Source organism: Convolutriloba macropyga, chromosome 11 (genome assembly GCF_964194025.1).
Source record: "Convolutriloba macropyga chromosome 11, txConMacr16.3, whole genome shotgun sequence".
NCBI lineage: Eukaryota > Metazoa > Xenacoelomorpha > Acoela > Convolutidae > Convolutriloba > Convolutriloba macropyga.
This window is the reverse complement of record NC_134478.1, coordinates 10,993,159-11,114,889: the sequence shown is the minus strand read 5'-3', so window position 1 is coordinate 11,114,889 and position 121,731 is coordinate 10,993,159. Positions and strand designations below refer to the sequence as shown.

The following is a 121,731-nucleotide window of genomic DNA, read 5'->3' as shown; positions in this document are numbered from 1 at the left end:
GAGATTTTGTAAAGATATTTTGTTTCCAAAATTTGGCTGTTTTATTTGTAGTCTTATCATTTAATCTCAGCATTAATGACAAGTTTCGTTGCTTGCTAACGATGAAAAAATTAATATTATTAGTTGCTAACGTTCATAGCAGCTGTTTCTTTATTTTGACACTTACAAAATTGAGTTGCTAGAGTTGTAAGTTTTTAATGTTTATCTTGTGCTCCTTTCGCTTTATCTCAGAACTAGCTGTTCTTATTGGCCTTTTTCTGCGTTGCATTTTTGGTGGCTCTCTTTGCTACATCTTTTTTTGTTTTTGATTGCTTTACTTGATACAACTTTTTAAGACACATTTGTTCAATGAGATGCCGTTTGGTTTCAAAATTTTTGAGTGAATTTTGAATCTTGCAATCATCTGTAGTCCTCTTTGCAATTTTTCAGCCATTAGATGTGCTAAAACGTTTTTAAGGACTTTTATATTCTGATTTTTGCCATTTTCTTCAGCTTTTGCCTCAGTTTTGCTTTACATGTCCTTGAAACACGCATGGTTGTTTGTTGTTTACTCAGTCTAAGAATGCTCAGAGTCAATTTTGCCATAAAGTTTTATTTTAAGTGACTTTTGGAACACTAGATCTTTTAAAAAGAAATGTTCTATTTGGTTTAAAATTATTTTTTCAGTTTTTGCGCATTTAGGTCAATTGACCTTGTTGACTGTCTAAGTTTCATGGTTCTATAAACTTTTTAATTGTGAGGCCATTGATGAATTCAGTTCTTAAGATTTTATTTCAGGACTTGTCCTGCTATATATATTTTTTGATAATGTATTCACACATTTTTCTATGATTTTGAGCTTTCAAAATGGGATAAAAAGGTAACGTTTCGTTAGAAGCACTAAAGTGGTTCCTAGTAGTTTGTCAAGTTATTAGGTTGTTGAATATGCTCGGAAGGCTGCATTTCCAGGTGAAAAGGTCATTTGTAGTTTTTGCGCTCCAAATGGTTCATTTTTCGGGTTTTTGATCATTTGAGTTTTTTGTTGGAAGGGTATAGAAATAACGCTATCCAAATTTCATGAAGTTTTTTATGTCTGTTTTTTGTGCTATTTGCCTTGGTTATGCGAAATTAAACACCCAAAGTGTTGGAGATTTTTACAATTTTTTTAAGTTTTCGAAAACGTATGCTGGTTCAAATTATAAATTTAAATTGATAATTTTCAGGATTTTAGCTTGAAGATTTTTACCAATAACAAAAATTTAAGTTATATCTAATTTTGTGAGACTGTTTGCCTGGCATTGTTCAATTGGTCTGCCGGTCAGGGATATTAATTGTTAGTCTTTCAATCAAATCTTTGGTTTATGATTCAGGACTTGTCCTGCTTTGTTTTTTTAACTTGTCCTGCTCTGTTCACACTTTGAAGCGATGTGCTTGGTCACGCCGAAACAGGAAGTGAAGCAAAAAAACCTGTGATTTTGCGGCGTGAGAATTTTTTTTCAATCACACTTTTAGGTGGAGTGATAAAATGGTGTAAGATCAAAAATTCGATTTCTAGCTGGTGGTTTTTTGTTCACATACTGCCTTTTTGTTTGGATTTTAACTGCTATTTCGATTTATTTGATAAGATTTTTTTTCTTTATGGTTTTCCCAATCCAGTCTTAGTCCATTCTGGGTCTAGTTTTTTTAGTCAATGAAAATTTTTTTTGTAAATGTCCTGCAATGATTTTTTTACTTCGTCGAACAAAAATTCTATTCGTTTTACCTTATTTATCCGCTTTTTCGACATTTTAAATGAAATCTTTAAATATATGAAATTGTAAATTAATTATCTGAACTTTTGCTTACCTTTACCGAAAACTGCTTGGGGAGACATGCTGGTTCCAAAAAACTGGACCTGTGTGCTCTGAAATTGTTTATCATCTTGCCAAATCCAGTTTCTTAAATACACTATTAATGGTTGCTTTTAATGGTGCTTATAAAAATGAACGCAATGACGTCTCCCTCGGCGTGCAATTATTTTCACCTCTTTTAAATTAAATTGAAGAACTAAAGAACCGCTTCTTCAGAAGACTAATGAGCCACTAACCGTATGTGACCAATACACCTGATGCTAAGTTATCTGAACATAACTGTTTAGTTGTTCACTTGTTTTACTATTTTCAGATACTTGTTGTTCAGAGGATGCCTGAAGGTATGCAATAATTGTATAAAACGTCTCAATTTCGTTCATCAAAAATATTGTAATTATAACTATTTTTTGTTTTAGTCGATTTTTCCTTTTCTAATCCGTCGGCGCCGATAGGATTCCACGATGAGTAAGTGGCAATTGATTTTTCAACCGCTAATCTGAAACGGGTCTTTCAGCTATACCCCACCTCCCTCCCCTTACCAACTACCCTACCTCTGCTTGAAAATATGGCATACACACCCCGTCATAACGTAAATAAGGTTATGGACGGTTGTTTTAGGTTCTGGCCCAACTGAATGAGAGGTTGAACATAATGCAAGCGAGTTGTTGAATTAGGGTTTATATCGGTAGAAATAGAATTGTTAAAATAGGTGTGATTGAGATCTTCAACATGTTGGATAGCCAAGATCTCAATTGCACCTTTTTTTTTTAACTATTCTATGTTCTGTGTTATAGTGATGATCCGGACGACTACGGAGGTGGTGGATTAAACCCCAATCTGAGCAATGCAGACTTCCGTAAACTGTTGATGACCCCTGGAGCCAGGAGGACTTCATCTGGACCTAGTGGGGCTGCCGGGGCGGGTGCTGGCGACCCCTACCGAAGGAAAAGGTATTTTGGTGAACACTGAAAAAATGTGATCTATATAGTTACGTCAATGAACAAGCACAACGCCAACTAGTATTTAAAAGTGTAAAAATTCATGATGGCACAATTTAAGAAATTCAAGATGATGAAAAATTTGAACGTCCGGGAATTTTTTCTCAGCTAGTTTTTCTGTAGATTTTTCTTGCTGTTTCGCGAGCAATTTTCTGCCGTCAGTTTACTCAAATCTTTTAGAGATGGAGAGAAAAGTAGGCTTCAAGAGGGAGAATTTATTGCTCTGGTTGGGCTACAGTGACATAATATATAACAGATCAATTCAACCAAATCAAACAGACAGCCAATAAGATCTGCTTCACAGATTGCCCAAAAACTTTTACATAATCAATTTTAAAACGGAAATTCAGTTTACCCGCTTAGCGTCCAGAATGTCTCATCCTATTTAACCCAACTTCCGGACAATTTTGTGCTAAATTTGTGTGTTTAGTGACAAAAAGAAAGGCGAGGATGGTCCAGGTGGTTCTGGGGGTGGAGGCGTAGGTGGAAGTGAGGGTGGAGGAGTGGAAGAAAAGCAGAGCAGGTGGGAGAGGAGGAAAAAGAGGAAGCAGTACTTTGCTAAGTTGCTCAAACAGCAGCAGGAGAGAGAAGAAGAGCTATCTAAAAAGTACAGAGATAGGGTATGTCACAAATTTAGCACCGCTGCTGGAAAATAATTATTACAGTATAGTGAAAAATTGTTCAAAAGCAATATATGCGTAAATTCTGGACGCGTTTATGGTTAAAATTTTCAATCAATGCAAGTGTCCTGATTTTACAGAGTGGGAATTTAATAGATTAAATTTAGTTTGAAGTTATTTAATTGCCACGATATGGGTTTCTGATCTTTTTTTTCGGATATTGCGTTCCTGTTATGACAAGTGGGACAAAAAATTTTGTAAAATGAACTGATCAGTTTCAGCTTCACGTGATGAACGGTTGTTAATTTCATTTTTTTGCTCCGACCCCAATTGTAGCGGGGAGAATTATATGCTCAACTGGGATTTTTGTTAAGTCAATATTTGCCAATCGATATGTAGAGATCTGTGAGTGGTGTCACTAGAAAGCAGAGTGTGAAATAAAAGTTTTTTCAAAATTAAAATCTCATTGTTATCGTTCATAGCAAAATTGGGGAGTTCAAAAATTGTTTGTCTCAATTACCGTGTGAAAAAAGCTGGGAAATGGTGAAGTCCCAGACAAAATCAAACTTAGGTCAGAGAGACCGGGTTAGCCTGATCCTGCTTCGAAAATGCGCTTTTCTCCGCTTCTGTATCAGACAGGCTAAATTTGGAAGTTGATACTGAACTCATGTTCGAAACCTGACGAAGGACCTTGACGACATATATAACATCTTCAATTTCAAAAAACAACGGACGTCAAAATCGCCGATCCATTGGATCGACCACTTGAGGTCGCTGGATTTAATACCCCCAGTCCAACACGACCGCATTGAGCAGAGTAATTCGTCGTTCTTTTCGCACTCCCCCCAAAATATCGGTAACCTGACCGGGTAACGACATGATGAATGGTAATCACATCAGACACCCGTGGATAGGGAATCAACTCACAATCCTGTTATTATTATCTTATGAATAGCTGATATGGCGTTAGATGTTCGGAGCTGTTATCGGCCTTCCCTTTCTTGTTTGCTTCGGCGTCAACTTTTGAAAGAATTTTCCCAGTCATTCGTCATTTTTCACTTTTAATGGAGAGTTAGTGCAGTCAAGTTTATTCTTAGGTCACTCGTGACACTCAAAATGAGTTTTCCTCTTCCAATTTGACTTTAACTTACTTCAATGGTAATTTTCAAGTCAAATTATGATTGGATTATTAATAGCCGCGCAGCGATAGCTAGGGCTATTATTGCCCTTCTCTTGGTTTTTTACAATTCAAAGAATTTGAATTGTATTGGGCGCTGTCTTTTTTTTAAGATCTGTTCACACATTTTCATGATTTTTGAAGTCAAATTGGAGTAGTGATTTTGGTCACGTCGAAACAGGAAGTGGAGCGAAAAAGCGAGTGGTTTTGCGGCGTGAATTTTTTTGCTCTAAATTTAAAGTCTAGTGAGAAAACGGTGTTTGAAGAAAAATTCGCTTTCTCGCTGGTGGTTTTTTGTTCACATGAGGCAATTTCACTTTGATTTTTACAGTTTTTTCAATTTTTTGGATCGGATTTTTTTTCTAAATGGTTTTCCCAATCCATTCATAGTCAGTTCTTGGTCTAGTTTTCTGTTTAGTCAATGAAAATTCTTTGAATTGTACGTCAGGACTTGTCCTGCTATGTTTTTTTATTTCGTCGTCGCGATTTTTGTTACGAGCATATCACGTCACAACCACTTCAAATCTGCTTTTTGTTCATTTGTTCATGCAATTCCAGCTGAAGTGCGTGCGTGACATCATTTTCTGCTCTTAGTGGGGCGAGTTTTTTTCATTATTGTGATTAAATTTTGGTCACAGTGACTTACCTCACTCTCAAAATTGACTTCCTCACTTCGAAATTGACCTTTATATACTTTAAATCAAAGAGATAAGGTCAAATGGGCGTGTGTTGAAGGTTATTTGAGAGCAGCAAATAGAGACAGCAAACACCTATACAGATTTTTAATCAAAATATAACATATCAGCCTTTTATGAAAAGACGAGTTTTTTTGGTCTGTCTTTTTTACTGTTTTTTTAGACTGCAGATCTACGAAGCTATTGCGGCTATTTTTTGACAATCTGCCTGTCATATGCTTACAAATATTATTATATATTCTTCACAATAAAGATGCAAAAGCAGATAAAATAGAATAACGCAATAATAACGAAAACATTTTCTATTGGCAGAGAAAGAAACTGGGAACTGATTAACTTTTATATTTTAGTTGAAAATAGATATAATACTACAGATGAAGACCGGCACGCTTAGCGAATTAGCGAAGGATACTACTCGATATTGCCTTCAACTTAACTACACATTTTTTATGATTAACACGCACAAAATTATTTGATTACTTAGTCTCTCTTTGTAACTGCTAAATACTGTAAAGGGAATCATCCCTTATACTCTTTTGAATAAATTGTATTGGTCCATCTTAACATCTCTTTAATTATAGTCTAAAGAAATAAAAGAAGCACGATCGCCGGCCCATGCATCCAATTTCACGTCTTAGTTATTCTTTTATTAACATAACGCTCACAACAATAACTTGCTTCTTTACGACTTCAAATTGATGGCCTATATATATATATATATATATATATATATATATATATATATATATATATATATATATATATATATATATATATATATATATATATATGCAATACGCATACGGAATATGCCTGATAATAGCAACGGTAATTAGCACAACAAGTAATTACCAAAAGTAGACAGAATAGGCGCACTACGGAAAAGGTTATCACATGGTGACAGTCGTTGAAGTCATCAGACAATTGAAGAGACTGAGCATTAAGAACAGAATTCAACGAAGACGGGTCTCTCCATACCAACAACAACTCACCTTCTTCAATACAGCAGACAAGCAGTTCCCGAGAGTGATTGGCAAGACACAGACAGAGGTGGAGACACATTCTGACTCAAACAACTAAACACAGGCAAGTTTTTGATATTTTATCTATTAGAGCTAAGTAAACAGTACTAAAAACATGGGAGATGCTAATCAGGCAGTCCCTCCAGTTTTTGTTCAGAATAATGCCCTTAGAATACCAACTAACATAACACTGCCCAAGTTTTCTGGAGCCCCCAATGAGGATATTGTTAAATTTTCAAGACAATTAGCTTCATCTCTAGAAATAGGTAACATCCCTGCAGAAATGCAGCATCACTACCTGCATTTGAACTCATCGGGAGGAGCCTCAGCTTTTTATCAACAGCTGCCGGAAGAGATACAAGAAAACTTTGAAAGGGCACTTGAAAGGCTCTACCAGAGATATAACCCGGCAAATCGTACTCAATTGTACAAGATTCAATTCCATGCCTGTAAATTTCAGCAAGGCACTGAACAACCAGCCGATTTTTTAACCGAATTACAACGCTTAGCTCTATATGCTTTCCCTGACATCGAAGCTAACCCCGAACAACATGTACAGCAAGAAAATCGAAATGTCGAACGAACAAGACGAGTAAGAGATGCCTTCATAAAAGGCCTACCACAGAAGCACCAACGTAAATTACTTCAAGAACCAGAAACAACTACAGTTCAAGATCTCTGTGAAAAGTATACACAACGACTGATGCTCGAAAATCTCCTGCCAGAAAATGATGTTTTCACAGCGTTCAACCAAATTGCGCCGCCAGCACTAAGCGAATCAGAGAGAGATACATCAGAAGTTCAGAATTTGTAAGAAATGAAAAAACAAATAGACGAAATGGTCAAGGCAACAAAAAGCAGTACATCAGATCTGCAAGGACGAAGCAAAAACCATAATTTTCAGAAACAAAACTTTCCCATTAAATGGAATCAACAAAATTTCAACCAAAATTTCGTAAATCGCAATCAGAACCGCGCACCTGCACCAGCACTACTCGGTCAACCCCGTTTTGCAAATCAAGGACAGTTTTACCGCAATAGACCAGTATGCAAGGGTTGCAACAAGACTGGACACTCGATCTCCAAATGTTGGCATATAAACCCTCATCTCAGACCACAGTTCCTCCCATACAATACCATTAGTAACCAAAACCAACAGAATAAACAAGCCAGTTTCAACACGGTCGAGTATATTCCAAACAATGTGGAAACTTTTAGTGACTATTTTGTCCCGCCCGGGTGCAATCAGCAGTCTCAAATGATGAGTAGTCATGGAGCCTTGAGCAACCAGACGTACCAAAAAAACTACTAAAGCCACGTCATTTAATTCCTATTAACCAACAAAATACAAATAAAAAGGAAACTTTTTTTCTACATAACGTCTGTGAAGACAGAAAAAACAAAGTGATTGCCGTCTCGACAAAAAACGACTTCTTTTCTATGTCCCGTTTATAACACAAAATTGCACACACGATGCTTGTCTCGATACTGGTCTCGATACTTGTTTCCATAGCGCTATGGGTTTCAAAACATTACAAAAAATCAAACAACTAAGCCCTGATAACATCGTATCAATCATACAGGAACAACAGAAGTTTGTCTCAGTGGCAAATAGATCGCCCGTGAAGATATTGAGCACAGCGGTCATAAAATTTACCCTATCAAATATTGAATACGTCGAACCGTTTCTCATAGCCCCTAACCTGACAGACACATTAATAGGACTACCATTTTTTGAGAAAAATAACATTTTCATTGATGCAAAACACAGAATTCTGATAACGCAAGATCTAAGTCTACACTTAAATATGATCCAGAACAAAGCAGGAGAAAAGCAACATTGCCGAACACCAAAAAAACCTCTCGCTCCGTACACAGCGAAGAAACTTTTAATTCCACCAGACTGCCAAGAGTTGATACAATGTCAAGACTTAACTGATCACCCAGAAATGAGAAACAAAACTGGAGTTGTTGAGCCTTCAATCAAGTTTGAAGGAAAGACAGGGCTGTGTATTACATCGTCACTTAGCCGTATTGATGAAAATGGTCTAACAACAATTGCAGCAATGAACGTACAACCTTATATGATAACCATACCTGAAAAAACAGTAGCAACGTTTAAATTACTCACTCCTGAACAAGCGGAATACCTAGTCCCACTTGAACCAGCGCTTTTACAGTCAGAAGAGCTACAGAACAATTTACAGAACTTAATTGAAATCAAAAACAAAACCAACGCAAGTAAACCAAAACATCCGGAGAAACTTTGGTTTCCAACTCCTGAAACTTGTAAAGACCCATCGAGATTAAACCAAATCGAGCGGCTAATTTACTATTCGCTCTGTGACTTTAAAACTGAAACAAGAACTGGACCCAAAACGTTCCGAACAAGAACGACTAGAATTTTTAACAAAATTTAATTGGAGGCAAAGTATCTTCAGCGAAAACGAAAAACACAAGATGGAAAACCTCCTTGTAGAATTCCACGACATCTTTGCCAGACATCGATTTGACGTCGGGCTGAACACCAGCTTCAAGGCGAAAGTAATATGGGCTGAACACCAGCTTCAAGGCGAAAATAATGGCATATTATTTTCAGTATTAAATACTGAAAATAATATGCCATTCTATGCTCCCAATCCACAGACACCAGTTCATTTGCGAGAAGATTTACTTGTAGAGCTAGCCCTCATGCAATACTTCGACATTGTAACAACGCTGCCCTACTCAAAATACTCCAGCCCAATATTTGCAAAGAGAAAACCAAACGGAAAGTTAAGAATTTTAATTGACTTGAGAAAATCAACTTCCTCCTACGACACGATTATAGTAACAACAATTTCCCCGTCGCTACTATGACAGATGCTGGACAGCACCTAGCAAATAAGAGTATTTTTTGCAAAACTTGATTGTAGTCAAGCCTATTTTTCTGTTGGAATGGCTGATGAATTAAGTGTACAACTTCTTGCTTTTAATTTTGGCTCACGAACCTGGGCATTTAAACGCCTAGCACAAGGCCTAAGCCGTTCACCAACAATTTTCAGTTCCCGCATTCGACATCATTTGGAAAGATGTATTGCAACGGATAAGTGTTCTTCATTCTTTGACATCGCAGCAGGCGCCAACAGCGGAGAAGAGCTGATAAAATACTTGAGAGAGATATTTAAATGCGTCCGCAATGCAGGATTACGATTATCAATGGAAAAATGCCAATTTCGCGTAAAAACCATCGACTTCTTGGGCCACACAATAAACCAGCAAGGCTCTACTCCCAGAGAGAGAGAGAGAGAGAGAGAGAGAGAGAGTTAATTTATCCCGGCCTATCAATCAAATGTACAAAGAAGGATAATCAAATCACGACATAAATCACAATCAAACATCGAAAAATAAATGCATTTAATATATCCAACAATCGAATTAACATTTATACTAGAATATTTTAGGCTGGGAAAGGACGCGCAACGAGGTCCTTAGACCTACTTTCCAGCGTGCCCTGTAATATAAACGTCAGAGTGGATAAACTCATTTTTTTTTAAATTTATTATTCTTGCCATTTTGTAAATGATTTCTTTTTTTTTTTTTTTTTTTTTTAGCAACATTTTAACTGCTCGAACTTCTTGCTCCACCAGAGCCCGGAGATAAGTACTTAAACTACATCGAATTGAAACTTGTTTACAGCAGAGAGCAACGTTGTAAAGTAAAAATTGTCGTTTTTTGTCAAATGATCCTATGAAGGAGGAAAAAGTGACAAAAACTGTCTTTAAAAATTGAAAAAAGTGATTTCTGACAGCAGAAATCGAATCGCGGTGCCTTCTACGAAGGCACCGCACAAATTTTTGCGTATACTTTTCAATTATTTTCAAAGAATTACCAGGAGTTGCAGGGATGTAACAAATTATCCAAAAAACACATTTCGAACGAGATCATAATTTCCTTGTATGTATGAGTCCTTCAAGTTATGATAGATATCAGAGACTTGCTTAATGGTTGCATTTCCTACATAGTCAGGTATGAGCAATTGTATTTTCAACATATTAAACAATTTGGAAGCTCGGTGACAAATCGAGTTTCGTTTTATTTTAGTTTTGCATAATGGAACTTTCAGCAGCATAAAATCAGCGCGTCTAGTTGAATGAATGCAACTTTCGAACTGAAAAATAGTATTAAGATAATTCTCGGAATGCATATGATTTAATGACTTCAAAACGAATTTTAGTAATTCATAGATATGCAATTCGAACACAGTTAATATCTTATTAGCCGTGAACAAGTCTTCACTATCATCATGACGTTTTCTGAAGTATATTACTTTGATTATTTTCTTTTGCAATTGATAAATCGGAGAAAGGGATGAGAAGCTACAACACCCGTAAACAAGAACACCATATTGGATAATTGGGCATACCACATTTCTATAGTATTCAATCAATTGGTAACGCGGAACAAAGTGTCTTAATTTGGATATTACACCGCATTGACGTCCAAGACGTTCAGTTACGGAACTGATATGAGCGTGGTAGGAGAGCTTTGAATCAAATATCAATCCTAGATACTTACATTCATGGTCGATATTTATAAGACTAGATGCAATATTAAACCTGAGACTGGAAGCACTTGCTTTTGTACTTATTTGAAACGTTTTACTTAAATTCAGCTTAAGTCTATTTGCATTTAACCATTTTGCTACATTGTCAAGGTCTGTTTGAATATCTGATCTGGAGCAGTCTAAACCACATAAATTTGTATCGTCAGCAAACAGATACACACTAACATGATTACAGGCCTTAGGTAAATCATTGATATAAATGAGGAACAACAAAGGTCCAAGAATGGAACCCTGAGGAACACCACAAGTAATACTTAACCAATTGGATGATACTCCAGATAAGGTTACTCTTTGTGATCTACCACATAGGTAGCTCTGAAACCATTTCCAGCAATTATGACGTATACCGTACTGTTCCAACTTGTGGAGTAAAATTTCATGATCTAGTGTATCGAAAGCCTTTTCCAGATCAAGAAAAAAACTAACTGTCTCAGATTTACTTGATCTTATCCTTTCTGTGAGTTCCGCTAGGGCATCAATAGTTGAATGTTTTTTACGGAAACCAAACTGTTTAAAATAAAAGAGATTAAAACCTTCCATATATTCGTATACTCTCGTGAACATCGAGCGCTCATATATTTTGCTCAAGACATTCAAAAGAGAAATTGGCCTATAATTATTCTCTTCTACACGTGATCCGCTTTTAAAAAGCGGAAAAACTTTAGCTTTTTTGAGCTCAGAGGGGAACAATCCTTCGTAAAAAGATACATTTATCAATGATGTAAGGTATTTGGTAATCACTGATCCTGCAGTCTTAACCAATATATTACTTATTTCGTCTTCACCTGATGACGATTTATTGGGAAGAGAGTTAATAATACCAATCACTTCTGTTTCAGACACTGGGTTCATTCTTATTGACATGTTTACATCGCTAGGAAGATCGATTGTCTCTGAAGGAATACTCTGCTTAATGTTTTCTCCAATGCTAACAAAAAACTCATTGAATTTCTCAGCTACTTCAAGGGTTGATGGATTTGGCTTGGTGTCTGATATGCACGAAGTCAATTTAATAAAGCTATTATTCTGTCGGGTTTTTCCTGATAATTCGTTTAAAAGAGCGAAAGAGTCTTGAGTCTCCTAAACAATTATCAAACATTTTTTTATAGTAAATCCGCTTCGCTGATTTGACATTTTTTTCAAAACGAATTCGAATTTCTTTGAACCTATACAGCAAAGGTAAATTAGATGGGTCTTTTTTCCATTTCCTATGAGCCCGGTTGCGTTCAGAACGTAAATTTTTCAGCTTATTGTCAAACCATTTAGGCGTAAGGTTCTTTTTGTTCGGATTTATTTGTTTAAATGGAGCATAGTGCTCGGTAACCGACAAGAAAACTTCATAGAAAGCAGTGAACGAAGAAATACCACTGTTCGATAATTTGGAAAAAGTTTTCTCAAGTTCGTGACTCAAAACGAATAAATATTTTTCTACAATACTTGGATAACGTAGAAAAGATGTATCTCTTACTATTTTGCTTTCATCTCCCGTATTTTTTATAGCCCATCTGAGCAAAACGGGATAATGATCAGAGAAACTCTGATTATCTAATATCTCACAGTCTGCAATTAAATTTTGATAGATGAAATGATCGATGCAAGTTGCTGAGCTATTTGTGACCCGGGTTGGTTCACTAGGTGTTATGCTGAAGCCATTTGAATGAATGGAATTTATGTATTTTTGGGTTAACAGATTGTTCTTCAAGATATTTATATTAAAATCTCCACAGATTACTGTTGGAATTTTTTGTGAGCTAATGTTTCCCATAACTTTGTCCAAGATTTCAGTGAATTCAATTTTGTTTGCCCTTGGTTTATTGTATATTATCATTAATCGGAATAAGTAGCCTTTTTTATCTACGTTAACGAACAATGACTCTTCAATGTCGCAATCAAGCACTTTTTGGAAAGAACAATTGTTTCTAATTTGAATCATAATGCCACCACCTTTTGAGTCACGAACTTTCGATAAAAGATTCTGATAACCAGTAACTAAAAACAATTTTGGATCGTCTTTTTCGGAAAGCCAGGTTTCTGTTAAACAAAGTATGTCAGGAGGAGACTCATGACTATACGCAAGTGCTTCCAGGTCCTCAAGGTGTTTTTTCAATGAGCGAACATTTAGATTTAATACATTAAGTGAACTGCAAGATATTGAAGTTTTGTTCTTAGGTATAGTCAATGGGCGAAGAGGTGGGAAAAATATTGCTGCGAGATGGTCGGAAACATTTCATAAATTCCGAAAAGTCATAATTCAGATTTTTGGCAGCGTCCAGTAAATCCAGCACCCTGTATATTTTCTTATTCTCCTTCCACAGATAAAGAATTGTTCCCTCTCGTGTCCACGCTGACTCCACACGAGAATCTCTCTTCATCATGGAAAGAAATTTAGCACGAGCAGGTGAAATATCTTCGAATATTTTTACGTTGTTAGTATTTGCTGATAACTTCTTCTTGTTTCGTAAAATATCAGTCTTCACGACTCTACGGGCAAATCGAGCGATTATTGTACGCTCACCCACTTTGCCTCCTGGCAGTCTGTGAGCAGTTGAAATATCCTTCTCGTCAATTGCTACTCCCAACGATGACGCGACTTCAATAACCTTTTTAATTGTAACAGTGTCTTTTTCAGGTATAATACCCCCCATTGTCAACCTGTTGGACGTCTTCCTTCAAACCAATGATTCTTATATTTTCTCTCCTATTGTAATTTTCTATACTTTCCGCTTGAGACATCGCTGCAGCATTGCAACGTTCTTCTTGGTAGTATAATTCACCCTCAACTTGTCGAAGAATTTCGGTCTTTAATTCTTCCTTAATTTGCTCAACAACCTGTTTAACAGCGCTTGGAATAGCCGCTTGAATTTCACTTCTTACTTGAGAGATTAATTCACTTCGCATTTGGCTGATACAGGTAGGAATGAGGATATTGATCCGACTTTCAAACATCTTGTCAATTTTCGAGAGGAAATTTTCTTCATCAAAGCTTTCTGCTATTGGACTGGAGTCTGGTTTAGAACGAAGAAAATGTAACCCAACAAAGAAAAAGTAAACAACTTTTTGAAAAAGCTGAAGATGCCGAAAACCCTTAAGCAAATCCGCCGAGTGATCGGATTTGTACATTTCTTTAAGAGTTACATACCGAACTTAACAAATCAGCTTCGCCCATTTTATTCATTGCTCCGGAATGACAACACAATTATCATAACACACGAGCATGAAAAAGCATTAGAGGAAATAACCTTTTCGCTCAAAAAGGCTTGTGAACGTACTCTCAGGATAGCTCAAAAAGACCTACAGTACATAATTCTGGCTGACGCAAGTCACTATGCTGCGGGATATGTACTACTTATTGAAGACTATTCTGAGAACCAAGCAGGAAAGAAAATAAAAAACTATGCTCCCGTGTCTTTCGGATCAAGACTTTTTACCCCAAATCAGTTGAAGCTATCAATGTACTGCAAGGATTTTCTGGCAACAGTGTATTCACTAGAAACATTTGAGGCAAACATCTGGGGAGCAACAAAATATCCAGTTATATTGTTAAAAGATAACAAAAGCCTAACAAGGTTTTTTCAGTCAAAGACCCTCCCCCCTAGCTTATGGTCGAAAGCGGACTATTTCATGAGTTTTAACCTCATCTTAGGCCATATACCAGGACGAGCGAATGCAGCGGCAGATTATCTTTCACGAATGTATGTCAATCCCGACACTTAATTCAAATTGCAGTTGAAGGACCGACTGCCCATTCATGATGTCGAAATAGAAATCACACCCAAACAACCAGATAACACTCTCTCCTCAATAACAAATGCTAATTCGGAACACAATGAGGAAAAACAGTGCATAGAAGAACCATTAAAAACAGAAGTCTTTATAATAACGCTAGCCCATCTTCTCACAGAGGAGAACATCCTTACAGAAGCAAATAAATTTACAACAAAAGAAAAACGAATTCTCAACGCACTGTATCTGAGCAACCCACTGGACTCGGCAGATCTTTCGGAGAAGTACTCAATGCTCAATATGCAGGAGCAACAACGAAAAGACAAAGATATCCCAGAGACACTAACATGGTTGCGAAGAAAACGCACATCAACACCGAAATACCTCAATTTCGACAATACTTGAAGCAATTTAAAAGGTTAACTGTTAACAATAACGTTCTTTATCGATAATTCTTTAATCACATTGGCAACATCTCACACTTGCAACTATGTGTACCAAAGCACTTGAGGACTGAGCTAATATATCGCCTCCATAATTCAATACAAAAAGACCACCAAGGAATCTCAAACACTCTTGAAGAATTACGTAAAGGATTCTACTTTCCCGGATATCAAGAGAGCATTCGCGACTACATCAGTAATTTCACAACTTGTCAGCAAGCCAAAGATGCCAAACAGAGACCCCCTCTTCAACCTGTTTCGGCGCTACAATTCTATCCTGAGGACATGATGCAAGTTCACATAGTAGGAAAACTGCCTGAATGGAAAGGGTACAAATACATCTTGTCGGCAATGGATGTGTTCTCTAAGTACCTTTTTGCAATTCCAATAAAGCACACCGACGCCAGCTTTGTAGCCAGACACTTAACAGATTTATTCCTTCAACATTCCTACATTCCACGAAGCATACTCTGTGACAAAGGTTCTGTCTTAACAAGTAACCTAATTCAAGAGCTTGCACAAATGCTGGAAATCAAATATGAGAATGCTTCTGTTAAGCACGCACAAACAATTGGACTGTTAGAAAGAGCTCACGGACCTTTGAAAAAGTATCTTCGAATTTACGAAAACCTTAATTCACGACAAAGGCCGCAGTTAGCAACACCTGCGGTTACGCTCACAATACTAGATACCATTCTTCAATAGTATGCACACCGTTCTTCATTTTTCACCGAAGAGAGTCATTTGGTGCCCTAGAGCTTCGATTCAACACACAGAACTTGCAAAACAAAACCAAAATACGACTTCAACATAGAACTACACAACAAAATGCAACATATATTTCAACAACGGCACGAAAACTTACTTTCGTCGTATCACAAGTATCGTGAATACTATGATAGGAAAGCAAGGGCACAACCACTATGACCTCAAAGTTTTTGCTCACTTCTATACCCACTTTTAAATACACAATCAGAAAAAATGAAGGGATTACAATGCAAATTTCAGTTATTATATCGTGTTGAGAGAGCTCTGACCGATTCTAACTATCTGATCCGCAAAGTGGGAACAAGCCATACACAAATTGCGCACCGCATTCAATTACATCCGATCAAACCACAGCATCAAATAAACGACCTTGAAATAATTGATCCAAAAAATTTAGCTGTGATCCATCAATTGATAAAGATGCTAAAGAACCCGAACTCATGGATCAACAAATTGACCGTCTTGGCTTTTCCCTTTTTGCGCGAATTCCTCATGCTGACCAAATGCCTACTGTTAACTTCCAACTTCCATTTCCACGGCAAAGAGAAGCTGAGCAATTGCCATCCGCACAACCGACTAATTAAAACTCACTCTAACACATCTTTTAACAACCCAAGCAGAAGAACCTCTCTATGTACTTCAACGTCACTAAGTAGCCCAACAATATCAAGGCCCCAAACACCAATCGAAACTAACTACAACTTGGACGACAGTCATTTATTCACTCCACCAACTGCATCAACTCTCCAATTAACACAAAGGAACATGACTGCGTCACCGAATGTATCACCAACACAAACAGAGAATTCAGAAGTGTTCATAGTTGAAAACCAGGGACCAATTAGACCACCATTTAGACAACCAGAAGTAATCAGAGTTCCAGAACACCTCGGTTCAAGAAATAGTCACCAAAATAGTCCTGGCCAACCTTTCACTTATACACAACCCACTCTCCACCAATCCCCAATGTTTGCCCCTTTTTATGCTAGGCCACCTTTGGTGCGCCCCCCGGCAAGCCTAGTTAATCACAACAGACCTCAAACAATGGGAATCATTGGAAATCCCGATACACCTCCTTTACCACCCCGTCGGTCTTCGTCCCGCATCCGTAGTCAAACGGAGTTCTATAATAACCCTATACATCATGACGCAACGCGCATGCCTAGACGGTAAAGATTTAATTACGCCACAGCCAACAGCACAATTGAAGCAGGCACAAACACCTGAAATCAGAAAAAAATCCGATAGAATCTTTAAAACAATACGATAACAAAAAAACAGCTTCCTGAAGGATCTAAGGAAAAAATATACAACTTTTACGTTAATAAACCTTTTATAACCGACAACTCTACTGCATCCGTTCTAACAGTGGAGAGCAGTAGAAGCAACCCCGAAGATCGAAAAATTGTTAAAAAACCCGAAAACTAGTGACAATACCGAAAAACCGAATCAAAATCCTACCAAAAATCCAGAAAAAATGTCAAAAGATCAAAAAATTGACATCCTTGGCGCCTTTGCAGGGCAAAAAATAACTAAACGTGTCCTGGGGAACATTAAAACACCAATTCTCACGCTTGAACATTCTCTTCGGGACGCCAAATCGAAAAATTTAACAAAAAGCCTATAACGACCTCAACGAGCCATCGGAAAAAGTGGCTGGAGTCAAAAATACCGCTAGTACAGTCTCAGATTCACCATATGGGTACCAAAATAGCCGGATCTTGAGGTCTAGGGGAAGAAATTTGAGAAAATCGAAAATTTTTCCAAAGTTGCCCAACCGTCACTAATTTATCGGCCTAAGTGCTGAACACCCAAAAACAGCCATTTGCCGGAACACCTATAAGTCCAAAATGGTAAATGTCCCTCAGCAGAAACTACTCTGCCTACGTCGGAAGGTCATTAGCAACCAATTGGACACGCCTAGCAGTAAAAAGCAAGCAAATAAACTGAAGAATGCACTCCAAACCGCGGAAAAATGAGTAAAAATCGCGACGGAAACACAATCTCTCCAACATAAGGTGCCATAAAGCAACAAAAACCCATATAAGCGTACTTCTATTAGCTCTGCTGTAGTAAGCTGCAGTAGGGCTTACCGTTGAACTTATAAAAAAGCAGTGGAACCTCAAGAACAATACGAAAACGTTACCCTAGCTCACGAGGAAACTAGAAAAATATCGAAACAACCAACATTTCAAAAGAATTTAACCACGCTAGAACAACGCAAATAGTACAAAAAGCAAAGTTGTATCATATTATATAACATCCAATAGTCCTAAGTAAGATTCGAAGTGTCCAAACACTCTAAAAGGACACCAAAAAACAAAAAAATCAAGAAAAAGTTGCAAAAATAAAATAGTTGGTCTCAGACTGAATTACATACGAAGCAGCCACTGCCACTAGAATAACGCTATCACCTCCCAACAACCTTAGCTCCAAACTTTTGGTTCGGCTTTTGCGAAGTTCTTGATCAGGTTTTCAAACACCCTAAAACTATGTCTGAAATAACTTGATTAATGGATATGTATTAAACAAAAACCTTGAGAAAAAACAAACATCGATGGAAACACTCTCTACAAAACAATCCCCAGTTCTGAAGCCCACGAGTTCAATACCGGTCACATTATCAAGGTGCCGGTACGTTGCTTCCTTCAGAGCAGAAAACATTGCGTTAACGCACAATATCACAAGACAAAGTAGCAACAACAAATACAAATTACATTACATAACTTTACTTACTGTTCAGTTCAATGTTTCTTCTGCTTCCTCTCCTTGAAGGTGACTGGTTTTGCTACTCGTTTCGCTGGGTTTCGTCGCTCAACAGCAGATATACAACTGGAAGCAGCAATCGATCTGTCCTTACTGTAAAGCAGAAAAAATTTGAGGTAAAAAACCAACGTAAAACAAAACCTGAGCCTTTGCTCAATGCAATAAGCAGCTAGTACCTGCCAGTAGGTAGCTCCAGAAGCGGCTCACAATGATGCGCACACCGGTTCCCCATTTCTTGATATACGTTATGAAAAACGAAGGCTGCGCCATTCGTGGAATTTCGCTTATGGGGATATTTCATCCAGGCACCTCCTTGTGCGTATTGCCAGTATACCAGTACATCTACGCCAGTGGCATAAGCAATTCCAAGAAACTAAAAGCAACAATATTACTGAAATTGATGATCCGAAGAAAAAATTAACTAGCACAGTATTTCATTTACCCACTGCTCAGAGCAACCACGTCCCCGGTACTGCATCTCATAGCCAACCATGAACTCATTGACGTTTTGGTCGATAGTATCTTGGCAGAGAGATTTAAACATTTCAGTCGTCATCTCTCTCCCGATGGGTTGACGAATAACATCACAGTCACGATCAGAACGAGAGCAATCTAGCAAAGAGAACATTTTCGCACTGAGTAACCCTAACTTAAAACCATTCTAACGAATGTTCTTTACCGGAAACAAAACCAGTTAAGTGGAAGAACAAGGAAGAAATAACACATTCCCCATTGCCCTCCGCGTTATCCAGCCTCACATTCCTCCATTCGGGAACGCCCAGTGTCACCACCGCTCGTTCCTCCAGGACGGTACAGCGCCAGAACTGCACTCCGAAACGCTGAGAACGCAATCCTTGTCTCTTTTGGAACGCTGTAGCAGCGAGGATGAAAGCTTGAATTGTCCCGAATGAAGCACGGTATGCACTGATGAATGTATTTGCAAGCAAAACACGTGGCAACTATGGATACAAACTCTCGGCAATAGTTTCCTCCGCTCATTGGATGAAAACAATTGCAATCAATTTTTCCTAATTTTCGCTACATGATTGTGTTACCCTCCCCACTACATCAGGTAAAGATGACGCAACAACAGCAGATCTTATCTCCCCTCTCATTGGGTGAGAAAGACCTATATAACATTCAATACCTGCGCACAAACCGCTCGAAGCCACCACAGAACTTGGGGATTGCTAGAGCAGTTCAACACAGAGACAATGTCCTGCAACTTCTTCTTTGATGTTTGCGACTGAGGAAAGTCTGATGAAAGCTAACAAAAAACTAATTGAATTTAAATTAAATCATGGAAGTTAGAGCTGTCACTCAAAACAAGAAGGAGGGAAAAATTGCAAAGTATTAGCAACTAAAAGCATTTTAATTAACTATCCCTCTCCAATCCCCCTTCCTTATCGCAAAGCAGGCAGGGAAAATATTCCGGAACAAAAAAGAATTTAATTGACCACCAGGTTGGATGAGATTATATTACTACTCCGACCTCAATATCGTCAGAGCTAAAGTTAACAGAACTCAATTACTCCTTTCAATCCTATGGGCCGCTCAGTCAAATACTCTTTCAACAGGCAAAAGTTTATTCCCTAAAATTTAAACAAATCATTTATAGGAAACACCCTTTAAAACTAAATGCCCGTTGACAATTATTGTTATTTTTGCTCAGCTCACAGTAATCTTATACCCGATCTCTTCCTACGTAAACTTCAATCAATTCCTTCCTTCCTTCATTCAACCTATCAATATTTTGAGAATATACACTACGCTCGACATCTAACTTATACTCAGACTTGGTCTAATCTTGCGTACAATCCACAAGCAACAACAGACGAAGCTGAATATTACACTTATTTGGGGACGAATTTTTCTTCCGCATCTATTCAAGTGGCTTTGCTCTAGCGAAAAGCTTGCCAGTAGTCCTAGACGACGATGAAGACGACGAGTTGGAAATAACAAGCAACATACTACAGCAAATTGTCGACCCTAGATTTTTTGCGCCGGACCCTACACCAATCCAGCTGCTTCGCGAAGTCCTAAGTCCCAACTCAACATCAGCTGACTCAGCCTTCTCAGAAGAAGAACATATGTCAGAATAAACAAACAGCTAAAAAAAGTTTATTTTTTGCTTAAATTCTCAATGAATTGACACCTAGGCTCCCAGTTCATCAGAGAAAACACAAAGAGCAACAAAATTTGACTTTAAAAATTAGAAAAAGTTCAAATATTGACAGTACTTTTCCTCCTTATGGGAGAACTTCCTCCAACCTCGACTGAGTTAGAAGAGACCAGACCTGTTTGGCCAGAACACGAAATGGATAATTCCGGAATATATTTTACCCCCCTCAAACAAGTATTAATGGCCGATAAATATATTAACGTCGATTTCGGAGTTCCATTTCCCAGTTACAACACTACATTAAATGAGAAAAATATAACAGAAAAAATAGAACAAGTTTCAACTATGCTGTATTACCTTTGAATTACCTTTGGACAAGAACAGGTTACAATTGTTTTCTACATTCTGCTTTAAATGACACAGATCATTTCAAATAAGATACATTGCTAGATTTGGTCAGAGCAGAACATCGAAAAGCCATGGATGATGTCACTAACATACGCGTCGAAATCCACGAGGTTCTCATCGAGAGTGAACCCTATAGATACATACCAAGCAACGTCAGGCCGAAGCAGGAGAGCAATTGGTCTCGGAGCAATTGCTGCGCTCACTGTTGGATCTTTAGCAGCAGGCCTAGGAACAGGCTCCGCACTCGGATGCGCCTTTAAGTCTTTTCTTGAAGATTGTGAAAAACAAGCAAAAGAAAACAAAGAAAATCTTAAAATACTTGCCCAGAACTTCGAATCATTGAAGGATGCTTGGGCCAAAACAACTTTGGAAAATCAACAAAATTCTATTTAGTTGGATCTGAACTTCGTGACCTTAGAAAGACGCAACAAGAAATGGCAAATACAGTCAACTTGAACTTCGAAATTATCGACACCAAATTTGAAGCACTGATGAACAGAAAAAGATTGGTAGAAGAATGTGAAAATTTTCTGTATGTTCGTGACCAACGTCTTCACATTGAAACAAACTTGGTCTCAATGCTATTAACCCTTTACAACAACATCAAAGCTTATAGATCGGCAGCATATGCGTATCGCATTACAATCCTTAACAGCATAACAACAATGACAAATAAAAGAATCCCAATGGCGCCATTACCAAAAGAAGACTTTGAGAGTATCTTGCTAGATATATCGGATGAACTCGTGAACAACGGACAGAAGCTAACTTTAGCGATTCCACCGAAGCAAATACTCACTTACTACGAAACCCAACTTCTCCAAAGAGTCGAAACAACCGACATTGGCCTAGTTTTCCAAGTTTCAATACCACTCGCCTCAGTCGAAACAGAAATGACTGTCTTTAAGGCTACGCCGATTCCAATGCCGGATGAAAATAACCCAGGTTTGGCAATTATCTGGGATATTGAAACAGAATATTTAGCTCAACAAGGCGACAACCAAGTTCTGTTGACGAATGAGCAACTTGATACTTGTGTTGGATCACCGGCCATAGGTATCTGTACGAATGGCTTCCCCATAGAGAAAAACCACAAATCATGTCTCAGCTCACTTATATACCGCGACACTCATGCAGTTGTGAAAAACTGCATTATTAAATCACTTCAACTACCAATGTACCAAAAAGCAGAAAACTTAAGACATGGCGTATGGCTAATAACGTCTTTCACGTCTAATTTCCAACTAACGGAATCATTTCCGTCTGAATACCCAGATCAATTTGATCGAACGAAAAATCACAAAGGATGTCTATCATGCATTTTTATATTAGGATGCGGACATACCCTATCTGGGCCAAACATAAAAATAACATCAGATTTATCTGCCTGCAAACGAATACCGCCAATACGGATAGATTTAAAACTGTCCAATCCACAAACGCATTTTCACTGAAATACCTGAGCTGACAGAATTACCCCATATGCCCACAATAAATGCAGCAAAAGAAGAAATGATGAAGGACACCAGGAAAAAAACTATCAAAATTACCAACCCCATCATTCAACGAGGCGCAACTGTCAGCCATAGCAATGGAGACCGCATATACACTTCAAACAATCAGACCCAAATTTTTGGATAATTTTACATCATCTCACTTGACTTTTAGACGAATTGTTCTATGGATTTTCTCTGCAGTTTTTGCATTTAAACTTCATACTCTGATATCCTATGCACACCATGAATACTTACAAGTTCACACTAAATTTCCTTTTAGGTCTCAATTCAGTGGGAGGACAATGTTCTCCAAACCCATGACGGTGGTCGATCAAGACGACTACAATTTTTTGAAGAAACAACCAGACTGCCCCTTGTGGAAGGAAACGTTTGTACTCCCAATTTCTAGAGCAACCGCTTTGATAGACATGGCCAGTATTCACGCCCCGGTAAACCCTATTTCTTCCTTCATCTACCCACAATTGGCTACATTGAGAAACCAACAAGTACAACTACAAACTCTGCCAACAGACAAAGGCTCGAAGTTTACAGATTTTGATCAGGGGACCAGTGCCCCCGAGTATAGTGTCATCTAGAAAAACGAAAAAACACCAAAACACTAAAGTTTTCCAGAAAATGGACGGCAATCCAAAAACATTAAACAAATGACGATGAGTGGCTTAAACGAATGAAACTATATTTTGTATGCAAAATTTTCCTAAGTCCGGTAGTGTCATGTGCTTACACATATTATATATTATTCACAATAAAGAAGAAAAAGCAGATAAAAATAGAATAACGCAATAATGACGAAAACATTTTCTATTGGCAGAGAAAGAAACTGGGAACTGATTAACTTTTATATTTTAGTTGAATATAGATATAATACTACAGATGAAGACCGGCACGCTTAGAGAATTAGCGAAGGATACTACTCGATATTGCCTTCAACTTAACTACACATTTTTTATGATTAACACGCACAAAATTATTTGATTACTTAGTCTCTCTTTGTAACTGCTAAATACTGTAAAGGGAATCATTACTTATACTCTTTTGAATAAATTGTATTGTTCCATCTTAACATCTCTTTTATTATAGTCTGAAGAAATAAATGAAGCACAATCGCCGGCCCATGCATCCAATTGCACGTCTTACTTATTCTTTTATTAACATAACGCTCACAGCAATAACTCGCTTCTTTACGACTTCAAAATGATAGCCTATATATATATATATATATATATATATATATATATATATATATATATATGTATATATATATATGTATATATATAAATATATATATATATATATATATATATATATATATATATATATATATATATAATGCGCATACGGATTATGCCTAATAATAGCAACGGTAATTAGCACAACAAATAATTACCAAAAGTAGACAGAATAGGCGCACTACGGAAAAGGTTATCACACTGCCAGCTATGTTTCGAGTATTTGTCTAAATCAAGTAATTAAAAGCCATTACAACGTTTTGTAGGAGAGGTGCAATTTTTTATATTTGTTTCCTTATCATTGTTTTCAAGTTTCTTTATCATTGGGGTCTCATGATTCAAGCCCGTGGTAGGATTTTTTGGTGATCAGCCAGCTTTGTCATTTCTCTTCCCATTAAAGTGACTAAAAAGCCGGATTAGATCGTCTCCCGCTAAGAGAACAAGTTGAATACAGCTCTGTCTGGCATCCACGACGACAAAATTCTTGAGAAATCGGGTTTCCCAGTTCGTGAAAACTAGCACAATAGCAGCAAACTAACCAACTATTGAGAACTATGAAGTCTTGATTTTAGGGTCGGAAATCTAATTGAAGATTTGGTATAAAACTTGCACTGGTAAATTTGCAACAGTTACGACCAGTAACAGCAGAACAAATTTCTACACTATTTTAGAACAGCGAAGTTTTAATTTTTTTGCAAAAGTTTTAATTTACAAAAACTGGAGTATGTGAGAGAAGGATAAACTTGGCTAACTATTCCCGGTTGTATTTAATGGACCATAGTTCTTGAAAGTTTATGAGTGATTAGTGGTTATTTGTGATAATTTTTAGTTTCGTGAGAAACTGATGAAAAGACAAGGCAGCTTTGATTACAATCCTTTTCTTATCATCATTGTTTGCAAAAAGCTGGCTTTTGATTTGGCGAATCATTGTGGTCTTTGATGGCTGATTATTGGTTTTTTGGTGAGAGGTCAAAAATAAAATGATGGCGTCTATTTAGGCGAAGGAGAGGAGAGATGGGAAGATTGATGACGCAGACGAGAGCGAACTGCTTCAGACTTCGGCCGACTACAGGGCTGTGGCTCCTGATGCTACTGCGTAAGTTATTGTCTAAACATGTTCATATTTCTCTAAATAATATTACAGTTTTTTGAATTTTTTCCCCGAATACTAATAATGTATTGTTTTCAAGTAGGTTAGCAGCATTACTGTAATTAACCAAGCAACTGCAAAGCATAACCCACTAGGTCATAAAAGGTCCTTACCGTCCTAGTCGAATGATAACAAGTAGCAGCACTTAGATTTATGGGAGAATAGAACCCTAATTGATATTTTTGCACTGTCATAATGGTTTATATAAATTGCAATGTACTTACCCAGCATTTCTTAGCTTAATGAAACCAATAGCAAAGCAAAAACAAACATTACTTGTTAATGAAGGTAAGATTTCGAAATTTTTGGTTACGGACAACAATTCCTAAATTTTAGCAAGTCTCTGAAAAAATTGGAGACTATAACTCTCGAACAAGTTTTCAAAAAATCCAGATGATAGAGCGTATAAGTAGCTAACATCTATTGCAAACATCTATTGCAATTCCATTTTATCTCAGACTATGACAGCTCATTTTCTCCAGTAGATTATGACCCTCTGATTTATGTTCCTGTAATGGTTTATGTAAATTGCAATGCCAATCCCAGCCCGTCGTAGGCTTTAAGAGACATCATCAATGCAAAAATAAGCTTTATTATCACCCTTGGTAATACAAACAAAGTTTTTGACTGTGAATTTTTTTGCAAAGAACAGTTCCGAAATTTTTGAGCAAGTCTTGATGTTTATGTAGAAGAATTATCGGTCCAGAACAAGTATTAAAAAATCCAGATGATAAGTAACTAACATCAATTGCATTTGCCATCATTTTCTTTTAGGCTTTAAATTAAACAAATAGGAATTTATTGTTTATTTATTGTAGGTTCAAGACAGCGGCGGATCGTCGTAAGCAGGCAATAGAGAACAGCAAGTACTTGGGAGGAGACATGGAACACACTCACTTGGTGAAGGGATTGGATTATGCTCTGTTGCAGAAGGTGAGAGCTGAGATTACGACTAAAGAGGCAGAGGACATCACTGCCAAGCTGGACTCATTCGTCACAGCTGCGGAACAACAGGAGTTAGTACTTCTTTTACCGCTGCCCTCCTCCGAGTTGTCCGACTACCTTCGCAGGGGAGGGGTTTTCTTATAATAATGTTTATTTAAATTAAGTTTGAGTGGGGTGGCTGTTAATTTTATCCATTATTTGTTGACGATTGTTTAATGAGTTTTTAATAGCCGCACAACGATAGATTGGGCTATTATTGGCATTCTCTTGGTTTTTTAATTCAAAGGAATTGAATTGTATTGGGGCGCTGTCGTTTTTTAAGAGCTGTTCACACATTTTCATGATTTTTGAAGTCAAATTGAAGTGATGATTTTGCTCACGCTGCAAGAGGAAGTGGAGCGAAAAAGCGAGTGGTTTTGCGGCGTGCAATTTTTTCATTCTATTTTTTAAGGATAGTGAGAAAACAGTCTATGAACAAATAGTCGCTTTCTCGCTAGTGGTTTTTTGTTCACATGCGGAATTTTCTTTGATTTTTACTGTTTTTTTTCAATTTTTTATAGTACTTTTTTCTTATTTGTTTTTCAACTCAATCTAAGTTCATTCTAGTTCTAGTTTTTTTTGTTTAGTCAACGGAATTTTTTTTTAATTTTGGGTCAGGATTTCTCTTGCTGTGTATTTGTCGTTCATGCAATTTCAACTGAATTGCGTGCGTGACGTCATTCTTCACGCATAGCACAGCGATTTTTTTGTTCATTCGCGTGATGATGTTTTTGGTCACAGTTGACTTACTTCACTCAAAAATGACTTCCTTACTCTGAAATTGACTTTTCTTTACTTTAATTCAAAGAGATAAGGCCAAGAGAATGTGTGTCACTCTAATTTAAGGTTATGTTATGCGAGAGCGCCTAATAGAAGCAGCAATAAGTTATACATATTTATAATCAAAATATGAGACCTCAGTATTTAACAAATGAAATATATATTTTGTCTGTTTCGTTTAACTTTTTGAGTCTGCAGATCTACGAAGCTACTGTGGCTATTTTCTGGCGATCTGCCAGCTGTTTGGAATTGAAGTTAAATAAGGCACATGATGTATATTGAAAATCCAGTAGGTACGAGGAAATTTATACGAAAGTCTTCTATTCTCAAACTTGCAAGAGGCATGGGTTGGAGATTGGAACGCGTACATATTTTACAATTGAACGAATGTGATCTTGTTGAATTGAAAACCACAGTCCCCTTATTGTTTGTCCACTATAATGAGGGAGGGGTATATGATACGCTCTATTAATTTTAACGTGATTAGTTGCTCTCAAACAAAGTTTGTAGCAATTATATTAGTCCTGTCTTTTTTAAGTGCGATTTTTCGTCCAACCCATTTGACTTTTCGTCCTCAAAATCGGAATAAACAAGTAACGCCCAGAGGACATAAAGGACTCTTAGAGCCGTACGCCTTACCAGTCACTAAGATTGCGATTCACCAAAACTGTTTTGAGGCGACAATATCATGGTGTGAAGGGCAGTTCCTAATCTTTAAAGTTTGACCCCCTCATTCACCTCCATCCCGCCAGTCAACTCGCCCCTGCCCCCACCTCCCATGCTATCATCTCTCCCAAGCAGAGTACTACCGAAGCCAACCCCGCCGGTCATTTGAGATCAATTCGTCCGACGTGATTTGGTTATGTTTGTATATTTAACCTATGTTAAATATAGGAAAGAAGATATAGCACCCGAGTTCGCAACAGCACTAGGTCGCAACATCTATAATGTGATCACGCGCAAGCCACCTGAGAGAAATGAGAACTTCTTCCCTGGTCGGATGTTCTACAGAGTGGATTTGGAGGACGATCCCACAGACTCGCTCGCAACCGATATTCCAACAGCCATTCTCAGGTCAGCAAGGAAAATGCATACATTTTATTTGGTTTCATGTCTTCTTTGAACCATTCTACAAACATAAGCCTTAAAAAGATGTCTTCTTTTTGTAGGTTCTCACCAATGAGATCAAGAAATTATAAAGCAACTGAGGGATTGTATGAATGACAGTATGAAAGAACGGTTACCTTCCTCCCTATAATATGAAGTAATTCATTAAAAGCTGTCTTAGCTGAGTGCAGATTTTAATGTACTAATTGTTTTGCGAGCTTTATTATACTTTTGTTTGCTTGAAGGAGCTTATCCTTGGCTTTGTGTGCCCTTGTAATATTAAAAAAATAATTTTTTCTAAATTTTTAGTTTTAGTTGTTTTTACTAAGCTTTTTTTCACGAATTACTTCAGATTTTATACTAAATCTCATGAGTGGTTTATGTATGTACGGATTATTAGACGGGCTAGTGTTTGTTGACGAAGCCGGCTTTTTGAGTTGTTTCCGGAATTCTTCCGGCTATGTTTATTAGCCGCGTCCTCAATTCCAGGCCGCTATTATAGCGCTCCTAATTTTTTGCAATTCAAAGAATTTGACGTGTATTGGGGCGCTGTTTTTTTAAGATCCGTTCACACATTTTTCAACGACTTTGATATTTCAAAACGGGATAAACAGGTAAAGCCCAGCGGGCTTTAAGTTTCATTAGAGGCCCAAAGAGGGCTTTAGTAGTCATTTCAAGTGCTTAGAGTGGTACAGTTTTTTCGTTTTATTAGTTTGAGGTTGAAGTTTTTACAAGTTGATCGAGGTATTTTGCGAGGGAAACTTACTTGTTATGATCATTTTATGGGCTATATATATTTTGGTACGCCAAACACAAACACGCAAAATGATACTAATTTTCGCAATTTTTTCAAGTTTTTTGACAATTTTTGTCATTTTTTTGAGTTTTTCCAGCCTCGGGGGCCAGGGAATCTCCTTTAATGTTTAATATTAGGGCACTGTATAGTTGACTAGAAATTCTAGATGTAATGGAATGGTTTTCAGCATTTTAATTTCTCGAATTTTACTTTTTTTTCCCTAAAATTTTTGTCAATTTGATATTTGGCCATTCTCAAGTGCTAGAAAGCCTTTTCCACGGTCTGTCAAAAAGATACTGCATGGTTGTTAGTGTCAATGGAATTGTTTTCAAAAATTTAACTTTTCGAATTTTGGAATTTTGATAAAATTTGCAAAAAAGTTTGCAAGTTTTTTGAGAACGTTTCTTTTTTTTGGGTTTTTTGCCTAAGTTGCCAGGTAACCTCCTGCAGGGTTTGATAGTATATTATCACAAAGTTGTTAGGGGGCAAAGGAATGGTTTTCAACATTTAAATAGATGGAATAGGAATTTCAATTAGGAATTTCAATAGATGGAATGGGGATTTTTCTAAAAATTATTGCAAATCGATCTTTGAGCCATCGAATTAGGGCCTTTAAGCCATTAGGGCTTGGAATAGGATTACGGGATTGCCTCTAGAAACAGAAATGATCCGGAAGACATTAATATAACGATTTTCAGCAACATTTCAAGATTTGCAATTGATTTTAAAAAAATTTTCTGTCATTATCTAAGTTAATCGATCTTCAAGGGCCAGTGATTTTTTTCAGTTCTTGCAGATATAATCCTGAAGTGATTCAAGATCAAAAAATGGTTTTGTACATATTATTGAATTAGGTATATTTAAAGGGATAAAATTTTGCCTTCGGGGTAAAAGGTTCAAGAGTTTTAGCAATGAGTATAATTTTGTTTAGTTTGTTTGGTTGTTTCAACTTCTCAACTTTTTGATGATTTTGTTTGTGTTCGGCTGGCATTGATCAATTGAGCTGCTGGTCACGAAGAGTACTTCTAAGGTTTTCATTCAATTCTTTGAATTGTATTTCAGGACTTGTCCTGCTGTATTTTTTACTTCGTCTAACAGATTTTTGTTTCGTCTTACCCTGACTTCTTGGAATTGACTTTCTCAATGACTTACCTCACTCAAAAAATGACTTCTGAACTCACTTATGGAACTTTAAATTTTATGAACATTTACTTATTAAAGGTCAATAGTGTGCATCTAAGTAGTGCCAAACATATATGCCCTAATTCTTGATTATTAGAGTCTTGAGTTTTTGATTCCGAATATTAATTTTGGGATCTTTTCCGTTTGCCCCCCCCCAGTTACAGAGCACGTACCATTACATAGTAAGTCATTATGTAAAAAATATTGCACGTGCATCTGGGGGGTGCAAATAATATGCGCCCACTAAGCTGAGGGGGCACAAACGGAAAAGATCCTAATTTTGAAAAACCCTATTCTCCTTATAGAGCTAATATGTCTCATAAAAATGACATTCCGAAGCTAGCCCAAAAAGTCTAGTGGTCTATTAAGGACTGGTGGTCGATCTGTCTGTTTTATTTCTATTTCTATAGTTGTTTCAATTCATGTAACGCCACAAGATTCTATCGCGGCTATTTTCCGGCAATCTGCCGGCTATGTTTTACAATTCTAATTTGAGTTTTGAATTTATATCGGTCTCTGTTGGTTTTTATAGGAAGTAATTTTGTTCATGCGTCGTGGTAACCTCTAAGCTAAAGTTATCAAATGACTGTTGTGTACAAAATTTTGCTCTGTGACAGAATTTTTTGGTTCATGAACACTGTTGATTAATTTTTTAATAGCCGCCCTCATCTTCTCAGCCGGCTATTATAGTGCTCCTATTTTTTTTTACTTCATCGAATAAAAAAATGTTTCGCTTTACGTCATTTTGCCGCTTTTTCAACATTTCGCGTGATATCTTTTTGACTTCTCTAGGCTAGTTTCTCTCTTCTCTCATTCTGCTAAAAGTGATTTTGAACATCAGTTGCTCAGCAAAGCAATTCAAACTGAACAGAGTCAGTATAAAAAATGGAAGTCAGAAATAGAAACGGGATAAAGCCCAATTTTAGATGCCCGCTATTTGAACGTTGTTCCTATAAGTTTTAGTTACCATCTCGAATGCTTATTGGTATTGATAGTAGCCCCTGTAGCCTCTCTCTAAGAAACAGAAGTACGTTATGTTCAACTACGAAATGCCATCAAAATAAATCGGACTTAAAAAATGTTTTTGTACAAATCTTTTTTTTTCAATATCTTCTATTTTTTCAATCCCAATCATGCTTATTGGAATCAACGGCGGCTATTTTCCGGCAATCTGCCGGGTATGTTTGTTTTTGTGTAATGTTTTTCACCTACATCGCATTTTTTGCACCGTAGTTGTTGCCCATTTCGACAATCTATTTGCTGATGGAGAGATTAAAGGTTAAAAGATGAATTACTTTTTATTATCTTTCACTAATATATTGAACATAATCGGCTTTCAGATTTTTAGTGTTGAACCTTGACACCTTGACAATAAATTTGCCTTGTTGTTTTCTCGAACAATTGATGTAATCAATATATTTGCATGATTGTTGTATGTTCAAATTTCAGTTGAAATCATTAGTTTTTTCACTTGAATTGTTGTATGGTTTTACATTCAATAACGCTGTTGACCGTTTTGGGCCAGTTTAATTCAAATTTTCAGTGTTTTTAAGACCAACGTCAATGTTTAACGGGATTATAATGTTACTGACCGAAGGCACACACTGACTGATGCAAAAACAGTAAAATGGTCAGAATTGTTCCGTTACTCTGAAGCAAAAAAAATTCCAGCTGCACTTTTCGGATCTACCGCGGTCTTTAGTCTCTAAACATTTGTCTTTAGATTACGATTATAGGGCCCTGCTATCGTACGTTGTTTTTTTTTTTTGAAGCCGCGTATCCAAAAAGAAGTTGCGAAAATGTTAAATTATTTGAAGAAGTCAACTTAGAAAATTGAAGTGCATATTCCGGAAATTTAGTTAAAATATTTGATTAATAGCCACCTTCAGCCTCTCAACGGCTATTATTTAGGCACTCTCCTTTTTTTAATTCGCTGTACCTTTTCATCACATTTGTCGTTTTACATAAGTCACGATTTTCACGTTTGACTTCTGACTTAATTCACTCACTGTTTCAACTGAATGCATTTTGAACTCTTTCAACGCATTGAATTATGCAATGTGGTGAATACTGTCAAAGTCAAAAGATCAAAATAAAAAGAGACGGGATAAACCGATAAAGCCCGGTCATTAAGTCATTGAGAATTGGGTTATCAAAGTTCATTAGTTTTTGCTAGCTGACATTGGTCTTAAGCTTATTAGCTATCAGTTTAGTAGCTGAATTAAGTATGTTTTCAGAATCCAACTGAAACTGGACTTCAAATTAGAACACTTTTCGATATCGATTAAAAGAAACAAAAAAATTCGCTGGTTTTTTCTCGTCTTTTTTTCTGTTTCAATCCAGATGTGCATCATGCACGTCAACGGCGGCTATTTTCCGGCAGTCTGCTGCCGGCTATGTTTATGAGTAGCCGCTGTCAGCCTCTTAGCGGCTATTATTTAGGCGCTCTCTTTTTTACAATTCGAAAATTTTTAATTGTATTAGGCGCTGTCTTTTTTTAAGATCTGTACACACATTTTCATCGGATCGCTGCCTGTTTTAAGATCTCTTCTCACACAGTTTTCTGATTTTGGTGACGCCGCAAGAGAAAGGCGAGCGAAAAAGCGAGGGATTGAGGTGTGACATTTTTTCATTCTAATTTCAAAGCACAGTTAGAATTTTCGAAAAAAAATTGCTTTCTCGCTTGGGGTTTTTTTGATCGCATGCGTAATGTGACTTTGATTTTTACTGTTTTTCAGTTTTTTACTGGATTTTTTTCCTAAATGGTTTTTCCAATCCATTGTAGGTCTAATTTAATTCTTTGATTTTTTTCAGGACTTGTCCTGCTATGGTTTTTAAAATTCGCTCTAACTTTTGATCACGTTTTTCGTTTTAAATAAGTAACGAATTTCGCGCTGACTTTTTACATACTGTTTCAACTGATAGATTTTAAATTAATTCACTCTTTGAATTACGCAATACAGTGAATACGGTCAAAGTCTAAAGAGCAAAATCAAAAGGGATAACATTTAAAGACAGGTCATTAAAGCATAGTGCATTAGGTTATCAAAGTTCATTAAAGAGATCGCTAGCTGAAATTGGTATTCTGATTAATAGCCTTCAGTTTAGAAGCTGAGTTACGTATAATTTCGGAATGTAACCGAATTGCAGAGTTTGCACACCAAATGAGAACGCTTTTTGACACTTAGAAAAAGTCTGTCAATTTCTTTCTCCTGTTTTTTTTTTTTCATTTTTCTGTTTCAATCCCTGTGTCCGTCCAGCGGGTTAACGGCGGCTATTTTCTGGCAATTTGTCGGCTATGTTTGTTTCTGTAAACTTTAATAAGGCAGGGTTTCGCCAGGGCAGATGCTTGCCTGGATCACCCGGTCCAAGCCATTTGCTCTCCTCTGGTTCATTTTATAAGTTTCTTGATGTTTTTTTTATTAATGCTTATTTATATAATGAAACCATTTTTTTCCAAGTAATAATGAAAAGAAAACTAAGATTATTAAATGAACCAGAGGAGGGCAGATTGACGGAACCACGTAGTCCACACAAGCATATGTCCTGGCAAGGCCATGACTTATTAACGTTCACAGAAAAGGAAAAATGATCAACTATTGTAACTAAATTTCCCCAAAAAAAGTCATTTCTAAATTGACATTTCCTTTATACAACTACGAATTTTCTTTCTCTTCCTTCTTTCTCTTTTCTTTCTCCTTCTTTCTTTAAAGCCGGTTTTGCTGTTCAGATCTAAAGCTGACTGTCCCGTGAGGGAATCGCAGTTGAAGGATGCTACGAATGACATGGTGATCGGACACCTAGCCCAGATCCTGTCTTACCTCAGACACGGAGACAGTAGACATAGGAAGGCACACAGGAGGAGACAGCAGATGATGGGGGCACCTGGGGGAACAGGGAACGAGAAAATGGGGGGTAGGTATAGGCGCCGCATCGTTCTTTATGTAAATTCTCCGTGTTATTTCGTTTTCGTCACGGTCGATCATAATATTATATACGTTGACCTTCCTGCTCCCTTATCAAGGTATACATTAATTGTAATAGTTAGTTCCGTCGCACTCTTTTTATAGCTGCGAAGCTGTAAGCTGAGCGAAGCTATATTGCAGTGCTCTTGGTTTTTACGACTCGAAGAGGAGTATTTGTTTTCTCTCGGTCTTTTTTTTTACAGGAAGTAGATTTGTTCACGCGGCATTTTGACCTAAAAGCAAAAGTGAGAAAAGCTGTCTTGGTGAACAGATTTTCGCTAAGCGAGAGAAGTTTTTTGATCATGCGCTGCGTTTAGTGAATGACTTTTCGACTTTGAAAAGTAGTTTTTGACTGAATGGCACATATAGATAACCGTTTTTAGCCAATTTTTCGTCTAAGTGGCCCAATTTTTTTCCTTTTAATTTGGTTTCTTGTAGAAATAAATTTTATTCGATACTATATTGAAATGTCAACCTCGGAAATTGATTCCACAGTGTTTTGGATAGCCTGAAAATGCGTTTAAAGTTGAAAGTTGGCACATATTTCTTGATTTTTTAGGTAATTTTTGGTTTTTTTCTATTAATTCATTCATTTTTGGATCTTTTAACTTTTTTACTCTCTACCTGGATGTAATTTTGTTTTATAAAATTGCACATATACTAATCCGATTTTGGTATTTTTTTTCGGATTTTTGTCAGTTTTTTGTTTGTATTTTGGTTTTGATTACTAGAAATAGTCTTTTTGTGCAACATGAAGGACTTTATTTTTGTTTCAATAAAAAGTCAATCATTTTTTGGCTTTAAGTTTTTGAAAAACAGTAAAAAAACTTTCATAAATGCAGTCTTTAAAGTTTTTTGACCATTTTTTCGCGAAATGTTTGAATGTTTCGTATGCTTGAATTCTTTTTTCCTATTTTTCGTTCTCTTAAGAAGAATAAATCTTTGTGTCGGATGACTGTTTATCTTTTCTCTGTTTCGAATGCTGAACAATGAATTTTTTTTGTTTTTCTTGATTTTTTTAATTGATTTTAAACTTTCAAAAATCAAGAATGTCTTTTTGTTGCGGTGTTCATTACATAGTGCCCATATTCTTCACATTCTAGTTAATAGCATTCTAGTTTTCTCCTGGAACCTACATTTATTTTTGGTATATTGATTTTTTCAGTTGTTAAAAATGAATGATTTCATCTTTTTCTTAGATTTTCGTCATTTCTTTGGTTTGCAATTGATTTCATTCAACATAAGGCAGAGATTGATATTGAGAGTTTGATAGCAAGCCTTTTCCAAAATGTCCGCTTATGACTTATTACTGCTACTTTCTTCCGGCCTTTGTATTAATTTAAACGATTTTTTTGCCTTTCAATATTCTTCTGCTACTTATGTCTTTTCTATGATCAGTTTAATTTTTGAATTAGTCTGAAATCATGTTTTCTAGCATATGAAAAACAAGGAAAACGTGTGCGTTGGTTTTTGTCTTTATTGCAGTTATTAGAAGTGTAATTATAGGTGTTTTCTGATTCTTAAATTTGAGCTTTTTTTTGAAAAGATTTAACTTAGTTTCTAAGTTTATTATCTGCCGTTTGCTTTCGCGATTTTTTTCAGATTAGAATCATGAATTATTTGAGGGCAATTGATAACCTTGTCAGTTTTTTTCAGACTATCAGTTTTTTTGACCAGATTATTTCGGATTTTTTAACGTCACCAAACGTTTTCAATAATATAAAGTTTTGCTGCATTTTGGTTCTCTTGGTGACAGTGGTTTAAGTTTCACCAATTGTTAGAGCAGACCTGGAGAAGTAGTGAATTAATAGTTTAATACAAAAGCTAATGGCTTCAGCTGCAATTACGATTTTGTTTGAATTTTTGACGCTTCGAGTCGCTTCCGGAAATCTTCCGGCTATTTTTTTTGTTCCGTCGTCTGACGCTCTTTTTTCGTTTTACATTTGTTCACACAGCAAAGCTGAAAAAGTCAGTTTTTCTGAATGACTTCTTCCTCTCACTAACGGCATTTGCGCGCGTGACGTCATTTCTCACTCGCTTTTGCGAAAGTTTTTAGGTTATTTGCTTGACTAGATTTTGATGTAACTTACCTCACTCAATAAAATGACTTTTGCACTTTAAAACTTAAGTTTAGTTTGAATTTCTTTATGGTCAAAGGAACTCATATGTGCAATAAAGGTCCCTAATAAGAGGCTTCTGCTGAATGAATTATAACAGGCTTTATTAATTTATCGCTGAATGTTTTTTAGCCTAGTTTTTTGAGCGGCGTCGATTTTTTTTTCAATTTAGATCTGTATCTGTTTCTATCTCTATTATATGGCAGGCAGGTCTATTCTTTCCCAGCTACTCTGGCAATCTGCCGGCTATGTTTTCACAATTCAAAGAATTTGAATTGTATTGGGGCGCTGTCTGTTTTAAGATCTGTTCACACACTTTCATGATTTTTGAAGTCAAATTGGAGTAGTGATTTTGGTCACGTCGAAACAGGAAGTGGAGCAAAAAAGCGAGTTGTTTTGCGGCGGGATTTTTTTTCACTCGAAGTTTGAGTTGAGTGAGAAAATGGTGTTTGAACAAAAATTCGCTTTCTCGCTAGTGGCTTTTTGTTCACATGTGGCATTTTGACATTGATTTTTACTGTTATTTTTTATCGGTTTTTTTTCTGATTTTTTTTTCAAAATGGTTTTTGTAATCCATTCATAGTCCGTTCTACTTCTAGTTGTTGTTTAGCCAGTGAAAATTCTTACGATTATTGGAGAAGTCTTTTTTAAATCAATTTTATTGGAGTGAATTTTGAAGCGGGAAATGAAAGACGTGGAAAAATTTGGTGATTTTATTACTGAACAAAACGATGAGTGGAATGAAAAGAGATTGTTTTTGTTCATATTGCTGTTTTTTAGAGAGCGAGAAATTGAGGTGTGGAATAAAAAATTCTGTAAGCGAGCGAAATTTTTTGTTAGTGTGCGGCATTTTAAAGCAATTTTAATTTTTTGGTCGGGAGGTTTGGTTATGATTTTGTTTTATTTTAAGGCTGGTTTTGGTAGTGGTTTGAAGGTTTCTGGAAGTTCATATGAATTTTATGCTAGTTCGGAGGTTTTTCATGTATTTTGCTGATTTTCGGGCTAATTTTTGCGTTTTTTTGACGATTGTTTTGACTGGCTCAATTGGGTATTGAAAAGACCCCTTCTACTTGAGCAAAATTTAGATAACAATTGGTTACAGATTTGTTGATTTGAACCATTTTTTCGTTGAGAAGTATGACAAAAAATGGCGAAAGCTGGAACTATTTTTAATTTCTTGCAGTTTCTCGTGTTTTTTCTGTTTTTTAGACAAGTTTCTTAACTTATTTTGACTTGCCTATTGTTTTGTGAGCATCTGGATACCCTATTGGCTGAAAGGAATTTTCTTTATTTTTATATGCTTTTGTATTAAAAAAATTTACGAACTTTTTCCAGTTTTTAGTGCAAATTGTTTTTAAGTGCTTTTTTCATAATGTGGCCTCAAGTATTTTTAAAAAATTCACATAGGTGGTATTAGTAAGAAAAATTTGTTTTGATGAAGTAGTTTTGACAGAGATAGTTGTTTCGGGATCTCAATTTATAACAAAATTTGATCATATTTTTTGTAACAGATTTTAACAGATTTTGATTCTAATTGTTTTTACTTTCTTGTTTTACGGTTTGGTTTCAAGATAATCATAAATTAATTAGTGGAGGCACGTTTTGTCTGATAAGTAGTAGGATGGTTTTTGAATGGATTTCCACTTCTAGTTTTTTCCGGAAAATTTTCGGCTATGTTTAAATTTTGTTTTACCTTGCGATCACGTTTTTCGTGTTACAGAAGTCACGATTTTCACGTTTGACTTCTGACTTACTTCACTTACTGTTTCAACTGAGTGAATTTTAAATTCTTTCACGCATTCAATTACGCAATATGGTGAATACTAACAAATTCAAAAGATCAAAATCAAAAGAGACGGGATAAACCGATAAAACCCGGTCATTAAGTCTTTGAGAATTGTCAATGTTTATTAGGTTATCAATGTTCATTAGTTTTTGCCAGCTGACATTGGTATCAAGCTTACTAGCTATCACATTTTAAAAGCTGAATGAAGTATAATTTTAGAATCCATCTGAAACTGCACGCCAATTTTAAACACTTATTTGAGACTGAAAAAAAAACGATTCGGTCAATTTATGTCTTCTTTTTTCTTTTTCTGTATCAATCCCGATCTGCATCAAGCGCGTCAACGGAGGCTATTTTGCGGCAATCTACCGGCTATGTTAAATAAAAAGCTGCTCCTTTTGGAAGAAAAGGGATGTTTCCCTATTTTGTTAATTGCTCTCAAACGAAATTTGTAGCAATTATATTAGTCCTGTCGGACTTTTTTTATGCGATTTTTCGCTTGACCGATTTTTCGTCTGACGCTTTTGACTTTTCGTCCTCAAAAACGGGTTAAACAGGTAGCGCCCAGCGGGCATTAAGTGCTCTTGGAGCGTTTCAGCTCAAACTGTTTTGGTGACTTATACTTATGGTGTGAAGGGCGGTTCTTAGAGGTTGAAGACTCCCCCACTGTTGACCCCCCTATTGCCCCCACCCCCTAGTGCCAACAACCCCCACCGCGCTGTCCCCCCCAACTCAGTGGTGCCCCCCCAAGCAGGACCAAATGCAACCCCCCTCCCCCCCCTCCCGTGGCTAGCTACTGACGAACAACCGCTTGCTAAAAACGCAAATTTATACTTTTTTGCAATTTTTTTCGAGCTTTTTGAAAATTTTTGACAATTTTCGATTTTTATTAGCCGTAGTTGTCAAAGAACCTCCTCTAGGGTTTGATAATAGGTTACTGAATTGTTTTTAGTTGTAATGGAATGGTTTCAACATTTTTACATCACGAATTTTAGCAATTTTTTGACAACTTGCAACTCTTTCAAGTTTTTTTTGACATTTTTTTCCTTATTCAGGTCTTTCCAAACCCAGGGGCCAGAAAACATCCTAAGGGATCTGATAATAAGTTACTGGCAAGTTTTTAATGGGCATGGAATAGTTTTTCAACTTTTTAATGTCACAAATTTTAGCAATTTTTTGATAAAACTTGCTTTTCAAGTGTTTTGAAATTTTTTGTAGTTTTTTAGAACTTTTCAGCCGCAAGAGCTAAGGAGCCTCATCTAGGGTTTGAAAATAGTTTACTGAATAATTTATAGATTAAATGGAATGTCTTGAAAGTTTTTGACATCACGAATTTTAGCATATTTTTGAAAGTTTTTGTCTTTTTTTTCCAATTTTTTGACATTTATAGTCATTAGTCAGATTTTTTGAGCCTCAAAGGTCACAAAGCCTCCGTTAGGTTTTGATAATAAGTTACTGGAACATTTTTGTTGGTAATGGATTAATTTTAACTTTATGTAAGTTTTAGAATTTTTTTTTAATAAAACTTGCTATTTTTGACCCATTTGACTTTCGTCTTCAGAAACGGGATAATGAGGTAGTGCCCTGAGGTCAGTAAACCGTGGCTAGCTGTTGACGAAGCCAACCGCTCGCCGGTCGTTTGAGAGCAATTCGCCCGACGTTAGTCGGTTATGTTTTTGCCGCTCCAGCTTAGAGGATAACTTATGGCGCATAACACCACACGCAAAACCGTAAATATACCTTAATAGTAGGGCTAGAGCTTCTGGGGGAGGGGGTTATGGGAAGACTTGATAAAGAAACTATTGAGGCGATCAAAGGTAATGATCGGTTTTATCTTTGCCGCATATATTTATGATCAATTATTCGAACAGATTAGAAATTGTGTTTTAGAACACGCCAGAGGTGACGATCGTTATTACATGAAACGGGAGCCAGACAATATATTTGATGACGCTAAGGATTATGTTCCCGGCGGAGTTGCAGATTCTAAAGCCAGGGGTGCTGGTAAGCATTTTCTTGACAGCTTGAACCGTTTTCATAAAGATGATGACATTCATCGTGTGATCTATTTGACTTCTCGAAAGTTTTTATTTTAGTCTTTCAAGTCTCATATTTTTATGTTCTGAAACAATTGGCTGAAATGTAAAGTCAATTAATTTTGGGGTCGAAAGACATGTTTAAAAATAACCATCAATTGATTGGATTTAAGTGAAACAATCACTACCGATTATTTAACCAGTTTACTATCTCAGATTTCCATTTCATCACTTTTAGCATGAAAAAATATTAAACTAGATCGAGAGATCTTCGATCTCGTATTAACTAGAGGAGTGATGTGGTATTACAATTTTTCATTTTGAAGTTCAAACCAATTTGTTCTGATTTATTACACCTGTTCAATTTTCGCCCAATTTAAACTTGCTTTAATATTTGGGGATTTTTTTCAAAATTTGCTACACTATTTTAATATATAATTTGTACAATTTTTCAAGTTTTATCTCAATATTCAAACTTATATTGTGACTGTTAAAGTTAAATGGCAATGTCAAATTAATCAGTCGATCTATTTTAATGCTGAGGCCGGCAAGTTATCTATGGTATTTCCTGGAGTGTAGGTATTTGTAGGTATTTAATGATCCTGTAGTGTAGGTAGGTATTTAAAGATACCGTATTTAGACTTGCCAACTACTGATATAGACTTGATATAGTTCCATCCGAGGTTGTGCAAGAGCCTACACTCGATGCATTGTCATTTTTGATGTAGTCTATTTATTATAGACTCGTAATCAAATTATTTTTATAATAGACATGCTGAAGTACTAGCTGAATTCTTTGTTGAAGAGATGACGAGATATGACGATTTAAATATTATTCGATTAACTAAAACGCGTTTTTCGAATTTGTGGATTTTGTGAAATATCTTTTACTGTTCTGGGGCAATTTTCGTTAGCTTTTTTTTCAATAGCTGCCCTCATCCGGTTTTTATAACTGCCCTATTTTTTACAACCCAAAGTATTTAGATTGTATTGGTGCGCTCTTTTAATATCTGTTAACATCTGTTTTAAGATCTGTTTTTTTGGTTTTTTTTTCACGTGAAGTTAAATTTGAGTGGTGATTGTTATCCCGCTGGAGTATTGAAGGGAGCAAGAAAGCGAATAGGTTTGAAGCGTGATTTTTCATTTTACTTTTTCAGTGGTGTGAGAAATTGGTATTTGGACAAATTTTCGGTTTTTTAGAGTCGAATTTTTGACGTGCGACTTGTTTTCAGTGTTTCTTCACTTGATTGATTTTGATATGATGCATGTCTTTTAATGGCGCCTATTTGCAACTGTTTGAATTCATCAACGTGCAGCTAATGTTTTTTATGACATTCATGTTATTTGTTGTCATAAAATATTAATGATTATTTGATTTTTGCCGCCTTTTATCATCATTTCTGTTGTCTTTTCACTTGGTATGATTAATGAAAGATCTCATAGATTTCTATTAGGGATTCTGTTGTTTAATTGTTTTTGTTCAAAGCTAATGCTTTCTATGAGTTTGGCACTGATTGATTTCAAGAGTTATTTTCGAATTTGATTTTTCGAGTTTTCGTTTTTATTAATGACAGTTCTCATGTGATGCTAAATACGCTTGAGTTAATCGTTTTGGATCATAGCGAATGCTTTCTCTGACCTATACGCTGTTCGTTCTCAAGAAAATTTTTTGAATTTTTGAGTTTGGTTGGTATGCTCTAATTGTTGCGGTCTCACTTAATCTATCTGATGACCGGTCTTTTTGGTTGCTGATCAAGTCTCAGTTGATTGAAATAATTTTTTCAGTCTGTATATTTTGCTTTATTTGACTTTTATTCTATACATTTTCAAAAAGTTTTATCGAGATTTTGAAATTTCGCAAAGATGGTTTTGTATCATTTAGTCTCATTAACTACGTTTCTTCGGTTCCCAATGAGGAATAAGTGAATCGGTTAAACTGATTGAGGTCAAAGCAGTCAGCAGTCGTTTTTGTCGTTTTGACACTTGTTTTTGAAAAACAATAAGAGAATTTTGGTCTTCAGTTACTGTGTTTAGTCTAGTACCGCTAAAAGGTTTTTATGACTTATAAAGTTTTATGATCTGCTGTGGTTAAGAATATTGGTAAGTACTTATCAGGTTTTCTTATATTGACGCTTCTGGCTTTCAAGATTTTATTTTTTCATTTTTTAATTAGTTGTTGCCGCCTTTTTTGCTTTGGCTGTCATTGATTTACCACAAATTTGTTGTATTGTGTAAACGTTCTAAGGATGCTTGGTGTCAATTGTCTGATGAATTGTTGATATTTTGAGTAATTCTTTAAAAACTAAATCTTGGGAAACAAAAATTTGTAATCGTTTGATTGTTCTGTTCATCTTTCCGCCTATAGGCTCAAGATCTTCGTTGACTCTTTTTGTTTGATGATGCTGTGAAAACGTTAATGATCTGGTCATCAGTTATTTTAACTCTTTAGATGGTTAATCACGATGTACTGTTTTTTATTCCTCGAATCAAATTTTGTTGCGCTTTACGTGACAGAATGTTCATTATTTTGCGTAAACTCTTTTCGACTTCTCTAGTCTGCTAATTTTTTGCTCATTCTGCTCAAAGCGTTTGTAAACAGCAGTTGTTCATTAAATCAATCTAAAATGAACGGAGTCATAAAATGAAATCTATAATTGAAACGGGATAAATCAGTAAATCACAATTTTAGATGCCCGCTACTTTATTTTGTTCCTGCAAGTCTCAGTATAGAGCTCTAATGCTTATCAGTTTTTATACTAGCGGGTATGTTCTTTAACTGTCGTGTGAGTATTCACTGCTCGCGTAGACATGGCGTCACAATGTGACTTCAGAACAATTGATGGAAAGCAGGGACTTGAAGATATTTTTTGACGGGACGTTTTGAAAAACTAGTTCTTCGCCGCTTTTCTTTTCGTCTGCTTGGTATGTATCGTTTTAACTGTTTTGTTTGTCATGTGGTTAGTCATTTTTTGCAACTAAAAGTAACTATCAAACGGTCAATGTCACTTGAGTTTACTCTAAACCATTTCAATGTCAAGAAAAAGCTCCGATAGAAAGATTAGTGTTAAATTATTTTAAAAAATATAAGAATATAGCGTTATAATTAGTTTTAAAAATAAAGCATGCGGGCAAAAATAATATAACTAATAAATTTTCAAAAACTGTGTAAGTACTGCAACTCAATTCTGTATCTGTTGCTATCTATATTTCACATCAGTTAGGTAAATGCTTAGGTAATCTGCAGGCCATGTCTGGAAGAATTAAGCTAGATGAACACGAGTGATGTTTTTTTATGAGCAATGAAGGTATGATTATGCTGGTACTTTTTGATAGGATCTCGGCACCAGGGCGACCCATACGCAAGCAGCAGTACTAGAACAGTTCGGGGTGTGGGGGAGAGTGCAAGCGGGGGGAGGAGGGATGAAAGAGGCAGTCGTTTTGGAGACTCGAGTGGCAGCAGTAGAAACAACCCCTCCAAAGACGCAACTGGTGGGAGCTACTTTGACAAACCAGCAGATTCTGTAAGTCCATAAACATAGAGAGAATGCGCGTTAGTTGGAATTTAAGTGAAATTCAATCTGTTTCAGTCCACTTTTTCGTTCGTATCACCAAGAGTGGAGTCAAAATAAAAGCCTTGATCACAATATTCAGGCAATTGAGATGAGACTACTGTTCGATATGGATCTTTTCCGTTTTTGGCTCCCCCGATTGGGTGCAGATTATTTGCATCCCCCAGCAAAAGATCAGCTCATTTTCTTACTAATTTCGAGTAAATGAGTGTAAGAATAACCAAGATCTATACAATTCAACAAATTGAGTCAGTAGCATTCAAAGTTAATGTTTTTATAGCTGCGAAGCTGTAAGCAGCGGCACTATATCGCAGTGTTCGTGGTTTTTTACAATTCAAAGAAATTGTATTGAATTGTATGGGGGCGCTGTCTTTTTTTCAGATCTGGTCACACATTTTCATGTTTTTTGAAGACAACTTGATGCAATGATTTTGGTCACACCGAAACAGGAAGGGGAGCGAGAAAACGACTAATTTTGTAGTGTGAAATGTTATTCATTCTCTTTTTAAGGAGAATGAGAAAACAGTCTGAACGAATATTCGCTTTCTCACTAGTGGTTTTTTGTTCACATGCGGAATTTTCTTTGATTTTTACTGTATTTCTTTTCAATTTTTCGATAGGACTTTTAATAGCCGCACAGCGATAGCTGGGGCTATTATTGGCATTCTCTTGATTTTTTTTATTCCGTCGTCGCGATTTTTGTGACGACCATATGACTTCACAACCACTTCAAATCTGCTTTTTGTGCATTCGTTCATGCAATTTCATCTGAAGTGCGTGCGTGACGTCATTTTTTGCTCTTAGTGGAGCGAGTTTTTTTGTTCATTCGCGTGATAAAATTTTTGGTCACACTTGACTTACCTCACTCTCAAAAATGACTTCCTCACTTTGAAATTGACTTTTATTTACTTTAATTCAAAGAGATAAGGTCAAATGGGTGTGTGTCACTCTAAATGAAGGTTATTAGAGAGCAGCTAATGCTAATAGAGGCAACAAAAACTTATACAGATTTTTAATCAAAATAGAACATATCAGCCTTCGGATCTATTCTGTCTCCCCCCCCCCCCCAGCTTAGTGAGCATAAATTTTTTATGACCCCCAGGCGCACCTGCTATTTTCTTACATAGTAACGTGCTATATAACAACATATAATTTGTAACTGGGGGTCATAAAAAACACTGGGGGGGGGGGCGAAACAGAATAGATCCCAGCCTTCAATGAAAAGACGATTTTTTTGGTGTCTTTTTTAACGTTTTTTTTAGACTGCAGATCTACGAAGCTATTGCGGCTATTTTTTGGCAATCTGCCAGCTATATTTCTTATTTGTTTTTCAACCCAGTCATGGACCATTCTAGGGCTACTTTTTGTTTAGTCAATAAAAATTCTGTAAATTGTGGTTCAAGACTTGTCCTGCTAAGTTTTTTGCTTCGTCGACTGACGCTCTTTTTTCGTTTTTACCTTTAATCACACAGCAGAGCTGATTTTCGTTTTCACCTTTAATCACACAGCGAAGTTGAAAAAGTCAAATGTTCTGAGTGACTTCTTCTTCTCACTAACGGCTTTTGCGCGCGTGACGTTCCTTACTCTCTCTAGCCAAAGTGTTTAGGTCATTGCGTGATTAGATTTTGATCATACGTGAGCTACCTCACTCAATAAATTGACTTTTGCAGTTAAATGACTTAAGTTTAATTTTAATTAGTTTGAGGTCAAAAGAACACATATATTTAATAAAGAGATCCTAATCAAAAGGCATATGCGGAATAAATTTCAACAAGCTTTGTTAATTTTTAGCTGAATGTTTTTTTCATAGCTCTTTGAGCGGTGTGGATATCTTTTTCTTTATATCTGTATCTGTTTCTATCGCTATTATGCGGCAAGCAGTCTGTTTCTTTTGCAGCTATTCCGGCAATCTGCCGGCTATGTTTGAATTAATCAGAAACTGTTATGTACACAGAAGAATCGAATCGACGAGAAACCAAAATTGTAAAAACAAAAAAGTGATGTCGTTTATTTTCGGGATCTATGCTGCGCCTACTGCTCCACTAACAAACTTTTTTACAAGCTATATAGCAGGTTACTATGTAAAAAAATAACTCGGGCGTCCTGGGGCGTAGTTATTTGTCAACGCGCGCATTGAAATTTTATCGAGGATTCGTTGAAACGTGCAACAAAAGTTAGCTGAAACTGCTTCATTGTTTTGGTTTTTGAGACTGCAGAAAAGTCAAGATAGAAGAAATGTAAAAATATGTTCTTGAGGATATCTTTTTCCAATTTTTTGTGGAAATAACATTTTTTCCCGAAAACTGAAGCAGCATTTCATTTTCTTGGGAGCAGTGGCATTGGACTCAGCAACCGGAGGGTTAAATAGTGGCAGTTAAAATAGAATGTATCTTCAACAAATAAGATTTCAACAAAATTAAAGGTTCTTCAATTTTGTAGTTTTAAGCAACGAAAATGAGTAAAATAGTTTTAATTGCTCTCGAACGAAGGAAGTTTGAATCAATTATTGTAAACATTTTGGTCGTTTTTATGCAAAATTTTTGCTTAACTGTTTTGACTTTTCGAGTGGCTTTTGTGCCCTTGACTTTTTCGTTTTGCCTTATATGAATTGTTTCATTCCTAAGAGTCAGGAGGTAAACTCATTTTGCGGTAATTTATTACTGAAAATCCAATGAAAAGTGCTTCAAAATTGATGTCATTTTTTCACTTTAAATTTTATTAGCGGTTATAGTGGTATATAATAATTTCTAATGACGTCATTTGGAGCCCATATAAGCGAATTTAGCCCCCCCCCCGCCCGCGGACTGAGGCAGGCTGCAACAGATTCCAGCTCTCCTTAGTCGTTCGAGAGGAATTCTTAAATGATGCGTTTGCCTTTCCAGAACGTGAAAAAAATTGTTAAATTTTCCAACTTTTGCAATTAGGTTAATATTATAGCCATAAAACTATCCTATAAGCGAGTTCGGTTATGAATGAAGCAAATGGATCTCAGGAATTTTAAATTACTCTTTGTGCTATTGCAGAGAGTTGAAGACGATGGGTGGACTGATAGTCTGGACAGGAGACGAGAGCAGTTCAGAAAGAGGTAAGACTTGTTCTGGACAATCTCAAAGAGGACTTGTATAATTTGACGTGTTCAAGTTTTGCAACAAGCTTGCTGAATTGTTCGTGACGTGGATGGCGTCGTTTGTTCATAATTTCAACTGGGTATACCTTGATATTTGGAAACATGTTTAAAATTATGCCACAATTTTGATTATTTTTCCCATATATGATTGCGAACGCAACAATATTAGCATTATCTTCATTGGGTTCTATTAGTGGCTGCAAAAATAAAGCTATCTTCACTTGTATAGCAGCGAACCTGTTTTTATTTAATGCACTGAATATCATGCCTCTGCCTAGTAACGTTGCTTGAAAAACCTAAATAGTTTTTGTCTGTATAGCTGAGAAGTGATAAGCTGACCGTATTAATAAAGCTGACTTTGCGCATTTTACAATCCAATAATTTTTTGAAAGTTTTGTTCACGTGCGACAATTTACCTTCTTTGCCACGGTTTAATATTCTCAGCCAAATATTACTGCGGCCCTATTTTCATAGCGCCCCAATACAATTTTCAATTCTATGAAAATAGGGCCGCAGTAATATTTGGCTGAGAATATTAAACCGTGGCAAAGAAGGTAAATTGTCGCACGTGAACAAAACTTTCAAAAAATTATTGGATTGTAAAATGCGCAAAGTCAGCTTTATTAATACGGTCAGCTTATCACTTCTCAGCTATACAGACAAAAACTATTTAGGTTTTTCAAGCAACGTTACTAAGCAGAGGCATGATATTCAGTGCATTAAATAAAAACAGGTTCGCTGCTATACAAGTGAAGATAGCTTTATTTTTGCAGCCACTAATAGAACCCAATGAAGATAATGCTAATATTGTTGCGTTCGCAATCATATATGGGAAAAATAATCAAAATTGTGGCATAATTTTAAACATGTTTCCAAATATCAAGGTATACCCAGTTGAAATTATGAACAAACGAATTATGAACTATCTTTTTATTGCGACGCTGTATTTTTTCACACATTTTCAAGATCTGCTCACACATTATGATTTTTGAAGTCAAATTCAAATGATGCTTTTGATCGCACCGAAACAGAAAGTGGAGCAAAAAAGCGAGTGGTTTTGCTGCGTGAATTTTTTTCTCTCTAATTTTAATGTAGTGAGAAAACGGTGTTTGGAAAAAAATTTTCCTAAATAGTTTACCGAATCCATTCATAGTCCATTCTCTGTCTACTTCCTTGTTTAGTCAATGAAAATTCTTTGAATTTCAAGTCAGGACTTGTGCTATTTTTTTAAACTCCGTAGAAAAAAATTTGATGCTCTTTAGCTCTTCGAATTGTTGTCCTGCTATATTTTTTATTCTTCGAATAAAAATGTTTCGTTTAACCGTAGTTCACAGCTTGTACAACATTTTTCTTGAAATCTTTTTGACTTCTATAAGCTAGTTTCACTTTTCTCGCATTCTTCTCAAATTGCTTTTAAGAAGCAGTTGCTCAGCAAAATAATCTATAATCAAAGGAGTTGTTATCGAAAAACAAAATTAGGATGGGATAAACCCATAAAAGGCCAATTTAGATGCCCGCGTCTAGAACTTTGTTCTTATAAGTCTTAGTTTCCAATCTCTGATTCTTATTGGTCAAGATATTGTGCTCTGTAAAATTGTTTTCGTTCAAAATTTTTTGTAAGTTTTTTTTCTTTCAATCCCAAACGGGGTTATGAGATTCAATGGCGGTTTTTTCTGCAATTTGCCGGTTCTGTTTTTCTTCTTTGACATTTAAACTTTCGAAATCTCTCGGAAAGTAGCACACAAGTTATAATGGTGAATAGTTGCAACTGTTTGAGTCCTTTATTGGACAGCTAACGTTTTTTATTTTTTGAAAAATGCTATTGATTTTACGCGTTTTGGAGCTTATTTATTGAGCTTTAATTTCTGATCTGTAAGTCTTATTCATGTGTCCTATCTATGGTCCTGTTGACTATGGTCCATTCATTTTGAGATTTGTCTTTTTTCCGTGTCGCTGAATTTGATCATGTATTGCATGCATTTGTAAATAATGGCTGCGATAGCAATAGCAGTGGATCTATTATTGACTTTCTCTTAGTTGTTTTTAATGGCCGCCGTCAGCCTCTCAACGGCTAATATTTAGGAGCTATATTATTTAGGCGCTCTCCTATTTTAAAATTCGCTTTACCTTTTGGCCTCGTTTTTCGTTTTACATGAGTCACATTTTTCACGCTTGTTTTCTGACTTACTTGACTGACCCACGGTTTCAACTGAACGGATTTTAAATTCTCTTACGTATTGAATTACGTGATGTAGTGAATACGGCCGAGGTCAAAAGAGCAAAATCAAAAGAAACGGGATGAACATATAAAGCCCGGTCATTAAGTCATAGTACATAAGGTTATCAAAGTTCATTAAAGCGATTGCTAGCTAGCTTTAGTATTATGCTTAAGAGCCTTTAGTTTCGATGCTGAATTAAGCTGTCATTTCAGAATATAACCGAATATGAAGAATTACTCACCAAATAAGAAGACCTTGACACTTATTCTGTCAATTTCTATCTTTTTTTTTGTTTCAATCCCAATGTGCGTCAAGCGGGTCCACGGCAGGTATTTTCCGGCAATTTGACGGCTATGTCTTTTCTTTTCGTCTTCAGTTTTTTGTCACGGACTGTGGCGATTGCTAGCTTAAAGCGATTGCTAGCTAGCTTTAGTATTATGCTTAAGAGCCTTTAGTTTCGATGCTGAATTAAGCTGTCATTTCAGAATATAACCGAATATGAAGAATCTACTCACCAAATAAGAAGACTTTGACACTTATTCTGTCAATTTCTATCTTTTTTTCTTTTTGTTTCAATCCCAATGTGCGTCAAGCGGGTCCACGGCAGGTATTTTCCGGCAATTTGACGGCTAAGTCTTTTCTTTACGTCTTCAGTTTTTTTGTCACGGACTGTGACGTCCCGCTTACTGAGTTTATTTAAAGATGTCTTACTTTGTTTCTAATGAAGTAGAGATCAATTTTCGCAGTTGTTCCAGTTCGTATCGAACGGCTTTGGCACCATTTGTTTTGAAATTAGGTAAAATATTGATGTTCCATCTGATTTTACGACTTTTTTAAATCATTTTTTTCGTTTCATAAAAGTGGCATTTATAGTCCATACCCTCTCAATTTGAACGTTCTATCATTCGAAGGTATTGTTTTTGATAACTCCGGAAAAGATTTTCTCATCTTCTTCTTTTTAATAGCCGCCCTCATCTTCTCAGCCGGCTATTATAGCGCTCCTAATTTTTTTTTACTTCGTCGAAATTTTTTTCGCTTTACCATTTTGCCGCTTTTTCAGAATTTTGCGTGAAGTCTTTTTGACTTCTCAAGGCTAGTTTCTCTCTTCTCTCATTCTGCTAAAAGTGATTTTAAACATCAGTTGCTCAGCAGAGCAATTCAAAATGAACAGAGTCAGAATAAAAAACTGAAGTCAGAAATAGAAACTGGATAAACCCTTAAAGCCCAATTTTAGATGCCCGCTTTTTGAACGTCGTTCCCATAAGTCTTAGTTACCATCTCTTATGCTTATTGGTATTGATAGTAGCCCCTGTAGCCTCTCTCTAAGAAACAGAAGTACGTTATGTTCAACTACGAAATGCCATCAAAATAAATCAGACTTAAAAAATGTTTTTGTACAAAAATCTTTTTTTTTCGATATCTTCTATTCGTTGAATCCCAATCATGCTTATTGGAATCAACGACGGCTATTTTCCGGCAACCTGCCGGGTATGTTTCTATTTTTGAACGGCTTATGTCACCTACTCATTTTTCCCGCTCATTAGCCTGTGATATTCTTAATATTTTCATTTATTTCCTAATTAATTAGTTTCAACGTTATATTAGGTTCTTATTTTTATGTGGGACCATAGCCTCTATTCTGTTCGTTTATCAATAACAATCAGATGACAATTTAATTGTTGTAACATAGAAAAGTATGTACCAAAATTGCTTGAAGATGTACCGTAATAAAGCAAGTGTCTATATTTTTTGTTTGTATACTCAACGAACACCGAGAATCGTGCAAGCCTAATGTGGGCCCGCTTGAGAGATCGTATTTATGAATTTTCAATAAAACCCGAAGTACAGATTAGTGGAACAACTGATTGGCAGAACACTGGAGATTTGCCCTGAGTTTCAGTTGATAAAACTTCTTCTCAAAACTAGAACACTGTCTTAGAATTCGAGCTGTTTTTGCAATCAAATAAGGGCAGTCGTATTGAATTTAACTACTACATAGAAATCGTGTTCCTTTTTGTACATCATGTTAGAATTGTTTTGTTCTAAGTTTAAGAACTGTTTTTGAGATCATGAGGATAAAAATGGTTGACGCGCATCCAAAGACGTTTAAAACGCGCTATAACTAATTGTTTTGATATCCGCTCCATACCGCACCTCGAAACATCTAATTAGCTACTAGTTTATTGCCTCAATTATGTCGTAAAACAACTAATTTCTCAGAAAACATCTTTTTAAGGGCAGTGGGTCGCACGTTATTTACATCACTCAAAAATCAGTTTCCTCATAATCAAATGTTTTTCTTTAATTCGAGGTAGAGATTATTCGAGATAAGGTCAACAATGTATGTGTCACTCCTAATGAATGTCATTTGAGAGCAGCTAATAAATCATTCAGCAATTAATAATAAGAAGAGAAATTTCTTGTTTTGTTTTTAATATATTTTTGAAACTGCTGACAATTTACTAGCTATGTTTTTGCTTTGTCTCTCCTTTTGCATGTTCACCTTTACATATTCACCTTAAGTTTTTCGTTCTGATTTCGTGTCTTTGTAATAAACCTATAATTCAGTTCTTATGTTCATTCAATTACTTGCTAATTCAATACAAGAAATGATTCAATAAACTTCAGGAATTTTCCGATGTTTTTCCTTTGACGCTCATTTAATGTCTTTTGCATCTTGCAAAAATCAAAATCACTTATTTCATTTTTCGTACTACTCTTTAACTGCTTTTATGCGGTTATACAGTTTTTACTAAATTAAAACTAAATTAAAATATGACATCTCTACCATCTAATATTAGTAAAAAAAAATCTGAAATTTATGTTTCTGTCTTTAATGTTTGAGAGTGCAGGTCTGGGAGTAGCGGAGAGATTGCAGCTGTATTCTGACAATCTGTCAGCTATGTTTTAATTAGATAGATTGCGACAGTAAAACCGTGAACTCAGTTTTGATCTGATCTCTATTTTTACGGTGAGCATGTCTATTTGGTAGCTGTTTCAACTATCTGAAGGTATATTTTTGTTTTTCTCTGCAAGCTAGCGGCTCACTCAGCTATTTTTGTCAATAAATTTTTGCATGGCAAAATTTTCCTGAGTTTTTTTGCTGCTTTCTCATACGATAGTAATTCAGAGATCGTTTCAGGGCTGGCGAGGCCGCAATTCCCGAAGATTCAATCTCTGCGGCTAAAAGGATAGCCGAAGACCTGGAAAAGAGGCCCAAGGCTGTACCAGATGGCTATTTCGAGTGCTACCCAGACGCAGCTGGATTTGCAGGGGGCCTGGACGACTCAGATGATGATATTGATTTCACCAAAATGGACATGGTCAGTTGTGAATTGTTTTTTTTATCAATTCAAAAAACGAGGTCATTTTATCGGGACTGCACTGAGCGTAGCTATAATGACGCGCTCTTGTTTTTTTACAATATGAGGGTTTGGATTGTATCGGTACGCTGTCTTTTTTCAAGATCTGTTCTTTTTAAGAAAAAGGGGCATGTCTAAATGACATCAAAACTTTTGGCAGTTTTTTGCATTTTTTTGTAGAAAAATCAATATTTTACTTTTCTGTGCTTTCAATTCCAATCATGGTTATGGGAATCAACGGTGGCTGTTTTTCGGCAATGTGTGCCGGGTTTTTTAAAATCCAGAAGAGTATTGGCTGGAAAGTTTTAATTTTCTAGCACAATTTTTTCCTGCTTTTTGGTGTTTCATTTTGTGTTGAATGGATTTTAAACTGACGTTGGTTATAATTAATTTCTCTCAAACAAAGTTTGTAGCAATTATATTAGTCCCTTGGTCTGTTTTATACGATTTTTCTGTTTGACCGAGTTTTCGTCTTACACTTCTGACTTTTTGTCCTCAAAAATGGGATAAACAAGTAGCACCCGGGGGCATTAAAGGCTCTTAGAGCCTCTCTTCTTACTATACTAAGTATGCAATTCGACTTAACTGTTTTGGAGACATAAATTTATGGTGTGAAGGGAGGTTCTTGAAATTTGACCCCCATCACTTCATCAACCCCCTCCCCACTTCATCCCCCGGAAGTTGAGCTAAAGCTGGATCTTTTCCGTTTTGCCCCTGCCCCAGACAATTGAAATCCTACCACTTGTTTTTATCCTCCCACTTTGTTTTCATTGGCTCTCTTCAAAGCTGGTATAAGTTTTTTATGAATGGTAATATAGCTGTTGTTATTGGATGTACTCACCCACCTATTTTAAAGAAGAGGAATGAAAGTTGTTTCTTTCTTAAATTCAGCCATTTTCCTGAATGCATGGTTATATGCTGTGCTAAACATCGAAAGTTGTTGCTCCTATGCGCTAGATAGCCAAGTTTTGGTTTTATTCAATTCTTTGGACTGTAATTTAGAGCTTGTCTCGGTATTTTTTTTATTTGTTTTTAATAGCCCCACAGGAATAGCTGGGGCTATTATTGGCCTTCTCTTGGTTTTTTTTACGACTCAAAGAGGAGTATTAGTTTTCTATGGGTTTTTGTTAATAACCGAATCCTCAATTCCAGGCGGCTATTATAGCGCTTCTAATTTTTTTTACTTCGTCTAACAGATTTTTGTTTCGTCTTACCCTGACTTCTTGGAATTGACTTATTCAATGACTTACCTCACTCAAAAAAATGACTTCTGAACTCACTTACGGAACGTTGAATTTTATGAATATTTACTTGTTAAAGGTCAATAGTGTGCATCTAAGTAGTGGCAAGCATATATGCCCTTACTCTTGATTATAAGAGTCTTGAGTTTTTGATTTGGAATATTAATTTTGGGATCTTCTCCGTTTGTTGAAACTGCTGACAATTTACTAGCTATGTTTTTGCTTTGTCTCTCCTTTTGCATGTTCACCTTTACATATTCACCTTAAGTTTTTCGTTCTGATTTCATGTCTTTGTAATAAACCTATAATTCAGTTCTTATGTTCATTCAATTACTTGCTAATTCAATACAAGAAATGATTCAATAAACTTCAGGAATTTTCCGATGTTTTTCCTTTGACGCTCATTTAATGTCTTTTGCATCTTGCAAAAATCAAAATCACTTATTTCATTTTTCGTACTACTCTTTAACTGCTTTTTACTTTTAACTGCGGTTATACAGTTTTTACTAAATTAAAACTAAATTAAAATATGACATCTCTACCATCTAATATTAGTAAAAAAAAATCTGAAATTTATGTTTCTGTCTTTAATGTTTGAGAGTGCAGGTCTGGGAGTAGCGGAGAGATTGCAGCTGTATTCTGACAATCTGTCAGCTTTGTTTTAATTAAATAGATTGCGACAGTAAAACCGTGAACTCAGTTTTGATCTGATCTCTATTTTTACGGTGAGCATGTCTATTTGAAAGCTGTTTCAACTATCTGAAGGTATATTTTTGTTTTTCTCTGCAAGCTAGCGGCTCACTCAGCTATTTTTGTCAATAAATTTTTGCATGGCAAAATTTTCCTGAGTTTTTTTGCTGCTTTCTCATACGATAGTAATTCAGAGATCGTTTCAGGGCTGGCGAGGCCGCAATTCCCGAAGATTCAATCTCTGCGGCTAAAAGGATAGCCGAAGACCTGGAATAGAGGCCCAAGGCTGTACCAGATGGCTATTTCGAGTGCTACCCAGACGCAGCTGGATTTGCAGGGGGCCTGGACGACTCAGATGATGATATTGATTTCACCAAAATGGACATGGTCAGTTGTGAATTGTTTTTTTTTATCAATTCAAAAAACGAGGTCATTTTATCGGGACTGCACTGAGCGTAGCTATAATGACGCGCTCTTGTTTTTTTACAATATGAGGGTTTGGATTGTATCGGTACGCTGTCTTTTTTCAAGATCTGTTCTTTTTAAGAAAAAGGGGCATGTCTAAATGACATCAAAACTTTTGGCAGTTTTTTGCATTTTTTTGTAGAAAAATCAATATTTTACTTTTCTGTGCTTTCAATTCCACTCATGGTTATGGGAATCAACGGTGGCTGTTTTTCGGCAATGTGTGCCGGGTTTTTTAAAATCCAGAAGAGTATTGGCTGGAAAGTTTTAATTTTCTAGCACAATTTTTTCCTGCTTTTTGGTGTTTCATTTTGTGTTGAATGGATTTTAAACTGACGTTGGTTATAATTAATTTCTCTCAAACAAAGTTTGTAGCAATTATATTAGTCCCTTGGTCTGTTTTATACGATTTTTCTGTTTGACCGAGTTTTCGTCTTACACTTCTGACTTTTTGTCCTCAAAAATGGGATAAACAAGTAGCACCCGGGGGCATTAAAGGCTCTTAGAGCCTCTCTTCTTACTATACTAAGTATGCAATTCGACTTAACTGTTTTGGAGACATAAATTTATGGTGTGAAGGGAGGTTCTTGAAATTTGACCCCCATCACTTCATCAACCCCCTCCCCACTTCATCCCCCGGAAGTTGAGCTAAAGCTGGATCTTTTCCGTTTTGCCCCTGCCCCAGACAATTGAAATCCTACCACTTGTTTTTATCCTCCCACTTTGTTTTCATTGGCTCTCTTCAAAGCTGGTATAAGTGTTTTATGAATGGTAATATAGCTGTTGTTATTGGATGTACTCACCCACCTATTTTAAAGAAGAGGAATGAAAGTTGTTTCTTTCTTAAATTCAGCCATTTTCCTGAATGCATGGTTATATGCTGTGCTAAACATCGAAAGTTGTTGCTCCTATGCGCTAGATAGCCAAGTTTTGGTTTTATTCAATTCTTTGGACTGTAATTTAGAGCTTGTCTCGGTATTTTTTTATTTGTTTTTAATAGCCCCACAGGAATAGCTGGGGCTATTATTGGCCTTCTCTTGGTTTTTTTTACGACTCAAAGAGGAGTATTAGTTTTCTATGGGTTTTTGTTAATAACCGAATCCTCAATTCCAGGCGGCTATTATAGCGCTCCTAATTTTTTTTTACTTCGTCTAACAGATTTTTGTTTCGTCTTACCCTGACTTCTTGGAATTGACTTATTCAATGACTTACCTCACTCAAAAAAATGACTTCTGAACTCACTTACGGAACTTTGAATTTTATGAATATTTACTTGTTAAAGGTCAATAGTGTGCATCTAAGTAGTGGCAAGCATATATGCCCTTACTCTTGATTATAAGAGTCTTGAGTTTTTGATTTGGAATATTAATTTTGGGATCTTCTCCGTTTGTGCCCGCAGTACGTTATGCGCCCCCCAGTTACAGAGTACGTGACATTACATAGTAAGTCATTATGTAAAAAATATTGCACGTGCATCTGAGGGATGCAAATAATATGCGCCCACTAAGCTGAGAGGGCACAAACGGAAAAGATCATAATTTTGAAAAGCCCTATTAGGGCTTTCTCCTTATAGAGCTTGTGTCTCATAAAAATGACAGTCCAAAGCTAACCCAAAAAGTCTAGTGGTCAATTAAAGGACTGGTGGTCGATCTGTCTATCTAATCTCTTTCGTTGTTTCAATTCATGTAGGGCCCCAAGCGTCTATCGTGGCTATTTTCCGACAAGCTGCCGGCTATGTTTGTTTTATACAGGAATTAGTTTTGTTCATGCTGCATTTTGACCTAAAAGCGAAAGTAAGAAAAACTGCCATGGGGAACAAATTTTTGCGAAGCGAGAGAGTTTATTTGACCATGCGTTGCTTTCAGTGATTGACTTTTTGACTTTGAAAAATGTTTTTGGGAGAAAGGCGCATATAGATAACCGTTTTAAGCCATTTTTTCGTCCATTTGGCTCAATTTTTAAATTTGTGATATGGTTTTTTGTAAAAACTGGTGTTGATCGATGTTTCATAAATATGCAACTTTTTGAGACTGATACCACAAAGTTTTGCAGAGCCTGTTAATTCTTTTCAAGTGTAAAATTGCCCATTTTCCTCAAATTATTATAATTTTTGGATTTATTCATTAATTTCTTCCTTTTTGAATCTTTAAGCAGACTTTTTTCAGTGTTAATGATGTTTTTCGTTTGCCAATTAATGCATTGAACATCTCTTTTGAACGTCAGGTCTTTTTGTTTTACAAAATTTTACACAATCTTTTTTTTTGCGCTTTTTGTCCAAGTTCTTAGTTTTTTGTTTGTTTTCGTTCAGTTCAGTAAATTAGTAGAGAAAGTCTATCTGTGCTCAGCCAGTGGTATAATTTCGTATTCCGAAAACTGATTTAGTTTTTGACGCTAAATCTTGGAGAGTCATTGAAAATTTGTTTCTTAATTACAATTTTAATAATTTTCATAGTTTTGATTCTTTGACACCTTTTTTTTGCAAAGTATTTTAATTTCTCGAATCTCTATTATTTTTTAAATGTTTTATAGACACAAAGTTGACTGTGTAATTTTTGTTTTGTCAGACATGACTGCTAAATAATTGTATGTGCTTGTTTTAGATCAGTAATTTTTTGGAGTGTATCTAAAACAGGATGTAAAACTCAATGCGGCATGTGGAAACGAAATTTTTAGGTCAAACGGCAGAATGAATCCAAGAGCAGAGAAGATAGAGTGGTGTTTTTTTCATAATATTTTTTTGAAAGGGCGAAAAAGTAGGTTTGAAAAATAATCGCTAAGCGAGCAAAATTTTTTAATAACATGCGACTTTTTAAAGCATTTTTTGTTTTTAAATCACAAGTGTTTCTCACAGTTATGTTAACTATATTTTGTGTGTTTGAAAGAATTTTTAACCATCTGAAGTCTTCGACTTTTAGATTCAATTTTCAGCTATTTAACACTATTTACCATTTTGCATAAGATATTAGTTTTTGTTTTAAGCTTTTCCATCAGTTTTTGTGTTGTTCTATTTTTGTAGCATTTGCAGACTTTTGTGGTTGAAATTTTTTTAGGAGTCTGTTTGGCGGTTTTTTGTTGATTTCTCAACATTCAAATCTTTTTGAGGAATGATCTTGTACTTTGCGCTATTTTTGTTTTCGGTCAAATTTTAGCTAAGCTTTATTGTACAAGTGTTGCTTCTCTGAGGTGACACTTTAAGTCTACACATGGCGCTGTTCACTTAAATGAATTGCACAAAGTTTTGTGTCAGATTTTTTGTTCTTGGCTGTTTCCAATAGTCGTTTGATATTTCTCTCCTGCGTTTTGGATGATCTTGCAGAAGTTGGTGAAAGTGTTTGCTGATTAATGGTTGGGAAGAGTTTTGAAAGCTAAACAGGGCACTTCTCACTTGAGTAAATTAAACAATTTCCTAATTTTCAAGTTTTTTGCCCTTTTTCATGTTTTAATTGCTGCTTATTTCTTCTTTCTCAAATATTGGATAGGTGACTGATGTTTGAGAGAATGTTATCAGCATATTTGCTGATTAATTGTTCGGAAAATGCGTCTAGCATTTACAGAAAATTTTTTAAGTATACTTTTTTTGGGTTTGGTCCGTCATCTTCTTCCCATTTCCTCGAAAATCTCTGTATGAACCTATTTTATGAGGTTGTCTGTCATTTGCTGATTTTTTTGCTGCAATCTACTTGCTGTGCAGAGTCTGCGGCCAATTGTGTTTTTGAAGTCACTTTTGAAATTAAACAATCAGATTTTTTTATCAAATATATTCAAATTTCTCGAATGTATCGGTTCTTGTCAGTTATCATGATTTTTCCGGTTATTTTTTCACTAAGTACAATTATGTAGAATGTGCTGTAGATGAATGAGGATGGTCACTTTTCTAATTCGAGTCGTTTCCGGAATTCTTCCGGCTATGTTTTTATTTCGTCGTCATGATTTTTGTTACAACCATATGACGTCACAGCCACTTCAAATCTGGTTTTTGTTCATTCGTTCATGCAATTTCAACTGAAGTGCGTGCGTGATGTCATTTTTCGCTCTTATTGGAGCGGGGTTTTTTGTTCATTCTTGTGAATAAGTTTTTGGTCACACCTTACTTACCTGACTCTCAAAAATGACTTCATTACTTTTATTGACTTTTATATACTTTAATTCAAAGGTATTAGGTCAAGTGAATGTGTGTCACTCTAAATGAAGGTTATAGAGGCAGCAATATTTTCTACATATTCTTAATCAAAATATAACATTCTCAGCCTTCAATGAAATGCTATTTTTTGTTTGTCTTTACTGCTACTTTTTTGAGAATGCAGATCTACGAAGCTATTGCGGCTATTTATGGCAATCTGCCAATTATGTTGCAAATTTATTATATCAGTTTTTACCGTGTTTGTTTTCTTGTCAATTTTTGTTTATTTGGGCATATTTTAATGTAGTTATGGGTTTGAGATCATAGTTAATTTTGTCTTTTAACTGAACACTCCTTAGACTTTGAACCTCCCGTGTTTTTGCTCTTTTTAACGTGTTGTTTTTTATACTCTCTGATTATACGTGTTGTCCAATTTCGAATGAGGAATATGGAAAACTATTTAGATGAAATGATAATAATGAGGTTTTGAGTTTTGCATGTAACAATTTTTTGTTGTAACGCCGTCTTACATAGGCTCAATAATGACAGGTCTTACTGGGTTTCTGATGAAATATTGGTAGATTTATGGAAGCGTTTCGTTTGATAGGTAATTATATTTCTGACTTCGACATTGAATGTTCGAATTTTTAAACTTTTTTGATGTCTTGTTCCTCAGACATTCGAGTGACAGGTCTCAACGGTTTTCTTATGAAGCATAAATAACTTAATCCAGCTGCTGAGCTAGTTTTGTGATCTTAGCTGTTTTGTTTTCTCAAAATTTTATTGAATTTAAATATTTTTAAAACGTGTTGGCTGTTCGTGATGTTCGTTTGTCACTAAATGTCCTTAATGAGAAGTCTTGTCGGCTTTCTAGTGAAATACAATTATTCTTATTTGAGTTCTGCAGTTAACTTTTAATAAGGCATAATAGAATTCGTTTATTGGTTTCTGTTTAGAACTACCATTTCCAACAAATTTGAGCCTAATTGGTTTTTCAAAAATTATGATTTTTGCGCGTGCTTGTTTCTCTCCTTTCTTTTCGGCTTTGCTTACCCGCAGTAAAGAGACCTCTAAATGGCTTCATTTGCTTTTTAGTGCCCAATTTTTTACGCGGTCAATGGTTTTCTTGTTTTGTCCGTCTTATAATGATTCTCTCATGCCACTGTTTCGAAGACAAATTATATCCTACCACTTTTTTAATCCTACCACTTCTTTGTCTTCATTGGCTCTCTTCAAAGCTGGCGTAAGCGTTTTATGAATCGTAATTTAGTTGTTATTAGATTTACTCACCCACCGATTTTATTAAAGAAGAGGAATGAAAGTTGTTTCTTTCTTAAATTAGCCATTTTCCTGAAAGCATGGTTATATGCTGTGCTAAACATCGAAAGTTGTTCCTCGTATGTGCTAGGTTGTCAAGTTTTGATTTTATTCAATTCTTTGGACTGTAGTTTAGAACTTGTTTTGCTGTCTTTTTTTCTTGGCCGTCTCACGGTCATTTTTTTTTACAATTGTTTTAGAACATTTTTGGCTTGACATTTCGTGGCTTTTCACTCTTATTTTTGTTCCCGTTGTCTATTGCAAAGCCTGTATCGACGAGTGGTTGAGGTGACTGATTGTGAGATCATGGGTTCGAACCCCTCCATTGTCGGAAGTTTTTGCACTCAAAAAGCTTTCTAAGATACTACCCACTGAATTAAATTGCCCCGACTGTTGTGTCTTGATTTGATAGTGCCAAAATTTTCGCTCTCAGCACATGTTTGCATTTTGAAAGTCTAGTTTTTTATAAACAGCTTTTTAAGAGGCGCCGATACATTCTTCAGCTCATTTCTGTATCTGTTCCTATCTGAAGTTTACGGCACGGAAGTCCCCATTCCGCAGCAATATCGGCAAGCTGCCGGCCATTTTTCAATTTTCTGCTTTCTGTTTCAGTTTTTGGTTTTCTATACGAGAGCATTTTCGCCATCGCTTTGTCTGTCGTAACTTAGTTCGCTCTCGTCGACGTTTGAAGATATATTTTGTTTCTTTTGAAGGCATCGATTTTGTCCAATTTTGGTATAACGTGATTCGCCAATGAACTATTGTGACTACACGAGAAAGAAGTGGGCATTTTGTTCTGAGCTGACCCTAATAAGAATTGAGAACTACAGCCCATCCTTATTTGCGGCAGTTTTTTTCTATTGGAATATAAATTGAAGCTCTAAAATCGCTGACAGGACGGTTTAGCCCAGCTGACAAATGATATATAATGTTGTATGTTCCGTGTTTTAGGGTAACAAGAAGGGTCCGGTAGGCAGGTGGGATTTCGAGACTCAAGAAGAGTACAGTAACTACATGTCAAGCAAGGAGGCACTTCCCAAGTAAGATACAATTCATATTCTTAATTCCCTTTTGTGCTGTCCAGTTATGATTAGTTATAATTCTTCCGGGCTGATTAATACAAGCTATTTCGTTCATATGGTGGTTTAAAAAATAATGAACGATTTTTCTACAAAAATACGTATTTTGCTTTGATAGGTAGACGGGCCGGTTGGGTAGTTATAAATAGTTTCTGCGTCTGTAAAAATTATTGCTTATAAAGAATAATAAATTGAACTATTCCAGCAGATAACAAAATATTAGTTTTTTGGAGAATTTGATGTTACTATATCGTTCGGTTTGTCAAAAATGTATTCATGCTTTGACTGACATTGTTTGTTTTCTAGAGCGGCGTTCCAGTTCGGCGTGAAAATGAACGATGGTAGGAAAACTCGCAAACAACACGTGGGACCCAAAGACGAAAAGAAGGCACTCGATCGAGAGTGGGAACAGATCTCAAAGATTATCGACAGACGGAAAGGAGGAGGGTCCGGGGATTAAAGACAATTTTGATTTCTCCATTCGAAATTTTGTACCAAAATAATATGGTGCGCGGGATATTCATTGTGATGTACTCTGTGTTACACGGTCACTGATGAAATCGGTATGATTGATCGTATTGCCTGAGGTGACCTCAGTAACTGAAAGAGTTTCCAGAAAAGGAGAAGATATTATAATTTGATGATGGACGTTTTTGTTTTTACGGACTGTAAAACTTTGATTTCCAACTGTCTGTATTTGCTATGGAGTTTGTTAGATAATTGAATGTTAGATGTTCATACATTTTCGACGGTCTCGAATGAAGTTTGAAGCATTCATTGCTGTCGCGAGTGATTTTCTAAATGCATTTTTTTGCTTGGCCATCTTTCCAGTGTTCTAATTTATCGCGTGATCGATCCGACTTTCTTAATGTTAAAATTTAGTGCTGAGCTTTACTTCCTTTGAGTTGGTTTTTTTCATTAGCTGCGATGATGGTGATAGTGAACCAGATCTATCATTGGCTATATGATTTTTGCAATCCTGCATTGCCTTTTTTTTACTAATCGAAGAGGATTTTTGGTTAGAAGAGGAGTAAATTTTTGAGCCTATAATTTTGCAGTTTTTCATGTTTTTTTAGCGTTTATTTATGTGTTTGGTAGCATTTATATTTGTAGCGATTGCATTGCTCCTGTGGTCTTTTCTTATGCAATTTTTCACTTTCTCAATTTTTCGTCTGAGTCTTTTGAATTTTTCTGCCTTTTCTGTTTAGAGTGCAATTGGTCAATGGAAATTCTTTGAGCTTGCGGCCGCTTCTTCCTACTTGCTCTTTTTTTCGAGAAATGAATATCCTCAGATGACAAGTTTTCTGTTTGTTCCCCGTTGCCTTCTTAAATTGAAACCACTTTGACATTCAATATGCCGAGACCAAAAGTATCGAAAATACTAATTTTTCATTCTATTTTTTGGATTGTTTCAGGATTTGCATGGCTATCTTTTTTATTTGCTCTTGAACGAAGTTCATAGCAATTATTGTAAATGTGTGTCTTTTTTATGCAAAATTTTTGCTTGAGAATTTTGACTTTTACGCCCTTGACTTTTTGCATTTTGCGTGATCTAAAGTTCTCTCTCAATCACAATTGGCGGCAATTTAATACTAAATGTCAGATGAAAAGTGCGCCGAAACGGGTGCCATTTTTTACTTTAAATCTTAAGTGGTATATGTTAACCTCTAATGTGGTTATTTGAAGCCCACTATTGAACTTCTTAGTCGCATTTAGGCTCCTCTTTCCCCCCGCCCGACTGAAGCAGGCTGCAATCGATTAGAGCTGCCATTAGTCGTTCGAGAGCATTTCTTCCGACGTTTTGTCGGTTATGTTCTAATGTTCTAACGGTGCATAGTATTTTTTTTAATCCCTCAAGGGGCTGCTAATGTTTTATGATTTCGGAATTCTGTGTTTTCATCAAAATTTCTAATCAACACCATGCGGCGTGTTGTTAGAGAGCATTTCTTGCGACGCGAGCCGTTTTTTAATTCGTTTTTTAATTTGTTTGTGTTTGGTAGATGAAAAATGGTAATCCTATATATTAAACGCTTGAGCTCTAAAATTGGACATTTTTTTTGCATGTTTAGGGGCCTCTGGAAGCGCATGTTTTGAGAGCAGCATTGAGCAGCACGGTTAAGCGAACATATCGAGAGAGGTCAATGAGCTGAAAGGCTCAACGTAGACAGGTGAGAACTGAACCTTGGACAAAAGACTGTTAGTCAGGTGCAGTCACTATGAGGGCTTGAAGATTTACTTGAGGATTTACTAACCTGGGTACTATGTGTTTTTTAATTGTTCCCGAACGAATTCTGAAATGTTTATTATAGCTGCGAAGCTGTAAGCTGAGCGGAGCTGTATTGCGGTGCGCTTGGTTTTTTGTTTCGTCTGACGGTGTTTTTTCGTTTTACATTTGTTCACACCTCAAAGCTGAAAAGTCAAATTTTCTGAATGACTTTTTCCTCTCACTGACGGCATTTGCGTGCGTGATTAGATTTTTTGCGAGAAGTTTTTTGCGGGATTAGATTTTGATCATAAGTGACTTCCCTCACTCAATAAAATGACTTTTGCACATTAAAATTTAAGTTTATTTTGAATTAGTTTAAGGTCAAAGGAACTCATATGTGTAATAAGGGTCCCTAATGAAAAGACTTCTGTGCAATGAATTGTAACATGCTTTATTTCTTTATCGTTTAATTTTTTTACATAGCTTTTTGAGTGGCGTCGATAACTTATTCAACTTATATCTGTATCTGTTTCTATCTCTATCATACTGCACGCAAGTCTGTTCTTTCGCAGCTATTCCGGCAATCTGCTGGCTATGTTTGTAAATGTGGGTTTTTTGCCGATTTCCATTTCTTAAATTTTGCTTTAATTAGCCGATGTTGCAATTTCTAGTTCGCCTTGCATTGATACAAATGTATCCTCACGTTTGGAAGCAGTAATTAGCCTCAGCTATCAGACAATTTTTTTTGTAGGAAAACCTTTTTCCTTACTTTTACTATCTCAATCAGCCTCAATGGGTATCGATTGCGGTTGTTTTCTACCAACTTGCATGTTATGTTCTTGTTTTGATATTAAATCTTATCAGTGGTCTGAAGTGCGCTTCCAGGCTACTATTCTCGCTTTTCGTTGGAGATGGGGTACGCTGGCAAAGCCCTATGATGCTAAAGCTGTGCGTAGCTCCATTTGATGCCCTGTAGGCACTGTTTAAACGGTTCACTGAAGCTGCTCAAGAAGCAGAAAGTAATGACATGAAAAACTTTTTGAATTTTGATAGTTTTACACTACCTCCTTTGTACCCCTTGAACTGAGAGGTTAGACTCATTAAGATTAAGCTAAGTATAACAAAGCGAACCTCTGCCTTGTTGTTCGAGAGTGACTTAATTGACGGCTGTTGTGTATCTTGGTTATTAAGGTTGGCTTTGTATGCCAAAAACATGATGACTTTGTCTTCTAGCGAAATGCCCATAACTTTTTATTACATGTTTCCTTTATTTAAGTCGCCATCTGCATGCAATTATTTTTGGGCATTTGCGTTGCTAAAGCATATTTGTGTTTCGTTTGCGGAGCCCGATTGTAATGTTGAGATAAATTTCTCAGTAAGGCAGAGAGGTATACAACTGAGAACCATGTGGCTTCGAACACGATATCTTTTTTCTGCTCATATTATAGATTTTCTAGCTTAATCAAATAAATTAAAGATGAGCGACCAAACTTGTACATGCTTTAGTATTTTGAGAAGCGAGCTTTCTATTTTTGATCTTCCTTTGCAGTACTAGAATATATGTAGATGCAGTAAATCACAATCAGAGATATTCTACAATCTGCTAGTTATGAAGTAAGGATTAACCAATAAGCATTTTAATAATCGATTTGAAGTTAAACCAACACACCAGCTTCCCTTTCCCTGTTTTGTGCGACCAATTTTTGCGAAGTTTTTTTTTTAGCGGATACAGCAAAATTAATAAAATTTTTGAACTGAAATGAGTTTTCTGGTTGCACCTGAGTTATGACTCATAGTTTGGATAGAATTAAAGACTGGATATGCTAATTGAGGTAAATTACGGTACTGGTTACTCCTTGTTAAAGTTCGGTTGAGGTGGGAGCCGCAGGCAAAATCAAGTTTTTTTTTAAATTTAAGAGCTCGCTATCAGACTGGACAAAAGTATCACCTCAGAACAAAAATTTGGACAAAGGAAAATTGATGACGACCGATAACGGACAGAAAGAACTTAGCCTTAGTTTAATTTCTTTGAATTTGTATCTCTGTTGCAGTGAAACGATTGAAAAAATTTAGTACAATATATTTTGAAAATTATTAACAGCTGATGGATGACATACACTATGAAGATTTTTTTTAAACCAGTACGAACATCGAGTAATATAACATTTTGAGTTCAAATTTGTTCTCTAATAACGCGTCATTACACCTTCAGCTTTTTTAACGTTTAGTAGACGGTTTGTATAGTTTCACATACAGGTTTCTCACGACGTCTGCATCAATTTCATTCCGAATTTCATACAATTTTTCTATATTTTCCCAAAAAACTTTGTTTTCGTAATCGTTGCTTCAAAATTGCCAATAAATTTTCAATAGGATTCAGATCTTTATTCCATCGCTGGAGGTGCGCACCTTTGTTTCATTAGTAAAAACAACATTCTGCCAGAACGAGAAAAGCGTCTTAAGCATAAGCATTTTGAACGAAAACACCTGCTTTTCTTCAAATTGACTTTTGCAGCATTTCTTGGAAAAACGCCATATTTTTTGAGAATTGTACCTTTGGAAAATGAATCGTAGCAAAAGAAAGCGTTATGCGCTCCAGTGAGGTTTTGGGATCTTTCAAAACGTCGTAACCAACTGTTTTTGACATTTTTGACAATTTTGAAGGTCCCGCTCAATTTTTGGGTCTCGAAAGTGTTATTTTTCAGGCAAAGTTTGTATGCATACTGTGCACTGGATCTTGATTTCAAGTTGAGTTGCTTTTGTAATTTAAACCATGAAAATCCGACGTCTTTTAGCGTAACTACTTGGCAAACGGTGAAAGAACAAAGCGTCTGATCTGTTTAAGCGGAGAAAGTGAGAATGAAATTTCTCTTAAAGCATCTAAATTTCACACTTTTTTCACGCCTTAGCGCAAAACATGCTTATGAAGCACTAATCATAATTTGAAAGCAGAAATCATGCTGTACGTAGCTTTTTGGTACCATACCGTACGAAGCTTTTTAGTGTATGCAAAAGATAAAAAATACATGAAACGTGCGGAAATTGATGGTACTGATTGATGGTATTGATGAGACTGCTAAACAAAAACTAAAATAAGTTTCCCCCTATTGAAAGAACTAAGAACACTAAAAGATACCTATTAGGTAAGGCTCCTTTTCGAATAGCTAGGAATAGAGTGTAGCAATTATTAGTCTTCTCCTAGGTGTTTTTTTTTAACAATTCGAGTTGTTTGTTTTGTTGGGGCGCTCTTTTTTCTACTCTGTTACGTTGATATCTGTTGCTTTAAAAAGATTGATTAGTACTGAAAGTATGTAAAAAGCAATCACACACGTGAAATTCAATAAACTTTCGATATATAGCGAGAAAAAAGAGGAACAGCTTTGCGCTGAGAGAGTAAAATTTTTGATCACGTTGGTTTTCTTCACAGAAATTTCCAGTTTAAACTCCGTCTTTTTTTGGCAAACTGCCAAAAAATTTTCTTTTTTATTAACCAATAATAGTACGCTTGGAATGTTTTTCGACCATCTGCAGTAAATAGTATACTATTTGATAATTTTCAGTTGTTATCTTTATTTTGCCGTTTTAGACGTTTTCCATGCAATTCGTGTTTCCGTCTTCAAAATTTTATTAAACTCCAGAAGTCGTCAGGAAGATGGTATTTTTGTTAGTTTTGTCTACGTTTGTCTAATCGAAATTTTTCTACTGGTTTCTGATGCAAAAACATTCGTAAAAAAGATTTTGCCATTTTTTGTCTAACTTTGAAAGTTTTTGCCATTCTGAGCGTTCCGCATGATTTATTCTTGATAAATCATGTATTTAAAAATATTTTATTAGTATTTCTGGTTAGATGAAGGGTTCAATGTTAGATAGTTCAGTATGTAAATAATGAACGTTCATTGAACAAAACATTTTCTTAAATTCATTGATGTTTTTGCTTTTTACTTTAATCGTTTTTAATTCGTGTGTGTCGGATGTTGGGTGAGAAAATGATTGCATACACAATTTGGAGCTTTCGAGCTTAGTTCATCAATTGATAGTTGTTTATTGCATATCTACAAACTCTTTTTTGGCACGATCTGTTGCAGTAAAATGTTTTGGATTTGCGAACAGGAGAATTTTTGGCATTATTTTTGGAAGATCTGTTTTTGGAAGTCTGAATTTTGTTTTTTCATATTTTTTATCTCTTTTTGTTTTGAAGTGATTTGAATACTTAAGTAAATGAAATAATTGGTTCAGTGAGGAGTTGTTTGAAACCTACACAAGTCTCTAGTTCAAGTTGATTCCTCAGTCTTCCGGCTGCGTTGCAGTCGAATTGCAGTGGTAATTTTGGACGCGCCAAAAAGTCGAATAAAAACGTGTGGTTTCGAGGCATGAAATTTAATCACTCTAATATTCAATTAAGAAGAGAAAATAGAGTTCTATAAAAAAAACTTGCTTTCTCGCTAGAAATTTCTTTGGCATGCGGCCATTTAACTCTCTGAAGTTTTTTTGATCGATTTTTGTAAATACTTTTTCCAATTAAAAATTATTCTTTTCTAGTTCTGCATAATTGTTTTATGTCTAGTTGGGGAGTTGTCCAGCTTTGTTTTTTTTTGTTGTCAAGATTTTCAACAACCATATAACGTTGCGATCACTTCATATCAATTTTCGTTCTTTCACTCGTGGCATTTTTCACTGCATTGCTGCTGGATTGCAGATTGAAACAATTTTTATCGCTATCTATCGCAAATTATGTTTTGGCAATTTGCCAGTTTTGTTCACCCTTAAAATATACTTCTTTACCAGAAGGAATAACAATTTAAACAAATATCAAATTTCAAAAGCATTTAATTTAAGTCTAAAAGCTTAGAGAAAGCATAGGAACCTTCATCACCATCGAATTCAAGTTAACAACTCGTCAATTGATGATTTGGAACCGGAAATTTGGCTGCTGATAAAAATCACAATTTATCTTAAAAGCAAGAAAAACAGTTGTAATGGTTTTCATTTTGACATTAATAGACCTATGTCAGTAAAACTGCTCAAAACGCTTTAATAAATTGCTTAATTAAACAAGGCCAGTATTTGCTTTGATTGAACTAGAGTAAATGCAATTTGTTCAAAAACCGAAAGACATACGAAAAACTCAAAAATCACTTTTGGTCCAATATCCTTAAAAAAGAACCTTGTTTACAGATTTCCGCCAACAGACCAAGGCCAGCTTCTTCTACCTTTGAAGAACTATAAGTAACAGTTTAGTAAAAGTTTAGAAAGTACTTTAAAAGTCTCTTACAAACGACACCACAATTTATTGACCTCAGGTTTTACCTGGATGTTTTGTTTCTGTTAATTTGATCTTTCTACGAGCTTATCTTACAGAAAGAAACAAATATCTATATTTGGGATTGTTAAGAACCAGGAAATTACGTCATTTTTCACAATTGTCATAACTACCAAAAATGCAAACACTATCAATTTCTCAAAAACAAGACTGTTTTGATCGATTTTGTTTTGGTGTACAGCCAAAAGTTATATGATATTTAATGAAGCGAGAAAACAATAGCGTGCGAAACTTCGTCTGTTTTTTAAAAGCAGAACTAAGTAGTGTTTCATTTAGTTTTGTTATCTTAATGAGCTAACAACTTGTGTCTCTAGAAAAAATCTTCTTAATTTTGTAAAAAAAATATACTGAATGTATTTTTTTGCAAATTTTCCTTAACTTGACAGAATTTAATAAAGACTATGTTGCAAATAATTGCATAAAAGGCTCTCCAATTGGTCAATGGGAATTAGGAAAACAAGTAACGTTCATCGGTGCATTTCCTCTTGAGGAAACAAAGCTTCTAATTTGATCGCCAGTAATTGATAAAAAAAACTTCGGTCACTCAGTTTTTGATTAATTGAAGTTGCTGTTGTGTCACTGTTGTCCTCAAAGTGACCGACAAGTGTACGTTTTACCAGTAAAAAAAAGTAAAGAGTTCTTTAGCAATTAAGACAGATTCAAAATTTCATTATTCTTCTCCATTGTTCAAAATTTAATTAGCACTATAATACTTTTCGTACATAAAATTTTAAATTTTTGTTCCGACCCCACTTGTAGGGGGGGGGGGGGGGGGGGGGGGAGGAACTATATACTCAAATGGGTTTTTTCTGTTCAGACAATTTTGGCCCATCGATATAATAATCGTAGAGAGTTGTGAGGGGTATCATTAGAAGGCCCGTCCAGCGCATAAAATTGAATTTAAAAGATTTTTTCAATTTTCGGTCTCTATAGGGAGTTATCGAATTCAGCTTTTTTTTCACATTTTTGACCTAATTTAAGTCACATTTTTCACATTTTTGAACCCAAAATAAGTTAAAAATGTTAACTGTAGTGTTATTGATTTTAATTCTAAAGACAGAGGATGGTTGCTGAATTGTTCGATCCGTGTTTTTGGCTAGAATTTATGCTAAATTTTTCAGAATTCAGACTTTTTCCGTCGGAAAAATGACTTTTTTTAAGCGCACTTGCTTCAAATTTGCTGGAAGTAGACACCTTTAAACTGTGGCCATATTCTTTTTAATCTCAAAAAAGAGCTAGTCGTACTCACGCGGGCTTTAGGAGTCTTCTGGAATTATAATTTTGCCAGTTTTCTGCAAACTTAAAGTCGATAATTGTACAAAATGCATTATTTAATTTCGACAAACTTAAAAATGTAATATAGAATTGATCTATTTCGCAACCAGTTCAACAATTGAGTGTTTTGTTAGACGCTCAACAATATCTCACCATGGATCCTCATAATAAAAACTTTTTGGATTTTAATGTGGCGCGACTTTCAAAAATTTTCCGCTGTGTTAATGTTTTTTATATAAATTACGGACAAGAATTTCAAATCAAGGCTCAATTAATGACATATACTGTATACAACAAACGAAGTCAAAAGAGATTATATTATGGTTTCAGAATTATGCTCATGGTTTTTCTTGCTCTGACCAACTGATTTCCTGAAAATTTTATGCACCGCTTGCGTTTTGTTTTCTTTTCTTATAATTTTTGTTGTTGAATGACTTAGTGTCCCCAATGAAACATCCAGTTTGTTTTTGGAAGGTGTAAAAGAACCTAGACATTTTTTGTTGTTATCTAATGTCTGTTATGACTTTGAATATATTTTTTTGAGAAAGTATCGGTGAATTTTTGAACTTTGCCACTATTTTACTTCTCTCAACTTCGGGGGCAGTCAATAACAACAGGCAGAAACCGACTTCCTTTAATTTATGAATTTTTTTCGGTAACGATTATATATTCAAATAATGGTTTCTTCATTTTGGTGCTATGGGTTTTTAATTTTTCTTTTATTTTATATCATAATCGCATAATTTAATCTGTTTCCAAACAGTGTTCATTCGGTTTCCTTGTCGAATTGTCGCATTATTGTCAAGTTCAATTAAAGGAGGGCATTGTAGGGAAAATGCACAACTTTGTAAACAAGCGTATCTGGATATTTTAATTGTTTTCGTTGAATAGTTTATGATTTTTGGGGCTGGACACAGTTATCTCTCAAAACTTTGTGGGTTTTTGAAATTGCCTGAGTTTGTCTTTCTTTTCATGGAAGTACGTCATATACGGAAAGACGATAGCTCTTAATTGCTTCCCCAAGACGTATAACCCAACCTACATGAAGATTTCAGTTCATAGCAGTTTGTTTTAATGGCTTTCAAATTAAATTAAAAAATTTTGTTTGTATCTGAATCCTACTTTGCTTTTATTTTTGTCAACATGTAACTTAATCTCACTCATTTGAAGTCTCAACTAAAGTGGTGATTCAAACTTTTTTTGGCGCTTGGTTATACGTTGTGACTGCTTGCTTCGACCATTTAGTTTCACAAAACAAGATTTCGAGATTTCTATACTGTTCAATTTTTGGGTTTTTGTCGTGTCTAACTATTCCTTTTATAAGGAAGTCTCATTGATGTTAATATTACGGGAAAATGATGATTGACAGTGTTTGCAGGTAACATCTTATAATTATAGTGCCTTCAACAGCGTCGTGTTGTAAAATTGTTTGAAGTTTTGGCTTCTTTAAGAATTTGTTTTTTTTTGTGGGCTCGTGACTTATCCTCATTACTAACAGGCCCAATTGGCTTCCTGAGGGGTTGAAACTTAATCCATCGCTTTTTTGTTGTAATCCTAAGTCTGTTTTGGCTTTTGAAAATATCTGTTTTTAAAAATAAATTTGGGCTTTTTTGTTGTAATCCTAAGTCTGTTGTGACTTTTGAAAATATCTGTTTTCAAAAATAAATTTGGGTTTTTGAGCTTCGTCTTTTTTAAATAGTTTTTCGGCCGATGTGTAGCTCAGTCTCTGAAAACACAGGTCACAACCCGTTTCCAGTGAGCTATAATTTATAACGATTTGAGCTTCAAACATTTGTTTCTCGGCTTTGTTACTACTGTCACTACGAGATTTCGTAAAATGTTAGATTTTTATATATTTGTACATTTCAAAGGATTTTTAGTTTCTTTTTAAGTTATAACAAAAATCGAGGATCTCATTGGCTTATAAGTTTTGCGCAATCAAAAATTGGATAATGACAAGTTTCAATTGCTTCCTATGTAGATATAAATGAACAATTTAGTGGTTTGAGTTGATATCTCATGACATTAATAACTGTGAAAATAATTGTTTATGAAAATGGAAAAGTATTTTTGAACTTTGCACCTATTTGCTCTTTTTTGTCGATCTTTTAACCAGTCGCATTGGGGAAAGGTTGCATATCTTTTCTAATGAAGTCAAGGTTAAATTGTTTTGGTTTTTTCTGATGCGAGTTTGTTTTTGTTATGATTTTTTTATTATAGATTTGGTTATTGTTTTATTATAGATTTTTTTAGGATTTGACCAAATAATGTTTGTTGTCTAGTAGTCATATTATCAACAACTTTCATTGGCCCTGTAACGTGGCTTTCGTATTTCATTGGTTGTTTATTGAACGATGTGTATGTTTTTGAAAGTTTTCTATCTCTTCATCTTTTGGTAGCGAATTAAGTCAAGAATGTGGATGAGCGGGGTCGGAACATTATGTGCGTACGCACATTATCGAACCTCCTTGTTTTTTGCAAATTCGCTGGATATGTGATTTCCTTTCAACATGTCGGCTCTGAAGTTTCACTGGTCTAAGTGAAACAGGTCTAAGTCCTGGCCCTTGCTTGGGCCATACTTTTGTGTCTGCACCCCTACGAAAACACTTAAAAGCACAAAAATATAAAATGTAGAACCTGTTCTGCAAAAGACAAATTGTCTCATTTTGTCATAAAATATCAATCAAGTATAATAAACAATGAATATTTCTGAAAATAGTTACATACACCAACTCGGAGTTTGTTGGCAGCCTTGATTTGAGTTGTTGTAACCTTTGCTCATTAAGTAGTCATGGACGTTTGGCAAATTATCTGCATTTAAGACTATCACATTTCTCTCTCCGTCCGCCTCGAGGAGTTGGTCCCAAAACTCTGTCGTTTCAGGGGCACCCCAGAACCGAAGGCGTTTGTTAGATGATCGCGATTCTTAAATGAGTCGCGAACTGTTTTCGACCGTTGTAGATATATTATTGTCTTGAAAAAGACATATTTGGGTTGTGCTATGTGGACATAGTTTTGTGCTATATTGTTGGTCCCTTCCCGGGTTGACCCCATAATTTTAAAAAGTTACCAAAAGACAACTTCCTGTTATGGTGTCTTTGAAAAGTTAAATACCTCCTGCTCGTTCTTATGGAGAAATAGTAACAATAAAACTTCCAATTAAGAAGAAGTTTTATCGTGGAACTTTCATATATGACAAAGATGTAGTTTTCCTAATATTATATAACTTTTTTGATTTTTGAAGTCAATCTTTGATAATATGAATATTCTAAGATTGAAACCTTTTGCCAACCCGGGTTTTCTTTAGAGAAAGCTAAAAGCTGAGTTTAAATTTATTATTAAAAAAATTCAGCGTAGTTGAAAATTAAAAATGCTAAGCTGAAAGTTGAAAAGCTAGAAAATTGGGCTCGCTCTGGGTATTTATCTCAAACTTTCTCTAACTTTGAGACAAAATTTTAACTTATTTTAAGCACAAAACTTGTGATTTTTTTGCATTTTTTCTCATATTTTTGTTATATTTTTCTTGGTGTCCGAAGTTTGTTTTGCGAAAGTTGAAGACCAAAAGTATTGTTTAAACAAATGACTTAGAAACTATTGAACTTGCAAGTTTATTAGTGGGCAAATCTTGCCAAATATTGTTAATCTTGCAAGAAAATCTTGCAAGATTATGTATAATCTTGCAAGATTCTTGCAAGATTAACATCCTGAATCGACTAGGTTAGTGGGTAAATAGTGGGTTAATTCCCAAGAAAACAGAAAACAGTTGCCTTGTATCATTTCCTGCAGTTTGATTAGCTGACATTGGTTGAGAATTTGGACATTTCCAAAAATGGAAGTGAAGTGGAATGAAGAAATTGGGGAAAAGGTGTCGTTGCGTGAGTCAATCTTGGACGGCTTTGAATTATCCAGTGAGCAGTAATGAGGTGCCTGTTCGTGTTCCATATGTAATATGGGCTGATTACCTAAAAAAAGTAAGCCAGGCTGAATTTGATTTTTTTTTGTCACCGGCTCCCGGCCCATGCCCCCTTTTTATTACAAGCGGTACTCTATAGATAAGACATTACTTGTGATAATATGTCCCGTGCCCTTTGAGTTTTGTTAATAATGCGTAACTGTTAAAATGGGGGGGGGGGGTGCGATACAATAAAAGATCCTGTTTTTTGAACTATTCGAACTGTTTTTCTTCCTCCCCCCCCCCCCTCTCCAAATTTTGGCCATAAAGGAGAAAAGTTCAACACGCTTGGAAACGCATATGTAAATTGGGATCTTTTTCTTTGCCCATTATTAACTCTTATCCTCTCATTAGCCCTTAGCAATGCAAAAGCACTTTTTAATTCTATTTTGGGCAAACATTGTGAACTCCAAGAAGAGTGGAGTCTTTTGAGTTGTGTCACCCAATGAGAGGGGACCTTAATTTTTGTAAATATTGTCTCACCCAACGAGCGGGGACAACATAAATAATTTTCAAGAGTTCAATTAAGATTGAAACGAGAAGAATTCTGAAACTTAAGGAGAACAGGACTGATGTTATAGAGAGCGATTGAGAAGAATGAAGAATTCTTCAACAAAAAAACACACTTATTTGAACTTTTAATGAGCAAAAACTTTTGATTCCGAATCAAAGTTTGATAACAAAGGTTTGTATTAATTCACATTTTTTATTTCCTTTTTAGTTTGCTCACGCAGTCTCGCCGTGAAATAATAGCCTCTCGTTATGGTACTTTTACGGTAATAGGGCGGTGTTTAACAGGGAAGAGCCCAACTCACGAGCTTCAATTTAATTTCTTAAAAAGTAAGCTTGAGAACGCATCAGCACCCGAAGTTCAGACCTTGAATTAAGCAAAAAAAAGTAGTTTTTTGCCGTTAACTTTTCTGCACAGTACACTCTCTAGTTTACTCACTCAATCGAATAAAATTTAGCTCACACAGGAGCAAAATTTTTTTTCACTTGGAATAAATTCACCTCAAATTAACGGCAGAGAAGTCAGGCTATGCAATTGAAGCTGCCGAAGATCGAAAATATGCTCAGTATGAAAATAGTTGTGCTCAACAAGGAATTATGTTCGTCCCGCTGGCAATTGAAGTTTTGGGCGGTCTGTCGAGGACTCTGAAGAAGGCCTTTTTGCGCATGTCGTTGTTAGCTGATAGCAGAAATTATCAGTCAGTGGGACAATCCATTGCCTTCGACAGAGCAGTTCAGTCACTTTCTGTTGTCATCATACGAGGATCAGCTAACATGCTGTTGTCGCGAGCTCCGTAGTTGAACGCAGCAATTAGTTGAACTGTCTGATAATCAGCGACCCGATTGTGTGGGACGCAATGTGAAGATAACTTTTCCTAGACGCTTGTGTTGAGCTGAATCAATCTCTTGATGAATTAGAAACAAGCCCGAATTCTTATTGTACTCACCCAATGAGAGGGGAGTATTTTCGTAAGCAATGTAAATCAACAGGAGGGTACTTGAGCGCAGTTCATTAACGCGAGGAAATTTAAAAACGAGAGTTAAAAGGCTGAGGGAGAGAGGAAGAAATGTCAGAGATCGGAGATAACCTTAAGATTGGCAAAAAGAAATAATCAGCAAACATTTAAATTTTAGATCAATATAAACCAAGAATATTAGATAATGGAGACCACGCAGATTTAATTAAAAAGAAATATAATTAAAAAAAAAACCTCAAATTAAATATGATTAAAGAGAGTAAATGCAAAAAACTAAGTGTTACCTGTAATTATACAATGCAAAAATGACTGGTGAAAAATTCCATCGCAATCAACGTAGCTGAACATATCCGAATAGTTTGCATGTATCAAACTGTACAAAGCTTTGTAGGTAGACAGTCCGTATGTTTTGAGGTCAAACAGAATGTTGAGGGGTTGAATAGAGTCGAAGTTCCAAATATGACCGTCTTCAAGGATCTTGTTTTTGAGAGGGTCCAAGTATTCAGACGCCAGTGTTATGTTACTAGGATCATCGTGTCCTGAAAAAGTTGCAAAATTTTGCCCAAAATTCAGGTGTATGGAAAAAGTTTTTAAAGCTAAAAATAGAATTGACATAAAACTATGTTGTCAATAAGGCGTGTTTGACGCACTGCGGTAGTTAATAAGAAGAAGATCTGGGATTTATTTAAATTATTATAGAAAATCGTTCTTTAAATTTTCAATCCGAATTTTGAATTCATTTCTCTTTTTTAGTCTAATATGCTTGTTAACGATCAATGGAATGGAAATTAGAGAAATGAGGAGGAAAAGAAAATCAACAACATTTCAGTCTTATATAAAAATTTCGTTGACATCACTTGCCTTTTTGGAAATAATTGAAATATTTATGAAAATAATACGGAAATCGTTCAAAGTGTCTGAATAAAAAGTTTCGCATGCAATTCAACAAATTAAGCCTCGTTGGCAGGCCTATCAAAGGCACATTTTAGACGCGATCACACCCCCTTCTCGGAAAGCACCAAATTTTGTTCACAAATTTTTAAAATGGTTATTACCTATGAAGAGAGTGCCCTGAACAAGATGAATGTCCGCCTCAACACTCCCAATACCCTATAACAAAGTTAGTTTTCAACTTATTAGTTGGAACTGGGTCAAAAATTATGCGCTCAGTATTGACACTTACTCAAGGTCAATTCTTATTCAGTCGTCATTCAGTGAAAAAAAGGGTTGCGAAAAGCATTTTGGTTCTAATATTTTTTTTTGAAAACAATATAAAAATTGATAATCAAAAAGCATATCCTGATTCAGTGCAATCAACAAAGTTACCTTTTTGCCTAGAATTCGGTAGTTGTCTTAAAAATTGGATGTGATGAACTTTTATTTGAAACCAGTGATAGTAACACAAGAATTTTTGTGTATTACAGAAACTTGGCCTGAGCAAAATTATGGTGCTGAGATATTCAACAAGGACCACTATTGGCCACATTGGTAGCACCACCCCTGTGGACATTAGCTCACTGAAAGTTGGAAAAAACAAGGAGCAAACAATTTTGATGCTGTTTTTTTTGACAAAGTAATGATTTATAACGAATTAGTGCTAAAAAGATTGTTAGCTTCAGACAAAAATTCTGAAATTAACAATCTTTTCAGCACTAATTCGTTATAAATCATTACTTTCTCAAGAAAACAGCATCAAAATTGTTTTTGTTGGCTAGTTTGTAATGTCTGAGCAAATGTTCAAATGTTGCAGCAAAAATTCAAACCAGCTTGCGGTCTGAACTGAAAATTCGCAGCGATTGTGACGTCTTTAACGTTAAAATCTTCAAAAATGGAAGCAAGCAAAAAGGTACTAAAAATTTTTGAAGTGGAATTTTTCAGATTGTCTAAAAACTGGTTCTTTGACTTCCGTCATAAAATGTATGCAAAATCATCTAATATCAACAATCACTATTCATTTTTGCAGATTTTAAATAATAATTGATTTACTCTAAAAGAAGTAACATTCTACTGACAGCACAGCAAAATTCTTTCTTCATTTTTTTGATTTTCAACCGGATCTTTTTTGTTTCAGACGGCAACGAGTTCAATGCACGCAACAACTTCGACAAAATTTAAAATGGATTGTTTACAAACAAAAAAGTCTCTTAAGAAAACAGATCTGAATTATGTAAGATCAAAGCTAAAATTAACGCAAAATTATGTATGATCTACTCTCAGAAACCCAAAAGTATGAAATATCAACGCTAACTTCAACTCAAAACTATGTAAGATCTACGCTTAGAAACACAAAATTATGGTAGATCTATGCTTAGAAACCCAAAATTATGTAGAATCGACGCTAATTTCAACACAAAATTTATGGAAGATCTATGCTTAGAAACCCAAAATTTTGTAAAATCGACGCTAAACTCAACACAAAATTATATAAAATCCACGCTTAGAAACGCAAAGTTATGTAAGATGTACTTTTAGAAACGCAATATCATGTAAGATCAACGCTAAATTCAAAGCAAATTTATGTAACATTTACGCTTAGAAACGCAAAATTATATACAATCTACGCTTAGAACCGGCAATACTTTCTTTCAACGCCTCAAGCGTAGATCTTACATAAATCCAACGCATTCACCGCCAATATTACATCATTTTTCATTTTTTAGAGTTGACACCTCGTCCCAGGGCGTCCCAATTTTGAATTCTTTCTACTATTACCCCTTTTCTTTTATGCATCTCCAATTTGCAGAAATGTGCCATTAAATAGTATAGATTTATATGTAGGTGTAGGACATGCGCCGTGTGTTACAAATTCAAAATAGATGCACCCAATTGGGGTTGGGGGTGGGGGTAGTTAGAGCAACTGGAAAGGATCCTCTGATATTTTTTTGGTAGAAACTGACCTCATTGACGGCGCTCCACAACGGCACTTTTTGCTGATAATCGTTGTGAGAATGTGCTCCGTAAAACACAACATTACCACACAACATTATTTCAAATGATACAACTAAAAGCACAGAACAGAAAATTGCATACACCATAATTGTTGTAAATTACTATGGACAATTCGATTTTCAAAAGAGATTTATCAACTTCGTCGTTTTGTTACTCGTTGTGAAGTGACCTGTTTGAAACTGAATTGACATTTAACTATTCTATTATTGGTAGCCGATTATGAGATAAAGATTTATTATCCAAGTTCAATTAGGTTCAACTGCAACGCATAGAGTTCAGATATTAGTAAATATCACCAAGTATTTGAAATATTTAATCAACTGGCGTTACTTTTGGAATTTAACTTCAACTGGTTACTTTTGAACCAATGGGTTTCGAGTAAATATTCTGTTTTGGTTACACCCGGGTTGACGTTTGCAGCCTTAACCCACCTCTAAATACCACGGAATAGGGTGTTAGTATTAAACCTTCCACTCTTAATTATTGGGGCAATGAGTTTAATTTTGTAATATTGGGAAAAAACAGTTTAAATAAACTCTTATCTCTTCTTGTACATTTTTCACAAAGGGTGTAGACTCCCGAGTCGAGACATGGAATTTATGAAAAGACCTAATAATTACAGGTGGAGTGGGGGGGCAAATATTGTACATTTTTCACAAAGGGTGTAGACTCCTGAGTCGAGACATGGAATTTATGAAAAGACCTATTAATTACAGGTGGGGGGGCAAATATTGTACTTTTTTCACAAAGGGTGTAGGATCCCGAGTCGAGACATGGAAGTTATGAAACGACCTAGTAATTCCAGGTGGGCGGCAAATATTGTACATTTTTCACAAAGGGTGTAGACTCCCGAGTCGAGACATGGAAGTTATGAAACGACCTAGTAATTCCAGGTGGGGGGGGCAAATATTGTACATTTTTCACAAAGGGTGTAGATTCCCGATTCGAGACATGGAATTTATGAAAAGACCTATTAATTAAAGGTGGGGGGGGGGCAAATATTGTACATTTTTCACAAAAGGTGTAGACACCCGAGTCGAGACATGGAAGTTATGAAACGACCTAGTAATTCCAAGGGTGGGGGGCAAATATTGTTCATTTTTCACAAAGGGTGTAGACTCCCGACTCGAGACATGGAAGTTATGAAACGACCTAGTAATTCCAGGTGGGGGGCAAATATTGTACATTTTTCACAAAGGGTGTAGACTCCAAGTCGAGACATGGAATTTATGAAAAGACCTATTAATTCCAGGTGGGGGGGCAAATATTGTACATTTTTTACAAAGGGTGTATACTCCCGAGACGAGACATGGAAGTTATGAAACGACCTAGGAATTCCAGGTGGGGGGGGGTGGCAAATATTATACATTTTTCACAAAGGGTGTAGACTCCCGAGTCGAGACATGGAATTTATGAAAAGACCTATTAATTACAGGTGGGGGGCAAATATTGTACATTTTTCAAAAAGGGTGTAGACTCCCGAGTCGAGACATGGAATTTATGAAAAGACCTATTAATTACAGGTGGGGGCGGGCAAATATTGTACATTTTTCACAAAAGGTGTAGACTCCCGAGTCGAGACTTGGAAGTTATGAAACGACCAGTAATTCCAGGTGGCGGGGGGCAAATTTTGTACATTTTCACAAAGGGTGTAGACTCCCGAGTCGAGACATGGAAGTTATGAAACGACCTAGTAATTCTAGGTGGGGGGGGGGGGGGTGGCAAATATTCTACATTTTTCACAAAGGGCGTAGACTCCCGAGTCGAGACATGGAATTCATGAAAAGACCTATTAATTACAGGTGGGGGGGGCAAATATTGTACATTTTTCACAAAGGGTGTAGACTCCCAAGTCGAGACATGGAATTTATGAAAAGACCTATTAATTACAGGTGGGGGAGGGGGGGGCAAATATTGTACATTTCTCACAAAGGGTGTAGACTCCCGAGTCGAGACATGGAAGTTATGAAACGACCTAGTAATTCCAGGTGGGGGCAAATATTGTACATTTTTCACAAAGGGTGTAGACTCCCGAGTCGAGACATTGAAGTTATGAAACGACCTAGTAATCCAGGTGGGGGGGCAAATATTGTACATTTTTCACAAAGGGTGTAGACTCCCGAGTCGAGACATGGAAGTTATGAAACGACCTAGGAATTCCAGGTGGCGGGGGGCAAATATTGTACATTTTTCACAAAGGGGGTGGATTCCCGAGTCGAGACATGGAAGTTATGAAACGACCTAGTAATTCCAGGTGAGGGGGGGGGCAAATATTCTACATTTTTTACAAAGGGTGTAGACTCCCGAGTCGAGACATGGAAGTTATGAAACGACCTAGTAATTCTAGGTGGGGGGGCAAATATTCTACATTTTTCACAAAGGGCGTAGACTCCCGAGTCGAGACATGGAATTCATGAAAAGACCTATTAAATACAGGTGGGGGGGGGCAAATATTGTACATTTTTCACAAAGGGTGTAGATTCCCGATTCGAGACATGGAATTTATGAAAAGACCTATTAATTAAAGGTGGGGGGGGGCAAATATTGTACATTTTTCACAAAAGGTGTAGACACCCGAGTCGAGACATGGAAGTTATGAAACGACCTAGTAATTCCAAGGGTGGGGGCAAATATTGTTCATTTTTCACAAAGGGTGTAGACTCCCGACTCGAGACATGGAAGTTATGAAACGACCTAGTAATTCCAGGTGGGGGGCAAATATTGTACATTTTTCACAAAGGGTGTAGACTCCAAGTCGAGACATGGAATTTATGAAAATACCAATTAATTCCAGGTGGGGGGGCAAATATTGTACATTTTTTACAAAGGGTGTATACTCCCGAGACGAGACATGGAACTTATGAAACGACCTAGGAATTCCAGGTGGGGGGGGTGGCAAATATTATACATTTTTCACAAAGGGTGTAGACTCCCGAGTCGAGACATGGAATTTATGAAAAGACCTATTAATTTCAGGTGGGGGCAAATATTGTACATTTTTCAAAAAGGGTGTAGACTCCCGAGTCGAGACATGGAATTTATGAAAAGACCTATTAATTACAGGTGGGGGCGGGCAAATATTGTACATTTTTCACAAAAGGTGTAGACTCCCGAGTTGAGACATGGAAGTTATGAAACGACCAGTAATTCCAGGTGGCGGGGGGCAAATATTGTACATTTTTCACAAAGGGTGTAGACTCCCGAGTCGAGACATGGAAGTTATGAAACGACCTAGTAATTCTAGGGAGTCGAGACATGGAATTCATGAAAAGACCTATTAATTACAGGTGGGGGGGGGGCAAATATTGTACATTTTTCACAAAGGGTGTAGACTCCCAAGTCGAGACATTGAATTTATGAAAAGACCTATTAATTACAGGTGGGGGAGGGGGGGGGCAAATATTGTACATTTTTCACAAAGGGTGTAGACTCCCGAGTCGAGACTTGGAAGTTATGAAACGACCTAGTAATTCCAGGTGGGGGCAAATATTGTACATTTTTAACAAAGGGTGTAGACTTCCGAGTCGAGACATTGAACTTATGAAACGACCTAGTAATTCCAGGTGGGGGGCAAATATTGTACATTTTTCACAAAGGGTGTAGACTCCCGAGTCGAGACATGGAAGTTATGAAACGACCTAGGAATTCCAGGTGGCGGGGGGCAAATATTGTACATTTTTTACAAAGGGGGTAGACTCCCGAGTCGAGACATGGAATTTATGAAACGACCTAGTAATTCCAGGTGGGGGGGGGGGGGGGCAAATATTCTACATTTTTTACAAAGGGCGTAGACTCCTGAGTCGAGACATGGAATTTATGAAAAGACCTATTAATTACAGGTGGGGGGGGGGCAAATAGCGTACATTTTTCACAAAGGGTGTAGACTCCCGAGTCGAGACATGGAATTTATGAAAAGACCTATTAATTACAGGTGGGGGGGGGGAAATATTGTACATTTTTCACAAAGGGTGTAGACTCGCGAGTCGAGACATGGAATTTATGAAACGACCTAGTAATTCCAGGTGGGGGGGCAATTATTCTACATTTTTCACAAAGGGCGTAGACTCCTGAGTCGAGACATGAATTTATGAAAAGACCTATTAATTACAGGTAGGGGGGCAAATATTCCACATTTTTCACAAAGGGTGTAGACTCCCGAGTCGAGACATGGAATTTATGAAAAGACCTATTAATTACAGGTGGGGGGGGTGGGCAAATATTGTACATTTTTCACAAAGGGTGTAGACTCTCGAGTCGAGACATGGAATTTATGAAAAGACCTATTAATTACAGGTGGGGGGCAAATATTGTACATTTTTCACAAAGGGTGTAGACTCCCGAGTCGAGACATGGAATTTATGAAAAGACCTATTAATTACAGGTGGGGGCGGGCAAATATTGTACATTTTTCACAAAAGGTGTAGACTCCCGAGTCGAGACATGGAAGTTATGAAACGACCAGTAATTCCAGGTGGCGGGGGCAAATATTGTACATTTTTCACAAAGGGTGTAGACTCCCGAGTCGAGACATGGAAGTTATGAAACGACCTAGTAATTCTAGATGGGGGGGCAAATATTCTACATTTTTCACAAAGGGCGTAGACTCCCGAGTCGAGACATGGAATTCATGAAAAGACCTATTAATTACAGGTGGGGGGGGGGCAAATATTGTACATTTTTCACAAAGGTTGTAGACTCCCAAGTCGAGACATGGAATTTATGAAAAGACCTTTTAATTACAGGTGGGGGAGGGGGGGCAAATATTGTACATTTTTCACAAAGGGTGTAGACTCCCGAGTCGAGACATGGAAGTTATGGAACGACCTAGTAATTCCAGGTGGGGGCAAATATTGTACATTTTTCACAAAGGGTGTAGACTCCCGAGTCGAGACATTGAAGTTATGAAACGACCTAGTAATTCCAGGTGGGGGGCAAATATTGTACATTTTTCACAAAGGGTGTAGACTCCCGAGTCGAGACATGGAAGTTATGAAACGACCTAGTAATTCCAGGTGGGGGGGGGCAAATATTGTACATTTTTCACAAAGGGTGTAGACTCCCGAGTCGAGACATGGAAGTTATGAAACGACCTAGGAATTCCAGGTGGGGGGGGCAAATATTCTACATTTTTCACAAAGGGCGTAGACTCCCGAGTCGAGACATGGAATTCATGAAAAGACCTATTAATTACAGGTGGGGGGGGGGGCAAATATTGTACATTTTTCACAAAGGGTGTAGACTCCCAAGTCGAGACATGGAATTTATGAAAAGACCTATTAATTACAGGTGGGGGAGAGGGGGGGGGGCAAATATTGTACATTTTTCACAAAGGGTGTAGACTCCCGAGTCGAGACATGGAAGTTATGAAACGACCTAGTAATTCCAGGTGGGGGCAAATATTGTACATTTTTCACAAAGGGTGTAGACTCCCGAGTCGAGACATTGAAGTTATGAAACGACCTAGTAATTCCAGGTGGGGGGGCAAATATTGTACATTTTTCACAAAGGGTGTAGACTCCCGAGTCGAGACATGGAAGTTATGAAACGACCTAGGAATTCCAGGTGGCGGGGGGCAAATATTGTACATTTTTCACAAAGGGGGTAGACTCCCGAGTCGAGACATGGAAGTTATGAAACGACCTAGTAATTCCAGGTGGGGGGCAAATATTCTACATTTTTTACAAAGGGCGTAGACTCCTGAGTCGAGACATGGAATTTATGAAAAGACCTATTAATTACAGGTGGGGGGGGCAAATAGCGTACATTTTTCACAAAGGGTGTAGACTCCCGAGTCGAGACATGGAATTTATGAAAAGACCTATTAATTACAGGTGGGGGGGGGAAATATTGTACATTTTTCACAAAGGGTGTAGACTCGCGAGTCGAGACATGGAATTTATGAAACGACCTAGTAATTCCAGGTGGGGGGGGGCAATTATTCTACATTTTTCACAAAGGGCGTAGACTCCTGAGTCGAGACATGAATTTATGAAAAGACCTATTAATTACAGGTAGGGGGCAAATATTCCACATTTTTCACAAAGGGTGTAGACTCCTGAGTCGAGACATGGAATTTATGAAAAGACCTATTAATTACAGGTGGGGGGGGGGGTGGTGGGCAAATATTGTACATTTTTCACAAAGGGTGTAGACTCGCGAGTCGAGACATGGAATTTATGAAAAGACCTATTAATTACAGGTGGGGGGGGGGGCAAATATTGTACATTTTTCACAAAGGGTGTAGACTCCCGAGTCAAGACATGGAATTTATGAAAAGACCTAATAATTACAGGTGGAGGGGGGGGCAAATATTGTACGTTTTTCACAAAGGGTGTAGACTCCTGAGTCGAGACATGGAATTTATGAAAAGACCTATTAATTACAGATGGGGGGGGGGGGGTTGGGCAAATTTTGTACATTTTTCACAAAAGGTGTAGACTCCCGAGTCGAGACATGGAATTTATGAAAAGACCTATTAATTACAGGTGGGGTGGTTATTCCAGGGGTTAGACACATAGCTAAGTATTAAACATTGTTTCTTATAGTTCAATTATAAACTCACAAAAATCTGAACGTCCTTGAAATTGGTACAATCTCCGGTCTAGTCTATTTCAGAGGAGGAAGATGTTTTCGGCTTAGCGGTGGTCATGCCAACGCTACATCATCGTCCCGTCAAGACACTCAAAGTGAAAGTCGCCGTTAGGGTCGTTGAAGCAGATTGATCACTTGTAGTTGCAACGAATTTAGAAACCAGATGTCTTAGTATTTCCGTTCTCGGTTCTCGAAGATGTTGTTGTTTTGTTTTGTCGGTTCAATCTCGGCTCCCTGGGTTGCTTGTTGGATGATTTCCACAAAACATAGCTAGTTTATGTGTAATTTAATGCCGGCATGCTTTTGAGTTTCTTGCGTTCGAAAGATGAGGTGAAGAACTAAGAGCTTTATCTTGATCAGTTTTCTGAAATCATCGATAATTATACCCCCCATATTTTACAACCCTATTTGCTTTTTTAAACGGTCTGATCTGCATATTTCTGTTTGGGTTTGAATCTTTTGGAGTTTGTTGTAAATAATGCTGCTTTGCTCGGCTATAGTGGTGCAATTTCTTTTGTTTCATTATTTGGGTCTACATTACCTAACATAACCAGGTCTATCTAGTTTCTAGGTTCCTATTTAGCCTATCTATTTTCAATTTACCTGTTTTTACTTGGTGTGGAGTTACATTTCTTCCTTGGCGCTGTTTTGATTAGCGTTGTCAATTTCAGTTTGTTGGCTGTCTTTTTCGCTCCGAGTTCGCCGCTTGCTGTTGGGTTAGTTGGATTGCGTTCATTAATTGTTTTCTGTTCGGTGTAAGCATTGGGTAGTTGGTCCGTGTAGGCTGTCGGGCTGGTAGACATTGACTCCACTGGTTGTGGTTCCCCCTTATTTTCGGTTTTCTTTTCTGCTGTCGGTTGGTGGAATTTCACACTTTCCAATATGTTTCTGCCTCTTGGTTGGCCAGGATGCTGCTGGTTACTAGTTTTGTTATGGAATCAATCGAATTGGTCTTCGATGTTTCTGAATAAGGAGACTCCGTTGGAGTCTCAGGCCTAACTCTTTTCTTTGACCACTTCTCTGTGGTTAGTTCCATCTCCTTCTTGTTGGCAGCAAAGGTCATGAAAGCCGCATCTCCTCTCTCTAACTTGACAATAACCCTTCATGTTTTGTTCCGATGTTTTGTGCCCTAAAATTCCCTTTTTGTTCCGAAAACACTTGTGGGGGGAGGAACTATATACTCAACTGTTTTTTTTGTTCAGACAAATTTGGCCGATCGATATCTTCGTCGTAGAGAAATATGAGTGGTTTCATTAGAAAGCCCGTCCAGCGTAGAACTCGAAAATAAAAAGATTTTTTGAATTTCGTTTTTTTTTCGAGGAGTTATCGAGGATTGAAGTTTTGTGTGAACACGGGACATTTGGCATGATATTGTTCACTTTTAATGTAATTTTTCCTCAAATTAAGATCGCTTTAATAAAAGTATTAAATCAAAATTACATTCCACGCCTTAAAATGAACTAATATTGAGTTTCTAACAGAAAAAAAAGCGATAAAAAAACCAGTTCTGGTCTCATAGGGAAGTTAATTATAAAAAAAATCGAATTCTAATGGCTCTTCTAATCGAATTCTAAAATCGACAGGTAATGGCTATTAGGACTTTGAAAATGGTTTTTGGAAAAAAATTTCAAAACTACCCGATCAAAATCCTAAGTTCGTTAACTGTAAGTCAGCCATTTCTACTGCAATCAAAATTAATCCCGCGAGCGGTTTTATCCCTATTTGCTTTTTTATACGGTCTGAGCTGCATATTGCTGTTTGGGTTTGAATCTTTTGGAGTTTGTTGTAAATAATGCTTCTTTGCTCGGCTATAGTGGTGCAATTTCTTTTGTTTGATTATTTGGGTCTACATAACCAGGTGTATCTAGTTTCTAGGTTCCTATTTAGCCTATCTATTTTCAATTTACCTGTTTTTACTTGGTCTGGAGTTGGCTTTAGTTACATTTCCTCCTTCACTTTGTTTTGATTAGCGTTGTCAATTTCAGTTTGTTGGCTGTCTTTTTCGCTCCGAGTTTGCCGCTTGCTGTTGGGTGAGTTGGATTGCGTTCATTAATTGTTTTCTGTTCGGTGTAAGCATTGGGTAGTTGGTCCCTGGTAGGCTGTCGGGCTGGTAAACATTGACTCCATTGGTTGTGGTTCCCCCTTATTTTCGGTTTTCTTTTCGGCTGTCGGTTGGTGGTATTTCACACTTTCCAATATGTTTCTGCGTCTTGGTTGGCCAGGATGCTGCTGGTTACTAGTTTTGTTATAGAACTAATCGAATTGGTCTTCGATGTTTCTGAATAATGAGACCCTGTTGGAGTCTCAGGTGTAACTCTTTTCTTTGACCACTTCTCTGAGGTTGGTTCCATCTCCTTCTTGTTGGCAGCAAAGGTCATGAAAGCCGCATCTCCTCTCTCTAAGTTGACAATAACCCTTCATGTTTTGTTCCGATGTTTTGTGCCCTACAATTCCCTTTTTGTTCCGAAAACACTTGTGGGGGGAGAAACTATATACTCAACTGTTTTTTTTGTTCAGACAATTTTGGCCGATCGATATCTTTGTCGTAGAGAAATATGAGTGGTTTCATTAGAAAGCCCGTCCAGCGTAGAACTCGAAAATAAAAAGATTTTTTGAATTTCGTTTTTTTTTCGAGGAGTTATCGAGGATTGAAGTTTTGTGTGAACACGGGACATTTGGCATGATATTGTTCATTTTTAGTGTAATTTTTCCTCAAATTAAGATTGCTTTAATAAAAAGTAATAAATCAAAATTACATTCCACGCCTTAAAATGAACTAATTTTGAGTTTCTAACCGAAAAAAAAGCGATAAAAAGACCAGTTCTGGTCTCATAGGGAAGTTAATTATAAAAAAATCGAATTCTAATGGCTCTTCTAATCGAATTCTAAAATCGACAGGTAATGGCTATTAGGACTTTGAAAATGGTTTTTGGAAAAAAATTTCAACGCTACCCGATCAAAATCCTAAGTTCGTTAACTGTAAGTCAGCCATTTCTACTGCAATCAAAATTAATCCCGCGAGCGGTTTTATCCCTATTTGCTTTTTTATACGGTCTGATCTGCATATTGCTGTTTGGGTTTGAATCTTTTTGAGTTTGTTGTAAATAATGCTTCTTTGCTCGGCTATAGTGGTGCAATTTCTTTTGTTTGATTATTTGGGTCTACATAACCAGGTCTATCTAGTTTCTAGGTTCCTATTTAGCCTATCTATTTTCAATTTACCTGTTTTTACTTGGTCTGGAGTTGGCTTTAGTTACATTTCCTCCTTCACTGGGTTTTGATTAGCGTTGTCAATTTCAGTTTGTTGGCTGTCTTTTTCGCTCCGAGTTTGCCGCTTGCTGTTGGGTGAGTTGGATTGCGTTCATTAATTGTTTTCTGTTCGGTGTAAGCATTGGGTAGTTGGTCCCTGGTAGGCTGTCGGGCTGGTAAACATTGACTCCATTGGTTGTGGTTCCCCCTTATTTTCGGTTTTCTTTTCGGCTGTCGGTTGGTGGTATTTCACACTTTCCAATATGTTTCTGCGTCTTGGTTGGCCAGGATGCTGCTGGTTACTAGTTTTGTTATGGAACTAATCGAATTGGTCTTCGATGTTTCTGAATAATGAGACTCTGTTGGAGTCTCAGGCGTAACTCTTTTCTTTGACCACTTCTCTGAGGTTGGTTCCATCTCCTTCTTGTTGGCAGCAAAGGTCATGAAAGCCGCATCTCCTCTCTCTAAGTTGACAATAACCCTTCATGTTTTGTTCCGATGTTTTGTGCCCTACAATTCCCTTTTTGTTCCGAAAACACTTGTGGGGGAGAAACTATATACTCAACTGTTTTTTTTTGTTCAGACAATTTTGGCCGATCGATATCTTCGTCGTAGAGAAATATGAGTGGTTTCATTAGAAAGCCCGTCCAGCGTAGAACTCGAAACTAAAAAGATTTTTTGAATTTCGTTTTTTTTCGAGGAGTTATCGAGGATTGAAGTTTTGTGTGAACACGGGACATTTGGCGTGATATTGTTCACTTTTAGTGTAATTTTTCCTCAAATTAAGATTGCTTTAATAAAAGTATTAAATCAAAATTACATTCCACGCCTTAAAATGAACTAATTTTGAGTTTCTAACAGAAAAAAAGGCGATCAAAAGACCAGTTCTGGTCTCATAGGGAAGTTAATTATAAAAAAATCGAATTCTAATGGCTCTTCTAATCGAATTCTAAAATCGACAGGTAATGGCTATTAGGACTTTGAAAATGGTTTTTGGAAAAAAATTTCAACACTACCCGATCAAAATCCTAAGTTCGTTAACTGTAAGTCAGCCATTTCTACTGCAATTAAAATTGATCCCGCGAGCGGTTTTATCTTGTAACTATTGGTTGGTTATAAGACTTCAATGCCACAAGATTTCAAAAAAATTAAAACTGCTTTGGTATTTTCGTATCATTGTTTCCTCTTGAAATCTTATTACAATATCCTAATATTGACGGCTTCCCTTGACTTTCAATTGATCATGGATAAAGTTTTCAGAGAAAAACCTATGGTTTCGATGGCTCCAACGCTTTCTTTTTTTCGCACTTTTCTACATATTTTGGATTTTGCCTGTATTTGTTGTTCTCATAGTCAATGACTTATTCTAATGTTCTTTTGATGACATACTGAAGACAAACACCCTTTTCATCCCATCGGAGCAAAACTTAGCGTATTGATTAGCTTCCGTTGACAGCTATTGAATTTCACGGCGTTGATACTACGGGTTTTCTCAAAATTTTCGTGGTTTTAAATGTATTTGTTCATTTTTGTTTTGAAGTCGGATTGTTGCAAAAAAGGAGAATCCCAATGCTCTTAAAAATGAATTGAAAAAAGAAAGTTTCTTACTGCATGGTTTGTTTTTAATGACTTCGACGCTTTTCGCTCAATTTTTTTTTGAGTTTGCAGTTTTTGCCTGTTTTTATTATTCTTTTGTTTGCTGCAAAACGCTGATTGGTCTCATAAGCTTGCAATTAAGGATTGAATTAGAGATGTTACCCAAAGCAGTCAGTTTATAGCGAATAGTCTTAAAATTTATGATATTGTACATCTTAAATGAATTTTAAAATTTTTTAGTTTTTGTTGTTCTTTTCGTTAAAGTGTAACTTCTTCTCTTCATTGACAGGTCCCATCCAATTCCCTTTATTTCGCAAATTAACATGTGTACTGATGTTTTGTCGTATTTGGTGTTTTGTTTGTTGGACAATATGTGTTTTCATCAAAAAAATGTGAGTGATGTATTTGTGTGTCTTTTTCTCTTCTTGTAGCAAATTCGCATAACAACAAATCACCATGATTTTCAAATGTGGCCCAAACGAACACATTCGTTTTTTCAGTTTGATTTTAGCGGAGTTAGCATAAATAAAAATTGAAATAAAAATACATAATATTCAGATAATAGCTAATGAGTTTAATGGCTTCAGTAGTTCGTGTTTTTGCAAGTTGTTTGTAACTTTTTGAGTTTTCCTGCATCTATAGCCCTTTCTATGACTTAGTCTATCCAAGAACAGGTCTTGCAGGATTCATAATGAATTTTTAGTACATTTATTAAGAATTCTTTGTTGAAAGCTAATGATTTTTAAGACTTTTGAAATTTTTTTGGTTAAAAAAATGTTGAGTGATTTTTGAATTTCGCATCATTATTTCTTCTTTTTTGTTGACTTGTTACCTAGTCTCATTAGGGAAAGTTTTCATTTGCTCTCTAGTTAGGAAAAAGTGAATTTGTGTAGTTATGTTTTTTCTGATTGCATTATGACGTTGTGAATAGGTGCTTTTAAATTTAGATATTGAGTTTTTGTCGTGAAATTTTTGTTTTTGCTTATTTTGCTTTCTGTTATTTTTCTCGTAGAACTTTTTTATTGAGATCTCGTGAGCGCTCTATTAAGGCATGGCATTGTTTAATTCAATTAGTAGATAGGTTTTTGTCACGATTTTTTAAAACTCAAACGCCTATTTTTGTTATCTCTTCATTTGGTTCACAATTTAGTCAAAAATGTAGATGAGCTCGGGTTGGAACATCATGTTAATGTGCAAACGCACAATAACGAGCCTCCTTGTTGAAATAAGTGTACTCTGTTTTCCGCTAGTATTTGTCGGATACATCAGATCATACATTTGTGTCGGTTGAAGTTTTTTTTATTCTCTTTGAATTGGTAAAGAAAGTAGACAAATCGAATTGATAAAATTCCACTTTTGTTCATTCGGGAGATTTGCTTGATAACAATTCTAATAAATTGTTCCCTGTAATTTAAAATTTTTTATAAACAGTTGGAAGTCTTACTGTTCTCCACGTTTGAATTGGTAAAGATATTTATTGGTTTTATTGCTTATTTGGTTATCAGAGAGATTTATCTGACGAAGTTTCTGGCGATTAGTCTCTAAGATTCAGGATTGGTATGGAAAAATTATCGTAATTCAATATTTGAAATATTAATAAAACTAGGCAAAAAAATGGTTTGTATTTTTTCGTTTTTTGAAGGAAATATAACTGAAGAAAGTTCCTGGCAATTATTCTCTGAGGGCCCAAAAGCTACTATGCCGCCCAAATTTTTCAAAAAAGTAAAAAAACTTAATGTTTGAAAGTATAGGGAAAGTAGTTATATAGAAGTGTTTAATTACTTTTTTGTTTATTAGGGAGATTTTACTTCTGACAGTTTTCGCCGACTAATCCCTATAAGGTAGTATTGTTGCCAAAAGCGAATTAGTAAACGACTTACCTGAATACATTGTTTGAAATGTTTTTCAGAGAGATTTAACTGATGAAAACTTTTGGCTTTGATTTCCTGTAAGTTAGAGTTGTGGCCTATCTTTTGGAAAGAAAAACCTCAACTCTAATTGAAATAGTAAGGAAAGTAGATATATAGAATGTTTTAATTTTTTTCAGTTTTTTGGGGGCTTTGTTTTATGAAGTATCTTATTAGCAATTACTCGCTATAAATTGAGATTGCTGCCTGAGTTTCTCAAAAACTTATTTGTACTCCAAGCTTGAAACGGTAAGGAAAGTAGACATACAAAATGGTTTCATTCGTTCTTCCTTTATCAGGGAGATTTAACTGATGAAAGTTGTTGGAGATGAGTCTCTAAGAGTTTGAGAAAAGTTCCTTGTTATGCAATATTTGAAATGTTAAAGAAATTAGACATAAGACGTCGTTTGAATTCTTTGTTTATTAGGGAGACTTAATTGGTAAGTCTATTGGATGATTACTCCCTGCTGCTTGAGTTTAACAAATTAACTTAACCCAGTGTTCAAAGAGGCAGGGAAAGAAGTTGTATAAAAAATCTTAGTTTTACATAAGGTTCCGACCCCGCTCATCCACAGGTTTGGCTTGATTGTCTACCAAATGAGGAACATAGAAAAACCCAAAAATTCAAGAATTTAAAAAAAAATTGGTGTATGAACGAAAAGAAAGTCTCCAAAGCAAATAATGGTGGTGGAGTAAAAATGGCGCATTAGATTGATGAGATATGCTAATATCAAGAAAGCGAGTCACGACGAACAGCAAAATCAAACAACAACGACAACAACAACAAAAATTAATTACATCAAAAACTTCATGTCCGTTTTAAAAACAAAACTCAATAACAAAATTAAAATACCGTCAGATAAAACTGATATCAAACAAGAAAAACTTGTAATTCACCAGAAAAGATAAGGGAGTGGTCAATAAAAAGGCTTGGTATCAATTAGACAATAAAGAACAAAAACAGTAAAGTTGAAAAATTCGCTTATTTTTTTTAAAACAAATAATTTCGATAATGAAAACCATCAGAAATCAAGTAAAAAATCCCAGAGGTGTACGATTACTAATGCTTCCATAGAAGGATTTAAGGGCTGCCGGTATTCAATTTTTTACGCGGTTACAAAAAGAACATACAGACAACAAACAAGAATCAAATAAAACTTGGCAGAAAACGCTTTCGAAACTGTAAAGCCACACTATGGCCATCAAAAGGTGTTCAATTGCACTTTCTGCAACCAACGATAATGTATTGTGTGACCTCTCCTAAATGAAGCTAGGTAACAAGTAGACAAAAATGGAAAACAAAATGCAAAAATAAGTAACACTTTAATTTTTTTTGGAAAAAAAACTTCGAAAGGCTTGGACGCCATTAATTACAGAATAAAAAAATTATTTGGGTTCGTATATTCTTCCAAAAGACGCCCATGAGAATAGCAGTTATCTAGAATATGTCTTATGTCTACAAAAAGAACGTCAAGCAAGACAAAAATCAAAAATTAATTTACTTTTTTTCCGTGTCGAAGCCAGTAAGGTCAACGAATGCTTTAAAAATATCAGATTGTGTGACACTATTCCCCTTTTGAATCCTTCCTTCGACAACAAAAAGGTCATAGTTGGCCTGTAATTACCGCGACTAGATAACAACAAGACAATAAAAGGAACAAAATTGCGAAATTAAAAAGTGTTTTTTTTGTAATTTGGAAAACAATTTTTTTCAGAGTCATGAAAGCTATCAACTATCTACTAAAATCAGAATATCGTCTCATCTATTCATCCATGAAAAGGCAATGGGACCGGGTCATTTTACGCGAAAATTTCATCCGACTAAAAAAACAAAGTAAAAACGGCAGTTAAAGACAATTTAAAAAAAATCAATTAAATTATTCGAGAAAGTAGTGCCGAAGCCGTTAAAATCGTAACTTATATCTTCAAGCATTTTAATAATATCAATTGTGACTGATTTTGAAAGCCAATAATGTGATATATGAACTTTCAATAACGTGATAATGTGACAAAACTAGAAAACGTGAGAAATGGGCAAATACCTAAAAATTAAGAAAATATAAAATCTAGTTGTATCAAAATCAGTAGCCATAACTTAAGGCATAAAACCGCAATCAAGATTAAAATTGATTTCAATAGAAAGAGGAAGCGTTCTTTCATTGCGGACAATAAGCTACAATTTGACCAAAGAAAGAGAAAAATAGAGGCAAAAGTTCAATAAGTCATTATTTATTTGAAAAACAAATACTTTAAATGTCAAAACGACCATAAGCTTTCAAGTAATCAACTAGATACAATAATGTGGAGCTAATCAAGAACCCAATTGGAACTGTCTTAAGTGATTTTTTTGAAATGTTCTGATATTTAATTATTGTAGAAGAGATCGAACTGTTTTTATAAAAAAGACCGACTGTTTACAATCCGAATTATTTGTGGATTATACTAGTCCAAGATTGGTCCAAAACTAGCCCTGATAATGCTGTTTCTCCTTTAAGAACACCTAATTATTCGAAAGTTTTAGATGTTGATTTTTTGTTTGTTAAAAAATTAAAAATATATGCTGCGTGTTTGATAATCACCGAATAAATTTAGCAAAAAACAGCAACGTTTTAATTACAGAGCACTCTCAACGGAATTTGAAGTAAAAAAGCCCCCTTTTTTGAGTCTACAAAAAGTGTGTTAGTGGTGTTTAAGTCTGTGCTTCCTGTAAATTTAGTCAAAATAGACTAAAGAAACTTATTTTGTTCTGTTTTTAAAAAATAGCCTATAATATTCTTGCGATTTTTTTGTTTTTACAAACAAAAATCAACAGTAGTTTAAAAAAATTAACAAATTTTAGCAAAATTGGCAAAGTTTTTTTCAAAAATTCCGGAAAAAGTGAATAATATCTCGCCGGAATTCACACTATTTTCTCAAAATTTAAACCTCGATAACTCCCTGTAAAAAATGAAAATTAAAAAAATCTTTTTAATTCCTTATTCTACGCTGGACAAGCTTTCTAATGATACCAGCCTCAACTCTCTACGATGAATATATCGATCGGCCAAAATTGACTGAACAAAAACAACCCGTTTGAGTTGAGTATATAGTTCCTTGCCCCTTTAGTTTTCACTTAATTGGTAAGTCTATTGGATGATTATTTCCTGCTGCCTGAGTTTAACAAATTATCTTAACCCAAAGTTCGAAGAGGTAGGGAAAGTAGTTGTACAAAAAAATCTTAATTTTTTCTCTGTTTATTAGGAAGGAGTTATGATTGCTGCCTCGATCTTGAAAAGGCTTACCTGAACCCCATTTTTGAAATGGGTGAAAGTAAACGTATAAACTAATTTAATTGTTCCGACTTCTCTTGAGGGAAGAGGAACTATATACTCAACTGGTTTTTTTTTGTTCAGAGAATTTTGACCGATCGTTTTTTTCATCGCAGAGAGATATGAGTGGTATAATTAAAAAGCCCGTCCAGCGTAGAATATGGAATTAAAAGATTTTTTAAATTTGGTTATCTTGAGCGAGTTATCGTGGTTTAAATGCTTGTGAATATTGGACCGATTTGCGTTATTTTTTTGTTTTCCGGAATTTCTGTAAAAAATTTCATAAATTTTGCTAAAATTTTGAGAAATTGATAACAATAGTACTGTTGATGTTAATTTTGAAGAAAAAAAATTGTTGTTGACTATTTCGATGTCATTTTTTGGCTAAATGTTTCAAAGTTCAGCCTTTTTCATAAAAAGTTGACCAAAAAACACTTCTTTAGTCCACTTTGATCAAGTTTGCCAGAAGTACACACCCAAAAACAAAAAACTTCGTGAAGTAGAGTCTTGGTAAAGTAGAGTCTTTGCAAAGTAAAAGACAAGCTAGTTTTTTTTCCACTTCCATTGATAGTATTCTGGAATTAAAATTTTACCAATTTTGGCTAAATTTACTCTATGAGTATCAAAAACGCAGCATTATTTTTTGATATTTTAACTGACAAATTATCTAGTTCTATAACATTCGAAACAATTGAGCGTTGTTAATGGACGAGCAGCAATAGCGAGGTTCCAAGTTTTTTTTGTGAAAAATCAATTTTTTCACTGTTTCAACCCCTATGCTGCAAAGGTGGGAAACGTGAAGTCACAGAAAAGTCATTTTTTTAGTGCTCTTTTATAGTGCAAAATCCGTTTCAGACCATTTTACGATTTCAAAACTTTTTCAATTTTTTTCGAAAAATAAATTTTTTCACTATTTCGAACCCTATACTCCAAAGGTGAGTGACAAGAAGTCAGCAAAAAATCTTTTTCAGTGCTCTTTTATAGTGCAAAATCCAATTCAGACCATTTGAAGATTTCAAATTTTTCAAGTTTTTTTTCGAAAAATTAATTTTTTTTACTGTTTCGACCCCTATACTAAACATTTGAGAAAAATGAAGTCAGCAAAAAATAACCATTTGCTCTCTTACGGTGCAAAAACCATTTCAGACCAATTTAGGAATTCAAATTTTTTTCAAAACTTAAAAAAAATTTTAAATTTTTCCCGGTACTTCTCACATGATAAATGCGCTAGGCTAAATTAAACGAAATATATGCAAGTTCTACGCTAAATTCAAAGCAAAATATGTAAGTTCTACGCTAAAATCAACGCAAAATATGTAAGATCTACGCTAAATTCAACGCAAAATATGTAAGATCTACAATTTATAAGGATTGCGGCTCTTAAGCAAACCAAGGTACGGTGGCGCAATGGTAGAAGAGGCGAACAGTAAACAGGAGGTCAGTGGTTCGGTTCGAGTCCCATACCAAGAGTTCTACGCGTTGATTTTTTGTAAGATCAACGCTAAATTCAACGCAAAAATATGTAAGATCTACGCTAAATTCAACGCTAAATATGTAAGATCTACGCTAAATTGAACGCTAAATATGTAAGATCAGCGGCTACTAGCGTTGACAAGTTGGAAAATTCACCGCCAGTTCTTACAGAATTTTGCGCTGAATGCGTTGAATTTTTGTCTTTAAAATCAACGCATTCAACGCAAAATTATGTAAGAAAATTGCGGTGAATTTTCCGACTTGTCAACGCTAGTTGCCGCTGATCTTACATAATTTTGGCCAGATTCCTCGGCCCGGGCCCTCTTAATTATTGGGGGGAAGAGTTCATGTTTGTGATTTTGGAGAATAAAAAAGTTTAGTTAAACTCTTATCTCTTCTTTTCTTTCGTTTTTCACAAAGGGTGTTAACTGTTAAAAATGTCGGTTCTCGCGCGAGAGAAAACATTTAAAATGAATTACATAGCTAAGTGTTAAACATTGTTACTTATATAGTTCAATAATAAATTCACAAAAATCTGAACGTCCTTGAATTTGGTACAATCTCCGGTCTAGTCTATTTCAGAGGAGAAAGATGTTTTCGGCTTAGCGGTGGTCATGCCAACGCTACATCATCGTCCCGTCAAGACACTCAAAGTGAAAGTCGCCGGTAGGGTCGTTGAAGCAGATTGATCACATTTAGAAACCAGCTGTGTCTTAGTAATTTCGTTCTCGGTTCTCGAAGATGTTGTTGTTTTGTTTTTTCGGTTCAATCTCGGCTCCTTGGGTCGCTTGTTGGATGATTTCCACAAAACTTAGGTAGTTTATAAGTAATTTAATGCCAACATGCTTTTGATTTTCGTGCGTTTAAGAGATGAGGTGAAGAATTAAGAGCTTTATCTTGATCAGTTTTCTGAAATCATTGATAATTATACCCCACTATTTTACAACCCTATTTGCTTTTTTATACGGTCTGATCTGCATATTGCTGTTTGGGTTTGAATCTTTTGGAGTTTGTTGTAAATAATGCTGCTTTGCTCGGCTATAGTGGTGCAATTTCTTTTGTTTGATTATTTGGGTCTACATTACCTAACATAACCAGGTCTATCTAGTTTCTAGGTTCCTATTTAGCCTATCTTTTTTCAATTTACCTGTTTTTACTTGGTCTGGAGTTGGCTTTAGTTACATTTCCTCCTTCACTGGGTTTTGATTAGCGTTGTCAATTTCAGTTTGTTGGCTGTCTTTTTCGCTCCGAGTTTGCCGCTTGCTGTTGGGTGAGTTGGATTGCGTTCATTAATTGTTTTCTGTTCGGTGTAAGCATTGGGTAGTTGGTCCCTGGTAGGCTGTCGGGCTGGTAAACATTGACTCCATTGGTTGTGGTTCCCCCTTATTTTCGGTTTTCTTTTCGGCTGTCGGTTGGTGGTATTTCACACTTTCCAATATGTTTCTGCGTCTTGGTTGGCCAGGATGCTGCTGGTTACTAGTTTTGTTATGGAACTAATCGAATTGGTCTTCGATGTTTCTGAATAATGAGACTCTGTTGGAGTCTCAGGCGTAACTCTTTTCTTTGACCACTTCTCTGAGGTTGGTTCCATCTCCTTCTTGTTGGCAGCAAAGGTCATGAAAGCCGCATCTCCTCTCTCTAAGTTGACAATAACCCTTCATGTTTTGTTCCGATGTTTTGTGCCCTACAATTCCCTTTTTGTTCCGAAAACACTTGTGGGGGGAGAAACTATATACTCAACTGTTTTTTTTGTTCAGACAATTTTGGCCGATCGATATCTTCGTCGTAGAGAAATATGAGTGGTTTCATTAGAAAGCCCGTCCAGCGTAGAACTCGAAACTAAAAAGATTTTTTGAATATCGTTTTTTTTCGAGGAGTTATCGAGGATTGAAGTTTTGTGTGAACACGGGACATTTGGCATGATATTGTTCACTTTTAGTGTAATTTTTCCTCAAATTAAGATTGCTTTAATAAAAGTATTAAATCAAAATTACATTCCACGCCTTAAAATGAACTAATTTTGAGTTTCTAACAGAAAAAAGGCGATTAAAAAAACCAGTTCTGGTCTCATAGGGAAGTTAATTATAAAAAAATCGAATTCTAATGGCTATTCTAATCGAATTCTAAAACCGACAGCTAATGGCTATTAAGATTTTGAAAATGGTTTTTGGAAAAGAATTTCAACACTACGCGATCAAAATCCTAAATTCGTTAACTGTAGGTCAGCCATTTCTACTGCAATTAAAATTGATCCCACGAGCGGTTTTATCTTGTAACTATTGGTTGGTTATAAGACTTCAATGCCACAAGATTTCAAAAAAATTAAAATTGCTTTGGTATTTTCGTATCATTGTTTCCTCTTGAAATCTTATTACAATATCCTAATATTGATGGCTTCCCTTGACTTTCAATTGATCATGGATAAAGTTTTCAGAGAAAAACCTATGGTTTCGATGGCTCCAACGCTTTCTTTTTTTCGCACTTTTCTACATATTTTTGGATTTTGCCTGTATTTGTTGTTCTCATAGTCAATGACTTATTCTAATGTTCTTTTGATGACATACTGAAGACAAACACCCTTTTCATCCCATCGGAGCAAAACTTAGCGTATTGATTAGCTTCCGTTGACAGCTATTGAATTTCACGGCGTTGATACTACGGGTTTTCTCAAAATTTTCGTGGTTTTAAATGTATTTGTTCATTTTTGTTTTGAAGTCAGATTGTTGAAAAAACGAGAATCTCAATGCTATTCAAAATGAATTGAAAAAAGAAAATTTCTTACTGCATGGTTTGTTTTTAATGACTTCGACGCTTTTCGCTCAATTTTTTTTTGAGTTTGCAGTTTTTGCCTGTTTTTATTATTCTTTTGTTTGCTGCAAAACGCTGATTGGTCTCATAAGCTTGCAATTAAGGATTGAATTAGTGATGTTACCCAAAGCAGTCAGTTTATAGCGAATAGTCTTAAAATTTATGATATTGTACATCTTAAATGAATTTTAAAATTTTTTAGTTTTTGTTGTTCTTTTCGTTAAAGTGTAACTTCTTCTCTTCATTGACAGGTCCCATCCAATTCCCTTTATTTCGCAAATTAACATGTGTACTGATGTTTTGTCGTATTTGGTGTTTTGTTTGTTGGACAATATGTGTTTTCATCAAAAAAATGTGAGTGATGTATTTGTGTGTCTTTTTCTCTTCTTGTAGCAAATTCGCATAATAACAAATCACCATGATTTTCAAATGTGGCCCAAACGAACACATTCATTTTTTCAGTTTGATTTTAGCGGAGTTAGCATACATAAAAATTGAAATAAAAATACATAATATTCAGATAATAGCTAATGAGTTTAATGGCTTCAGTAGTTCGTCTTTTTGCAAGTTGTTTGTAAATTTTTGAGTTTTCCTGCATCTTTAGCCCTTTCTATGACTTAGTTTATCCAAGAACAGGTCCTGCAGGATTCATAATGAATTTTTAGTACATTTATTAAGAATTCTTTGTTGAAAGCTAATGATTTTTAAGACTTTTGAAATTTTTTTGGTTAAAAAAATGTTGAGTAATTTTTGAATTTCGCATCATTATTTCTTCTTTTAGTTGACTTGTTACCTAGTCTCATTAGTGAAAATTTCCATTTGCTCTCTAGTTAGGAAAAAGTGAATTTGTGTAGTTATGGTATTTTCTGATTGCATTATGACGTTGTGAATAGGTGCTCTTAAATTTAGATATTGAGTTTTTGTCGTGAAATTTTTGTTTTTGCTTATTTTGCTGTCTGTTATTTTTCTCGTAGAACTTTTTTACTGGCAGATCTCGTGAGCGCTCTATTAAGGCATGGCATTGTTTAATTCAATTAGTAGATAGGTTTTTGTCACGATTTTTTAAAACTCAAACGTCTATTTTTGTTATCTCTTCATTTGGTTGACAATTTAGTCAAAAATGTAGATGAGCTCGGGTTGGAACATCATGTTCATGTGCAAACGCACATTAACGAGCCTCCTTGTTGAAATAAGTGTGCTCTGTTTTCCGCTAGTATTTGTCGGATACGTCAGATCATACATTTGTGTCGGTTGAAGTTTTTTTTTATTCTCTTTGAATTGGTAAAGAAAGTAGACAAATCGAATTGAGAAAATTCCATTTTTGTTCATTCGGGAGATTTGGTTGATAACAATTCTCATAAATTGTTCCCTGTAATTTAAAATTTTTTATAAACAGTTGGAAGTCTTACTGTTCTCCATGTTTGAATTGGTAAAGATATTTATTGGTTTTATTGCTTATTTGGTTATCAGAGAGATTTATCTGATGAAGTTTCTGGGCGATTAGTCTCTAAGATTCAGGATTGGCATGGAAGACTTATCGTAATTCAATATTTGAAATATTAATAAAACTAGGCAATAAAATGGTTTTTATTTTTTCTTTTTTTTCAAGGAAATATAACTGATGAAAGTTCCTGGCAATTATTCTCTGAGGGCCCAAAAGCTACTATGCCGCCCAAATTTTTCAAAAAAGTAAAAAAAAACTTAATGTTTGAAAGTATAGGGAAAGTAGATATATAGAAGTGTTTAATTACTTTTTTGTTTATTAGGGAGATTTTACTTCTGACAGTTTTCGCCGACTAATCCCTATAAGGTAGTATTGTTGCCAAAAGCGAATTAGTAAACGACTTACCTGAATACATTGTTTGAAATGTTTTTCAGAGAAATTTACCTGATGAAAACTTTTGGCTTTGATTTCCTGTAAGTTAGAGTTGTGGCCTATCTTTGGAAAGAAAAACCTCAACTCTAATTGAAAGAGTAAGGAAAGTAGATATATAGAATGTTTTGATTTTTTTCACAGTTTATTAGGGGCTCTGTTTTATGAAGTATATCTTATTAGCAATACTCGCTAAAAATTGAGATTGCTGCCTGAGTTTCTCAAAAACTCATTTGTACTCCAAGTTTGAAACGGCAAGGAAAGTAGACATACAAAATGGTTTCATTCGTTCTTCCTTTATCAGGGAGATTTAACTGATGAAAGTTGTTGGAGATGAGTCTCTAAGAGTTTGAGAAAAGCTTATCGTTATGCAATATTTGAAATGTTAAAGAAATTAGACATAAGACGTCGTTTGAGTGCTTTGTTTATTAAGGAGACTTAATTGGTAAGTCTATTGGATGATTATTCCCTGCTGCCTGAGTTTAACAAATTATCTTAACCCAGTGTTCGAAGAGGTAGGGAAAGTAGTTGTATAAAAAATCTTAGTTTTTTCTCTGTTTATTAGGAAGGAGTTATGATTGCTGTCCTGATGTTGAAAAGACTTACCTGAACCCCATTTTTGAAATGGGTAAAAGTAGACGTATAAACTATTTTAATTGTTCCGACCCCTCTTGAGGGGAGAGGAACTGTATACTCAACTGTTTTTTTTGTTAAGACAATTTTGACCGATCGTTTTTTTCATCGCAGAGAGATGTGAGTGGTATCATTAAAAAGCGTAGAATATGGAACTAAAAGATTTTTTAAAATTCGTTTTCTTGAGCGAGTTATCGTGGTTTAAATGCCTGTGAATATTGGACCGATTTGCGTCATTCTTATTTTCCGGAATTTTTGTCTAAAATTCCATAACTTTTGCTAAAATATGTAAAAGTTGATAACAATAGTACTGTTGATGTTAATTTTGAAGAAAAAAATTGTTGTTGACTATTTCGATTTCAATTTTTTGGCTAAATGTTTCAAAATTCACTTCTTTAGTCCACTTTGATCAAATTTACCAGAAGTATACACTCAAAAACAAAAAACAGAGTCTTTGTAAAGTAAAAAACGAGCTAGCTCTTCTTCCACTTCCATTGAGAGTATTCTGGAATTGAAATTAGATTAAATTTTACCATTTTTGGCTAAGTTTACTCAATGAGTATCAAAAACGCAGCATTATTTTTTGATCTTTTAACTGACAAATTATCTAAATCTGTAACATTCGAAACAATTGAGTGTTGTCTATGGAAGAACAGCAATAGTGAGACTGGCTTTGGTCCAATTTTGGAGTGTTACAATCTAAAACTAATTCGCATTGTAATCAGTAGCTTTTTAAAAAAAAATTGATCCTTTTGATGTCAATTAAAGAAAGAACAATTCAAATCAAAGCTCAGTTTTGATAGGACTAATTGGCTTCATAAGCAGTTCCCTATTAATCTATCTAGTTTCTATACTTGAAAGATTTTGGTCTTTTTGATTTTAAAAATCTTTGATTTTGAAATAAACAATGGCTTATTGAATTTGCAACTAATTTTCTTTTAATTTAGTCATTTGTAGCATAGTGTCAGCAAAGAAAGGATGCTTCTTTTTTGTCTTTTTTGCGCGTTAAGTCATAGTTTTCTGGCTTTGATAATACCAGATTTCAAATTTTCTCTATTTTTAGGCATTGGCCCATTATTCACGTTTTTTTTCTAGTTTTGTCACATTATCACATCTTACAATATTGGCGTTAAGAATAAGGAACAATTGAACATACCAAATTCTTTTAAGGCGCGGATTTTGGTTTTAACGGCTTCGACACCCCTTTCTCGAATAATTTAATTAAATCTTTTCCCCTGAATTTCAGAAGGTTTTATTGGCTTTTTATGGAGGAATGAGCGCGTCTGTGTTCTGATTAGGGTAGATGGCTGATTGCTTTCATGACTTTGAAAACAATTGTTATCACGGTCTGATCAGAGGTCTCGTCTAGATGGCGCCTCAACCTGGGCAGGCTTCCAGTTCTGATTGCTTGGAGAAAGCAGTAATGTCCATTATACCCGTACTTGGGTCAAGGGAACAATATCAAGCAAATTTATCTACAGAAATTAACCAAATTTTTTTTCATCTCTCTTTTTAAAAGTACTCCAGGAACAACAAATTTAAAATAAAACAGTTGCGTTTATCCAACAAAGCATATAACGGACTTTTGAGTGAACTAATTTGTTACCATATATTATATATGAAACACCAGAGGTCGGTTGTGCGTCGTTTATTGTTTAGTCGGGAGATTTATCCGATTGAAATTTTTGGCGAGCGTTCTCTATAGGTCAGTCAGAACTGCTGCCTGAATATTGAAAAGGCTTTCTTGAAATCCATGCTTGAAAAGTGTGAAGGCCGAGCATGAATAATTTTCCTCAAACAAAAATTTTATTAAAGCAACAACTTTAGAGAAGCATGCAACGCAAATTTGAGCCATTGTATGTTGACATACTTCGTTTCTAAGTTTAATACCACGGAGTACGGTTTATCTTAACATAGATTATTACGTCAATTCTTCACCGAAATCCTGACGTGTATTTGGTTTATTCGGAATATTCTATGGATAATCTACATGGTTTACCAGCAACAAAAATAGCAAGCTATAGATAGAACTGAAACCACAACCAAGGAGGAGCGGATAACTTTTAATTGATTGGAACATAGTGAGTAGTTCCAGCAATTGAGTTTTTTATTCAGAAAATCTTAACGATTAGTTATTTGGACTAATAAAACAACGTTTAAGGCGACGGTAATTTTACAGTATAGCGGACATAAAGTTACAAAAGCGAACTGCACAACTTAATATCCCAAAAACTTGTAAACGGATAATAACGAACTGGGCGGTAAAAAACTTTGCTTGTCAGTGATAGGAAAGCAGCCGTTGAATTTGGTCAGCCGACCCGGACAGTGGAATAAAAACCTCTGTCAAACCTTGAACAAAGCAAAAAGCAAGGAGGCAAATCGAGTTGCACAGTTGAACGACGTTAAGGTGACAATTTTGCCAAAATAAAACCAAGGACAGAAAGGCGTCAAACTGCGGCGTCAAAGAAAACAAATTGTGACTTGGTCACCTAGTCGCAGCTACATCAGGAAGCAAGGCAACAACTGCATAAAGCAGGTTGAGCTGAAGAAAAAAAAGGGCTACGAACTGATCAAAGATAAGGATCGGCCTAGCAAAGTTAAAACAGTATATACTCAGATTTTGGAATTTGATATTAGTCCAGAGAAACTGCTTGACAAGAGAGTTGATATCTTCAACATTTTGGAATCTTAACGACTACACAAAATCCGACAACGCGAATATTTCGTCAATCTAAAAGCTTATTGGTTGCCATATAACCACAGACAGACAAGCATGCAGGATCAGCAGAATCAGACCCTTCTCCAAAGCATGGTTAGAGAGCCAAATAATAAAGTTTCAAGATCTATCGGAGAAACTTCCTAAGTCTCAGTTAAGAGTTAAATAAAGGAAAACCAGGACAAGGAGTCCAAAACGACATCTGACAAAAGGTCAAAGAAATCAGAGAAGCTTGCAGCTCCAGAAAAGGAATTTAACTCCAGGCTGCGTATGGGAAAAATGAATATGATATGAAGCAGAAAGAGCTTGAGATGGAACTGCAACCTTTGGAAGAAGAAGATGCGCTCAAACTGGAATACGAAAAGCAGCATTTGACGCCAGAGATTCCAGTTCTGATGATGGTGCCCCGCATTGTGTAAGAATACGACCTCCTTTCAATTGGAAAAATCCAAGGAGCAAGGTCGTCTTCGGCTGGCTCCACAAATAAGTTTGCAAACTTTAAAGATTGTAGTTTTGATCATACAAAGAACGGGCACGACACTATCGAGTCAGTTTTGGTCGAGAATGCTGACTTAAATCCTGCTCCGCAATCGGCGGGTATTTCAAACTTAACCGTGTACCCGACCGGTTTGAGTAGTGTGGTGTACCAAGCAGTGGTAGTCGGCTACCAAAGCTGATCTTAAATTCTTTCTACGGAAATCCACTCGAGTGGCCGGATTGGTCGAATATGTTTGTAGCAACAGTTCATAACCGTGCTGTTCCCAACTCAGAGAAAATGAGCCACTTGAAAACATTGTTAACGGGCAAAGCAAGTGCGGCTGTAGCAAGTATTTGCTACGCCGGAGAGCTATATGGAGAAGCTTGGGCTTTGTTTGAGGTTTGGCCAATCTTAACCAATTGTCGAGGCACACCTCAATACTTTGCAAAACCCACTGGCAATCCAAATGCACGATTGAAAATCTTTAGATAGTTATTCAACAACCATGAGTGACGTGGTCAGTGTTCTGAAGCACTACAAATATGAAGGCGACTTGCAATCCAGTACAACACTGCAAATCGCGATTGAAAAGTTGCCACATAATCTAAAAGAGAAATGGTGGTTCTATGTAGATGGAACCAATGAGGACCGACCAGATCTCCGTCTCCTAGAAAAATGGTTGTCAAGAATGTTTTTCGTTTACGAAGGAATTTCACAGCTTCCAGGGGAACGTAAGGAGGATAATCAATGCAATGCATATAAAACTAAGCATTTCTCCAAAATATTCGAATTTTAGTGCAAGTTCAAACGTAAAGGAAGCTCAGCGAACAACAAAAACCGCCTCTTAGACGATGGAACAAATAATATTTGGAACTGTCGGTTGTTCAAGAACATGAACGTGAATGATCGTTATGCAGTTGTGAGTAAGCAGGGCTTATGTGACGGGTGTCCGGGAAAAGGAAATGCAATCAAAGATAGTCAACGCTTGTGTTATAAATGCATGTACCAAAAAGCACAGCCAATTGCTGCACTCAGAAAACCAAATGGACGAGGGCAATCAGGCAGTAAACGTAAGCGCAGCAACAATCAGTCAAGATAACGATGTTATGAGAAGGGTCAAAATAAAGGAACCGCACTCAAAACTTCATTCAAGTGATGCGTTTGTACACCAAAAAATACGACTACTATAAACTGAAGCAAATTTTTAACCAGTATAATGTTTTTCCAACAAAATTTTCAATTTGATGGAAGTCGGCATCATTCTGGGCTAAAATGCGTACGAGCTGCAGAGACGATTGAACTACAAGAATGGAACACGAAGTGAAACTTTTGCCGTTCTAACGGAATAAGGATGAGTAGTCAGTAGACCCGTGATAGGCAAGAGAAGACAAAATAATTGTCATTTCGCTAGCAAGAAAATGGGGAAGTGGCTGAGAATAACCAAAAATGGTGGAACATAGAAGACTATGCTTCCAAAATTATTGTCGTCAATAATTCAAAAAAGTAACTGCAGGCGCAAAAGATGCTAGAGAGCACGACGACGTTTACAGGCAAGTTATACGAAGTGGGAATGCTTTGGAGTGAACCAGAGCCAAAACCGCCGAACATCTACAACTTAGTGTTGGGTCAGCTTCACTCACTGGAGCGAAGATTCCAAGGGACCCGAACCTTAAAAGTTTGTATCAAAAGTCAATAGATACAGACGTAGAGAAGGGATTTGTAAAGATATTGGACAAGTCGGAACTGAATGGCTCCTACGGGAAAGAATGGTGTTTTCCGCACCATCCAAAGCTAAACCCGAACAAGCCTGGCAACTTGAGACGTGTTTGCAAAGCTGCATCAAAGTACAAAGGAGTATGCCTAAACGACAAGTTACTAGCAGAAATTGATCTACTGTACTGGTTGATTGGAGCGAACTTCAGATTTCGTGAATGACCTGTAGCCATAACAGCAGTTTCGAATCGATGTTTCTGCAAGTGCAAGTTCCCGAGCAAGGCAGAAGTTATTTCAGGTTCCTATGGACCCCAGGAACTAATGAATCTGTTCAAATTTATGAATATCAGAGTCACGTGTTTGGAGCCAAAGGTTCTCCAAATTGTGCAAACTATGCTCTAAAACAAGTGGGTCTCGATAACGAAGAAATGTTTTCAATTGCAGCAAAAGCAATACAAAGCAACTTCTACGTGGACGATTTCATCAAATCAGTAGAAACCCCTGAAGAAGAAATCGAGGACTTGTGGCATCTTTTCTCGCAGCATGGATTTGAATTGAAAAAGCTGATAAGCAACAGCGATGAGGTTTCCAAAGCAATCCCAGTAGACTTGAAATCAATCAGCGATACAAAGCAGGTAGAGATTGAACACAAATCGGAGGGATCTTCAGTGCTTGTACTACAATGGACGGCTAATGATTATAGACTTCAAGTATGCAGAGGTATCGTAAAAAAAGGTTGAAACGCCCGAGGGAGGAAGATTCTGTCACTGGTGTCCTCAGTATTTAACCCGATCAGATTTTTTGCTCCGTTCAGCGTTCACATGAGATGACATCTCAAAGGCATCTGGACTAAAAATGGTCAACATTGGGACAACTAAGCGGAGCCCGGTGAAGAAGCAGAGTCTTTGGGGTGGAAGGAACAACTGCAAATTTTAGCTGAAACAAGCATTGATCGAAGATCTTTAATACAGCGGGTTGAAAAAAACGGAGCTTCGTGTGTTTGCTGACGCATCTAAAGACAAGATGTGTGCGGTGGCCTATTTACGCTCTTGACCAAAGGAACACTCAACCAACTTAGTATTTGTAATCGGAAAATGAGTGACACCGATGAGGCATCTCTCAATACCACGACTGGAATTGCGAGCGGCAGTCATTGTAGTATGGTTGAATGAACAGATATTTCAAGGAACACGAGATGAAGACACAATGTTGCAGTTTTTGGTCAAACTAAATTGTTGCAGTCAAACTACAATGTTGCAGTTTTTGGTCAAACTACAAAGATACAATGATGCAGAAGTACTACAGTACTGCCCTGGATATACAGCTTCCATCGTAAACAACACGTGTTTGTGGCCAATCGATTGGCTGAGATATTGGATATAACTGATGTTTCACAGGGGAAACATGTGAGTTGTATCAACAACCCAGCGGACATTGGCAAGAGAGATGTCAACATTGAGGAACTCAGGATGAGTGAGTGGCTCACTGGGCCGGCTTGGTCAAAGTGACAACAGAATGAATATCCGGAGCAAGTCAACCATGTCTTTGCCTCAAATGAAGAGAACATACCCTCATTAGTCTTCATGACATAGACTGAAGAAGAGAAAATTGTTATTCAGTGGGAACGAATCATTTGATTTAACAGGCTAGTAAATACAATATGTGCCGCGAGCATTTGAGCAAATACACACCAGAAACACTTGTAGTCACCGTCTCAATGCGATTTAATGCACGGAGAGGAAAACCAAATACAGTAACCAGCGACAACGGGACAAATTTTTTAGAGCTGAATTCGTCGAGTACGTTGCTGCGTGAAACAAAGAAGGGATCGAAGAACATCTAATTCAGCAAAGAATCCGATGAAAATTCAACCCACCCGCAGCTCCTCTTTTTGTAGGGGTATGGAAACGGTTAGTCTGAAGTTGCAAAAAATCAATATATTTTGTGTTGGGGAATAGATCAGTAACCGAGGATGTTCTTTCAACTAAGATGTGTATTGTGGAGCAATCATTGAATGCGAGACCGTTGATTCCAGTAAGTTCAGATGTTAATGACTCAGAAGCTTTGACCTCAATCACTTCTTGCTTGGCGACCAGAATGTTTGCTCAACCTATCTACCATGCGCAGAAGAATTTGTCGATCTTCGAAAGCTCATTCGACAAACTCAAGCTTATGCTAGCCTCATTTGGGACAGAATGCGCAAAGAAGATTTGCCAACGTTGAATTATCAACAGAATTGGCTACCTAAAGCAAACTAAAACCTTAAAGAATCCGATCTCGTTTGGTTGATTGAAGTCAGCGATGAGTGAGGATATTATAATCCGGATCGAGTCACGGAGATTATCGAAGGGACAGAATGATTCGATCAGCGAAAGTTTAAACGAACGATGGAGTTTACAAGAGACCAGTGGTGAAGCTTGCTTTTTTGTTACCAAACATGAAAGATGTTTTCGTGATGGAAAACAGGCCGGCCATGTGAAGGCCGAGCATTTATTATTTCCGCAAACCTTTCTTTTTCTAAAGGAAGAAATTTAGAGAAGCATACAACGAAAATTTGAGTCGCTATATGTCGACATATTTCGTTTCTGAATTTAATATCACGAAGTTCGGTTTATCTTAATATAGATTATTACGTCAATTCTACATCGAAATTCGAATCACCCCATCAAAGGTTGAGAATTGACATGTACAACAGGAATAGCAGGCTATAGATAGAACTGAAACCACAACCACGGAGGAGCGGAAAACTTTTAATTGATTGGAACATAATGGGTAGTTCCAGCAATTGAGTTTTTTTCAGCAAATCTGAACGATTAGTTATTTGGACTAACAACGTTTTATGCGACGGTAATTTTCAGTATAGCGGATATAAAGTTACACAAGCGAACTGCACAACTTAGTATCCCTACAGCTTGTAAACATGTGATAACGAACTGGGCGGTATAAAACTATCCTTGTCATTGATAGGAAAGCAGCCGTTTCAAAAAACATTAAATTCTTTAAGTTAATGAGTGGATCCACAACACAAGCGGGTAATTACAAGAAAACGTTTCTGAGAGAAAGCAAGCTAAAATTTTTGTAATTTCAAAATTTTGCTTTTTTTAGATTGTTCTATCAATTGCAAATTTTTTTGACTTTGTTTTATCCACAGATAATACACGATTGTTTTTTATAGGCGTGGTTGCCTTAAGGGAACAATAAGGGGCAAATCTGGGAAATTTATCAAAAAGTTCTGTATCTTTTTTTCCAAAAACCGTAGGGACATCAAAATTAATTTAAAAACAGTTCCTTTTATCCGAAAAACAAGCATAAAACTAATGAAAATTTTTATTTTCTTAAAATAAAAATAAAAACCCGAAGGTCAATTGGATATCGTATTCTCGTATTCACATTTTAGTGTACAAGTCGTACAAAATTGTTCTGAATCAAAATTTGTTCTAATATTGAGATATCAAAAATGCAGAGAGAGAGAGAGAGAGAGAGAGAGAGAGAGAGAGAGAGAGAGAGAGAAAGAGAGAGGAGAGAGAGAGAGAGAGAGAGAGAGAGAGAGAGAGAGATAGAGAGAGAGAGAGAGAGAGAGAGAGAGAGAGAGAGAGAGAGAGAGAGAGAGAGAGAGAGAGAGAGAGAGAGAGAGAGAGAGAGCTTGAAAGTAGGTGTGGAAAAGATTTGCTAAGCGAACAAATTTGATCACGTGTGGGTGTTTGCAGCAGTTTTTCTGGTTTTCAACAAATTTTGCTTCTAAACTAATTTAGTTTACCATGTTAATGAACAAACTTTTTTAAAATTAAATTAACAAATCAAATTACGTTTAGAAGCATTTCAATTAATCATCGCAATCATATATTAGAAATTTAAGCATGTGAATCATATTTTGATTTTTAGATGCACTCTTGGTTTTGAGATTTTGCCGTTTTATTAGCTTTTTGAGCGTTATGTGAATATTTCTTTATGCTTTTTTTAATTGAAGTATTTTTTGATTGAAATTACGTTTTAATTTGATTGCGACTTTTTAATGCGTTTGAAATCAGCAAAATTTATTTGGGTCGCTGTGACCTGCAAAAAGCAGGTCACAGAATATAAGAGATATTTCCGAATACAAAAAAAGAGTACAACAGCACTGGCAAAACTCTATGAAGCGTTTGCTTTTACCGACTTTCAAAGATTGCTTGAAATCAATGCAAAACTCAATCATTCAGCTGCAGTTTTTGTCAACAGAAGTGCCAATTTTACACAACTTTCAGTAAGTTGCTTCATGAAATGTCTTACACAAAGAGCAGTCAACAGAAAAAGATTTTAAAAAATGAAGACAATTTTATAGCTTGAATGCAATGAATTTTCATATGAGGGCAAAAATCAGTTCAAAGTTTTTTGAACATTTTGTTGTTTTGAATTTTAGATATAATCACTCAATACACGGGCAATATTCAAAACTGTCGACTTTGTTGAAACAAAAGCTTAAAAATTATTTCCTAGTGCTGTCAAATGTTCGGAAATGGTTTAATTTTTGATGGTGGCGAAAAAAGATTTGTGACGCAAATTTTACGAATATACTAAACGTTTGGTGAAGAGAAACAGTAGGCAACGGGTAGCACAGTCATGTCAGTCTCCAAAAGGTTCTATAATAGCAGCTCTTTGTAATCACCACCAACACTGGCATGGGTGAGAGATAATATAGGTATGTAAGGGACCTCCTGGGGGGGGGGGGGGGGTGGTCAGCGAGGAGCAACAAAAAAATCCAGAAAAGCTTGATATGGCTCACCAAATTGAGAACTATGACATTTTGAAAGAAAATGACTGACGGACAAAAACAGTTGAAGAATGTTATAAAAGAAAGTTATAAATGTTATAAAGAAAGCTAGAATTATATAGCTGCAACCAGAACACAAAAAAATCAACAGGTCAATACCAACTTCAAACAATTAACTCTGCTGAATCATTGAACGCTGAAAAGAGAATGATGCTGACAGAAAACAGAAAAGAGAAAAGATCCGAGTCTTTCCCATTATTTTATCCAGCTCCTAGGGCATAACCACAGCAGTGAACTTTGGGTATTGATAAAATCGCTCGGCACTTTTGAATTAATAGCTTATTTTCATGCCTACTATTGACTGTGACTTTTAATTTAATGTCAAAATTGTTGATTAACGAAGTGTAATTGCGCTCGGGTGTTTCGTCACAGCTGCTATAACAAAACTTTCGAAAAAAGAAAAGGGCAAAAAAAATTTTTTGACAGAAGGGTTGTTTTAGATGGGGTGTAATATACACCAGTTCTGTCGACAGGCTTATTTTCATTTCGAAAGTCTTGCAGATCGTTTTCAAATTGTATTCTCATGCATACTTTCAAGACAGAACTCGCATTCAAACATTTTCTGGCCAGACGAATCTTCGTTCTTATGATGATAAGTTACATTTTTGATGATCAGCCAGTTGAAGATGCCAGTCCTGGAACGCGTAACATAATGAGCCAGCAACCCCTAGCACTTAAATTCCTCAAAACGTGTCTTTATACATGTAGAAAGGGGGTGTTAAAGGTTAAAGATGTAATAACATCTTTAAACTGACGGGGGGGGGGGGTTAAAGATACAGTCACAAAGAACTTTTATGTTAATTGGCAAAAACACAACTTACTTGTGCTATCTCCCAAACTTTCAGAAATTAGCGCAATTGTAACAAGAAGGCGCGCTTGTTCTATGTGTGGCTTAAAATGTTCCCAAATTAGCATTAGGAAGCATATTATATATCATATCACTATATCAGAAACTAAACAAAGTTTTTATCAAGCTGCTACGAAAAAGGTCAATATTATTTAGCCGGAGTTTGAAAAAAACAAAAGAGGGAAAAATGAATTTTCAGAGGAACCGAAAGCATGAATAACCCTCAATTACCAAAGAATACTTAGTTTCACCTAAATTACTAATCATCATCAAAAGAGTTTTCCACAAGCGTGTAATTACTGAAAGTTAAACCATTTAAGTTTCAATTCTATTTGGTGATTTTAGTTTTGCTTAATCACTGTTTGTCTAAAACTTATTGAGACATTGATTGATGGCTTCCAATTTACGGATAACTGTTTTTAAAACGCTGTCTGTTTTTCTCAAGAGAAACGTCATGGACAGGAAAATTGACAAAAGTAGCTGTAGATATCACCAGAAACTTCAAAAAACTATAATGTTTAGATATTTTCCAGGTAACTGAAGATGAATCTGTGTTCAATGAACATCTTCTCATTTCAACTTATTCGTAGCCATATTCTGCTCCGGATCTATTCTGTTTCGCCCCCCAGCTTAGTAAGCATAAGTTTTTTATGACCCCAGGCGAACGTGCTATTTTCTTACATAGTAACATGCCATATAACAACATATAATTTGTAACGGGGGGTCATAAAAAGCACTGGGGGGGGGGGGGGGCGAAACAGAATAGATCCAACTTTGGGATTTATTTTGATTCGACTCCCCGCTTATTGAGCATAAATTTTTTATGAGCCCCCGCGATATTGCTATTTTTTTAACATAGTAAAATGCTGTAAAACAACATATAATTTGTACCTGGGGGTCATAAGAACACTGGGGGGGAACAATTTAGATCGATTTTTTTTCTGGAAAAACAAAAAACAGAAGCTCGTGCATTATTTTTAGATAATAACTTACTGTGTAAAAACACCTGCTCTGTAACTGGGGCTGAAAAAGTTACTGGGAGCACAAAAGGAAGACAATCCGCCCGTTTCATAGAAGAGCGGAAAAAGTAGTTAAAAAGAATCAATCTATGTTGGAAATTGAGAAACATAGTAGGAAAAGTCCTGAAAAACATCTTATGAAACAACAAAGAAAACGCAATTCTCTGTACATGTTTGATTTCATAAATTTTGATGTTTTTTATTATCAATTGAGCTAATGACGGAACAGTTTTGAAACAATTCTTCTCAAAAAAATTTAATCTCAAACCTGCTGTCATACCAAAGAATTTAAATAAGAGCTAGTACTCAGATAGATAAATACTGGTACCCTAATGAGACACTCGCCAGATTCCCCAAAAACCATAAAAGTCATAAATAACAACCTGAAATGATCGAGGAAAAGCACATTTGTACTGCAATTTCAATCAGATACGTGCTTCTCTTGATAACAAAATTTCTTGTGATTTTTCGAAGATATTTCTTTCTTAAAAAAAGAAAAAAATTAAATAGAGCGGCGCGTATGATAATAATTTGTAGCAACATTTCAGAGACAAAACATAATTTCAGTAAAACAAAAAAAACGAATTAAGCTATTTTTTTCACCTCCTCATAGATGTTGGGCTAAGTGACAACAGAGAAATCGTCAGAAACTTCAATAGCTCTATAACAATTGGATATTTTTCTAGATAAACGAAGATGACTCTGTCTTCATTGAAAATCTTTTAATTTCATATTATTCGTAGTCATGAAATTCTGGGTTCTATTCTTTTTCGGACCCTCGAAACACAGTAGAACCCCAACATACATTTTTTAACTGGGGCTCATAGGAACACTGGGGTGAAACAGAATATATCGAATTTTTGATCGAGGAAAAGCACATTTGTATTGCAATTTCAATCAGATACGTCCCTCTCTTGAAAACAAAATTGATTTCTTGTAATCTTTCGAAGATATTGGTTTCCTTAAACAAAGAAAAGAAATAAATACAACGGCGCGTATGATAATAATTTGTAGCAACATTTCAGAGACAAAACATATTTTTCAGGACATCAAAAGATAATGAGTTCAGCTATTCTCTTCGCCTCCTCAGAGATGTTGGTCTAAGTGATAACACTGAAGTATTAAATCAGATTTTAAATCTGTAGCTGATTTATTAAATATGTGGCCTATGTTCCTCTAAAGTTGAATGAAAGCTGCCCTTTGAGGCGATTTTAAAGAACTGGAGTTATAAATTGAGAGAGATCAACACTGAAGTATTAGGTCAGAGCTTAAATCTATAGCTGAATACTTAGTTTCACCTAAAATACTAATAAACACCAAAACACTTTTTCTCACTCGTGTTTTAACTAGAAGTTAAACCATTTAAGTTTCAATTCTATTTGGTGATTTTAGTTTTGCTTAATCACTGTTTGTCTAAAACTTATTGAGACATTGATTGATGGCTTCCAATTTACGGATAACTGTTTTTAAAACGCTGTCTGTTTTTCTCAAGAGAAACGTCATGGACAGGAAAATTGACAAAAGTAGCTGTAGATATCACCAGAAACTTCAAAAAACTATAATGTTTAGATATTTTCCAGGTAACTGAAGATGAATCTGTGTTCAATGAACATCTTCTCATTTCAACTTATTCGTAGCCATATTCTGCTCCGGATCTATTCTGTTTCGCCCCCCAGCTTAGTAAGCATAAGTTTTTTATGACCCCAGGCGAACGTGCTATTTTCTTACATAGTAACATGCCATATAACAACATATAATTTGTAACGGGGGGTCATAAAAAGCACTGGGGGGGGCGAAACAGAATAGATCCAACTTTGGGATTTATTTTGATTCGACTCCCCGCTTATTGAGCATAAATTTTTTATGAGCCCCCGCGATATTGCTATTTTTTTAACATAGTAAAATGCTGTAAAACAACATATAATTTGTACCTGGGGGTCATAAGAACACTGGGGGGGAACAATTTAGATCGATTTTTTTTCTGGAAAAACAAAAAACAGAAGCTCGTGCATTATTTTTAGATAATAACTTACTGTGTAAAAACACCTGCTCTGTAACTGGGGCTGAAAAAGTTACTGGGAGCACAAAAGGAAGACAATCCGCCCGTTTCATAGAAGAGCGGAAAAAGTAGTTAAAAAGAATCAATCTATGTTGGAAATTGAGAAACATAGTAGGAAAAGTCCTGAAAAACATCTTATGAAACAACAAAGAAAACGCAATTCTCTGTACATGTTTGATTTCATAAATTTTGATGTTTTTTATTATCAATTGAGCTAATGACGGAACAGTTTTGAAACAATTCTTCTCAAAAAAATTTAATCTCAAACCTGCTGTCATACCAAAGAATTTAAATAAGAGCTAGTACTCAGATAGATAAATACTGGTACCCTAATGAGACACTCGCCAGATTCCCCAAAAACCATAAAAGTCATAAATAACAACCTGAAATGATCGAGGAAAAGCACATTTGTACTGCAATTTCAATCAGATACGTGCTTCTCTTGATAACAAAATTTCTTGTGATTTTTCGAAGATATTTCTTTCTTAAAAAAAGAAAAAAATTAAATAGAGCGGCGCGTATGATAATAATTTGTAGCAACATTTCAGAGACAAAACATAATTTCAGTAAAACAAAAAAAACGAATTAAGCTATTTTTTTCACCTCCTCATAGATGTTGGGCTAAGTGACAACAGAGAAATCGTCAGAAACTTCAATAGCTCTATAACAATTGGATATTTTTCTAGATAAACGAAGATGACTCTGTCTTCATTGAAAATCTTTTAATTTCATATTATTCGTAGTCATGAAATTCTGGGTTCTATTCTTTTTCGGACCCTCGAAACACAGTAGAACCCCAACATACATTTTTTAACTGGGGCTCATAGGAACACTGGGGTGAAACAGAATATATCGAATTTTTGATCGAGGAAAAGCACATTTGTATTGCAATTTCAATCAGATACGTCCCTCTCTTGAAAACAAAATTGATTTCTTGTAATCTTTCGAAGATATTGGTTTCCTTAAACAAAGAAAAGAAATAAATACAACGGCGCGTATGATAATAATTTGTAGCAACATTTCAGAGACAAAACATATTTTTCAGGACATCAAAAGATAATGAGTTCAGCTATTCTCTTCGCCTCCTCAGAGATGTTGGTCTAAGTGATAACACTGAAGTATTAAATCAGATTTTAAATCTGTAGCTGATTTATTAAATATGTGGCCTATGTTCCTCTAAAGTTGAATGAAAGCTGCCCTTTGAGGCGATTTTAAAGAACTGGAGTTATAAATTGAGAGAGATCAACACTGAAGTATTAGGTCAGAGCTTAAATCTATAGCTGAATACTTAGTTTCACCTAAAATACTAATAAACACCAAAACACTTTTTCTCACTCGTGTTTTAACTAGAAGTTAAACCATTTAAGTTTCAATTCTTCTTGGTGGTTTTAACTTTGCTTATTCACTCTTTGTCCTCAACTCATTGAGACATTTATTTTTGGCTTCGAATCCACGGATAACTGAATTTAAAATGCTCTCTGTTTTCCTCAGGAAAACGTTATGATCAAGACAATTGAAAATAGTAGCTATAGAAATCGTCAAAAACTTCAATAACTCTATAACAATTGGATATTTTTCTAGATATACGAAGATGACTCTGTCTTCATTGAAAATCTTTTAATTTCATATTATTCGTAGTCATGAAATGTTGGGTTCTATTGTTTTTCGGACCCTCGAAACAGATTAGACCCCCATCATACATTTTTTACCTGGGGCTCATATGAACACGGTGGGGGGGAAACAGAATATATCGAATTTTTGTCAGGAAAATAAAAAACAGAAGCACGTGCATTATTTTTAGATAAGAATTTACTGTGTAAAAACACCTGCTCTGTAATTGGGGCTGAAAAAGTTACTGGGAGCACAAAAAGAAGACTATCTGTCCGTTTCATAGAAGAGCGGAAAAAATCGCTAAAATTAATCAATCTGTGTTGGAAATTGAGATACATAGTAGGAAAAGCTCTGAAATATATCTTATAAAAAACAACAAAGAAAACGCAATTCTGAGTATATAATTGATTTCATAATTTTTGATGTTTTTTGTTACCATTGAGCTAATGATGTAAAAGTATTGAAAAAAATTCGTCTAAAAAATTTAACCTCAAACCTGCTGTCATAAGGTCTGGCACCTTGATGAGACACACACCAGATTCTACAAAAACCATAAAAGTCAAAAATAACAACCTGAAATGATCAAGGAAAAGCACATTTGTATTGCAATTTCAGTCAGATACGTCCCTCTCTTGAAAACAAAATTGATTTCTTGTAATCTTTCGAAGATATTGGTTTCCTTAAACAAAGAAAGGAAATGAATACAACGGCGCGTATGATAATAATTTGTAGCAACATTTCAGAGTCAAAACATATTTTCAGTAAACCAAAAAATGATGATCGTGTTTTTTTGAGTAAAAACGAAAAACAGAAGCACGTGCACTATTTTTAGATAACAAATTACTGTGTAAAAACATCTGCTCTGTAACTGGGGCTGAAAAAGTTAGTGGGAGCACAAAACGAAGACAATCCGCCGTTTCATAGAACAGCGGAAAAAACAGTTAAAAAGAATCAATCTATGTTGGAAATTGAAAAACATAGTAGGAAAAGTCCTGAAACACATCTTGTGAAAAAAACAACGAAGAAAACGCATTTCTGAGGTACCTGTTTGATTTCATAACTTCTGATGTTTTTTATTATCAATTGAGCTAATGAAGTAACAGTATTGAAAAAAATTCGTGTCAAAAAATTTAATCTCAAACCTGCTGTCATATCAAAGAATTTAAACACAGAGTTAGTACTCAGATAAAGACTGGCACCCTAATGAGACACACGCCACATTCTACAAAAACCATAAAAGTCAGAAATAACAACCTGAAATGAGCGAGAAAAAGCACACTTGTACTACAATTTCAATCAGATACGTCCCTCATTTGAAAACAAAATTGATTTTTTTTAATCTTTCGAAGATATCTGTTTCCTTAGAAAAAGAAAAAAATTAAATACAAAAGCGCGTATGATAATAATTTGTAGCAAAATTTCAGAGACAAAACGTAATTTCAGTAAACCAAGAAATAATGAGTTCAGCTATTTTCTTCACCTCCTCAGAGATGTTGGTCTAAGTGACAACATTGAAGTACTAGGTCAGAGCCTAAATTTGTAGCTGAATACTTAGTTTCACCTAAAAAACAGATGGACATCAAAACAGTTTTTCTCAAGCGTGTTTTAACTAGTTAAACTAAGTTAAACCATAAGTTTCAATTCTATTTCGTGGTTTTAACTTTGCTTAATCACCCTTTGTCCTAAACTCATTGAGACATTTATCTATGGCCTCCAATTCACGGATAACTGATTTTGAAACGCTCTGTTTTTCTCAGGAACACGTCATGGTCAGAAAAATTGAAAAAGTAGCTGTAGAAATCATCAAAAACTTCAATAAACCTGTAATATTTGGATATTTTTCTAGATAACCGAAGGTGACTCTGTCTTCATTGAAAATCTTCTCATTTCAACTTATTCGCATTCATGAACTTTTGGGTTCTCTTCTGTTTCGGATCCCCGAAACCGAATAGAACCTCAACATATAATTTGTAACTGGGGGTGATGAGAACACTGGGGGGGGGGGAAACAGAACAGATCGTATTTGTTCAGTAAAAACAAAGAACAGAAGCACGTGCATTATTTTTAGATAATAACTTACTGTGTAAAAACACCTGCTCTGTAGCTGGGGCTGAAAAAGTTAATGGGAGCACAAAAGGAAAACAATCCGTCCGTTTCATAGAAGAGCTGAAAAAGTAGTTAAAATTAATCAGTCTATGTTGGAAATTGAGAAACATCAGTTGGAAAAGTCTTGAAATACATGTTATTGAAAAAACAAAGAAAACGAAATTCTGAGTACCTGTTTGATTTCATTACTTTTGATGTTTTTTATCAATTGAGCTAATGACGTAACAGCATTGAAAAAAAATCTTCTCAATAAAAAAAAAATTTAATCCCAAACCTGCTGTCATATCAAAGAATTTAAATAAAGAGTTAGTACTCAGATAAAAACTGGCACCTTAATGGGACTCACGCCACATTCTACAAAAACCAAAAAAATCAGAAATAACAAACTGAAATGATCGAGAAAAAGCACACTTGTATTGCAATTTCAATCAGATACGTCACTCATTTGAAAACAAAAATGATTTTTTTTAATTTTTCAAAGATATTTGTTTCCTTAAGAGAGGAAAAAAAATCAAATACAAAAGCGCTTATAATAATAATTTGTAGCAAAATTTCAGAGACAAAACATAATTTCAGTAAACCAAGAAAAATGAGTTCAGATATTTTCCTCACCTTCTCAGAGATGTTGGACTAAGTGACAACACTGAAGTATTAGGTCAGAGCTTAAATCTGTAGCTGAATACTTAGTTTCACCTGAATTACTAATAAACATTAAAGCAGTTTTCCTCAAGCGTGTTTTAATTAGAAGTTAAACCACTTAAGTTTCAACTCTTTTTGGTGGTTTTAACTTTGCTTAATCACTCTTTGTCCTATACTCATTGATACATTTCTCTATGGCTTCCAATTCACGGAAAACTGATTTTGAAACGCTCTCTGTTTTTCTCAGGAAAACGTCATGGTCAGGAAAATTGAAAAAAGTAGCTGTAGAATTCACCGAAAACTCCAGAAACCTGTATTATTTGGATGTTTTTCTAGAAAACCGAAGATGACTCAGTCTTCATTGAAAATCTTTTCATTTCAACTGATTCGTTGTCATGAATTTTTGGGTTCTATTCTGTTTCGAACCCCCAAAACAGAATAGAACCCCAACATATAATTTGTACCTTGGGGTCATAAGAACACGGGGGGGGGCGAAAAAGAATAGATCGTACTTTTTTCAGGAAAAAACAAAAAACAGAAGCAGGTGCATTATTTTTAGATAATAACTTACTGTGTAAAAACATCTGCTCTGTAACTAGGGCTGAAAAAGTTACTGAGAGGCCAAGCGGAAAAAAAATCCGTCCGTTTCGTAGAAGAGCGGGAAAATTAGCTAAAATGAATCAATCTGTGTTGGCAATTGCGAAAAATAGTAGAAAAGGTCCTGAAAAACAACAAATAAAAGGCATTTCTGAATAACTGTTTGATTTCATAACTTTTAATGTTTTTTGTTATCAATTGAGCTAATGACGTAAGAGTATTGAAAAGAAATCTTCTCACAAAAATTTAATCTCAAAACTGCTGTCATATCAAAGAATTTAAATAAAGAGTTAGTAATCATTTAAAGAGTGGCACCCCAATGAGACACTCGCCGGATTCCACAAAAACCATAAAAGTCAGAAATAACAACCTGAAATGATCGAGGAAAAGCACAGTTGTATTGCAATTTCAATCAGATAGGTCCCTCTCTTGAAAACAAAATTGATTTTTTGCAAACTTTCGAAAATATTTGTTTCCTTAAAAAAAGAAAAAAAACAAATACAAGAGCGCGCATGATCATAATTTGTAGCATTATTTCAGAGACGAAACATAATTTCAGTAAAACAAAAAAAAAACGAGTTAAGCTATTTTTTCACCTCCTCATAGATGTTGGGCTAAGTGACAACACTGAAGTATTAGGTCAGAGATTAAATCTGTAGCTGAATACTTAGTTTCACCTAAAATACTAATAACATCAAAACAGTTTTTCTCAAGCGTGTTTTAACTAGAAATTAAACCATTTAAGTTTCAATTCTTTTTGGTGGTTTTAACTTTGCTTATTCACTCTTTGTCCTCAACTCATTGAGACATTTATTTTTGGCTTCGAATCCACGGATAACTGAATTTAAAATGCTCTCTGTTTTCCTCAGGAAAACGTTATGATCAAGACAATTGAAAATAGTAGCTATAGAAATCGTCAAAAACTTCAATAACTCTATAACAATTGGATATTTTTCTAGATATACGAAGATGACTCTGTCTTCATTGAAAATCTTTTAATTTCATATTATTCGTAGTCATGAAATGTTGGGTTCTATTGTTTTTCGGACCCTCGAAACAGATTAGACCCCCATCATACATTTTTTACCTGGGGCTCATATGAACACGGTGGGGGGGAAACAGAATATATCGAATTTTTGTCAGGAAAATAAAAAACAGAAGCACGTGCATTATTTTTAGATTATAACTTACTGTGTAAAAACACCTGCTCTGTAACTGGGGCTGAAAAAGTTACTGGGAGCACAAACGGAAAAAATCCGTCCGTTTAATAGAAGAGCGGGAAAGGTAGCTAAAATGAATCAATCTGTGTTGGAAATTGAGAAACATAGAAGGAGAAGTACTGAAAAAACAACAAAGAAAACGCAATTCTGAGTATCTGTTTGATTTTATAACTTTTGATGTTTTTTGTTATCAATTGAGCTAATGACGTTACAGTATTGAAAAAAAATTTCCCAAAAAAATTTAATCTCAAACTTGCTGTCATATCAAAGAAGTTAA

The 121,731-nt window shown here is 35.8% G+C and overlaps 3 protein-coding genes across 3 annotated transcripts; 2 read left to right on the top strand and 1 right to left on the bottom strand.

Annotated features, from left to right (window-relative positions):
• Positions 1 to 2,087: 2,087 nt before the first annotated feature.
• LOC142349038 (protein Red-like) lies at positions 2,088 to 54,310 on the top strand. The gene is made up of 14 exons (XM_075400450.1): positions 2,088 to 2,170; positions 2,246 to 2,294; positions 2,624 to 2,779; positions 3,258 to 3,447; positions 24,922 to 25,019; positions 25,892 to 26,089; positions 27,732 to 27,911; positions 33,653 to 33,837; positions 39,681 to 39,794; positions 43,160 to 43,347; positions 46,419 to 46,480; positions 51,884 to 52,064; positions 53,944 to 53,993; positions 54,241 to 54,310. The coding sequence occupies exons 1-14, from the start codon at positions 2,161 to 2,163 to the stop codon at positions 54,308 to 54,310; spliced, it is 1,731 nt and encodes a 576-aa protein (XP_075256565.1). The 5' UTR covers positions 2,088 to 2,160.
• On the top strand, positions 54,245 to 61,753 carry LOC142349912 (protein Red-like). Its single transcript, XM_075401758.1, has 3 exons — positions 54,245 to 54,421; positions 60,888 to 60,976; positions 61,322 to 61,753. Exons 1-3 carry the CDS (start codon positions 54,413 to 54,415, stop codon positions 61,473 to 61,475), a joined length of 252 nt encoding a protein of 83 aa, XP_075257873.1. The 5' UTR covers positions 54,245 to 54,412; the 3' UTR covers positions 61,476 to 61,753.
• Positions 61,754 to 72,440: 10,687 nt separating this feature from the next.
• On the bottom strand, positions 72,441 to 78,394 carry LOC142349437 (uncharacterized). The gene is made up of 5 exons (XM_075400983.1): positions 78,153 to 78,394; positions 76,311 to 76,365; positions 75,540 to 75,794; positions 73,584 to 73,778; positions 72,441 to 72,741 (listed from the first exon to the last, which is right to left on the bottom strand). The coding sequence occupies exons 1-5, from the start codon at positions 78,288 to 78,290 to the stop codon at positions 72,536 to 72,538; spliced, it is 849 nt and encodes a 282-aa protein (XP_075257098.1). The 5' UTR covers positions 78,291 to 78,394; the 3' UTR covers positions 72,441 to 72,535.
• Between the last annotated feature and the right edge of the window lie 43,337 nt (positions 78,395 to 121,731).

Coding starts and splice junctions, on each gene's coding strand:
- LOC142349038 (XM_075400450.1), top strand. Junction 27,912..33,652: donor ATTCCAACAGCCATTCTCAG/GTCAGCAAGGAA, acceptor TTTGCTGTTCAG/ATCTAAAGCTGACTGTCCCG. Junction 52,065..53,943: donor ATTTCACCAAAATGGACATG/GTCAGTTGTGAA, acceptor TTAATGTTTGAG/AGTGCAGGTCTGGGAGTAGC.
- LOC142349912 (XM_075401758.1), top strand. Junction 60,977..61,321: donor AGCAAGGAGGCACTTCCCAA/GTAAGATACAAT, acceptor TTTGTTTTCTAG/AGCGGCGTTCCAGTTCGGCG.
- LOC142349437 (XM_075400983.1), bottom strand. CDS start 78,290: ATGGTGTATGCAATTTTCTGTTCTGTGCTTTTAGTTGTATCATTTGAA. Junction 75,795..76,310: donor TCAGGGCACTCTCTTCATAG/GTAATAACCATT, acceptor CAACTTTTTCAG/GACACGATGATCCTAGTAAC. Junction 73,779..75,539: donor TTTGCATTGTATAATTACAG/GTAACACTTAGT, acceptor TACTTTTTTTAG/GTAATCAGCCCATATTACAT.